Below are 130841 nucleotides of genomic sequence, written 5' to 3'. Positions count from 1 at the left end.
TCCCCGCGGAACACAGTCCTGCTGGCCTCAGCCTATGGGAACCCTGCTTCATGTAAAGGTCACCTAAACTCTGCCTTCCCCCATTCCCATAAGAACTCTGCCTTTCCCTTCGTTCTTGGGAGGCTCTCCCTCATTGCAGTGGGTCAGTACACCCGATTTTGTGGGACTACAGGTTTGCTCCTGGTGGTCTTGGGCTGAAGGGGCTGCGAAGGTTACTGAATTTCATGGAGGTAAAAATTGCCCGCGGGAGATGTCATAAAAGTCCAGGTGCAGTAGGTTTCCTGGTGTGATGCTTCAAAGTTATCTTCTTACCTGGAGCCCCTTCCAGCTGCAGACTTCAGAGGTCGGAGGTTAATCAATCTGGAATGACCCCACAGCCCACCCAGCTCCAGCTTGGGATTCACTCCTGCACTATATCCTAGGGATTCTGGAGCCAACAAGATCGAACTTCGGGCACAGATGGCAGGGCTGTGGGGTCGAGCTTGGCTGCAAGCTCCAAACACTGATGCAATCTCTCTGAGGGTGATCTGGCAATTAGAAGTCAAAAAAACGATAGTGCCCCATGACCACTTCTACCACTCTGGGGAATAGAGTTCAAGCAAAGCTTCAAAAGACAAAAAGCAAGCTATGCAAATATGTTTTCTGCTGTGGTGTGGTAAAGGTTAATCCCCCAGCTGTGGTGCACACCTGGCAAAGAATGGAGGAGCTGACACTTATTGATCATTACTTGCAGTGTACGTATATTAACTCCTGATCTCTGCAAACAGCCTGCTATTACTCCTGCTTGACAATGGAGAAGGTGAGCCACAGGGAAGTTAACTCTTCCCTAAGCCCACACAGCTAATAAGGGAAACAGCCAAGGTTCACCCCAGCCAAGCCCTGCTCCACTGCACAAGCCCGGAACAACGTATCTATGCTCAAAGTTAATATCATAAACCACTGTGCTGCTAAAAGGAATGACTATTTTAATAGCTAGCTAGGAAGGTGTGATAGATGACACAATACTGATAAATGAAAGACAAAAATAAGGATGTAATGCAGAAATGACAGTAATGATTTAAATATTATTTTAATTGGCCGGGCGCGGTGGCTCAAGCCTGTAATCCCAGCACTTTGGGAGGCCGAGACGGGCGGATCACGAGGTCAGGAGATCGAGAGACGATCCCGGCTAACACGGTGAAACCCCGTCTCTACTAAAAAATACAAAAAAAATAGCCGGGCGAGGTGGCGGGCGCCTGTAGTCCCAGCTACTCGGGAGGCTGAGGCAGGAGAATGGCGTAAACCCGGGAGGCGGAGCTTGCAGTGAGCTGAGATCCGGCCACTGCACTCCAGCCTGGGTGACAGAGCAAGACTCCGTCTCAAAAAAAAAAAATAAAAATAAAAATAAAAAATAAATATTATTTTAATTTAGTCAATTTAAATTTAAATAACCACATGTGGCTACGGACTACTGTGTTAGAAACACAGGTGCGTATCCAAACCTAAACACTGGTTATTTCTGAATGGAAGAATTATCAGGGGGGTTTCCTTATTTTCTCCATACATTTTGTATTTCCTGTTTTTTCCACAATATTTCTTTTATAATTGGAGTAAGTTTTAGTAAGAAAAACTAGAGGCCACAGACTTCACTAATGGTTGTTGATTTAAGGCCTATATATTCTCTTACTGGATTGACTTTTAATTCTGTGTGCTCTGGTTAAATAAATTTTAAGTCCTTTCTTTCATAGCTACACTTTATGAAATTTTCCAAGATCCTGACAAAAATTCTTTTTTTTTTTTTTTTTTTTTTTTTTTTTTTTGCTAATCCCACACAAATGTTTGACAAAAATTCTTTGACCAAACTCTAGTCAGGATTCTGAGCCTTCTCCTAGGGCCATTGTACACTTCCCTGTGACATCCGTTTTAGTAATCCCTGCTTTGTCAATTTAGCAAGGACTCCCTGCCCCTGATAGCTGATCCCCCTCGGTGACATCTGATCAGGCTCCCCATGCTCCACCATCCCCCATGATATCCAATCACCCTGGCCTGCCTTCAGCAGGAATCCTGTGAGGTGGTTTAGCCACAATCCCTCAGACCCCTGAAGTGTCCTTTTAGTAACTGTCCATCCACTGACCCCTCCCCTGGTCCTTGGCTATAAATGCCCACTTGCCCATGCTGTTTTTGGAGTTGAGCCCAATCTCTCTCCCCTGCTGCAAGACCCCGTTGCAGTGGTCCCTGTACCTATCATGATGGTTGTGAATAAAGTCTTTGGTACCATGCTTTAACAAATGCTATTGATTTTTTTTTTCTTTAACATTTATCTTACTCAGATGTAATTTCTTCTTCCTGGGAGCCACCATGGTCCTTCCCCTCTCCTGCAGCACTTAGTCCAATACTGAATCTTCATGATGTGACTCTTCATAATGCACATGGTTGATGCAGCGAGGAGCCCTCTCACCATCATGTCTCCTCACCTCCTCTGGCCGCTAATATTGCTGGAGTGGCTAAATGAGTCCCAGGATTAATTATCTCAGCCATTTCATTTTTCATTAATTATCTCAGCCATTTATTAACCAATAAATCTCAGGTTATTTAATTAATTATTTATTAATGTTTTTGAGATGGAGTCTTGCTCTGTCACCCAGGCTGGAGTGCAGTGGTGCAATCTCTGCTAACTGCAACCTCCGCCTCCTAGGTTCAAGCAATTCTCCTGCCTCAGCCTCCCATGTAGCTGGGATTATAGGCGCCCGCCACCATGCCCAGCTAACTTTTATATTTTTAGTGGAGAAGGGATTTCACCATGTTTCCAGGCTGGTCTTTAACTCCTGACCTCAGGTGATCTGCCCACCTCGGCCTCCCAAAATGCTGGGATTACAGGCGTGAACCACCACACCTGGCCATCATTTTCAAATAAATAATTTTTAGATAAAATGTTGTGAAGAAAAGCAGGTTGAGCTGTTAGTTGCAGGAGGTGATATTTGAGCTGAGACTAAAAAAAGTGAAAGAATGGACCAGGTGCAGTGGCTCACGCCTGTAATCTCAGCACTTTGGGAGGCCAAGGTGGGTGGATCACTTGAAGCCAGGAGTTCGAGACCAGCCTGGCCAACATGATGAAACCCCGTATCTACCAAAAATACAAAAATTAGCTGGGCATGGTGGCGCATGCCCGTAATCCCAGCACTTGGGAGTCTGAGGCAGGAGAATTGCTTGAACCCAGGAGGTAGAGGCTGCAGTGAGCTGAGATTGCAGTCTAGGCCACAGGGCAAGAGTCCATCTAAAAAAAAAAAAAGAAGGAATGAATGAATCTGGGGCAATGGCAAATGCAAAGGTCCTGAGATGGGCATCCACTTGGACAGTTCACAAAAGAAGCATCTGAGGGGCATTGGGATACGCCACCCCAAAATATGCCTCTTTGCATGTGGATTATTTTGAGTTAAAGGCCATTAAGACCAGCAGACCACAGGAAAGGCTCTAAAAACCATTTTCATTTTGTAAAAGAAATTAACATTTATTATAAAGGAAATTTCCATGTCTCCCTCTTCCATGCAAGGAAGAGGATATCTTGTAACAACTCTTATCAATGGAAGAAGGTACTGACTTATTCTGCATAACAAACCTTCCTAAAGAACCCTTGTTTACCATACTTTTCCTGGGCACCTTCTGCTGAGGTTTGAATATGCCCTCCAAAACTCATGTTGAAATTTAATTGCCATTGTGTAAGAGGTAGGACTGTTCAGAGGTGATTAGGCCAGGAGGCCTCCACCCTCAAGGATAGATTAATGCCATTGTGGGAGTGGGTTGTTATAAAAATGAGTTTGGCCCTCTCTTGTTCTGTCTCTTTCACCCGCTCTTGCACTTCCACCCTTCTTCCATGGGACAACGTAGCATAAAGGCCCTCACCAGATGCCAGTGCCATGCTCTTGATTTCCCAGTCTTCAGAACCATGAGCCAGATAAGCCACTTTTCTTTATAAATTACACAGTCCGTGGCATTCTGTTACAGCAGCACAAAATAGACCAAGACACCTTCCCACAACATGCCTCTCCTGCCCAGAAGCTCCAGGCCTTTTCCTTTGTGTCAGCCTAAGATGATAGATGAACCCAAGTTCTGACCCCACTTTGGGTTATTCATTGCCAGGTACTGCCATGTGTAAGTGCAATGCACATGCCAATTAACTTGTTTTTCTCTTGCCTGATTGAATTGTCTTTGGCTGGTGTAATTAGAGGTGCCCTAGTTGGAGACCCTAACATGGGCCAGGGAAAAGATTTTTTTCCTTCTGTAAATAACCAAGAGTTGGATTCAGCTTCATCTTCCATTTTAGCAACAAAACTGCCAGGCTTCAGAACAGGCAAAATGGAAAGAAATTGGGCTATGCTTTTATTTTACATAAAGCTGAAAAGCAGGTTTACCCTTCTAAGAGAAAGGATTGTGCTGGCAGCCTGGATCAGAGCAGTGATCAGGCCAGAGCATCTACTAACCTCAGCATCAGGGAATCCCTGTTTTAGACTGTCCTCTACGTCTCTGTCTTCTCTTTTTGGGAGGTCATTTTAAAAAAATCACTAAGAAGGGATGGATGCTGGTTCTGGTTTAGTTACTATTGTAGTGAGCTATTCTGTGTTGTTGGAGATAATACGTTACCTTTAAAGTTCTTTTATCTGTTTTTTGAGACAGGGTTTCATGGTGTCGCCCAGGCTGGAATGCTGTGGTGTGATCACGGCTCACTGCAGCCTCGATCCCCTAGGCTCAGGTTATCCTCCCACCTCAGCCTCCCAAGTAGCTGGAACTACAGGTGCATGCCAGCATACTCAGCTAATTTTTGTATTTATTATAGAGATGAGGTTTTGCTATGTTGCCTAGGCTGCTCTTGAACTCATGGGTTCAAGCCATCCACCTAACTCGGTCTCCCTAAGTGTTGGGATTATAGGCATGAGCCACTGTGCCCAGCCTAAAGTTCTTTTAAATAGGTATTTAAGATTCGAACTGTAGCAAGTCCCCTGTCGTCTGCCTCAGAAAAAGAGATGAAAGATGTCTTGTGAATGGATTAAAATGCTGTGGGACTTAGAAGTGAGGTGTGGAAAACAGATATTTTTGGTCTGCTAGGCTTAAGCTTCTTGAGGACTTGAAGAGTGTGTCATTGATTGCTGACGAAATGAGTGACTCAGAAGCACCGCCAGCCCTTGAGACCGCAGGTGTGGAGGGAAAATCTCTCTGGGATCCCAGCAACGCCACTGGCAGATCTGTGCTGGTCAATTTCGTGTTAGAAAGGAACACAGACCCAGGCTTTCAGGAAATGAAGATAAATAACAAATGCATTACTTTTGAGAGGCTGGTAATTATAAAGCTCAAGGGAATAAAGAGCCCACCAGCTGGAATGACACTGTGGAACTGATGCCTTCCCTTCACTGGGGTGTGTCAACAGATATTCTTCATGACATTAATGATTTTAACACACTGACATTAAAGGAAAAAGAATCCACGAGACCAGAGTGATACTAAGAAGAAACGAAATGGAGATGGGGAAAGAAGGAAGCCGTTCCTCTCTACAGGGTGCCAAATCAATACTGGAGATTTTGAGAACTACTGGACAGCGGCCACAGGGGAACAGGGGATTCACTGCATCTCGAAGCCTCACCCTACACTTTACCTTTATTAGCTATAAAAGGGAAAAGGGATTTGCAATGGAGAGGTATGGCAGACTCCAGCTTCATGAAGTGACGCAACTTAGCATCGCCACCCAGGGGATAAACCCACACTGAGTCTGATTCAGTGCACCGAGAAGGACAAACATCACTTACTCTGCCGTAACATAACGCAGTATATTACACACTAACATATGTAGTATATTACATTCCCTAGTAACACAGTACAGGCTTCTAGGACACTGTTTGTAGAAGTGCAGGTAATACTTGAAGCAGTTTCCCAAACTTCCAAATAAAAACTCTTGACAGGGCTTGTGACTAGCACATTCCCAAAGCCCCAAACCCAGAATTCCACCTGCTTAGTGAGCACCTCCAGGGCATTTTTTTTTTTTTTTTTTTTTTTTTTTTGAGATGGAGTTTTGCTCTTGTTGCCCAGGCTGGAGTGCAATGGCACGGTCTCGGCTCACTGCAACCTCCACCTCCCAGGTTCAGGCGATTCTTGTGCCTCAGCCTCCTGAGCAGCTGGGATTATAAGCGCCCATCTAATTTTTGTATTTTTAGTAGAGATGGAGTTTCACCATATTGGCCAGGCTGGTCTCGAACTCCCAACCTCAGGTGATCCACCCGCCTTGGCCTCCCAAAGTGCTAGGATTACAGGCATGAGCCACCGCACTCGGCCATCTCCAGGGCATATTTTCACTGTGCAATGTGGGAATCTCTGCCGCAGGGCGGGCTGCGTTTCTAACCCAGTGGCCCAGTTCTACCAGGACTTCCCCAATATGCAGATAGGGTTGCGGGGGCTTTCAGGGGGCCTCAAGGCATCTGTGAGCTAGGCCTAACTGCTGCTACTGAATGACTGGGAGATGAGTTCCAGAGCTGGGACGAGAGTGGGTCTGGTACCCTGCCCCAGCCCTCCCCTGACAGGAGTTAGTGAGGGACAGATGAGCATGCTAAAGAGACAGCAAGCTGGTCACACCCTGGGGCCACCACCCTGCTGTCTTCCAAGTCAGAAACATGTCCTGACTTTGGGGGAGAGGGTATATGTTAAATGGGCCCACCCTGGGAGCTGTGGTGGTCACTGTGGAGCTCAGCAATGGACTGCACTCCCTGCTGCCCCATAGTGACCAGGCGGTGGGTTTCATCCAAGGGGCAGGGCTCAGAAGGCCAGGCTGAGCCACTGATATGCATGTCTGCACCCCGCCACTTCCTGTTCAGTTAGTATCAGGCCCGGGATGAAATCGGCACTTAAGACGCTCAGGGGTCCTCCCACCCGGTCTGGCCAACACAAACCTGCCAGCATAGTACTGAGTGGAAGATTCCAGTGCACCCATGGGCCTGGCTGTTAAAATGTCTGCCTCTCCAGAGGACAGGTTAAGTTCACACTGAGAAAGCCTGGCTCTCTTCAGCTGGCCTGAATTAATGTGAGAAGGATGAGAACAGCACCTGTGGAAATGGCGCTGGAAAACAAGTGTCCCTAGGAACTGCCTCTGCGCCACCCAAGTGCGCCGGCCCGGTGTCCTCAGACAACCCAGGAGGAGTCCTCCATCTGGCCACTTCCCACCCGTTAGGCCCCGAGGGGACAGCAGGTCAGTGAGACCCGGACCCCACCAGCAAAGGACCCTTCCTTCATTCATCAGACACTGGCTCTATCTGCAGTGCACCTGCTGCCAGCCAGGCACTGAGCTTCACATCCACACAAAACACAAGACCTCTGATACGGTTCGGGTCTGTGCTCCCACCCAAACCTCATGGTGAATTGTAATCATGTTGTTTTGGAGGTGGGGCCTGGTGAGAGGTGACTCGATAATGGGGTGGATTTCTCATGAATGGTTTAGCACCATCTCCTTGATGCTGTTCTCAAGATAGTGAGTTTTCATGAAATCTGGTTAAAAGTGTGGGCCCCACCCCTTGCTTCTGCTCTGGCCATGTGATCTGCTGCCTCCCACCTCGCCTTCCACCATAACTGTAAGATTCCTGAGGCCGCCACAGAGGCTGAGCAGACATCAGTACTAGGCTTCCTGTACAGCCTGCAGAACTATGAGCCAATTAAACCTCTTTTCTTTATAAATAATCCAGTCTCAAGTATTTAGAGAAATGCAAAAATGAACGAATACAACCTCACAGTTCTGGGGGCTGAAAAGTCTAAGGATGGCGTGTCCTTCTCGGTGCACGGTCAAGATGCCAGCAGGTTTGGGGCCTGGTGAGGCCCTTTGCTTCTTCCATGGTGTCTTTTGCACGGTGTGTCGTCCGGAGGGGAGGAGGGCTGCATGCTCACATGGCAGAAAGTGAAAAGCCAAGAGAGAACCCAGTCCCAAAGCCCTTTCACTAAGGCATTAAACCCACCATAAGGGTGCAGCCCTCACGGCTTAATCGCCTCTTAAAGGCCCCACCTCCCAATACTATTACACCAACAATTGAAATTCAACACAAGTTCTGGAAGGGAGGGCATTCAAACCCTTGCCCCTTCTCTGAACCCATGGGACTTGCCCAGCCTGCCAGCCTGCCTGGGCTCCGACTCCTTCCTCAGCCTGTGTCTCCACGGCCCACAGTTCCATCAAAACATCCTGCTCTCCATCTCCAGACTCCCAGCCTGGCATTTCCAAGATTCTCCCCTTTCACAGCCCCTCAAATCCAAATCCTACAGCAAATGCTGGAGATTCTATTTCAGTCCTCTCTTGTCAGGACTGACAGTGTCAGCTGGAGCCCCTGTCCTTTGGGACGCCTGTGAAATGGTCCTGAACACCTCAAGTTGGACCCCCTCAATATCAGTTTGGGGGTGTCCCTGATGTCACCCACTGACCCTAATGTGCTTCTCGGCGCCTTCAGTTTCCAAATCAACACAACTCCTTATAGGTTAGTACAATCCCTTTGAAAAACCGGCAGTGTTCACTAAACAAACGCCTCCCTATGACCCAGCAATTCTACTCCAAAGAAAACATCCAACAGAAATGAATACTTATGCTCACCCCAAGGCATGTACAAGAACGTTCAGAACAGCCCTATTCAGAACAGTCCCAAACTAGAAACGATGCAAACGTCTATCATCACTGGAATGGATAAATACACTGTGGCATATTCACATCAACACAAGGATGAGTCATCTACGACTTTGCTCTCCCACATGGATGAGTAATGCTGTGTGAGGGACCAGCCCAAAAGAGCACATCCTGTTCCCTGAAGCCCTCAGGTGTCAGACCTCTACCCTGTTAGGAAGGAAGTGGCTGAACCTCCCGCTGTGTGCAACTGGAGGGGCTGTGAGGAGTGGGGTCTGGAGAAGCTCCTCATCGCTGTCTGGTGTATACAAGTGTGAAAGTGCACTGCGGGCACACTTGGCAACCACTCCCTTGTGGGCAGCGTCTATAGGTGTGGTGGACCTCCCCAGACCTGGGCCACGGGCCTGCGGGGTCCCACATCCCACGGTCATTCCCTACCTTATCCAATGCCTCTTGGCCCTCCCCACACTCAACAGGGCTTTAGGTCCTTCATTAAGACCAGTGGTGCCAGCGACGCCCAGGCCTTCTCCACAAGCTACAAAGAATCTGCCCAGCAGCCAGGCTTCCCAGGAGGAGGCCAGGAGCCACCAGCTCAAGACTTGACTTCCTTTTTTTTATTTTGGCACAATATAAGTTCATTGCAACCTCTGCCTCCTGGGTTCAAGCGATTCTTCTGCCTCAGCTTCCTGAGTAGCTGGAATTACAGGCGCCCGCCACCGTGCCCGTCTAATTTTTTGTATTTTTAGTAGAGAGGGGGTTTCATCGGTTTGGCCAGGCTGGTCTCAAACTCCTAACCTCAGGTGATCCACGCACCTCGGCCTCCCAAAGTGCAGGGATTACAGGCATGAGCCACCACACCCGGCCATTGTGTTTTGTTCCTTGTGGGGATGCACAACCCTCTTCCCACCCGTGGCTACTGCTCTTGGGGTCCTGTTGCTGGGGGCCCTGCAGTAGACTCCACACAGGTCCTCCTGCCTCCTGGGCCCCTCCTCAGAGCCTCCACAGGGTGCAGACTCCACTCCCCAGATGGAGATCTGAGCCCAACACCCTTCCTGCAAACCACTACCTCACAAGAAAGACAATAATCCTACACCCCCACCCCAGACCCCTTCCTGGCAGGTCCCCAGGCTGGGCATGGGCAGGGCAAAGACAGACTTGAGGAGGTGGCCAGGGTGAAGGCGAACAGTGGGCCAAAGCTAGTGGGCATCCTGATGTGTGGATTCCGAAGGGACCAGGTGAGCAGGGAGCAGTACTGAGGTCAGCGAGGCTGGAGGGAGACAGAGGAAGCCCATAATCAGGGAGCTTGGGAGCCGCCTGCTGGGCAGGGAGGGGCTGTGGACACCAATCTGGCACTCTCAAGCCCTTCCCCGCCTGGCTCTCACCCTCCTCTGGCCCATCGGTGTTTCCCTTGGGAGTGGTGTGGGTCCCCACCTGGACTCATCCTGGGGAAGCTGCCTCCTGGAGCAGGTGGGATGCTGGAGCTCCACAGGGCTGGCCTGGTTCACTGTGAAGACGCTCCTGAGAGCCTGCCTAGTGCAGAAGGGCCCTGAGCTGGCTGCTCTGCCTGCCTGAAACGGGGCACCAAGCACAGGAGCCTCTGGATCTGGTAACCCCACTGTTTTGGTACGGCTCTCAAGCTAGGAATACCTTTTACATTTTAAAATTATTGAAAAAAAATCCAAGTAATCATGGTGTTAAAACAATATGAAAATTGAATTTCAGTGTCCATAAATCAAGTTGGGACGCAGCTTCTCTCATTCATTTACGGTTGTCTAAGGTTCTGTCACCCTTCGACAGCAGAGGTGAGCAGCCAAAACAGAGACTGCACGACCTGCAAAGCCTGAAATATTTACTGGCTGCTCTTTATGAAAAGAGTTGGCCATTCACTACCCTGGAGTGTGGACCTCTGGGCGAGGAACCCACGTCTGTAGCGCTGCCTTGCACATACAGGCTCACAGGTGAATCCTTATGAAGGAGTCCCATTGGTTCTGTATGCAGCATGCCAGGCAATAGGGTGCTTGGGAGGGGAGGCAGGCTGGCCTGGGCAGGAGGATTCTTGGAGGCTCCTTTAAAATTCACTACCTCACTCAGGGTGATGCACATTAAAACTCAATGGAGCCAGGTTTGGTGGCATGCAGCTGTAGTTCCAGCTACTCCAAAGCTGAGGTGGGAGAATCACTTGAGCTCAGGAGTTTGAGTCCAGCCTGGGCAACTTAGTGAGACCCTATGTTTTAAAAAAACGACAACAGCATAATAGGATAGCAGTACTCCCCCCGGAACAGTTAATATTAAAATTACAGACAGTACCAAGTGCTAGCATGGATGTGGAGCAACTGGAATTCTCACACACTGCTAATGGGAGAGTAAAATGTTATAGCCGTGTTGGTAGGTTCTTATAACCGGTTATAACCAGTAGGTAGGTTCTTATAAAGTTAAACATTCACATGCCATATGACCCAGCCATTCTGCCTTTAGATATTCATCCAAAAGAAATAAAAACATATGCCTATAAAAGACTTGCACAAGAATGGTCACAGAAGTCTTATTCATAAAGCTCCAAACAGGAAACAGCCCAGGGGACTATCAACAGGCAAATGAAGAAACAAAGTGTGCTATATTGAAATAATTAATTACTATTCAGCAATGAAAAGGAATGAGCTGCATGCATCCACCTGCATGAATCTCACAAACACCATGCTTAGCTGAAGGCCAGACACACAAGAGCAGACACTGGACGATGCCATCTACATAACGTTCCAGAACGGGTGACAGTAATATGTCATGATGGACACCAGACAGGGGCTGCTGGAGTCCAGGGGCAGGGTACTCGCGGAGTTTTCTGGGGTAATAGCAACGTTCTCTATTTTGATAGGGGTGTGAGCCACATGGGTGCATGCATTTGCCAAAATGACTTGAACTGTACACCTAAGATCTGTGTGTCCTATTATATGAAAATGATACCTCAATAAGAAAATATTCTTAGAAAAACATTCACTAGGTCAAGGTAAAACCCAGAGAGAGCTAGTGACTCATGACTCCATCAGGCAGGTGATGTGGCCACTCTGGGCCTTGCAGCAGCAGGAGGAATTCCAGCGGGGGCTTTGAGCCCAGTGTGATTTGTCCAAGGGAAAGTAAAGGAAGACTCCTGGCGAAAGCCTGTTTGCTCTGCCCAACCGTTTCACCTCGGCTGTTTGGCTTGGGTGGAGTCCAGGCCAGGCGCACCCACTGAGAAAACAGAAGAGGATCGCTGGCTGCACTAGGAAATGCCGGGGTGGGGGTGTGGAGGAGGACCAATATCCCTAGTGTGGGGATTTCAATTCCTTCCTTTTTACAGGCAACCTCCCGCCACTCAACAGGTGGCTGAGGGACCCCCGCACCAGGGCAGCACCTGCTGGACTTGGGTTCACCAGCAAACGAGTAGGTCTGATACTCCTCTCAGGGTCTAAGGTGAGACAAGGACAAGACTGAAAAGAGTCTAAGGTTTGAAAAGACAAGGGAAGGTCATCTGCTCTCAGACAAGCATGAGCTTTACCTCAAGGGAACTCTCTGGAGGAAACCTATTGTTTTCAGACTGTTGCCTTCTAGAGTTCGAGTCTTCATTTTTCAAACTGCTTTATTGAGATATAATTTTTATAGCAGAAAGCTACCTGTTTAAGTGCACAAGTCCATGGTTTACTGTATATTTACGGAGTTGTGTGAGCATCACCATAATCTAAGTGTTAAACTTTTTCATCACCCCCCAAAAGCCCTGCGCACCAGTCACTCTTCCTTCTCCCCTACCCCAGCTCCTGGCAACCACCAATCTGTCTCTGTGGATGGGCCATTTCACATAAACGGAATTATACACTACGGAGTCCTTTGTGTCTAGCTTTTTTCACTTTAGCATAATGTTTCCAAGGTTCACCATGTTGCGGCATGGGTCAGAAATTTAATTTTTTTTTTTTGAGTCTTGCTTTGTTGCCCAGGCTGGAGTGCAATGGCACAATATCGGCTCACCACAACCTCCGCCTACTGGGTTCAAGCGATTCTCCTGCCTCAGCCTCCCAAGTAGCTGGGTTTACAGTTGCTCACCACCACACCCAGGTAATTTTATTTTTGTATTTTTAGTAGAGACGTGGTTTCACCATGTTGGCCAGGCTGGTCTTAAACTCCTGACCTTGTGATCCGCCCACCTCAGCCTCCCAAAGTGCTGGGATTACAGGCGTGAGCCACCGCACCTGGCTAGAAATTCAGTTCTTTTTAAGGCTGAATACTATGCCAATGTCTGGAGAGTCAGTAAAAAAAAAAAGTCCTTCGAAATCTCTTAATGTACAGAAAGCTGAAAACCCTGGTTTATATTATACAGGAACTCTCACACACTGCTAATGGGAGTGTAAATTGTTACAGCTGTGTTGGAAAATGGTTTGGTAGGTTCTTTTTTTATTTTGAGACACAGTCTCACTCTGTTGCCAGGCTGGAGTGCAGTGGCGCAATCTTGGCTCACCGCAACCTCTGCCTCCTGGGTTCAAGCAATTCTCCTGCCTCAACCTCCTGAGTAGCTGGGACTCAGGCACACATCACCACACCCAGCTAATTTTTGTATTTTTAGTAGAGACAGGGTTTCACCATGTTGACCAGGATGGTCTTGATCTCTTGACCTCATGATCTGCCCGCCTCGGCCTCCCAAAATGCTGGGATTACAGGTGTGAGCCACTGCGCCGAGCCCAGTAGGTTCTTATAAAGTTAAACATTCACATGCCATATGACCCAGCCATTCTGCCTTTAGATATTCATCCAAATGAAATAAAAAATGTGCCTATAAAAGACTTGCACAAGAATGGTCACAGAAGCCTTATTCATAAAGCCCCAAACAGGAGACAGCCCAGGGGACTATCAACAGGAAAACTCCCCTGTTTTTTCGTTGTTTTTTTGAGAGTTTTGCTTTGCCCCCTAGGTTGGAGTGCAGCAGCACGATCTCGGCTCACTGCAACCTCTGCCTCCCAGGTTCAAGTGATTCTTGTGCCTCAGCCTCTCAAGTAGCTAGGATTACAGGCATGGGCCATCATGCCTGGCTAATTCTTATATTTTTAATACAGACAGGGTTTCACTATGTTGGCCAGGTTGGTCTTGAACTCCTGACCTCGTGATCCGCCCGCCTTGGCCTCCCAAAGTGCTGGGATTACAGGCGTGAGCCACTGCATCCAGCCTCTCCCTGTTGCTTTATTTATTTATTTATTTATTTATTTATTTATTTGAGACACAGTGGCGTGATCTCGGCTCACTGCAACCTCTGCCTCCCGGGTTCAAGCGATTCTCCTGCCTCAGCCTCCCGAGTTGCTAGGACTACAGGTGCCTGCCACCATGCCTGGCCAATATTTGTATTTTTAGTAGAGATGGGGTTTCACCATATTGGCCAGGCTGGTCTCAAACTCCTGACCTTGTGATTTGCCCACCTCAGCCTTCCAAAGTGTTGGGATTATAGGTGTGAGTCACCACACCCAGCCTCCCTGTTGCTTTAAGGTAAGTCCTTGCAGACCTCTGAGTTTGGGCATTTTAATTTACAAAACCATGCGATCCCTGGCTGTCCTCCCTGGTAGGTCTGAAGGAACCACATCTCTGTGCCAGTTGAACACTCGACCCTCTTGGACGCTGTATTTAGAGCCATCCTACCTCCCTGTGCTGTGCCATAAAACTTGGCTGTGGGCTCTTCTGACCTCTAGAGAGGTTTCTTGAAACAGGAGTCCTTATAGGGGGATGGCTGCTTCTGAACGATGTAAATCATGTGGCAGGTAGTAAGATTCACAAGGCTGCACTTAAGCTCTTAAATGGAAACCTTTATCCACTGAATCAATAACAGGAAAATCATCAGAGGCTGTTAAAATGATAAAGGGGCAGTGAGGCCTAGAGGGAGTTATTATTTCTCTCAACTGTGTAACTATTTTTGTAAGCATTACAAGCACACTGTTATGGAGATGGCTGATTCTTCAGGGGAGAGACTTGCCTTTGAGAATGAGCACATGGCCTGATGTGATCAGTAAACATTCCTCTGGAAACACTTCCCACTTTGGGAGGCAAGGTGGCCCACTGTTTTAGGTGTAGGAAGCCTGCAGAACCGGGTCTCAGCGGGTCCAGGTAAGTCCCCAAGCTCCTGCAGGCCTGCTTCTCTCTCGGTGGCAGGATGGAGATGCATGGTACCTGCCTTGAGGCTGAGCATTCAGTCTCTGACCACACGACACACAGTCCAGTTTGCATCATGCCTGACACACAGCAAGCACTCCATAAACACAACTACCGTTATTCATTTACAATTAAGGGGGAAAGAGGTAAGTATGCTTACCTGACCATGATTTTCAAAATCATTTTCAAGGCGAATCCAAGAATCTGATGAGTGTGAAGACACTGGAAGAACCTGACTCTAACCTCTCATTCATGCAGGCTCCTTTCTCAAGCACCCCGATGCCCACAGGTGAAGGGGCACATCCCAAGGACGAGCCCACCTTAGCCCTGGACATCGTTCATTGCGTGAGTGAGCAATGCTTGAGTGAGAAACCCGACAGCAGTGTCCCCGTAACTTCCGTTGCCCCTGGAGCCACACGGCAAAAGCCAGTGTCTGACAATCCTCCAGTAATAGTGAAGACACCTGTCGTATTGCTGTCCAGCCAAAAGCTCCTTGTTGCAGGATGAACAGCCCGTTGTTTCAAACATGCCCCACATCTCATGGCCTCCACACAGGTCATATTAAACACCTCTACCAGAGACTGCACGCCCAAGTGTGGCTCCTCAAAGACCTTGCCGGGGGACTCTGCCACTGATGGCTGCGACCCACGCGCTCTTGAGAGCTCCCTCGTGGAACTGCCTCATTTCTATCGTCATCCTTGATTTTTTGAGATGGAGTCTCAGTCTTGCTCTGTCACTCAGGCTGGAGTGCAGTGGCGCAATCTCTGCTCACTGCAACCTTCACCGCCTGGATTCAAGCAATTGTCCTGCCTCAGCCTCCAGAGTAGCTGGGACTACAGGCATGCACCACCAGGCCCAGCTAATTTTTTGTGTTTTTAGTAGAGACGGGGGGTTTCACCATGTTGGTCAGGCTGGTCTCGAACTCCTGACCTCGTGATTCACCCACCTCAGCCTCCCAAAGTGCTGGGATTACAGGCATGAGCCACCGTGCCGGGCCATCATCCTTGATTTTATCCAAAAATGGTATTAACCTAGTCTGAATATCACATTTGCCTTTTTTTTTTTTTCTTGAGACGGAGTTTCACTGTTGCCCAGGCTGGAGTGCAGTGGCACGATCTCAGCTCACTGCAACCCCTGCCTCCTGGGTTCAAGCAATTCTCACACCTCAGCCTCCCTAGTAGCTGGGATTACAGGAGCACACCACCATGCCCGGCTAATTTTTTTTTTTTTTTTTTTGGTATGTTTAGTAGAGACGGGGTTTCACCATGTTGGCCAGGGTGGTCTCCTACTCCTGACCTCAAGTGATCCACCCGCCTCGGTCTCCAAAGTGCTGGGATTACAGGCGTGAGCCACCACGCCTGGCCACATTTGCCTTCTGACGACTCTGAAATGGTTCTAAAAATCAAATTCACCCTGCAACAATGATTTGTTGTGCCTGAACATATTTAAAAATGTTAAGGTAGGGTGCAGTGGCTCATGCCTGTAATCCCAGCACTTTAGGAGGCCCAGATGGGCGGATCACCTGGTCAGGAGTTCAAAACCAGCCGGGCCAAGACTGTGAAACCCCATCTCTACTAAAGATACAAAAATTAGCTGGGCCCAGTAGCAGGTGCCTGTAATCCCAGTTACTTAGGAGGATGCGGCAGGACAATTGCTTGAACCTGGGAGGTAGAGGTTGCAGTGAGCCCACATTGCACCACTGCACTCCAGCCTGGGTGACAAAGGGAGATTCTATCTCAAAAATAAATAAATAAATGAATAATTAAAAAACAAGGCCAGGTGCGGTGGCTCATGCCTGTAATCCCAGCACTCTGACAGGCCGAAGTGGGTGGATTACCTGAGGTCAGGAGTTCGAGACCAGCCTGGCCAACATGGTGAGACCCCATCTCTACTAAAAATACAAAAATTAGCCAGGCGTGGTGGCACGTGCCTATAATCCCAGCTACTCGGGAGGCTGAGGCAGGAGAATTGCTTGAGCCTGCGAGCCACAGGTTGCAGTGAGCCGAAATCAAAATTGTGCCACTGCACTCCAGCCTCGCCGACAGTGAGACTCTGTCTCAAAAACAAACAAACAAAAAGTTAAGAAACTAAAACTATAAAAATACCTTTTGGTTAACTTTTAAAACTATCTCTGTGGAGAAGCCTTCCTAATTATGACATGAAACTTAGAAGTCACAAAAAGATAAATTCTTTTTTTTTTTTTTTTTTTTTTTTTTTGAGACGGAGTCTCGCTGTGTCTCCCAGGCTAGAGTGCAGTGGCGTGATCTCGGCTCACTGCAAGCTCCGCCTCCCGGGTTCACGCCATTCTCCCGCCTCAGCCTCCCAAGTAGCTGAGACTACAGGCGCCCGCCACCACGCCCGGCTAGTTTTTTGTATTTTTAGTAGAGACGGGGTTTCACCATGTTAGCCAGGATAGTCTCGATCTCCTGACCTTGTGATCCACCCGCCTCGGCCTCCCAAAGTGCTGGGATTACAGGCTTGAGCCACCGCACCCGGCACAAAAAGATAAATTCTGAACACATCATATCACAATGGGCTAATTTCCTTAATAAATAAAGATCTACAATTAAAAAAATGATGATAATCTTGTAGAAAATTGGCAAGGGATATGAACAGATGTTTCACAGAAATACAACTTAGATATACCAGATGAATTAGATCCATGCACATTAAAACTATCAGTTATCATTTTTCTAAATCTGCCAGATGGCAAAGATTAAATTGGCTGCAGCTGTTAGGACATGGGGGAGGCCGGCACCGATGCTTGTCCAGTAGGATTGAAGGCAACGTGGCGACGTCTGCTTATGCCCTGAAACTCACTGCTCTGCGGTCCTGCCATCCAGACACGGGCACTGCAGGACTGAGGCAGCTCAGTGGGCAGCAATGGGTGCTAAGTGACCTGGGGTACGTGGGCTGGGGTGGCGTTGGGGTGCGTGAGACCTGTCTGAGCTCGTCAATGCACACATCCTCTGAGGGAACAGAATTTTCAAGCAATCCTAGTTTGCTTCTTTTACGATGTGCATGTGTAGCTATTTTTGACAAATGAGAGCCTACTTCATTATCACAAAAGACACTCAGAGAGAAATGACTTGCATAATTTGCTGGGCCCAGAAATATTCCATGACTTATTTGGTGCACTTTTGGAAAACTTCCAGTTGTTTGCCTTTTTCAGGCATGAGGTCACCAACCTTCTTTAAATGGACCAAATTGATTTTGGCTTTACCTTCATGCGTTTGATTCTCAGCCTCCGGAGTTCTTTAAATATTTAAGCTAGTGGATATTAGGGAAGTAAAGGTGCTGGCGGGGACCCAGCCCAGGCCGGGGTGGTGAGCGTGGGGAGGATAGGCCTTGTCATGCCCGCCAGAAGCAAGCTTCCTAGCCCTAGTCCTAATGCGACTTTTGACTCGTTGAGGGACCATCTCGCCTGCTGTTTCTCAGCCTGTGTCATACGCTGACCTCCAGACCTCTTCCCCCAAGGTTTACGTTTTGAGGAGACTGCTAGGCAGAGAATAGCTGGCTCCAGTTCTCTGAGGGGTTCATTCCTGTCCCAGGTCTCCCTCCAGCCTCCAGGGTTGGGGCCGCACTGGTGTGCAGCGTGGCCATCCTCCCTTCATCCCTTCCCCAAGTGCCCTGCAGGCACATAGCTGCTCAGACCTCAGGAAGGTTTCCGCCCAGACCCCTCTCCTGCCCCTGCCCACTGTGAGGCCCGGGCTCTGGGAGGGAGGAAACTGTTCCTCTTTTCATCTGTCCTTTCCTGCTCTGCGCTGGCCTCTACCACGTGGCTCCATCAGCATTCGCTGCGCCCTGGGAGGCCCTAGGGCCAGACCCTGTCCTCCTGTCACAGTTGGTTGCGGGGGCTTCAGGCACAAGCACTCAGGGTATGGGCTGGTCTGCAGTTTCCCTGGCATGCAACACCTTTGGGACACTTCCAGACCAAAACCAGATCCTTGCTGGACACAATGACGTGGAGACTTGCAGCTCACCCAAGGTGATGTGCCCAGGCCTCGCCTGGCCATGCTGTGGGTTGCTGGCCTGGCACGGGAGGAGCTCTGTGCTCAACAGACGCTGGGAGGGCTGGGGCCATTAGCCAGACCCTTCACCAGCCCCGGCCCCCAGGGGCCCTCCACTGCTGCGTCCTCAGGAGGGACGTCGACAGGACTGGAAATACACCACCCCGTTTGGCAGTTTTTCTAAGCTTTAGTAAACAGGGATCTCAGGTGCCAGGTGGGCAAGTACTGCTGTCACTCAACGAGAGGAAGCCCAGAGGAGGGGAAGCCCCTGTCAACCTTTTATTGGGAGTAGAACACATGAGGTTCAGCTCGTGCCGGGCACTGTACATTCACTGAAGCAGCGGGGCGGGCTCGGCCCTGGGAACCCATGCCACACTGAGCAGGACGCATGGCTCGGGGCTCACACTGTCCATGGAGGAGGTGGGGTCAGCCCGAGGTGGATGGACTGTGGCCCGAGACACCGAGAGCTTGGTTCTGGGACTGTGGCTCAGCCGACCCGCAGCACAGCTGCGTCTAAGACATGGCCCTGGCTAGGCGGCAATGGTTCACAGTAGCGATACATTCACAGGACACAGTCGGTGTCCAGAAAAGGGGGCTCAGAACACAGTTTCTACACAAGCACTTGGCACCCACATGACAGAGACGTCACTCAAGCAGCACAGCCACAAATTGTTTACAGCAGCTCACGCCTGGCATCGCCCATGCTGGGAGATTCCCTGAAGAGTAGGCACTTGCCATCCGTGAGGAGGTGTCTCCCTCCATCATTAACCCCAAACCACACAGGGTGTGAGGAGAGCAGGCCTCTGGGTGAACTCACACATTCATACCCAAGGAAGAGGCAAACACGCTCAAGTCCAGAGTTGCCAGTGGTGCCGCCCAGACCCACTGTCTCAGGGGTGTGATGGCTGTCCCTTGGCTTCCCCAGAGCAGCCAGGACAGCCTGCACCACCTCCCAGACTCTCGCAGGAAGGGGAGATCTGCCCTGGGGAGGAAACTGACAGGTTGGGAGACAAGACTCCCATCGCAGGGACACGCACGGCAGCAGCCACAGCCCCGCGGACGGGGCACGGGGAGGGTAGGCAGGGAACCATGCTGCCCCTCAGTGTGTGCCTGTGGTTCTGTCCTGGTCCTGCCCACTTGGAGCCCAGGCAGGCAGGGGGCATTGGGCAGGGCCCAGGTCCAGACAGCCCTCTGGCCAGATGTTACTGGAAGAGGCTGATGCCAGGGCAGCACCAGGCCTTCTGCAAGTCCCAGAGTCAGTGTGCAGAAAGTGCCACCACAGCCTGTACTGTGGCTCCTCAGGATGAAGTCACGTCCAGGACAGGAGGATTTATGCAGACACTGCTGACGGGGACAGGGGTGGCTCGGCTGCTATGAGGCTGGACTCTTCTGTCTGTTCAGGGAGTCGATGTAATGAAAAATGGCCCCCAGAGCCCAGCTGGTCTCAACATTGTCAATTTTCCGAGTGAGCTTGAAAAGACAGAGAGGGAGAGGGGACCATCACGCAGACAGGAAAGGCTTGTGCATCAGAGGCTGCGGCTCCTTGGAAGCCAGGGATGGGCTGGGGGACACAACCCCAGTAACCAGAGAAGTGGTTTCAGGCCCCTCACTCCATAAAGGGGCTGGGGTGTGCCCTGAGGGCACCCTTACCTTCAGCACTTTGCTCCTGGGAAAGCCGAACTCCTGGAGTAGCAAGCTGACGTAGGTGAGGTCCATGCACGCAAAGGGGCTGCTCTGTGGCTGTGTCTCCAGGGTCCGACACACTGGGGATGAGACACATCCCTTCAGGCTCCAGGTGACTCCCACCCAGGGGCGGAGGGGCAAGTGCAGACCCCAATTCCACCCACTACAGGCACCCGCTGGCTCCGCACTCCGGATTCACAGACAAGACTGCAGCTGAGCGCAGAAGGCGCCTAGTGCACAGCACAGGCAGGTGGGCAGCAACCTCGGCTGCCACTGGGTCTGGGCTCCAAGGGGACTTCACACCTGGTGTTAGGGTCATGGGCCAACGTCTCCCAAGCCACATTTCTACATCTAAGACCCTGGACACCTCTCCCAGGTGTCAACCTGAATAAAACGTAAGCTTTCTGGGGAAAGAAAACACCAAAACCAGCTCAGAACAATCCACTCCTGCTCTTTGAGGAAGGTCAAATCTACCAAGAACTGTCCTGGGATTATGGCTCAAAGCCTTTTCCTGCTGTAGTTGTGGATACCCAGTGTCCATGGGCACAACTGGGAAAATGACACAAAAGCTTTAAAAAAAGCCACTTTTGGGGGAGGGGAAGGGTAGTACTTTTTCTGGAAAGATGTACAAAGTTCAGCTCTTTGGACCCACACATTGGGAAGGGCAACCAAGAGCAGGAGATGTTCGCCAAGGCTTGGTTGCTGGACCAGGCATGAAGGAGACGGTGGAGGGACAAGGTGTGTGGCACAGGTTCTGCTGGGCTAGTCACCTGCGACCCCGGGGACAGCCCTCCACCCCACATCCCAGGCTCCACTCTGCAGGGCCTCGGCTTCTTAAGGGTTGTGTGACAATCATGAACTTACTGGGACATCCCAGGGGAAATCACTCTTGGGGTTACCCTAGTAGTAGTAAAATGGCATCAGAGGAAGTGGAATCGAGGGACCCAGTTCCTCACGACCCCATGGGGGTGGGACGAGGACGGTGGTCCTTTCTCAGCTGGGGCCGCCAAGGCCCCTGCCTGTGGCCACCGTTTAGGAGGGGCTACACCCAGGAGAGTCAGGGCCAGCGCCTGCGTCACGAGCACCATGCAGCACCTGCACCTGCTAAGACGGCCCCCGTAGCATCACTCACCATACTTGGCTGCGATCTCAAAGTCCCCCACCACCAGGCTGCCTCCCTTCTCCGCATCTGTGGGGGACACAACACCCAGTCTGCAGGAGCACCGTGAGGCTGGCGATGCCACTGAGACACAAGGCTGGCGCGGGGAACGCCAGCCTGAGAGCCCCAAGGCACTGACTGGCTTCTGAGGCAGGCCTTCCAGCTGTAGACGGCCACTCACATGCTCTGAGGGCAGCTTCTGGGTGATGTGGCGTGGGGTGGGCTTGGGGGCTGAGAGGGTTACCCCACATCCCAACCCTGCAGTGTCGCCCGAGAGAGCTCACCAGGAACCCAGGACCCCAAATTGAGTAAAATTTTAAGTTAAGAAAAATAAAAGTAGAGAAATTGAAATGTTTCCTGAAGCCATAGCACTGAGCTCAGCAACAGTATTCTGGTTTCAGTTTCCCAAATGTAAAAAAAAAAAAAAAAAAAAAAGAAAAGTTATTGAAAAATAAAGTGAGGGGTGGTTTATTGGTGGCCTTCCACCTTGACCACCCATCTTCCACCCAGGCCAGTCAGCGGTAGCTTTGTCAGCACAGACACCCACCGGAGGCCGCGGGGCCCAGAGAGCCAGCACTGTGTTAGCTTATTTAAAACAGTAGTGTTCTTATCCTTACCACAGGCCATACATTCTGATGTTCTCACCATGGTAGTGACTCTGCAACCCCCTCCAGAGTCCCCACACAGCCTGACCACCACCAGCCTCAGCAAACTCTGAATACCCTTTTCCGCCCTAATCTGGCTTCCTGGGCTGTGCAGGGTGAGTCGGAGAGACTCCACATTCAGTGAGCTGATCCCTCCCACGGGGACGGGGCAGCCACCCGCAGGTCACAGGAGGCCTCCTGTAGCCAGGAGACAACGTGGGCCAGTGCAGGGCAGGACCTGCCTTCTAGCAGGAACTGGAATCAACAGCAAGTCACCAGCCACGAGGTTTTACTGAAGGGCTCCAAGAACTGATCTCTTCCCACTCAGGACGAGACGCCTTCCCAAATCTACTTCTGGCCTCCTGCCGGGATGCGGCAACAGGGTTGCTTGCCGGACACCGGCCCTCTGCCTTGGGGAGCACACGCCCTCCACGCCCGCCCCCCGCCGCCCGGAACTTCCTGCTCAGCCCATCCGGGCCCCCTTACCTATGAGGCCCACACCAGCTGCAAGGTCGTAGTAGTAGGAGAAAGCATAGAAGTCCACATGCTTCACTTCCTCCGTCCTGTGCACTCTGTTCCGAAGGACCTCTAACACTCTGGCAGCACACAGCTCGTGCAGGCTTGCCACTGGGGACAAGCACAAGGCTAGCAGTCAGTGGGCTCCGAGCACCAGGCCTCACAGCTGCTTGGGGCCCCTCCCAGGGGACTTGAGACCCTGACCTGAATGGTCAGGAAAAGGCAGGTCCAGAAGCCCCTAAGACCCCACCCCAAGTTGGGGTTGCTCCCCACAAGGTCCAAAGCAGCCCTCAGGAGCCAGGGCACTGTTGGTCCCGGGGCAGGGAGCGAAGACTGTGGGCATGAAGCAGCCGCAGACCTGGACTCTGAGGAGGAGGCTGCTGATGCCTGATACCAGCCAGCCTCTGGCCTGTCGGGACCATCTGCCCTGCATACCCCCTCTGCCAGGCCTGCGTCCCACCTCCTCGGGGGTCCTGCACCCTCCCTATGTCATAGATAAGGAAGCGGAGGCCCAGCTCACTTGCCAAGCTCCCATGGCTTAGGGGAGAGCAGGAACAGAGGACCCCGGAGGCCAATGGACTGTGTGGACATCTGAGGGCGCCTCTACACCCCACACCTTGACCCGGCTTCCCAGCTTTCCCAGTCCTGCTCCACCAGGCCCCGTCCTTCCGAGTGCTTCCAGGGTTCCCATGGTCCATAGACCCACGCTCCGACCCTTTGATCTCATTTCCTCCTGCTGTCCCTCGCCAAGCCACACCACCTCCTCCTCATTCATTAAACACAGCAGCTGCCAGAGGGCCCCGGTGTGTGCTGTTTGCCCGGCCTGGGGTGCTGCTGCTTCAGATCTGTGCAGTTCCTTTAAACCACCTCCTGTCTTAGATCCCATGTTACCCCACGAGGCCATCCTTGGCTGTCCTAGTTACAGCTGCAGTCGCCCTCTCAGACCCCCACCCCCAGGTTATTTCTCCTGGAAGGCCTTTCCGATGAGCTTCATTGTCTGGCTCCTCCTGTGGAACGCAGCTGCGCACTTCTGCTGTGCCTGATGCGGCCCCCCAGCACATGCACCAGTGGGTGACTGAGTTGGAGGGACCTGTACAGTTCCTGAAGGCACGCACTCCTCATGCTGAGTGCCCAGTCTGGGAGTGGTGTTTGAACATTTCTCTCAGAAGAAACTGCAAGGGTGCAGAGCACCAGAGCCTGCCCAGGGCCAGTGGACAAGAGTGGGCTCCATGGCCTCGAGCAGGATAGGTAGGAGCAGATCCTCCCTCACTCCCTCCCAGCACAGCACAGAGTGCCTGGGCTCCCAGCCCCAGTCCTGCATCTGAGCCCCGAGCTGGTCCAGTCCTTCCTCCCTGCAGGCCTGTTAGGAAATCAGCCCTCAGGAGGAAGCTTCTGGTGACAGTCAGGGGAGTGCTGAGCAGAGGCAGAGGGAAGGAACCAGCTCTCAGCACAGGCACAGGCCCCTGCAGCCGAACCACCTTCACTTCCAGGGCAGGTACAGGCTCTTCAAGGAGAGGTCAGGAGCCTCCTGTGGAGCGTCCCATGGGATGTGGGAAAGGCAAGGGGGAGAGGAGGCCGCCACTCTCTCCCGCAGAACCCAACAAGCAGCAACCTTCCCCATACCTGCTTTCTGCCCCGAAACCCTGTATGTGACTTCTGCGTGTTCCCACTCTCCTTTGAAACTGGGAGACAAGCAAGGGCTGACCAACTCCTTTCCATCCTTAGCTGAAACAGAGATTAAAAAGGAAAGAGAAAGGAAGGTGTATCACTGCCATGGACTAGGGCTGAGCCAGGAGTCATGGAGGCCCTGGCTTGACACTGGATGGTGGAATCTGAGTGGCTTCCAGGTCCACTGGGAAGGCAACACCTCCCTGGGAAGCAGCAGCAAAGCCTCTTCAGCCAGGAAGCACACCGCTACCAGGACCATGCCCAGCCCATGGCCCTGGGCATGTTGGGTGCCAGGTACTGGGCCAAGGGCTGTTCAGTGAAGTGTGACAACAGTCCTCTTAGGAGGGGAGCCATCATCTCCCAGTTTTATAGGTGACTGAGGCGGTGAATAGCTGGTAGGTTGGTGGCAGGGCCAGGACAAGTGCCGCCAGGTGCCACCATGCCTTGAATGGAATCTGCTGCTCCAATACACACAAGCCGGGGGCTCAAAATCAGCAAACAAAGCATATTGGTCCCAGGGCTGGCCCCAGCATCATGCTTGAGGACGGCAGGCTGCTGTCCCACCAAAAGGTGCTGGTCCCATCCTTGGACTCTGGCCTGGGCCTGCTTTCCTTGATGGAATGGGCAGGAAATGGTGACCTCAGGGTAGCCTTCCTTTTCTAAAGCCACTGCAAAAGCATCCCAGGCTGCTCTGCTGGGGCAAGGCCATGTGGAAGGGCGCCCAGGTCTAGATAGCCGCCCAGCAACAGGCACGTGCACAGACCCAGTCTAGACAGCTGCCCCAGCCGTATGCACCTGCACAGACTCCCAGGACCCCAGTGGGGGATCTAGACAGCTGCCACAGCCACATGTACCTGCACAGACCCCCAGGACTCCAGCAAGGGGGTCTAGACAGCTGCCACAGCCATATGCACCTGCACAGACCCCCAGGACCCCAGCGGGGGGATCTAGACTGCCACCACAGCCACAGGCACGTGCACAGATCCCCAGAACCCCAGCAGAGGTGCCACCCAGATAAGCCTGTGTGGTCAGCCATGAGATTCCAGCCGTGACTGCTGTTTGCTGTTCTTTCACTCTACTTGGGGGGGTCTGTTATGCAATAACCAGTAACAAAACAGAGAGACTCATTCTCCTGGGTCCTCACAGCCCCCAAGTGTCCAAAACAGGCACTTTGTACAGCCTGACGAGGAGACCTTCTTGCTGCTCTGCTGGGTGGGAGACGACTCAGTGTCTGAACCGCGACTCCCTGGGAACCACAAGGGGCAAAGAGGTACCTGGCTTTCCTCATTGGCTAAATAATAGGTGTTTTTTGGCCCCAGAATAAGGGCTGCAGGTGTTTCTGAGACATAGACATGGTTTTTGTTTGCAACAAAAGAAATACCATTATGAAGATAAACACCACGATTTGAAAGAAAGAACTGAAGTAGGGCATGCCTGGGAGAATGAAAATTCTAGTTGAACAACCTACTCTGTCAGATACCAGGCCCTTGGAAGAGGTGGGCAGGGGTGCTAGGCCAATGGGGCACTGGGGGCTGAGGTAAGGGCATTTGGCGGGAGCACACGTGGGCGCTGCTGAGCGCCTCATACACACATCAGACACTAAGGCCTTGGGAAGGCCTCTGTGGCCTGGTCAGTTCCATCAGGGAAGATAGGTGCCACCAGCCTCAGGGCCGTGCCCCCGACCCTGAAGCAGACCATGGCAATCCTGAGATCTCCTAAGTCCATGCCCGTTGTGATGCCCATTGTAAGCAGCAGAGGCCCTGGCCCTGATGCAGGCTGCGTCCCCAGGCCAACTCCACATCTCAGGAAGGGCCAAGCCCACATTTCATGACCCTTCGCAGAGCAAGGGAGGTGGGATGTTCTTGCAAGGCTGGAATCATAAGCGAGAGAGAAAACCTTTCCCGATGGCAAGAGCCGAGCACCCACCCCACGGCCCTCCTGTGCTGTCTGAACAAGGTCCTGTCTTCACATCCCTAAAGCTGGCTCCCAACGTAGGGAATGAGTGTGCAGTTCCCTGGTTCCCTCAGTTTCAGCTCAGTGCTTCAGAAGGGATTTCACCAGCATCTTTTAAAAAATAACTTGGGGCTGGGTGTCGTGGCTCACGCCTGTAATCCCAGCACTTTGGAAAGCCAAGGCAGGCAATCATTTGAAGGCAGGATTTCGAGACCAGCCTAGCCAACATGGTGAAACCCCGTCTCTACTAAAAATACAAAAATTAGCTGGGTGTGGTGGTACACATCTGTAGTCCCAGCTACTGGGGAGCCTGAGGCATGAGAACTGCTGGAACCCGGAAGGCAGAGGCTGCAGTGAGCTGGGATCATGCTACTGCACTCCAGCCTGGGTGGCAGAGTGAGTGAGACATTGTCTCAAAAGAAAGAAAGAAATACCTTGGAACGTGGACAGGTACACCACCACCCTGGGTTCCTGCCCCATCAGGTTGCCACCAACAAGGTCTGCAGCACAGCCCTCCACTCGCATGCCCCGGCCTGGCCGGGTGCCTAGCGTGCAGCGGGACAGCAGTGGGGCGGAAGGGGAGCAGGGACCTCTCCCCCAGGGCCAAGCTGCCGCCCTCCCAAGGGGCTCCTCATTCCCACTGAGAATGGAGGGCAGAGGCTGCAAGAGCGGGCCCGGGGCAACATGTCCACTCACCAGGCTGCCCCTCCACGCCGCCCAGGATCGCCAGGCGTGCCGACATCAGCCCGAGCCCGAGGTAGCTGTGGGAACGACACCTTAGTGAGGGCAGCTGCCATGGCAGGTACAGGGCATGGCAGGCTCACCTCTGAGACCCAGCCCGAGTGGGGAAGGGGGAGCTTGCAGCAAGGCAGTTAGTGAGCTTCTCTGCTCCTTCTAAAAGCCTCTTTCTGTCAGTTGAAGAAACTTAGCTAATTAATTCAACACGCGAGGGCCTATCATATGGCAGAAGCTCATCCAGGAGCTGCAGACACTGTGGCAAGTGGGACTGACTCGACCCCAGTCTGGGATGCTCCTGCTTTGTAACAAGAATCGACTGAAGCCTGCACATGGCAATAGGTGGCCCGGAACACTCCTGTGCAGCCCTGGTTCCTCCCACTTCTCAAACCTTCTCCAAAGCAGAACAGAATAAGCACACAAGGAGGAATATGCTGTACTGTAGACAAATTAAAGGACAAAGGAGGACAGAGGAGGTGGGAGGAGGAGGAGGACAGAGAGGTCTGGGTGGATTCCCAGCACAGGAATACCAGGATCTGCCATCCATGACCTCAAGAGGGCCATGTGAGGCCCCAGGAGCTACATACCCGCCCCATGGCGCCTCCCCACGCCTATTCCCGAAAGCAGACCTGTAGGAATAGAGTTTGTAGGTCCTGTTAAACATCCGCAGTGCCGTCAGGTAGCCGGGTGGGGAGGCCTGCAGGGTGCCCTGGGGAAGAACGAGGGTAACTATGCTTGCTGCTGGTCTTTCTAGAAAATTCTCCTCCACCCACTGAATTCGTTTGAAAGAAAGGGGATGGTCAGGTGCAGCCAATTAAAGGAGGTGTTCACTAGGTTGCTGGTTGCGAGACAGGAGCAGGCAATGAGGAGCCAACATCCCAGTGAAGAACGGTGCCTCTTTCCCACAGGCAACCCCTCCCATGCTGACAAACACGGCACAGCCACGACGATGATCATATCAGTACCTACAAGCCCACCCTACCATGGAAAACTACCCACAACAGGAGGATGAGTGGGTGAGGAGGGAACTGTTTTTAGAGCAGCAGACGCCTCAATGGGAAGTGTTTTCGTTGAAAAGGTTGGAAGCTCCCTCCCAACCTACGAACTGGACGAAATCTTCTTTCTGCTCTTGTTCCTTTTGGAACCCTGAAGGGCAGGGGGGCAGCACTTCACACCCTCTGGCCCAAACGTTTCTAGTTATTCTCTAGTTTATCACCCCTCTAAAGACCAAATTTCTGTTTTTGGCTTTTTTCCTGGTGGAATTAAAACTCCAAGCCAGAAACATCATCTGTGAGTGAGTCCAGCTCTCAGACGAGGAAATGACCGCAGGGGTCCAGAGGCCTGGCCAACCCCACCCCGCAGCACCTCAGCAGGCCCCACCCTGCACCCCCATGCGGGGTGGGAAGAGCGTGTGGTCGGCAGGGGCTCGTTACCTCTACGCGTGGCAGGAAGGCAATCTGAGTGGATCCTCCGCCCAAGTCCAGCATGCCCACGCTACTCCCTCCTGGAGTTTTCAAGCTGCCTGGAGCACAGCAAGCAAAAACAGCACGGGGCATTAGTAAGATAGTGAGAACAGCAGAAAAGCCAGGGTGAAAGCCAGGCCCTCAGGGGAAAGAAAAACAAGACAGAGAAGTAGCTCAACTATTGACAAATCTCCATTTAAGGATACACTATACATCTAAGGGACAAGAGTAATGGCTCCACCAGCTGTGGTTTAATTTGGATCCTGACGGAAAAGCACGAACCTTCAGGGGAGATACTGAAACTGCTGAATCAACTGGGAGGGAGGCCGCTCGCCTAGCTCCCAGGAAGAGCTGGGCCCTGCTCTGATCAGCCTGTCTCCACTCCCCAGAGCATCTCAGGCGGAGGCTCCCAACCCACCTCCTAACATTTCTATCCCCCAAAGTGGCAAATGGGCAAACCTGACAGGAAATTTCTTTCCTTTTTGTACGTACATCAGAAACACTGCTCTTTCCCATAATTCCAGCAAAGGGACAAAAATCCACATGCGCTAAGAAAACTGACTCCTTGTCACTTGTTTCTAAAAACAGATGTTTCCGTTCCCTGTTCCACCTACAGCAGAGGAACCTAATTAGAAGGTGAATAGCGTTCACATCACATTCAATATTGGAAGATATGACTGGTTTGATTCATTACTTCTCTTAGAAATGAGAGGATGGGGGTCCTGGTGGATGTTCTGCAGGCGACAGGGCAGGGGCTGTGCTGGGAGAAAAATGCCCCAGATCTGCAGAGAAGCACCCCACTCCTAGCATCTACACCTGTGAGTCAGATGGCTGACCCCATCCATCCCCAACACCCTATGGTCAGTCAGCAACATTGCCAAACCCTGAGGGGTTATCTTAAAGAGCAGAAATGAGGCTCCTGCTCTCGAAAGGCCTGGCCCAGCCCTCCGCAGGCGTCTGTGGCGGCTAGCCTCTGTGATGCAGTGTGCACACACCTGTCAGGAAGTTGACGGTGATCCACGCCGAAACGCCTACAAGAGAGTGTCACAGGCATTATTTTAATCACTTGAGATGCTGAGAGCATAACGCACAGGACCGTTAAATGACAATTTTCAGATCTGGGGAGCACGAAGGGATCACTTCTGCACTACACCCAGCCTTTGGATCATCGGCAGAGAGGAGCATTTCTCGTAAATGCATCCAGCAGCTTCCGGCTGACTGTCCGGGAGACAGCAAACTGAATTCTAAAGCACTTCACCAAACGCCGCTTCTCTCCTCCGGTTATTACTGGCCTCCTCTTTTTGGAAGAAGCAGAAAAAGAACACAGTGCTCCCCTTCCTCCTCCATACACACTCATTCTCAAGGTCATATTGAAGACCCATCATAAGCCAGTGAGGAACCTTAAATGTCTCTTAGAATTAACAATGCAACAACATTCTAAATGTGGCGGCAACTGGAGATTCTCTCCAAATGTTCTTAAAACTAAAAACACGATGTTTTTTACAAGCTCCATTCGTGCCAGGTTTGGGGTTGGTCAAGATAATCTGTCTCTGACAATGACCCCAAAAAGACCCTTTTGTGACATGTCAATTGTAACTCAGAACAGGGCTGTAACAGCCATGATTCTTCACTTGAGCACCTGACAGGGGAGGAGGCTCCCACACGGGGCGGGGTGGGGGATGGTTAGAAGCAGCAGGATCGCTCCCGCCCACCTCACCGCACAGCCCTACCGTACAGAGGCGCTTCCAGACACTTTACCTTCATCTGTTCCGTTCATGATGGAAACACAGTCATCCCCTACAAGGAAAGGTGATGCTTTAAACACTTCTTTCACCTAAATGTAAAGAGAGACATTAATTCATCCTTTAGAATGAATGAATGAATATATTTATTTATTTAGCTAGCTAGCTAGTCAGTCAAGTGAAGCAGTATGGGTGGAGAAGAACAAAAAAATCTGTAACTGGTTGTGATCAATTAGTCGCAAATACTACTGCACTCAGATCAGCTTTCTTCATCCTTTAGAATTTATGGTCAAGGGTTTTGCATCATGCTATTGGCAGGCAGTAACGAAATCCCAGGGGCACCTGCCAATGTTCTGTGAGTCTGCTCAGGCCTCTCTAATCCATTGCAAGTTAATCTACCGCCAGGGCTCGCTGAGGCCCATGCTGCCCTGGAGACCCTGTCCTAAGCCAGCTGGGGCTCAGAAGGGCTCTGGGGGCTGCACAGACTGGGGGAAGCTGGGGCACACTGGGCCTGCTGGGCTCTAAACATTGCCCTGCTTTGGGATGTGAGATAAAGGAGCCGGAAGTCCTCCAAGGCAGACAGCAACCTTCACCAGGGCCCTGGCCTCTGGGGGTATTTTCTTGCCCACCTTTCAGCAAAATCTACCCACAGAAGCTTCAGCACCTCTGCACACCCCACCTGCACACATGCCCCACAATCCAACCCTGTGAGGGACCCTGACAGGCGTGCCCTGTGCCCTCCTCCCACAAGTAAATGGGTGGAGGCAGCACAGAGGGTGAGGAGGACCCAGTGTGGAATGCTGGGCGGCTGGGGACACACTGGCCCTGACGTGCCGGGACTGGGAGATGCCACAGGGCCTCTTCGACAGTCATGTATGAGCATCAGACCAGGAGCAGGATGAGCAGCTGCCATGGGGAACAAGCAGGCTTCAGCTGCAGCACCGGGGCTCAGCACACACCAACTTCTGACCAGGATCAAGTCCCTTGAAGGCACCATGCACTTTTATTTATTTTTATTTATTTTTTTGAGACAAGGTCTTGTTCTGCTGCCCAGGCTAGAGTGCAGTGGCATAATCACCAGCTCAGTGCAGCTTTGACCTCCTGGGCTCAATCAATCCTCCCACCTCAGCTTCCTAAGTAGCTGGGATGACAGGAATGCGCCACAATGCCCAACTAATTTTTGTGTTTTTGGTAGAGATGAGGTCTTGCTATGTTGGCCAGGCTGGCCTTGAACTGCTGGGCTCAAAATGATTTGCCCACCTTGGCCTCCCAGAGTACTGGGAGTACAGGCATGAGCCACTGCGCCCAGCCCACAGTACACTTCTAAAATCAAGCTGCTTTCCTTATTATAAAACACAGATTCACTCTAGAAAACACGAATAACCTTAAATGTCACAAGGAACAAAGTATCAATGCCCACCATCCCTCCACCTAAAAGTGATGCTGCAAACTTTTCTTCAGAAGCATCTGTGTCCTGCCTGATGGTGCGGCACTGGTGAGACAGCAGGTGTTTTTAGTCATCAGTAGGTCCTGGGGGCTGGCTAATGGCACTGGGGAATGGCCAGGCTCACCTTCTGTAGTAACTTCTGGGCCTTTTCTCCAGGTAACAGGCGTAAGCCAGCTGTGGCCTTGAGGACCAGAGGGGTGGCCTTCCAGAAGTCGAATGGAATGTCCTGTTTAGCAACATCCAGTAGTTCCTGGATTCCCTGAGCGCTCTGTGAACACGGTAAGAGCAAAGCAGGGTTTGTCAAATGCAGCATACAGGGTCACACGTGCTGCTTCCACCCTTCCGGGTTTTTTTGGTTTCTGGAGACAGTCTCACTGTGTTGCCCAGGCTAAAGTAAAGTGGCTTGATCACAGCTCATTTGCAGCCTTGAATTCCTGGGCTCAAGTGATCCTCCTGCCTCAGCCTTCCAAGTAGCTGGGACAAGGGCGTGAGCCACGATGCCCAATTAATTTTTAAAAACTTCTGGCCGGGTGCGGTGGCTCATGCCTATAACCCCAGCACTTTGGGAGGCTGAGGTGGATCACAAGGTCAGGAGATCAAGACCATCTTGGTTAACACAGTGAAACCCTGTTTCTCCTAAAAATACAAAAAATTAGGCCGGGCGCGGTGGCTCAAGCCTGTAATCCCAGCACTTTGGGAGGCCGAGACGGGCGGATCACGAGGTCAGGAGATCGAGACCATCCTGGCTAACACGGTGAAACCCCATCTCTATTAAGAAATACAAAAAAAACTAGCCGGGCGAGGTGGCGGGCGCCTGTAGTCCCAGCTACTTGGGAGGCTGAGGCCGGAGAATGGCGTGAACCCGGGAGGCGGAGCTTGCAGTGAGCTGAGATCCGGCCACTGCACTCCAGCCTGGGTGACAGAGCGAGACTCCGTCTCAAAAAAAAAAAAAAAAAAAAAAAAAAAAATTAGCCAGGTGTGGTGGTGGGCGCCTATAGTCCCAGCTACCCAGGAGGCTGAGGCAGGAGAATGGCATGAACCTGGGAGGCAGAGCTTGCAGTGAGCCGAGATGGCGCCACTGCACTCCAGCCTGGGTGACACAGCAAGACTCCATCTCAAAAAAAAAAAAAGAAAAAAGAAAAGAAAAAAAAAACTTCTTATAGAGACACTATGTCTCTGTGTTACCCATGTTGGTCTTGAACTCCTGGCCTCAAGCCATTTCCCACCTCAGCCCCGCAAAGTGCTATGATTAGAGGTGTCAGCCACCATCCCTGGCCCTTGCTTTTATAAATTTTTTTTTCCTGATTTTCAAAATCTGCAGGAAACAGTGACGCAAGTGGTACTGGCAGGTGTGTGGGAACACAGGGACCAGGTGAAACACGGCAGGGGGAGGACAGGTCAGGAGAATAAGCCTGCTGTTCTACTGCAGCCTGGTGACCTAAGCCCACACCCAGACCTGTGCCAATCCTCAAGGGCAATCTCAGGTGAGCCTCAGCTTCGCTGGACATTGCAAAGGTGTGGCACTAGGCAATTCTGGGGTCCCTCCTGGCACTAAACCCCCATGACACCTACATCGAGGAGTCACTTCACCTGCCAGAGTGCTGGATCCAGAACCCAAGGCTGGATGAGGCCCTATGTCGGTGTGTGCATGAGAGTGAAGGCCTGGAAGGCGGCCGGGTGTTGTAGACAGGTGTGATTCTGTGGGGACACGTGGGCTGCATCTGTCCAAGGGAAAAACACATTCCTTCTATCCAGAAATCCCACTCCAGTAATTCATCTTGGGAGGCCGAGGTGGGAGGATCACTTGGGCCCAGGAGGTCAAGACCACCCTGGGCAACACAGCAAGACTCCCATCTCTACAAAACATTTATATATTAGCCGGGCATTGCGGTGTGCACCTATGGTCCCAGTTCCTCGGGAGGCTGAGGTGGTAGGATAATTTGAGCCCAGGAGGCAGAGGTTGCAGTGAGCTGTGATTGTGCCACTGCACTCCAGCCTGGGTGACAGAGAGAGACCTCATCTCGGGAAAAAAAAAATAGAGAATTCATCTGAGAGATGCCCCTTGCGTGTGTGGATAACGAAGTATATGTCAGGTGCAGCCTTTTTCTACTGTCAAGAGAGAAAAATTGGCCGGGCGCGGTGGCTCACGCCTGTAATCCCAGCACTTTGGGAGGCCGAGGCGGGCGGATCACAAGGTCAGGAGATCGAGACCACGGTGAAACCCCGTCTCTACTAAAAATACAAAAAATTAGCCGGGCGCGGTGGCGGGCGCCGGTAGTCCCAGCTACTCAGGAGGCTGAGGCAGGAGAATGGCGTAAACCCAGGAGGCGGAGCTTGCAGTGAGCCAAGATCGCGCCACTGCACTCCAGCCTGGGCGACAGAGCGAGACTCCGTCTCAAAAAAAAAAAAAAAAAAAAAAGAGAGAAAAATTGTACATTATCTAAATGTCCTTCAGAAGGGGACTGGTTCCATGAGATAAGTGTGCAGCATCCAGGCAATAACATTCAGCCAAAAAAACTAAGGAAGCTCTGCACATGCAGACATAAACGCTGTCCAACTATCCTGCTCAGCAGCAAAGCCAAGGGCCTCGGTATGGACACCACCATGGGTGTGAGGTAAAAATGAGGAGAACACAGGTGCCTCTGGTTACATACACATCAACCAGCCTCAAAGGATGCTAAGAGAGCCAGGACGCGGGCCTCCGAGGCAGCCCAGAGTAGGAGGGACATCTGTGCTGTCACCCTGGAGGGCGTGGACATTTGTCCCACTTGAATGTGTGTCACCTACTCAAACAACTAAGGCCTTAAAAATCCTAGGAGCGGCCGGGCGCGGTGGCTCAAGCCTGTAATCCCAGCACTTTGGGAGGCCGAGGCGGGCGGATCACAAGGTCAGGAGATCGAGACCACAGTGAAACCCCGTCTCTACTAAAAATACAAAAAATTAGCCGGGTGCGGTGGCGGGCGCCTGTAGTCCCAGCTACTCAGGAGGCTGAGGCAGGAGAATGGCGGGAACCCGGGAGGCGGAGCTTGCAGTGAGCCGAGATCGCGCCACTGCACTCCAGCCTGGGCAACAGCGTGAGACTCCGTCTCAAAAAAAAAAAAAAAAAAAAAAAAAAAAAAAAATCCTAGGAGCTTACTCTAAATTTATCTAATTTAATCAGGTTTAACTATAAGGTCACTCTAGAATCACTAATTTCAATTTCTTTTTTAACTAAGCTACAGGAAAGCAAGGCTTGAACTACATAGTCCGAGACCATGACACATTTGTGGACACGAGCAATGTACTAGCTCATGACTTAAGAAATGCCTGAACCAAAAGGAAGTTACAACTCTCTCCATAGCCCATTTTGTGGGTGCCTCAGTAGAAAATCAGGCAACCTGCAGTAATGCATCCTGCATTAGTGCATCTGTAAGCTTTAAGGACTTGAGATAGAAGTAGCAATGATACAAGCTTACATAAATCATTATTTGACAATTTTAATTAAATTTCTATTTATTTGGTTTTGTGGATTTTGCATAATACATTGTTTTTGGATGGGGTTGGAGTCTTACTCTGTCCTCCAGGCTGGAGTGCAGCGGCGCAATCTCGGCTCACTGCAGCCTCTGCCTCCCATGTTCAAGTGATTCTCCTGCCTCAGCCTCCCGAGTAGCTGGAACCACCACGCCCAGCTCATTTTTGTATTTTTAGTAGAGATGAGGTTTCACCATGTTGGCCAGGTTGGTCTGGAACTCCTGATCTCAGGTGATCCACCTGCCTCGGCCTCCCAAAGTGCTGGGATTATAGGTGTGAGCCACTGTGCCCAGCCCGTAACATGTTTTTAACTTTTTTCTTTACATATAAAGTCTCACTCTGTCACCTGGGGCACAATCGTGGCTCACTGTAGCCTTGACCTCCCAGGCCCAAGTGATCCTCCCACCTCAGTCTCCCAAGTAGCTGGGATGACAGTGTGTACCACCATGCCTAGCTGATTTTTAAATTTTGTAGCAATGGGGTTCTCACTCTGTTGCCCAGGCTGGTCTTGAACTCCTGGGCTCAAGAGATCCTCTTGCCCCAGCCTCCCAAAGTGCTGGGATTGCATGTGTGACCCACCAGGCCCAGCCAACGTTAATTTTTTATTTCAGTCAATGTGTGCTATCTTCAATCAGAAGCCACAACAAAAAATTAAAAATGTATTATGCAAAATTCACAAGACAAAATTAGTGTAAAAATATGAATAAGTAAACTGTCAAATAATGATTTTTGTAAGTTTGTAGGATTTGTGCTTCTGACCTGTACCAAGACCTCGGGACCCCCAGGTTGGAGAACTGAGCGCTGGCACAGTGGAGTCAGAGGATGGAGCCCGGTGGGGGTGCGTTCTCCTTTGGGCTCACATGCTGCACACCCTCTCTCATCTGACCATCCCAAATGGCGTGAAATGCCCAGGCAGCACCGTCAAAGCCCCCTTCCCTTGTGAAGACAGCCTACCACATTCAAAGGAAAAGAACTAGCTTGAACACATTCCGCAGTTGAACAGGGAGACATGGGAGAGGATCCTTACCTTTTCAACATCATCAGCATAGGCAGAAAGACCTGGCTTCAGTGCTTTGAAGGTTTCATGGGTCAAGGTGGGAGTTTCTAAGGGGAAAACATGTTGAAAAGGGTACAACTATGAATACACACACGAGAACACATACAATCACAACTAGCCACACTTTTTAAAGACAGACGCTGACAATACAGACCAATCCCCAAGTGGCAGGGGCCCTTCAGCTATTCCTTGTCTAAATTCTGACTCTTTGCTCATCAGAACAAGATGAGTATAATACCTAATGTCTTGGCCAGAACGTTACTTATTATTTTTTAAAAATTATATTTATTATAATTATTTTTTAAAAATTATATTTATTATAATTATTTTTTTTTTAAGAGATGGGCTCTTGCTATGTTGCCCAGGCTGGTCTTGAACTTTTGGGCTCAAGCAATCCTCCTATCTCAGCCTTCTGAGTAGCTGGGACTACAGTTGCAAGCTACTGTGCCCTGCATTTTACTTTTTAAGAATCCAACTTTATGGCCGGGCACGGTGGCTCACGCCTGTAATTCCAGCACTTTGGGAGGCTGAGGTGAGCAGATCATGAGGTCAGGAGTTTGAGACCATCCTGGAGAATATGGTGAAACCCCGTCTCTACCAAAAATACAAAAAAATTAGCTGGGTGTGGTGGCAGGTGCCTGTAGTCCCAGCTACTTGGGAGGCTGAGGCAAGAGAATTGCTTAAACACGGGAGGCGGAGGTTGCAGTGAGCCAAGATCACACCTCTGCACTCCAGCCTGGGTGACAGAGCGAGACTCCATCTCAAAAATAAATAAATAAATAAAAAATAAAAATCCAACTTAACTGAAGATAATTTACATACGAAACAACTACATCGGTGTTAAATTTTAACACAGTTAGTTCTTGCTAATTCAATAAACAGAGGAACAGGACAAGTGACTTCAAACTGAAAATAGGAACACCATTTCCTTGATTCTGAGATGAATTTATTACAGGGTTCTCGAGATTAGGTTTTTTCTTCACTTTAAAAAATGCACTGTTTTAAACTATCAGGAGTGGCATGAACTCGTGCATACAACAAGGAGGAATACTAAATTCAGACACGAAGACTGGACCAGAAAAGATCAGGGACAAAACTTTTCGCAAGGTCTTTTCTCTCCAAAGAGAAAACCCTGGGACATGGCTCCAAAAGCATCGCAGGCTGATGTCTATTGCACACTTAGCTTTGAAGATGCTTTACTTTTTAATTAATTATTAAGTTTTAAAAAGTTCCATTAAAAAATTTTTTTTTTGAGATGGAGTTTCATTCTTGTTGTCCAGGCTGGAGTGCAATAGCATGATCTTGGCTCACGGCAACCTCTGCCCACCAGGTTCAAGCGATTCTCCTGCCTTAGCCTCCTGCATAGCTGGGATTACAGGCTTCGAAGCCACTTTTAGAGATAAGCATATATGGCATCTAAATATTTCACTACTGTAATAAGTTACAAAATAAATGGAGTCAAAAGTAAATACAATACACCACCCAGCTTTGGAGTCTCCAGCGCCAGCAGAACCGTGCAATGCCAGGATGGTGTCTACCCCACAGGTTCTAGGTCAGCCAAGAAGAGCGTGGGACACCCAGGGGACCTGCCTGACAGGGGCTGCAAACTCTCACTGGCTATGGCTAGAGACACATGGAGGGCGAACCTCAGGGTCACGGGCACGAGACAGGTATCAGGGAACCAAGGGAAGAGGGTGGTCGGAGAGCAGAGGAAAGGGTGGCAAGGGGGACCCCTCAAGAGAAGCCGCCCATCCCGGCCTGAGGCCCACCCTAGAAGCACAGCCAACGGGGTCCAGGCTCCAGCTCCCTTCTCCAGCTGAGACCCCTCTCGGCTGTTGCCCCCGGCCATCTTGGCCCACCTGGCAGCTCCTGGTCAAGCCCAGGAGCCTTTGCTATTTATCTGGCTTTCCTGATTTTCTGGCTCCCATGGGCCTGAATCTGGGGATACTTCCTGCCTGAACTCCCCACAAAGCCCCAAACAGCCACTGGCCTAAATCCTGGTCCTAGCCACCTGACCTGCTGGTGAATGTGGGGAGGGGATGGGCCACCAAACACCCTCAAGGTCTCAGCTGCCCTTCAGCATGATCACCACTCACTAGTGTAAGAATGATCTGGGACTCCCGGGAAATTCAGATTCTTGGACCCCAGCCTACATCGGCGTCAGCATCTCTGGAAAATTGCATTTAGACAAGCTCCCAGGTGAGTCTGCGGCAGGGGACCTGGCCAACACCGTAGCACAGGGGAGAAGATCCCGAGAGCCCTGCCATGAGAGGCGGGTACCTCTGGGGGGCCGGGCGAACTGGAAGACGTGTACTCGGGTGCCAGTGCTTCCTGCATCAAACATGATCCCGTAGAAGACCTCGTGCCCGTCTGCAGCTGTCCCCTGGGGACTGTGGGCCTGCTGACCCCACCGGGTCCCCGGGGCTGCCCTGGTGATGCTGAAGAAGGCCTGGGTGGCGGTGGCCCGGTGCCACTTGATGTAGGCAACATAGATGAACAGGCCCACACACAGCCCCAGGGGGTATGCCACCTTCGCCACCCGCAGGCTCCCGTGGTTGGATATTTTTCTCATCCTTGTCTGCCAAGGACCGTGCTGCGGCTGCTGGTGGGAAGGGGGAGAGGCAGGAAGAGCACGTTAGGGTGCCAAGTTCCAAGGAGAGTCAGACGTCCCCAGGTCCAGGGACAAAATGTTCAACCTGAAACCGCTCCATGTTCCCCCCAGGAATCAGAAGCTTCATTTGATCCTCATAATGATTCCAGAAGGTGTGAGCCCATCTCACAGAAGAGGAACTGAGGTTTATAAAGGCAGGACAGCCTGCTCAAGGTCGCACACCTTGCAGGTGCTGACCTGGCGCACAGGCCACAGCTGCTGCCTCCTCTAAGGGAGGGTCCCACGGGCAGCTTGGGACACATGGCGATTTATGTAAAAAAAAGCCACATGTAAATGGTGTTCCCAAACTGTTCACGGGAACAGAAGCACATATCTGATTCAGTCTTTCAATCCTCAGTTATACTTCTATTCAGGCAATTTACTTTTCGAAAGCTTTAAACTCCAGCCCTTGGGCAAGTACTGAGAGCCCCAGACAAACCTGAAAAATGTAGCTCGTTTTTCTGGAAGTTTCATAACGAATACCTTTTTTCATTCACGTAGCCCATTTCTGCCAAGGAGATAATATTGTCTGTGTACTTCCAAAGCCTACAAAAATTCTACTAGAGTAGCAAAAAATTCATTGGGTACCATTATTTTTGGATCAATACACCCAAAATGAAAGCATTTGTTCAAGTTTCATTGGCTGCTCCAGTGTGAGGCAGCATGTAGGAACCTGAGACTTCAAAGGACAAGAAGCGTGGGCCGACTCTAGGGCCGCCAACCCTGGGGAACGTCCATCAGCCTGTCCCCCGCTCACTCTCTCAGGCGGTCCTGGTGAGTGGCCACTCCGAGGGGAGCAGGGGTCAGGAGGGTGCCGGGCTGGAAGGGATACCGGTTCTGCCTGCCGCCACGTATGACAGTGGGCAAGATGCCCCCTCGAGGGGGCCAGCCTCATCTGTAAGGTGGGGCTGCTCATGGGAGAGCCCCTCGTGACTTTGGGGATTCAGTGTGCTCAGAACAGGCTGCAGAGAAAGCATGTGGCACACGCGGGCTTTACAGAAGGGCAGCAGGAGGTGACATCTCTGTGGAGCCAAGGACAGCATGGCTGCACTGCTGAGGAGAGGGCAGTGGCAGTCCAAGGGGCAAGTCAGCAGCGACCTGCACTACCTGAGGCTGTTGGGGCACAGCAGAATGGAAGGACAGGGCCCGTGGGGCAGAGCACAGGGAGCAGGCCCTTCCTGGCCCCTCCTTACTGAGGTCCCACCTGTGGCCACAGCTGGCTATCCTCAGGCCCAGAGAGGTAAGGCAAGCACTGCCACAGTGTCCCGTGCCGAGGGAAGAAGCCTCACCAGTGGCCTGGCTACCCACACTGGGGCAGGAGACAGGAAAACCACCCTTTCTTGAGCATCTGCCATGGGCAGGGCTGCAAAAAGGCTCTCCTGGCAGGTGCCAAGGTGCAGCCCCTCCCCAGCCCTATGTTGGGCCTGGGTCCCACCACACTCAGGAGCTTCCCACAGCTCTCCTCTCAGGATCATGTTGCAGCCTCTGCCTGGGCCTGTTCCTGTCGGCCCCGGCTGCTTCATCGCACTCTTCTGTCCTTGCCCACAGTGCTCTGAGAACAGTGCCGCCTTCTGCCCCTAGAACTCAGCCTCTCCCTGCTCAGGTCCCTGGCACAGACTGGATACCCATTCCCAGAATACTGGTCCACCACCCTGGCACCGTGTTTTCATTCTGAAACCTCCACTGAAATGTCACTGCCACCCCCTTCCCGGATGCCCCCAACCTCCACATGCCCCATCACATACTCTCTGAGCTCCCTTTACCCACCACCAGCTGTGATGGAACCAGTATTAATAGACCTGGTTCCTGTAGGTCTGTGTCTCCCGTCTAGGCCATGAGCCCCCAGGGCAGGGACTCAGTTTGTCTTGTGCTGCTGCTGCCCAGCATGGTATCCAAGCCCTTCTTTAGAATGGAAGAGGCTGCTCCTCCACCCCTGCACTTCTATAACGTCACCAGACACACAACAGAATCCTGTAGAAAATCCATTAACAGGGAGAGGACACAGCAAGACGGTAAAAGAAGAAGCTCAAAGGCCCTCGTTCCCTTACAGAGAAACATTAAAAACAACTAGAGACTGGTTAAAATATTGCATAGGAGCTCTGCAAAACAGGCAACGATCTACAGCAACCAAGAGAATGCCCAGTCCAGAAGCAGTCACATTCAGGATGTCAGGAACTCTGCGGTGCTTCACTCACTCCTGCCCCATGCCTCCCCAGCATGGCGCCGCCTGATGAAAGCAGCAGCCCGGTTCCCAATTCCTTCCCTTGAACTGGAGGCAGCGGAGCGGACCTTTCTGCAACATCCTAATCTGTCCTGGGCTGCCTGAGGAACAGATCTCTGTTTCACCTGACTCTGAGCTCAGAGCTCAGATGGGAAGTCAGGGAAATGGTTGTGAGCATTGCTAGGCAAAGCTGTAGGGTGACTACAACCCCACGCATACCTGGGGCAAGAATGACAGGTGAGAAATACAGTAGAACATCTCAAGCCCAAAGAGGGACTGGGGGAGACTTTGGGAAAGTAATATATATATGTACTCAAAGCTTTGTAAAAGTTCAATGGAGCCAACAAGGCAAATAAATTGTGTTCTGGCAGACATTAAGACCTGCTTTCTCTTACCAAAAAAAAAAAGGGCACACATTTTATCAAAATTTGACAATTCAGAGTTAAGGGTACTGAGATTAAGCATCACAACACCAACTTAAACAAAACAGCAATGAAAAACTGGTTATTCAACTTGGAAAGAGGAACTAAAACCAAGCCATAAAGGGGAGATTAAATATGTGTTCCTCGATCTCAAAGTCCTTTTAGGAACAGCAGTTCCAGGCACATGTGAGCAACACATCACACCACCAAACCCCAATTCCAGAATCTAAATTTACAATGATAGAGAAACAAAGGTAACTCCGGGCCGGGCGTGGTGGCTCACGCCTGTAATCCCAGCACTTTGGGAGGCCGAGGCAGGCGGATCACGAGGTCAGGAGATCGAGATCATCTTGGCTAACACGGTGATACCCTGTCTCTACTAAAAAATAAAAAAAACTAGCTGGGCGTGGTGGTGGGCGCCTGTAGTCCTAGCTACTCAGGAGGCTGATGCAGGAGAATGGTGTGAACCCAGGAGGTGAAGCTTGCAGTGAGCCAAGATGAAGCCACTGCACTCCAGCCTGGGCAACAGAGCGAGACTCCACCTAAAAAAAAAAAAAAGAAACAAAAGAAAAACAAAGGTAACTCCAAATACACTTCTTGGTATATTCCAAAGGGAAGCCTGAAGATATTTTTAAATAGTCATGAATATGGGGAAATTGAAAAAAACACATACACAGGCCCAGGGAAGATGCATCCTCAGAAGAAACCTGAGGAGACTTCAGCCTTCATCCTGAGCTGATCCGTAGGCTTAGACAGATCCTGCTATTTGGTGGGGGCCATTCCCAAAACAGAGTTAGTCTGCAAAGAGTGGGACATGGAGCTGTTTTTCAAATGCCCAATGTTCAGCAAAAAACTCACAAGGCATACAAAGAAACGGGAAAACAGCTCACTCAGAGGAAGAAAATGAAGCGGCAGAATCCATCCTTGAAGAAATGCAGGCACTGGATATACTTGACCAAGACTTAAAAATGACTATCTTAAATATGCCTTTTAAAAGAGCTGAAGGAAAACAGATAAAGAATGAAAATAAATCAAGAAAACAACATACGACAACAAAATGAGAAATTATAAAAAGGAATCAAACAGAAATTGTGGAGCTGAAAAATACAAAAACTGAACTGAAAACTGTGACCAGAGGAATTTGAGTCGGCACAGGAATCAGCAAACTTGAACACAGCACATTTGAATATATCAAGTCAGAGGAGCAAAAGAATGAGGAAAGTAAGCAGAGCCTCAGGGACTTAGGGGCCTCCCTCACATGCACCAGGCACATTATAGAAGTCTAAGAAGGAGAAGACAGAATGGGGCAGAGAAATTATGTGAAGAAAGAATAGCTAAAAACCTCCCAAATTTGACTAAAGACATGAATATAAACATCCAAGAAGCTCAGTAAACCCCACATAAGATAAACCCAAAGAGACCCACACTAAGACATAATGTAATCAAACTATGTAAAGACAAAGGCAGAATATTGAAAGCAGCAGAAGAATGGCTCATAATGTACAAAGAATCCCCAATAACACTGTTAGCCAATGTCTTAGCAGAAACCTCAGAGGCCAGAGGCAGTGGGATGATACACCCAAACTGCTAAAAGAAAAAAAAAAAAAATCCGTCAATGGAGAGTTCTATATTCAGCAAAACTGTCCTTCACAAATGAGGGAGAAATTAAGACACTTCCAAATTAATAAAAGATGTGGGTGTTCACTGCCACTAGATCTGCCCTACAAGACTGCTAAAGGGAGTTCTGGAAGTTAAAACAAAAGGGCACTAGACAGCAGCTAAAAGCTGTAAGAAAACACAAACATCTCCAGCAAACACAAACGGAGGGACAAATTTAGAAACTAGTATTAGTGTACAATTGGTCTGCAACACTACTTAATATTTTCTTCAGGATTTAAAAGATATATGCATAAAAATAATTACAGGTTTATGCTAATGGTACATACCCAATACATACAGATGTAATCTGTGACATCAATAACAAAGTGGGGGTAGATGGAATTGTAAAGGAGAGGTTACTGTGAACTGACTGAAATTAAGTTGATATCAATTTAAAATAGATTGCTATAACTTCAGGATGTTATGTATGCAATCCCTATGGTTGTAACCACGATGAAAATATCTGTAGCATATACAAAAAAGGAAATGAGAAGGGAATCAAAAACGGAACCTACAGATAATCAACTAAATACAAAAGAAGGTAGTAATGAAGGACAAAAAAGCTATAAAATATATACAAACAACAAAATAGCAAAAACAAGTCCTTTCGTATGAGTAATTACTTTAAATATAAATGGATTAACTCCTCAATCAAGAGACACAGATTGACAGAATAGATTAAAAAACAAGACCTGACTACAGCTGACCCTCAAACAACATGGGTTTGAACTGCACAGGTCTACTTATATCCAGATTTTCTTCCACCCCTGCCACCTCTGAGACAGCAAGGTCAACCTTTCCTCTTTCACCTGCTCCTTAGCTTACTCGACATGAAGACAATGAAGATGAAGACCTTTATGATAATCCACTTCCACTTACTAAATAGCAAATACATTTTCTCTTTCTTATGATTTCTTATTATAATAACATTTTCTGTTCACCTGCTTACCTCATAGTAATAATACAGATTATAGTTCATATAACATACAAACTATGTGTTAATCAACTATTTATGTTATCAGTAAGGCTTCTTCAACAGTAGGCTACTAGTTTGGGAGGCGAAGGCGAGAGGTTTTTTTTGAGCCCAGGAGTTTGAGACCAGCCTGGGCAGCATAGGGAGAACCTGTCTCTACAAAAAATCAAAAAAATTAGCTGGACATGGTGGTGTGCGCCTATAGTCCGAGGCTCCTCGGGGAGGCTGAGGTGGGAGAATCACTTGAGCCCCAGAGTTCAAGGCTGCAGTAAGCCATGATTGCACCACTGCATTCGAGACTGAAGTTACACTTGGATTTTCAACTGCAGGTGAGGGGTTGGTATCTCTAACCCATATTGTTCAAGGGTCAGCTGTATATTCTATCTACAAGAAACTCGCTTTAGATCTAAGAGCACATATGGGCTGAAAGTAAAAGAATGGAAAAGAGTCAACACAAGGAGTGACCAAAGGAGAGCAGGGGTTGCTATACCAATATCAGACAAAAGAGACTTTAAGTCAAAAACTGTCACAAGAGACAGAGAAGTACATTATATCATGATAAAATAGTCAGTTCACAGGGAATATAAAATGATTGTTAACATACATGCAACAAACATCAAAACCCCTAAATATATAAACCAGACACTGATAAAATTGAAGAGAAATAGACAACTATCAATAATAGTAATATTATTATACTAGGAGACTGAAATGTCTCACTTTGAATAATAGACAGAAAAATGAGACAGAAGATCAACAAAGAAACAGAGGACTCAAACGACACTACAGAGCAAGAGTGTAACAGAACACCCTACATGCAACGCCAGATGGTGGGCTACAAAACATGCCTTAATGCATTTTAAACAATCCAAACCATACAAAGCATCTTTTCCAGTCACAATGGGGTGGCACCAGAAATCAACAGCAGAAGGAAAACTGGATAATTCACAATTATGTGGAAATTCAGCAGAGCACAACCTTAAACAACCAAAGAGTCAAAGAAGAAGTCATAACGAAAATCAGAAAATACCTTGAGATAAGTGAAAACAAAAACACAACCTTCCAAAACTTAAGGGATGCAGCAAAAACAGTGCCAATAGGGAAATGTACAGCTGTAAACACTTGCTTTAGAAGAGAAGAAAGGGCTCAAACAACCTAACTGTACACCTTAAATAACTACTAAAAGAACAAACTAAACATAAAGCTAGGAAAAGGAGGAGGAAAAAAGGAGGAGAAAAAAAGTAAAAAAACGAGGAGGAAAATAATAAAGATTAGAGGAGGATAGAGAATAGAAAAATAGAGAAAATAAATGAAACTAAAATTTGGTTCTTCAAAAGTCAATGTAACTGTCAAACCTTTGGCTAGACTGACTAGGAAATAAAGAAAGAAGACTCAAATAGCTGTAATCTGGAATGAAAGAGGGGACATTACTACCTATTTTACGGAATAAAAATGATTATAAGAGAATACTATGAACAACTGTATGCCTACAAACTGGATAACCTAGATGAAATGGACAAATTCCTGAACACAAAATCCACCAAGATAAATAATAAAGAATTTGGCAATGATTTCTTAGATATGACACCAAAAGCACAGGCAATCAAAGCAAAAATAAACAAGTAGAATTACATTAACTAAATGGCTTCTACCCAGCAAAAGAAACAATCACCAAAATGAAAACACAATCTACAGAATAGGAGAAAATAGATAAATAGTACATCTGCTCTGAAAGGGGTTAATAATCAGAATATATAAAGAACTCTTAAAAGTCAACCACAAAAATCTGATTAAAAAATAACAGATAAAAAGCATACAAAAAGAGGCTCAACATCATGAGTCATTAGCAAAATGCAAAACTGCAATGACCTATCACATCATATATTAGGATGGCCATTATCAAACAAACAGAAAATAACAAATATTAGTGAAGATGTGGAGAAACTGGAACCCCTGTGCGCTGCTGGTGGGAAAGTCAGATGGTACAGCTGCCTTGGAAAACAGCACGGAGCTTCCTCCGAAAATCAAAGCCAGAACTACCATATGGTTCAGCAATCCCACTTCCAAAAGAGTTGAAAGCAGGATCTTAAAGAGCTACACACTTACATTCACTGAAGCATTATTCACAACAGACAAGACAGAAATAATCCAAACATCCATTGACAGATGGATACACAAAATTCAATTTAGAACTGAATGGAATTTTGAATGAAATATTATTCAGTTTTAAGAAGGAAGGAAATTCTGACACATGCTACAACATGGATGAGCCTTAAAGGCATTTGACTAAGTGAAATAAGCCAGTCACAAAAAGACAAATATTGTAGGATTCCACTTACATGAGTTACCTAGAGCTGTCAAATCATACAGACAGAGGGTAGAAGAGCAGGTGCTGAGGGCAGGGGGGTGAGGAGGACTTATTGGGTAAAGAGTTCCAGTTGGGGAACATGAAAAGGTTCTGGAGACGGATGGTGATGGTGGTTGTGAATGCACTTAATGCCACAGAACTGTACGTTTAAAAAGGGTTACGTTGGTAACTTTTGTGTTATGCCTATTTTATCGCAATGTTTAAAATCCTTCAATGGCTAGGCCAGGCAGGTAACAGAAGTAAGTTCTGTTGGTATAGGACTTAAGGAACTCTGTGGGGTGAGGGATGGGGATAAAGAGAGCAGGGCCCACCCACTGTGTCAAATACAAAACGTTTTACAGTTCTGATCACACTCACGCCCTACTCTCTCAACGAAGGAGACAGATCATGCCTTACTAAGATTCTTCCTGCTGAAATGTGCTGGCGGAGCTCCTCCCTTGGGCTCCTGGCTGCTCTGCCATTTCCATAGCACATGACATGTACAGTTCTTCTTCCAGGCCCCTCTCAGTCTGGTTAGACTCCAGGAGTAGGGACCAGCCCCCATCCCAGAACCTCCAACACCCAACACAAAACCAGAGCCCAGCAGCTGCTCAGCCAGCACTTGTTGAAGGGGGTCCACTGATGGCTCAGCAGTGTACTGAGGGGGAGAATGGGCAGTAGGAGGAAGATGCAGGCATCACAGATGCCACAGGACTGGGTGATGGCCATGAGCTGAAACAGGTCATCTGGGAAGGGACCGTTTGGCAGGAGGCAGCAGTGATCAGGTTTTCAACATGCTGAGTTTGATATGCCAGTGGGACATCAGTGGGAAACAGGACAGGCCTTATGAGAGGTGACAGGTTTGGGGTTGGTCCAGAAATAGGATGGACTCTATGAGAGGTGACAGGCTTGGGGCTGGGAATGATGCACATTAAGGCAACGTTAGCTGAGATTGGGAGAAGAGACATGGCACTAGGAATGTCCATTCCAAGGTAGCGCCTCTCATACCACAACAGTCTCCCTTCCTTAGTGGACTATAACCCAAAGTTTCAGGTTTCTAAGTAATCATCAAATGTTTAATTAAATTACAGTATTTATAGAGAAAGTTCTGAAACAGTCCAGGGATGAATAGTGGGGACAAAAAGCAATAGTAACACCCTACAACTGTGAATATGTTTAATAAAATCCTTTTCATGTAATCAAGTTTTTTTTTTTTTCTTTTTTGAGACAGAGTCTCACTCTCTCACCTAGGCTGGAGTGAAGTGGCACAATCTTGGCTTACCGCAACCTCCGCCTCCCAGGTTCAAGCAATTCTCCTGCCTCAGCCTCCCAAGTATCTGGGATTACAGGCACACGCCACCACACCTGGCTAATTTTTGTATTTTTAGTACAGACGGTGTTTCACCATGTTGGCCAGGCTGCTCTCAAACTCCTGACCTCAAATGATCTGCCCACCTCGGCCTCCCAAAGTGCTGGAATTACAGGTGTGAGACACCGCACCTGGCCCATAATCAAGTCTTATCATGTCCTTTGTTAGTCTAAGAACCATATTCTACATGATCAGGTTCACAGGTGGTATATTAAATCTAGAGGCAAAGTTGCTAGTTATTTATTGTCTACCCATTTAAAATAACCCTTTATGTGCCATGTCCCGTGTCCAGTGCCCCACAAAGCCCACCTCACAGCCCTGGGTTTCCCTAAGACGGCACCAAGGCCCTGGGAATGTGTGTAAACGGACCTGTCTGAGATTGCAGTCAGTGTGTGGTGGAGCACACAAGAGTCCCCAGCTTCAGTCCCCAAATTGAACGTGCTTTATCACTTCACCTTCCCTGTAAGTACAAGACTACTTTAGATATCCAAAAAACACTCACATACATAGACATACCTTACATAGACATAATTACTGAAGTTACACACCAAGTTCAGGAAGACAAAAACAAGAGTCCAATTAGAACACAGTACTGAGAGAGCACAGAACCAGGAACAGCCTTGCTCATGCACAGGGGTGGGAAGAAGAGTTCTTACAATCATGTTCACCATACCCTCTCCCCAAGGAACAGGTCACCTCCATATCCCTGTGGCCCAGATCTTAACACCAATGTCATTCCACTAGATTAAAGTGTTGCCCATGGCTGAGACACCTGCAGGAGGGGCAATGGGGTTTCTGTGGGAACCACTAACACCACAGCGTGAATTTGTTGATCACGTTCTTCCTGACAGACTCACTGAGGAAAACAATGTCATCTCAGTCTGTTCTTTAAAGGAGAGAGAGGGTGGGATGAGGCTGTAAGGAAGGTAGCAGGTGGGGACCAAGGGGAGGCAGGGATAGGAAGTAGGGTGCACACAGGCAAACAGAGAGGTGTGGCTCCTGCCGAGGCCACCCTCAGGCAGGAGTCAGAGAGGAGAATCTGAGGGTGGAGCAGTGTTGTCGAGGGTGGAGCAGTGTTGTCGGTGGTAGGAGCTGCCCTGTCCCCTGGTTGGCTTTCTAGGAGACGGGGATGGCAAGCCACCTCTTGGAAATACAGACGCCATCTGATGTGGATTGATGGCTGCCTAATCTGTTGGCCAGTTTCTTCAGGTTTTCAGTTCCTGTATACGGAAGGGCCATGAATGCAAATGCCTGCCATGCACGCTGTATCCAAAAATAAAGCACATTAGAAACTTCCACTCATCCTCCTGGGAGGTTTCAATAGGTTTTTCTCTCCTTGGCAAAAACCGGTGCATGAAAGGCCCGTCAACACCACCTGCTGTTTCCTTTACACAGGAGGCGGTGGGAGGGGAGGCGCTTCCAGATCTCCTGACACAAAGGGCTGCCCATCTCCCTGGTCCTTTACCCGAAGCTTCAGGAGGCAGACACACACGCTAGCCAGTCACTCTCTCCAGGTCAAGGGGAGGGAGACAAAAAGCAATTTCGAGATTGGTACCGTGCTTGCCAGGTCCTTCAAAAATGACTGCCCGCCGCCCATGGCTGTTGCACAGCGGGTGGGAGGAAGAGTCCTTGTAATCCACCTCTCCCCAGGAAGATTCCCCCCCGCAGGCTATGGCTGAATTCCCCGCATCCTGTGTGACGTGGGTGTGTGGCTTCGCGCAGGTAAGATTGGAATACAGGTGCCTGGAGGGACACCCAGAGCTGCCCAGGCACTTCCCGGTGGCTGGTTCCTTTGCACTTATAATAAAAACACCCTCCCATCTCTCCTTCCTCTTCCACGCTCTCCTGGCTGTTGAATGTTTTCCACTGAAGGAGTCTAGTCTGTCCACATCAGGGGCTCTCCCTCCCTCGGTCCGGGCATCCGCGGCTCACAGGTCAGCTCGGGCAGAACCGCCCTGACCACCTATGAGCTCCTCGGGACATCACCCCAATGCCGAGGTGAATCGTCCTTACACCCTCAGTCCTGTCCGAGCGGCCTGATCCTACCTGTTTCCCAGAAACTGCTACGCGAGGCTTCCCCGCCGGGCTCATCCAGGAGCGGAGGGGCCTGTTCCTGACGCAGACTGGGGGCGGGTCCGCAAAAGCTGGTTGAATGAATGAACGCAGCAGGGCTGGGGCCCCCTGGGGCTAGAGGCCCCTGCTATTTGGCCCGCCCTGTGGCCCAAAACACTGGACTTGCCCCCCACCGGTCAGCGGAGCCCAGACGTCCAGGGAGCCCTAATGAAGCCTGGACAGGAAGGCAGTAGGAGGTGGGAGCCGGGGTGCGAGTGACTCCGAGGCCGTCCTCCGGAGCGCAGCGCGCCCGCGTGGGGAGGCCCGCCTGCAGTCGGTGATCCCCGGCCGCCCCCGCCAGCGCCCCGGCCCGCCGCTTACCCTGCACCGCGCGCTCGGTCACACCCACGGAGACGAGTGCCCTTTTCCGGGGAGCAGGCGGCAGCCGGTCTTTCGGGCTCTCCAGCCCCGGCCGGCGCCACCCCAACCTCCACCAGCGGGATACGACCTCACGGTTCCCTAGGACCTGGGCTCCGCCCACATACACGTGGCGTCACAGGCTGGGCGGGGCGGGGCGGGCGCACCCAGCCGCGCAGGCGCAAGCGGGACAGGAGGCGGGAGTCACAGGGTCCCTGTTGCGCAGGCCCGGGCTGCGTTGTGGGGGAGGGGCCAGTTGCCCAGGCGCGGGCCGGGGGAACCCAGTTGCGCAGGCGCGGGCCGGGTCGGGGACCCAGCTGCGCAAGCGCGGCGGCCGAATTCTATTTCCGCGGGTGGCGTTGCGGTTTTCTCCAGTCCACAACCGGGCTGGTATCGGCCCAGAGGTAGGGCTGGCATCGGCCCAGAGGCAGGGCTGGCATCGGCCCAGAGGACGAGCGTCTCAGGGCGGGACCTCGCCAGATTCAAGGGGTTTCCTTGGCCGGTTTCCTCACGGCGCGGCAGAGCTGACCCTCGTCGTGCCTGGCAGGGGGCAGCCTCACAGCCTGGACCGGCCTGTGCAATTTCCCCCATCCCTCCACGTCTACATTTTATTTTTTTCTTTTTCTTTTTTTAGGACAATGCATGATGGAAATGCAGCCACATCAGAGCAGGCAGGTTCATGAAATCCACTCCCCCCCTCCCACCCCCCATTTCTTGACCCCATTTTCTTTCTTTTTTTTTTTTTTAGCAGGGTCTCACCCAGGCTGGAGTGCAGTGGCACGATCTCGGCTCACTGCAACCTCCACCTCCCGGGTTCAAGCGATTCTGTTGCCTCAACTGGGATTACAGGCGTGCGCCACCACGCCCGGCTAATTTTTGTATCTTTAGTAGAGACGAGGTTTCACCCTGTTGGCCAGGCTGGTCCTGACCTAAAGTGATCCTCCTGCCTCGGCCTCCCAAAGTGCTGGGTCTGCAGGCATGAGCCACCGCACCCGGCCTTTGACCCCATTTTCTAATGTCTTCCTAGAAATCACCAAGGTTGCAACTCCTGACTGTCCTGGCTCGCAGGCCCCGGCTTACTTAGGGGCCCCAGGGTGGGGGCTGCCCACGTGCACACCTATGCTAGGCGCCCTCATTCCCGCAAGAGCCAGAGCCCCTTCCTGGCCCACAGCGTCTGGCCAAGGAGGTGTGGGTGCGCCCTAGCCAGGCCTGGCCCTAGAGGACGGCCCCACCTGCGCACTGGGGCATCTGGGAGAGTTATTGGTGGAAGAAGCCCAGGTTCCTGAAGCACCAAGTGGACAAGAGTTTATTTTCAAGATGGGACGCTTTTGAGGGTGAATGAGTGCTAACTGTATGGGATGCCCGGACAGTACATAGACCAGGCCTGTCAGCCGGGCAATGCGGTCCCTGTTGGAAAGTCACCCACAAGCACCTGGTTGGACACTGCCACTGAGATTTGGTTATTACAGAGGTTAGCCTATGCGGGCCCTCACTGATGGACCTTGAAGTTTTTCCCAGTTGCTTGCAGTTAGGAATAATGCGACTGGATCCCATGGACTGTCTTTGTGCATGCATGTGGGTGTATCTGTCAGAAATATTCTTAGAGTTGGAATTGGCTATACTGGGATATGGCCTTTAAAATAATATATTGGCTAAACATGGCTAAATTGCCCCCCTTAGACACTGTACTAATTTACACTCTGGCAAATAATGTGTAAGACCTTGGGTTTCCATATATCTTCACCAGTGGGGTCTTTCCACACTTTTGGATCTTTCCCCATCCAATAATGACCAAACTGTATCTCACGGTTTTAATTTGCACTTTTCCTAGTATTTTGAGATCCTGTTGTGAAACGGTGATGGCGCTGTTTCTGCCTGCTGCACTCACAATATGTGTTATCACTTCATTTCCTTTCACCATTTTTTACTCTTAGAGTTTCTAGAATTTGTGAAAGTAAAATCTTTTTGCTGGCATGGGCTTTTGTGTGTGTTATACACTGCTTGTAAAGGTCTTGCGCTAGATCTTCCCTTTGTAGATTCTTTCTCAATGTTTAATACTCAGCTCAAATGTCACCTCCTGAGACCATTTTATCTAGAATGCCTCCTCTAGTTATTCTCTATCACCCTTTATGTTATTTCCTTCATAGCACTCATCACACTGTAAGCACCCAACGGCTTCTTCTTGCCTGTCGCCCAGGTAGAGCCAATTTTTCAAGACGGGGATTGTGATAAAGAGTTCAGTACACATAGAGCTGGCTAAATAGGAGATCAGAGGCTTCTTATTCCTCAAATCAGGCTCTCCTCAGATTCGGAGTTTAAGGAATTTTTGGGGGGCGGTTGTTTTTGAGACAGTGTCTTGCTTCATTGCTCTGGCTGGAGTGCAGTGGTGCAGTCTAGGCTCACTGCAACCTCCACCTTCTGTTCAAGTGATTCTCGTGCCTCAGCCTCACCAGTAGCTGGGATTACAAGTGCACGCCACAATGCCCAGCTAATTATTTGTGTTTTTAGTCAAGACGGGGTTTCACCGTGTTGGCCAGGCTGGTCTTGAACTCCTGCTCTCAAGTGATTGCCCTCCTCGGCCTCCCAAAGTGCTAGGATTGTGCCAGTCTGGAGACTAGGGTTTTTAAAAGATAGTTGAGCAGTCAGGGGGCTAGGGAATGGTGAGTGCTGATTGGTTGGGTTAGGGATGAAATCATGAGGAGATGAAGCTTTTGTCTTGCTCTGGGTCAGTTCCTGGGTTGGGATCACAAGACCAGATGAGCCAGTTTACCAGTCTGGGCGGCTAGTCTATTACAATGCAGGGTCTGAAAAATACCTTGAACACCAATCTTATGTTTTATAATAGTAATATTATTTATTAGAGCAATTGGGGGAGTTAGGAATCTTGTGGCTTCGGGCTGCATGACTCCTAAGCCATAATTTTTTTTTTTTTTTTTTTTTTTTTTTTTTTTTTTTAGATGAAGTCTTGCTCTTGTCCCCCAGACTGGAGTGCAATGGTGCGATCTCAGCTCACTGCAACCTCCCCCTCCTGGGTTCAAGCAATTATCCTGCCTCAGCCTCCTGAGTAGCTGGGATTACAGGCACCTGCCACTATGCCCAGCTAATTTTTATATTTTTTAGTAGAGGCAGGGTTTCACCATGTTGGCCAGGCTGGTCTTGAAATCCTGACCTCAGATGATCCGCCCAACTTGGCCTCCCAAAGTGCTGGGCTTACAGGTGTGAGCCACCATGCCTGGCCCATAATTTTTAATCTTGTAGCTAATTTGTTAGTCTCACAAAGGTGGTCTGGTCCCCAAGCAAGAAGGAGGTTTGTTTCAGGGACGGGCTGTTATATTTGGTTTAAAGTGAAATTATAAACTAAATTTCTCCACAAATTTGTTTGGCCTATGCCTGGGAATGAACAAGGGCAGATTGGAGGTTAGAAGATGGAGTTGGATCAGGTCAGGTTTTTTTTCACTGTCGTAATTTTCCTATGTCATATTTTTCTTATTGTCATAATTTTTGCAAAGACAACACCCATCATTACTTATTTGCTGACTTGTTTATTGGTGAATTCTTTTTTCCACTACTGAAATGAAGCTCCATGAGAACAAATAAGTTGGTCTGTCCTGCTCCCTGCTGCGTGCCCGGCACTCTGTCTGGAACATGGTAGGTGCCTGTAGCATACACTGGCAGTGCTAATGTCCCTTGCCTGCCTCTGCCGTCACCTCTCTGGTTGTTGTGGAAAGTTCCCCTAAACGCTGCCACCTCAAGCATCTTGTTGCTGTCCTCTTTAAGGCTTATCTTACGACTTTCTCCGGAAGCCTTGGGAGCAGGCACAGCCTGGAATTCAGGGAAATTTAACATCCCCGGGGTAACTGCAGGGCAGTTTGGCTGGCCTTGGACAGACCCAGTCCCTCTTTTTCCATGTAGTTCTCAGGAATAGCTGTAGAATGTGCTGGGATTGCAACATTGTGCGATAAGGGAGAGCTGGCCGAACAGCCCAAGGTCAGTTCCAGTCTCCTGCTGAAAATAGGATGTCCTTCAACACAGCCCAGCAAATCACATTACCCTGGGATGTTAAACCCAGGGCAGGCTGCTCTCTGGCATCCCTCATCTGTGGTGAAAGTGGGGCTTGCTCAGTTGAGACTCCATTTGCCCTGAGCAGATTTCCTGAGCCTTGGGCGACCAGCTTGCAATGAATGCTCCTCTTGTCCCTTGCTGCCTGTCTGTAAGTAATAAATTTGCTTCATATAACTTAATTGAGTATGACTGTGTTCTCTCTCACTGGACACAGACATGTTGGTAACCAGTGCACAGTGAACCTGCTTCACAGCAACCCTTAACTAACTTGGGGATATATGCCTCAGCCTTCTGTCCCCAGAGGACCAATTCTGAGTCCTCAGTAGAAGTGAGCCTCAGTGACCCTCAGTGGTGATCAGCTCAATAATGCCCCCTTGGGTGGTCCTCTGATCTTCCTCGGTGCTGCTCTCGCGTGCGCGCTCTCGCGCTCTCTCTCTCTCTCACTCTCTCTCTCTCTGCTGCTTCTGGGAATCACCTCCCAGGTCAACTACCTGCATCTAAGCTCTTGACTCAAATTGCCTTTGGGTAAACTCAAATTAAGTCAGTATTCAAAATATTTGTTGAAGAAATGGATCGGTTGATGAGGGTGCTTCTGATGTTTTCACTTGTCAGCCAGAAGCAGCTCAGCCCTGCAGGCAGAAGGTGAAGGAAGCCAATTGGCACCCGCCCTAGGAATGCAGGAGCAGGTAACTGCGACATGGGCTTCAGCAGAACATGTATGCAAGTATTCTGACAGCAGGGAGGAGTGCCTGGCCCTGCTTTTTGGGGGCGAGAATGTTTTAGAAGAGGTTGATGAGTTATCAAGCTGCCTCAATTTACCTAACTTGAGTAATAGCGGAGGAAGCCCACTTTTGTGTATGACTTGCTCACATGTGCCCACCTACTCACAAAAGTCCAGGAGGACAGCTGCAAAGCTGTCTGCTCAGTGAAGGAACAGAACGTGGACTGCGCAGTGTCTCTGTAGCAGAGGCTGCCAGGCCTCCTGCCCATGTCTATCCCACTGTGTGCTCCCATGACTCTCCACAGCAGGGCCTTCTTTTGGCAGAGGAAGTGCCAGGAGGTAACGCTTCTGAGAGCGGCCCTCAGCCCATGTCAGGTGCAAAGACCCTGGCTCCCTTTCTGCTCAGGACAACTCTCTGGCATGTCTACGTGGAATTGAGCACAGTGGTCCCGAGTGGTAACCCATACTGGCTTTCCTTCTCTCCCTGTCTCACTGCCCCACTCCTCTACTGGTTTTTCCTGGTGTCACCTCCTAATCGCACTCAAATCGTTCTTTAGAATTTGTTTTGGAAGAATTCAACCTAAGATACCATCACTCATAGGTCATTTAGTTAATAATATCAAACAAAACATCTTGGCCACTGCTCTGATTTCTTCCTCTGAAATCTATAACCACAAATCACTGCTTTCTCTACCACATATTTTTCCTATAACTCAACAAAAAAGTAAGTAAGATCTTCCCTGCTCATGACTAGCCTTCTATTTTCCAAAATCTACTACACACAGGAAAAAATGTGAGGGAAACCCTACTCTTCCCCAAGAGAACTTGGCATTTATGATTCCTGCCTGCCACATGGGCCATTGTGTGGTCTCTTTTAGCTTCCCAATGGATGATCCAACAGACGTCACCTTGCACTGTAGTGACAGTCTTGTTGGGACCACATGAAGTGCAGCCGTAACACAGGTAATAATGTTCTGGGCAATTGGTCGACTGTCCTGGTTGTGGGGGGACTGGTGTGAACAGATTGTCCCATTTAGAGTAGCTGTTAATGGACTCTCTTCTCTCCACGAGGGCCTTTAGCATTTTACATTGTATAGGTTGTCATCTACCAGATTAAGAAAATTTCCTTCTATTTCTAGTTTAAGAGTTTTGAAAAATCATTAATGAATGTTCAATTTTATTTTGTGCATTTCCTTCATCTATACATGATATTATTATTTTTTTCCACTAATTTTCTTTTTTGTATGAGACAGAGTTTTGCTCTGTCACCCAGGCTGGAGTGCAGTGGCATGATCTCGACTCACTGCAACCTCCACCTTCCTGGTTCAGGCAATTCCCCTGTCTCAGTCTCCCAAGTAGCTGGGATTACAGGCACACACCAGCACGCCCAGCTAATTCTTTTGTATTTTTAGTAGAGACGGGGTTTCACCATGTTGGCCAGACTGGTCTCGAACTCCTGACCTCAGGCAATCCACCTGCCTCAGCCTTCCAAAGTGCTGGGATTACCGGTGTGAGCCACCACACCTGGCCCACTAATTTGTTAATATGATAAATTCCAATGTTGAATCATTCCTGCATTCCCAATATAAAGCATACTTTTAAAATACATTGCTGAATTTGACTTGCTAACATTGTGTTTAGGTTCTTTGCTCCTACATTCACAAAAAGATTGGCTTCTAATGTTCTTTCTAATATAGTACTTGTTTAGAAACTATCAAAATTAAATTCGCCTTACAGAATGAGTTGGAGATTTTCTGCTTTTAAATCTTCTAAATGTGTTTAGGTTTTTAGTTTCTATTTCTTGAATATTTGATGGAATATTTCTGTTTTCTGTATGAAATATTTTAAACTGCTGATTCCATTTCTAATCAAGCTTTCTCCTTTTCCAGGCAGTGTTGGCATTTTTCTAAAGGAATCATCCCATTTCACCTAAGTTTTCAGTGTTATTGGTATAACATTATTCACATCTTCTTAGTATTTGCAGCGATAGCCTCCATTTCACTCATAATTAATTTGTAAGTTTCCCTTTTTTCCTTGGTCAGCATCTCCAGAAATGCCTAAGTTTTATTACTTCTCTTCCCCAAGAGCTGACTTTTGGCTTTGTGGAACTCCTCTGTATCTTTGTTTAATATTTTTAAATTTATTTCATCTTTAGTATTTCTTTCTTTGTACTTAAAGAGTGTATTTTTAAAAAAGTTTTCTAGTTTAAGCTAAACACTTATTAATTTTTAGCCTATCTTCTTTTTTAAAATTAAAGACTAAAACTTTATTATTCTTACTTAAAAGAAATGAAGCAAAAGAAGTTACAAGAGAACTTATGTCTAACCAAGAGGCAGGTGGATGAGTGGGAAGGGAGAGCTCTTCTGCTCTGCTCACTGCCATGGTGCACATCACTGGTGGAGAGGAGGTCATGCTGTGAGAAAAAAGCTCACCCATCCAAACCCAAAGTTTGGGCTTAGAGACCCGGAGAACAGTGGAAGTGAGACTTTAATGACAGTCTTGCAAGATCGGGTGTCTAATGGGCAGACACACCTAGCAGTTTCAAAAGCAATTTGTCCCCTAGTGCGCAGGTCCCTCCCTTGGTTCCTCATAGGCTGAGTACGATGGGGTCACAGTCTTCCTGGACATTGCCTGTTGATTGTTGGGTAGGGGTTTTAGGCGTTTTCTTTAGGATTGTTCTGCTGCATTTTGTTGTAGCCACAATACATTGCAATCCTAGTTAGCTCAGGACCTGTTCAAGTACTTGACTTATGACCTAAGTATCTGGGCAGGCTGTTAAGAACAGACAAAGTAAGCTATTTTGCAAGCTAGTAAACTTTCATCTTAGACTAACTTCTTTGGTTTGGTTGAGGGCAACTAAGGCAATGGGGTAGGGGGGAGGGTGGGGAGGCGGCAAGCAGACATTGGCTATCCAAGCAGGGGCCTAGTGTATCCTGTTTCTTCTGTAGTTTGCTGACCTAAACCAATTCAAGGCACCTTGTCTTGGAAATGGACCGCTGTATGTATTATTTCCTTCATGCTCAGTACAGATAGCTCTCTCGGGGTTATTTTTAACATTCGAGGGGTGAAAAAACAAACCCTGCCTGCAGCCAATTCCATTATCTAAGGAATTCAAGTAAAATGGTGTTTTGTTTTGTTGAGAAAGGGGATTGCTAAGCGTTCAAAAAAATAAAGTCCAAATAGCACTGTGTCACATTTTGCCTTTTTAAAAAATGTATATATATTTTACAGCCCAGCGCCTCACCATCAGGAAGGGTGTTTCTGATGCCTGATAAAGCCCCTTTGGTGAAGGGCACCAGGGCACAGCTGTCCATGACAAAGTGAGGGTTAGTAACTGCAGCGAGGGAGCCAGATCAGAGGCCTCCTGTCTTCAGCACAGGATAGACAGGATTGCGGAGAAGGGAGGAGTTCAGGTGAAGTTTAAAATGAAGCCTTTTCTGACAGGCTGAAAGCAGGGCTGTGGGTCACATGGCAACACATCACACTGGGCTGAAAGGCTGACTTGGGGGCACAAGCTCAGGATGAACGTGCCATGTTATATCCGGAAGCCCCTCATCTGAGGCTGTGAGCCAAGGTGAGAGCTCCAGGCTGCTTCTCTCTGGGGAGTGACCTGCATGGCTGAGCATCTGCAGGTGACAGGATTCCAGACAGCAAGGTTTCTCAGGGCGGAGAAGTAGAGAACGAGATTTCTCAGCACAGAGGCCGAGGGAGCTGCCTCAGGCTGGCTACCTGTGTTCCTTAGCCCTGCTCCCCTATTACCTGGGGCCTGCCTCTCCTCCCACCCATCTCCTGGCTCCCAGTCTCCCAGGCCCCAGAATGCTTGGGCCAAGGTAGCTAGGTCACCAGAAGACAGTCACCCTTGGTGCACTGGAAACAGTAACACCAGAGTGTCCGATACATGACCCCAGAACTATGATGAGGTCCCCCTCAAAAACCATCCCTACTAGGGAGCCCCAAGCCAGGCTGCCCAGTCGGAGCAATGTGCTGCTGTCTTACCCGAAGTCAACTTTCAGCCTATCTTATAAGAAATGCATTTAGAGCTTTGCATTTCCTATAAGCACCCTTGTAGCTCTGTCCCACACATTTGGCTATGTTGTATTTTTGTAATTGTCAGTTTGGAACATTTTCTAAAGTCTGCTACTACAATGTTTCTCTGTCCATGTGTTATTTAGAAATATTTTTGCTCTCTCTGTTCCAAGATGGCCAGATAGGAACAGCTGCAGTCTGCAGCTCCCAGCATGATCGATGCAGAAGATGGGTGATTTCTGCATTTCCAACTGAGGTACCTGGTTCATCTCGTTGGGACTGGTTGGACAGTGGATGCAGCCCACAGAGGGCAAGCCGAAGCAGGGTGGCGCATTGCCTCACTTGGGAAAAGCAAGGGGTCGGGGGACTTCCCTTTCCTAGCCAAGGGAAGCCGTGACAGACTGTACCTGGAAAAATGGGACACTCTTGCCCAAATACTGTGCTTTTCCAATGGTCTTAGCAAACGGCACACCAGGAGATTATATCCCGCACCTGGCTTGGTGGATCCCATGCCTATGGAGCCTTGCTCACTTCTAGTGCAGCAGTCTGAGATCGACCTGTGAGGCAGTAGCCTGGCAGGCAGGGGTCGTCTGCCATTGCTGATGCTTGAGTAGGTAAACAAAAGTGGCTGGGGAAGCTTGAACTGGGTGGAGCCCACCACAGCTTAGCAAGGCCTACTGCCTCTGTAGTCTTCACTACTGGGGGTAGGGCATAGCTGAACAAAAGGCAGCAGAAACTTCTGCAGACTTAAACGTCCCTGTCTGACGGCTCTGAAGAGAGCAGTGGTTCTCCCAGCATGGTGTTTGAACCCCAAGAATGGACAGACTGCCTCCTCAAATGGGTCCCTGACCCCCATGTAGCCTGACTGGGAGACACCTCCTAGTAGGGGCCAACTGACATCTCATACAGTCAGATGCCCCTCTGGGATGAAGCTTCCAGAGGAAGGATCAGGCAGCAATATTTACTGTTCTGCAATATTTGCTATTCTACAGCCTTTGCTGGTGATACCCAGGCAAACAGGATCTGAAGTGGACCTCCAGCAAACTCCGATAGACCTGCAGCTGAGGGACCTGACTATTAGAAGGAAAACTAACAAACAGAAAGGAATAGCATCAACATCAACAAAAAGGGCATCTACCCCAAAACCCCATCTGTAGGTCACCAGCATCAAAGACCAAAGGTAGATAAAACTACAAAGATGGGGAGAAATCAGAGCAGAAAAGCTGAAAATTCTAAAAATCAGAGCACCTTTTCTCCTCCAAAGGATTGCAGCTCTTTGCCAGCAATGGAACAAAGCTGGACAGAGAATGATTTTGATGAGCTGAAGGCTTCAGAAGGTTTGTAACAACAAACTTCTCCAAACTAAAGGAGGATGTTGGAATCCATCTCAAGGAAGCTAAAAACCTTGAAAAAAGATTAGACAAGTGGCTAACTAGAATAAACAGGTAGAGAAGTTCTTAAATGACCTCATGGAGCTGAAAACCATGATGCGAGAACTATGTGACGCATGTACAAGCCTCAATAGCTGATTCAATCAAGTGAAAGAAAGGGTATCAGTGATTGAAGATCAAATTAATGAAATAAAGCATGAAGAGAAGTTTAGAGAAAAAAAGAGTAAAAAGAAGTGAACAAAGCCTCCAATAAATATGGGACTATGTGAAAAGACCAAATCTCCATTTGACTAGTGTACCTGAAAGTGACAGGGAGAATGGAACCTAGTTGGAAAACACCCTTCAGGATACTATCCAGGAGAACTTCCCCAACCTAGCAAGGCAGGTCAACATTCAAATTCAGGAAATACAGAGAACACCCCAAAAGAACAGCCTCAAGACACATAATCATCAGATTCACAAAAATTGAAATGAAGGAAAAAATGTTAAGGCCAGCCAGAGAGAAAGGTCAGGTTACCCACAAAGGGAAGCCCATCAGACTAACAGCAGATCTCTCAGCAGAAACTCTACAAGCCAGAAGAGAGTGGGGGCCAATATTCAACATTCTTAAAAGAACTTTCAACCCAGAATTTCATATCCAGCCAAACTAAGCTTCCTAAGTGAAGGAGAAATAAAATCCTTTACAGACAAGCTAAGAGATTTTATCACCACCAGGCCTGCCCTACAAGAGCTCCTGAAGGAAGCACTAAACATGGGAAGGAACAACTGGTACCAGCCACTGCAAAATCATGCCAAATTGTAAAGACCGTTGATACTAGGAAGAAACTGTATCAAATAACGGGCAAAATAACCAGCTAACATCATAATGACAGGATCAAATTCACACATAACAATATTAACCTTAAATGTAAATAGGGGAAAATGCCCCAATTAAAAGACACAGACTGGTGAGAGGTGACAATGTGCTAGCAGCCCTCACTCTCACCGCCTCCTCGGCCTCGGCACCCGGTCTGACAGCGCTTGAGGAGTCCTTCGGCCCACCACGGCACCATGGGAGCCCCTCTCTGGGCTGGCTGAGGCTGCAGCCACCTTCCTCTTTTTGCAGGGAGGTGTGGAGGGAGAGGTGTGGGCAGGAACCGGGGCTGTGCTTGCCGGCCAGTGTGAGTTCCGACGGGCACGGGTGTGGGCTCGGCGGCCCCGCACATGGAGCCGCTGGCCGGCACCTCCGGCCCAGGGCAGTGAGGGGCTTAGCACCTGGGCCAGCAGCTGTGGAGGTTGTGCCGGGTCCCCCAGCAGTGCCGGCCTGCTGGCACCGCACTCAAATCTCAAATTCTCACCAGGCCTTAGCTGCCTCCCCGACGGGCACCGCCCCCTGCTCCGTGGCGCCTGGTCCCTTAGACAGCCCAAGGGCTGAGGAGTGCAGGTGCCGCTCGGGACTGGTGGGCAGCTCCGCCTGCAGCCCTAGTGCAGGATCCACTGGGTGAAGCCGGCTGGGCTCCTGAACTGGATGAGGACTTGGTTAACTTTTATATCTAGCCTGAGGATTGTATGTGCACCAATCAGCACTCTGTATCTAGCTAACCTAGTGGGGACTTGGAGAACTTTTACGTCTAGCACTCTATGTCTAGCTCAAGGATTGTAAACGCACCAATCAGCACTCTGTCTAGCTCAGGGTTTGTAAATAGGCCAATCAGTACTCTGTGTCTAGCTCAAGGTTTGTAAATACACAAATCAGTACTCTGTATCTAGCTAACCTAGTGGAGACTTGGAGGACTAGCACTCTGTGACTCTGTATCTAGCTCAAGGATTGTAAACGAACCAATCAGCACTCTGTGTCTAGCTCAGGTTTTGTAAATACACCAATCAGTACTCTGTGTCTAGCTCAAGGTTTGTAAATACACCAATTGGTACTCTGTATCCAGCTAACTAGCACTCTGTGACTCTGTGTCTAGCTCAAGGATTGTAAACGGACCAATCAGCTCTCTGTAAAGTGAACCAATCAGCTCTCTGTAAAATGGACCAATCAGCAGGATGTGGGTGGGGCCAGATAAGGGAATAAAAGCAGGCTGCCTGAGCCAGCAGTGGCAACCCGCTCGGGTACCCTTCCACACTGTGGAAGCTTTGTTCTTTAGCTCTTTGCAATAAATCTTGCTGCTGCTCACTCTTTGGGTCCACGCTGCCTTTATGAGCTGTAACACTCACTGCAAAGGTCTGCAGCTTCACTCCTGAAGCCAGTGAGACCACGAACCCACCAGGAAGAACGAACAACTCCAGACGCGCTGCCTTTGAGAGCTGTAACACTCACCACGAAGGTCTGCAGCTTCACTCCTGACATCGAGACCATGAACCCACCAGAAGGAAGAAGCTCCAGACACATCTGAAAGTCTGAAGGAACAAACTCCGGACACACCATCTTTAAGAACCGTAACACCGCGAGAGTCCGTGGCTTCATTCTTGAAGTCAGTGAGACCAAGAACCCACCAATTCTGTACACACTGGCACATTGGATAAAGAGTCAAGAGCTATTAGTGTGCTGTATTCAGGAGACCTATCTCATGTGCAGAGACACACATAGGCTCAAAATAAAGGGATGGAGGAAGATCCAGCAAGCAAATGGAAAGCAAAAACAAAACAAAACAACAAAAAAGTAGGGATTGCAATCCTAGTCTCTGATAAAACAGACTTTAAACCAACAAAGATCAAAAGAGACAAGACCATTACATAATAGTAAGGGGATCAATTCAACAAGAAGAGCTAACTATCCTAAATATATATGCACCCAATATAGGAGCACCCAGATTCATAAAGCAAGTCCTTAGAGACCTACAAAGAGGCTTAGACTCCCACACAATACTGGGAGACTTTAACACCCCACTGTCAATATTAGATCAATGAGACAGAATGTTAACAGGGATATCCAGGACTTGAACTCAGCTCTGCACCAAGCAGACCTAATAGACATCTACAGAACTCTCCACCCCAAATCACCAAAATGTACATTCTTCTCAACACCACATAGCACTTATTCCAAAATTGACCACATAGTTGGAAATAAAGCACTCCTCAGCAAATGTAAAAGAACAGAAGCCACAATAAACTATCAGACCACAGTGCAATCACATTAGAACTCAGGATTAAGAAACTCACTCAAACCTGCACAACTACATGGAAACTGAACAACCTGCTCCTGAATGACTACTGGGTACATAACGAAATGAAGGCAGAAATAAAGATGTTCTTTGAAACCAATGAGAACAGAGACACAACGTACCAGAATCTCTGGGACACATTTAAAGCAGTGTGTAGAGGGAAATTTATAGCACTAAATGCCCACAAGAGAAAGCAGGAAATACCTAAAATTGACACCCTAACATCACAATTAAAAGAACTAGAAAGCAAGAGCAAATACATTCAAAAGTTAGCAGAAGGCAAGAAATAACTAAGATCAGAGCAGAACTGAAGGAGATAGAGACACAAAAACCCTTCAAAAAATCAATGACTCCAGGAGCTGGTTTTTTGAAAAGATCAACAAAATTGATAGACCAGTAGCAAGACTAATAAAGAAGAAAAGAGAGAAGAATCAAATAGTTGCAATAAAAAATGATAAAGGGGATATCACCACCAATCCCACAGAAATACAAACTACCATCGGAGAATACTGTAAACACCTCTATGCAAATAAACTAGAAAATCTACAAGAAATGGATAAATTCCTGGATACGTACACCCTCCCAATACTAAACCTGGAAGAAGTTGAATCTCTGAGTAGACCAATAACAGGCTCTGAAATTGAGGCAATAATTAATAGCCTACCAGCCAAAAAAAGTCCAGGACCAGATGGATTCACAGCTGAATTCTACCAGAGGTACAAAGAGGAGCTGGTACCATTCCTTCTGAAACTTTTCCAATCAATAGAAAAAGAGGGAATCCTCCCTAACTCATTTTATGAGTCCAGCATCATCCTGATACCAAAACCTGGCAGAGACACAACAAAAAAAGGGAATTTTAGACCATTATCCCTGATGAACATTGATGTGAAAATCGTCAATGAAATACTGGCAAACCAAATCCAGCAGCACATCAAAAAGCTTATCCTCTATGATCAAGTTGGCTTCATACCTGGAATGCAAGGCTGGTTCAACATATGCAAATCAATAAACTTAATCCATCACATAAACAGAACCAATGACAAAAACCACATGATTATCTCAATAGATGCAGAAAAGGCCTTCGACAAAATTCAACAGCCCTTCATACTAAAAACTCTCAATAAACTAGGTATTGATGGGACGTATCTCAAAATAATAAGAGCTATTTATGACAAACCCACAGCCAATATCATACTGAATGGGCAAAAATTGCAAGCATTCCCTTTGAAAACTGGCACAAGATAGGGATGCCCTCTCACCATTCCTATTCAACATAGTGCTGGAATTTCTGGCCAGGGCAAACAGGCAAGAGAAAGAAATAAAGGGTATTCAATTAGGAAAAGAAGAAGTCAAATTGTCCCTGTTTGCAGATGGCATGATTGTATATTTAGAAAACCCCATCATGTCAGCCCAAAATCTCCTTAAGCTGATAAGCAACTTCAGCAAAGTCTCAGGATACAAAATCAATGTGCAAAAATCATGAGCATTCGTATACACCAATAACAGACAGAGAGCCAAATCATGAGTGAACTCCCATTCACAATTGCTACAAAGAGAATAAAACATCTAGGAATCCAACTTTCAAGGGATGTGAAGGGCCTCTTCAAGGAGAACTACAAACCACTGCTCAAGGAAATAAAAGAGGACCCAAACAAATGGAAAAACATTCCATGCTCATGGATAGGAAGAATCAATACCATGAAAATGGCCATACTGCCCAAGATAATTTATAGATTCAATGCCATCCCCATCAAGCTACCAATGACTTTCTTCACATAATTGGAAAAAAACTGCTTTAAAGTTCATATGGAACCAAAAAAGAGCCTGCATAGCCAAGACTATCCTAAGCAAAAAGAATGAAGCTGGAGGCATCACTCTGTGTGACTTCAAACTATACTACAGGGCTGCAATAACCAAAACAGCATGGAACTTGTACCAAAACAGAGATATAGACCAATGGAACAGAGCAGAGCCCTCAGAAATAACACCACACATCTACAGCCATCTGATCTTTGACAAACCTGACAAAAACAAGAAATGGAGAAAGGAGTCCCTATTTAATAAATGGTGCTGGGTGAACTGGCTAGCCATATGTAGAAAGCTGAAACTGGGTCCCTTCCTTAGACCTGATACAAAAAATTAATTCAAGATGCATTAAAGACTTAAATGTTAGACCTAAAACCATAAAAATCCTGGAAGAAAATCTAGGGAATACCACTCAGGACATAGGCATGGGCAAAGTACTTCAAGACTAAAACACCAAAAGCAATGCAACAAAAGCCAAAATAGACAAATGGGATCTAATTAAACTAAAGATCTTCTGCACAGCAAAAGAAACTACCATCAGAGTGAGCAGGCAACCTACAGAATGGAAGAAAATTTTTGCAATCTACCCTTCTGACAAAGGGCTAACATCCAGAATCTACAAATAACTTAAACAAATTTACAAGAAAAAAATAACAACAACCTCATTGAAAAGTGGGCAAAGGATATGAATAGATACTTCTCAAAAGAAGACATTTATGCAGCCAACAGACAGAAGAAAAAATGCTCATCATCACTGGCCATCAGAGAAATGCAAATCAAAACCACAATGAGATACCATCTCACACCAGTTAGAGTGGCGATCATTAAAAAGTCAGGAAACAACAGATGCTGGAGAGGATGTGGAGAAATAGGAATGCTTTTACACTGTTGGTGGGACTGTAAGTTAGTTCATCCATTGTGGAAGACAGTGTGGTGATTCCTCAAGGATCTAGAACTAGAAATACCATTTGACTCAGCAATCCCATTACTGGGTGTATACCCAAAGGATTATAAATCATGCTACTATAAAGACACATGCACATTTATGTTTATTGTGGCACTATTCATAATAGCAAAGACTTGGATCCAATCCAAATGTCCATCAATGTTAGACTGGATTATATACACCACGGAATACTATGCAACCATAAAAAAGGATGAGTTCATGTCCTTTGCAGGGACATTGATGAAGCTGGAAACCATCATTCTGGGCAAACTATTGCAAGGACAGAAAACCAAACACTACATATTCTCACTTATAGGTGGGAAGTGAACAATGAGAACATTTGGATACAGGGCAGGCAACATCACACACTGGGGCCTGTCGTGGGGTGGTAGTGTGGGGGCAGGGAGAGGGATAGCATTAGGAGAAATACCTAATGTAAATGATGAGTTAATGGGTGCAGCAAACCAACATGGCACGTGTATACCTATGTAACAAAACTGCATGTTGTGCTCATGTACCCTATAACTTAAAGTATTAAAAGAAAAACTTGCTCTATCATAGTTGTATGTATTTTTGAGGTACATGTGACACTTTTATACATATGTATAACTGGGATATACATCACCTCAAACATTTAAGGACAATTTTTGAAGACAGAGGATTTCACAGTACGAGTTAGGAAGCACCTCTGCCTGTGGTCATGTCCCCTCTCTCATAAGTAATTTTTCACAGCTTCTTTCCTTTTATTCTGTTTAGTAACTGGGGTGCTTCTTAGTGTGAATACAAAGGGAGGTGGGGGTCAGGACCAACATGCACATACAGGTATGTCCTCAGTGTCTGCGTCTCAGGTAGCACTTTTCCAAAATGACATTCAAATAATTGTGAGGTTAAAATTCTATATATTTTTTTTGTTTCTAGGATTTTAAACCCTAAATTTGGCCTACTATCAAGTTCATGACCATAAATGGAACTTGTATGTCATAGAGATTAGCAAGTTAGTGGTTTCTTTGATTTATGTCCTATGAATCAGTATTTTTTTTAGATTGCTAATAAATTTAAAAAAAATAAAGAAACGTTTTTAAATTTTTGAATTAATTTCTAAATTTACCTTTTAATCAGTGAATTCTCACTTGATTGAGCTGTGGCCAGGGAGTGTCATCTCTGATAGCCACTCTGTGGAGGTTGTCGACATGAGCTTTGTATCCCTCTTCGTGGCTTTTTGTAAGTTTTCCATGGCACTGGAGAAGAATGTGTGTGCTTCAGTTGCTGGGTGAATAAAATGTCCCTAATATGCTGCTTGTGAAGTGCATATTAATTAGGATAAAGCTGAAGTGCCCAAACAAAGAGACCCAATGCAGGTCTGAAGCCCATTGCATGTGATTGCTCCCCACGGCACTGACCCATGGCCGCAGGGCTGGGTGGGTGCCGCTCCACATGGCCAGCCAGCCTAGGACCCAGGCCGTGGGTTCGGCCGCCTTCACCATGTGGTGTCCCGGGCTGTCCTCTGAGCATCTCTGCTCCAGGAGAGTGGGAGCGTGTCTTCCTCACTGTTTTTCCTCCAGACAGTGCCCAGCACACAGGAAGCTTTCAGTAAGTATTTGTTAAGAACACGAATCAATGAATGAAGAAAAGATGGCCCCTTAGTCATCATAGCAGCAATATTTAATAAATGCCTTTTTTTAAGTTAAACTTTTTTTTTCAATTAGCAGGACATCGTATGCCTCAACATTTAAAAGATACAAAATAACATCATCACCATCATCATCATCACTATTATTTTGGTAGATTTCTCAGCCTGCCAGTTCCCTTTCCCAGAGGCATCTGCTGTTAACAGCTTATTTGTGTTCTCCAGATGTACTTCATACATACACAAGCATACGTGCATATGTGCAGACTGGTTTCCAAAAAGTTTTTCTATCACAGTAAAATGGTTCAACTTCAACCTCGTTTATTCCATTATTTCTGAATTCACGTGGAGAATGTATTTGGTGTAATTTATTGAGAGGACATTAGGCGGCAGTATAGTATCACAAGGAGGAGGCTGGGGCTGTCTACACATTTTTTTTGGCCTGGCACCATGGCTCACACCTGTAATTCCAGCACTTTGGGAGGCCGAGGAGGAGGTTTGCTTGAGCCTAGGAGTTCAAGACCAGCCTGATCAACATAGCAAGACCTCTAGCTACTGGAGAGTCTGAGGCTAGAGAAGCTGCAGTGAGCTGTGATTGCACCACTGCACTCCAAAGGAAGAGAGAGGTGTTGTGTGGCTATTACATATCTTGCCATATATTTCCAAGTTTTGCTATTATAAATGATGACTCAATCCCTTGAGTCATAAGTCATAATGCCTTGAGCCTGAGTCAGGAGGGAACTGGGTGCTTATACACTGGGTCCTGTCAGTTATTGTTGAGTGTTTTTCCCTCTGCATATCTGACCTGCTGCACACTGAAGTTCTTGAAAGAGCCTTTGGGCCCAGAAATGAGATATAGGCAGTTAGATCTTACTGGAGTTGGTGCTGGAAAGCAAGGGTCTGAGGGCCATTGGGGGAGGGTCACTGACACCCTAGCTCTTGGAATCTTAGAGTTTTGGAACAGAAAGGTAGCTCAGAGCTATTCTAGTCTACTCCCTCCCTACTCTCGTGGAGGTGGGATGTGTTTCCCTGAGTACTGCACTCCCATCGTGAAGAGGAGGCTCAGACAAGAAAACATTTTGCAGGCCCCATTTTCCTCCCAAGTTCTGTCAAGAGTGAGAGATTGTGCCTTGTCATATGTGCATTTTTAAGGTAAGTTTGGAAGCCTCTCACTTATGAATTAAAAACAGAAAAGTCATTATTATAATACATACATATATTTTATGTATGTGTGTGTGTGTGTGTGTATATATATATGTGTGTATATATATATATATTTTTTTTTCCTCAGAGACCAGGTCTTGCTCTGTTGCCCAGGCTGGAGTGCAATGTTGCCATCATGGCTGAATGCCTTGCACATATCTTGCCTTCTCACCTTTTCAGGCAAGCCCACACTCATCTCAAAGAAAATACTTTGAAGGTCATATTAAACAGGGTCTTTCTCTCTTACTACTTCTCCGTGTCATTTGTCTTTTTTCCACACACATTCCTTTTCCTCCTCTGCATTCCTGCGGTTGTTCTCATTTCACTAGTTGGTACAGAGCACCCCATCCTGCCCTTATCTGTGGGGAGCTCTCCAGCCACTCCTGCTGGAATGGGCACATTCTACAAAGGCCTGGGCCTGGACCTCAGGTCCCTTTGCCTCCCTATGCTTGGCACAGTGACTGGCAAATCCAGATCTCATTCATGTTGGATAAAATAACTTGCCTGCCAATATTTTAGACCTCCTGAGTGTTACAAATACGCAACGGCCCCAGAAATCAAGCATCTGTCTGCTGAGCAGTTAAGCAACAAGACTATCTATAATCATAGACTGTGTGGGGCCAATGGCAATTGCTCCAGAGTTTAATAACTACAGCTATTAACTGGGCCTGGCCCTCTCCCTCTGGAGAGTCAGTCTTCTTCCTAAGCTCCTACACTCTCCTACACAGCCACAGTGCCCTCATCGAAACCAGAAATTTAGCACTGACACAACACTGCCATGCAGTCCACGCATCCGAAGTTTCACCAACTGTACCAGTCCAGTCTTTCAGAGCAAAAACAAAGCAGAACCAAAAATGTCTTTCCTTTTCCCTCTTCCTTTCTGCCCTAGGACTGCCTCCTGGATCACGCACTGCATTTAGTTGTCCACAATGTGGAAGAGTTCATTGGGCTTTCTGTATATGTCACGGCCTTGCCATTTTTGAAGAGTACAAGCCAGTTACTTTGTAGAAGCCCTCTCAGTTTGAGCCTGTTTGATGTTTATTCATGATTAAATACAGATTATACATTTTTGGTAATAATGCCACAGAAGTGATGTATCTTGTCAGGAGGCCTGTGATGTCAATATGTCTCCTTGTTGGTGATGTTAACTTTGATCACTTATTTAAGACAGTGTCTGCCAGGTTTCTTGACTTTGGTACATGCACTATTTAAATCAGTTCGTGAGATAATTATTATTATCTTCATTTTACAGATGAGGAGACTGAGGCAAAAAGACTTGCCGTGGCTGGACACTGTCTCACGCCTATAATTCCAGGGAGGCCAAGGCAGGCAGATCGCCTGAGCTCAGGAGTTTGATACCAGTCTGGACAACATGGTGAAACCCTTTCTCCACCAAAAATATAAGAAATTGGCCAGGCGTGGTGGTGCTACTTGGGAGGCTGAGGTGGGAGGATTGCTTGAGCCTTGGAAGTCAAGGCTGCAGTGAGCCGAAATCACACAACTGTACTTTAGCGTGGGTGACAGAGTGAGACCCTGTCTCAAAAAAAAAAAAAAAAAAAAAAAAAAAGACTTGCTGAAAGTCATGCTCACAAGCCAGGATCCTAACCCAGTGGGCCTGGCTCCAGGCAAGTACTCCTAGTGACTGCATAGGAGGCAGAGTGCTGCAACTGGGCCTGGAGGAGGTTGGCCTTGAAAGAGGGGCAACATGGGTAGACAGAAAGGTCAATGTGGTGCTCCTAAGCCTGGAGTTCCTCTGTCAGTGTCTGCTTGGCCATAGTGTCCCCTGGACCCTGGCATTCCTGCAGGGGTGACTTCTGCTGAGGATGGGCGTGAGATGTGGTTGGCTTGAGGTTACTACAGCTCCGAGGCCCCATTTTGTGTCAAAGTTCCTTGTAACTTTTGAGGGGTCATGATGTGCCCCCAATTTTGAGCTTTGCCACACCTTAGATCATGTATTTTGGAATGTCATGTAGCAAGAGCTGACCCTTGAGCCGCCAGTCCCCTGCTCTTCCCGCATTGCTGACCCCACAGTTTGCCCAGACTGGAGCTGTCCTTGGCTGTGCCCTCCTATTCCTGGCTTCACACAGCTCTGCTCCTGATTTCTGCTCAGTCACGTTTTCTCTGCTTCACAAAAACACTTCTGGATTCACGCTGCCCTGGTTGGGATTTCCCAGACGCAGAGCCTGAGGAAGGAGGGAGCTGGGGTATTTATACACTAGGTCCTGTCAGTCATTGTCGAGTGTGAATCCCTCTGTATGTCTGACCTACTGCATTTGCAGGTTCTGGCATAGAGATGAGATGCTGGTGGTTGGAGCTGATTGAAGTTGGTGCTGGAAAACTAGGGTCCAAAGGCCATAGTGGGGAGAGTCACTGACATCCTAGCTCATGGAATCTTAAAGTTTTGGAGCAGAAAAGGAGCTCAGAGTTATTCTAGCCTACTCCCTCCCTTCTCTCATGGGCCAGGATGTGCTTCTTGAGCACTGCGTTCCCATCATGAAGAGGAGGCTCAGACAGGAGAACATCCTGCAGACCACATTTTCTCTCCGAATCTGTCAAGAGGGAGAGACCCTGACATAAGTGCATTTTATTAGGTAAGTTTGGAATCTTCTCGTTTATGAATTAAATGCAGAAAAGTTATTATTATAATTGATAGATCTTTTTGTTTGTTTGCTTTGTTTGTTTTGAGATAGGATTTTGCTCTGTCACCCAGGCTGGACCACAGTGGTGGAATCACAGCTCACTACAACCTTGAACTCCTGGACTCAAGGGATCCTCCCACCTCAGCCTCCAAAGTATTAATAGCTAGGACCACAGGCACATGCCACTACTCCTGGCTAATTTTTTTCATTTTTTGTAGATAGGGTCTTGCTGTGTTGCCCAGGCTGGTCTCAAACTCCTGGACTCAAGCAATCTTCCTGCCTCAGTCTCCCAGAGTGACTATAGGTGTGAGCTACCATGCCAGGCCAATATATCTTAACTACTTTACTCACACTCCATTATGAACCCAAATAATATGTTTTTAAAAATACTTAAAATTTAGGAAGAAGGTGACTCTCCTCATATGAAATAAATACCAGCATGCACACACACATACACACACACACACACACTAACATGTGAATAACACGGCTCTTTCAGTAGGACATGTACTTAAATGTGCTCTGCTTCATGTTCTACCACTGTGCTTTAGCAGCTGTTTGATGGTGAGATGAAGCTCAATTTCTCTGAGTTTTACTTTTATCAGGTGTAAAATGAGGATTAAAAACAATATCTACTCCATGAGTAGTGAAGAGTAAACAGTGAATGCTAGATGGTATTTTAGGAGAAGGAAGTAGGCTTGTTGTACTAGGCAGCTATTGCCAAAACAGTGCTATATATCAACCAGCCCCAACTCATTGCCCCCTGGAGGTGCACTTCTGGAATGGGGGCATGAAGGGCTCTGCAGACCCTCTCCCAAGCAAAACAACCATCATTGGTGAAAATTATTGAAAAGAAACAGCCACATAAAATCTCTGAAATTCTCCTAAGGGCATCCTGCAAATGGAAAAGCATTTATTCAAGAATATTACTAAATATTGGTAAGAATGGTGGGGTCTGTGGCACTAATCCATGATCTCCTTCCTCTCCCTGCTTGAAGTTTGACTCCAGGTGGATGTGGTCAAGAAGATGGACTCCCTCCCCACCTGAGCTTCTGACTTGGGGAAATGGATTCACCATAGTAGATGGCATCTCACATCTCTCCCCAGCTCGATGTTGCAGAAGTTGTATTACAGACAAGTGTGGCCAAGAGATCCATGGCTCTCTTCTTACACCTATGAGCACCCACTGGAGTGCAGTGGATTAAACATGACAGGGCCCATCTGGGGGCAAGTTTGAGCCTTGCCAGTTTGATATTGGGCGCTAAGTGGAGTGGCTACTATAGCAAATCTGGTGTACGTTGTGCTATAAATTGGTCTTTCTGTATTGTCCTGTCATAAAGACTAGTACCTTAGGATAGAACACAGGCTTAGGACCCCATAATACTGCTGTACAAGCCAACCCAGCAAACTGGTCAGTTACAAACCTTGCTGTAGGTCTCTGAAAAAAAAAAAAAACTGGATAAAGTTTCCCTCTCATCTTGTTTCATGTCCTTGGGAGCTTGACCTTGTAACCATGTGGCAGTACTCAGTACTTTCTCTTGGTCTCCACCATCCAGAGAACAGGAATTTTGGAATTCATGTCATAGTTGGCTCTAAAAATTATCTTAAGCAGTTAAAAGCCATTGAAAGCTCAAAATTGGTTGCTCTAGGCCCCTTCTGGGAAGAGCAGTGGAAACTGCCCAATGCTGAAGCTTTGTGGCTAAGGCTTTGTCTGTTTCCAATGGCAGCCTTGGTTCAGGGTTCAATTTCTGGCTTAGGGAATGAGTCACTCCTTGTTTGATATCGATATGACCTTTACCATTTGTTGATTCTCCTCCCCTCCATGAACCATCTTGAATTTTCCTTTCTCTGAGCACCCGGGAGGTTATATTTGGTAAAGTTCAAAAGTCAGAAATACTGGTGATTTGGCATGACTAATGTTGGGTAATAAGAGATTTAAAAGGATTTTTTAAAAGAGCACTATGATTAAAAGTCAGCTTAATTAAAACCGCATATTCAAGCTCTAACAGCCTGGAACTCCTTGAGAAAAATAGGAGGTGCCACAGACCCTGTTTTGGGAAAATCCTCTGTTTTCCTCATGAAACCCCAGGAACTGAAAGTGGATAGATCTCTCTCAAAATCTAAGGCACTGTTCTGTTTTGCATGTGTCATCCAACATTTTTGACTTCTGGGGATATCAGATATTACTTCACATTGCGAGAGAGATTTGGTGTGTAATGACTAGGTAGGAAATATACTTTTAGGGGTGGCTAATGGCAGTTATGGGAAGATACTCAGCTCTTTGTACGTTTGGATCAGAGAAGCATGCTCTTGGCTACCTAGAAGATATGAAAATGTCCCCATTCCCACAGTGAGAGATAAGACTCTCAGGGGGATGGACTAATCATAGAATGTGCTGATTGTGTTTGGATTGCTTTGCAATGAAACGCATGGTAAAATAATTACACTGTTGTTCTGTAGTGTTTCTCTTTTGGGGATCTAGGATCCAATATGAAAAATGGGACCTTTAATTTTTGGGATTTTTTTTTTTTTTTTTTTTTTTTTTGCCTTCCAGTTGTGCCCACTTATTAGGCTATAGAAACTGCATGCTTTCCTGGCCCTGTTCCTCCAAGGGCTCTACCCTGAAACCAGTAATCTAAGTAAGAAACTGGCAAATGAAAAACCCTACAACTACTGGATCTTTTGTCTGACTGTGCATTTATATGTGCTGTGTGTGATGTTTATATATGAAAGAGCTCTGATTAATTGGCTTAAAAATACTAAGTGCTTAAATCAAATATTTTGTCAGAAAAATAAAAATTGTAATGACTTTTAGTAGGTTACTGAAGAAACAGTTTTACATGCAAGGTGTGTAAGGAAAGTGAAATGGGTTTTTGGTAAGAGATTATAAGAAGGCAATGGAATATGGGTTTTCTTGGGCCTAGTTTAGATGGCTAAAGGATTATTTTAAGTTAGGTAGGATAAAGTTGAAGGTTTGAACAAGTTGTGGAAAGTTTGTGAAAAATTAATCTTGTAAAAATTCTCTGTATGAACATATTGACCAAAGTAAAAGGCGTATTACTTAGTTTTTCCATAAATTGAACACAACAGGTTTTTCTTAGAGCACTGATCTGTTCTTTCACAAAAATTTGTAAAGGATTATAAAAGGTTTATGAGAATCTTATTTTATGGTCAAATATTAAAATTAGGTAGATTTGTCTATAAGGTTTTCTTAAGAATTGGATTTAACATAAGAGTACACTAATCTAAAGGTGAAATTGGCTTATTTGGTATAAAAGTCATACAGAAACTATTATCAAATATGAAGTGCTGTTTGGCTTTCTTTGGGCTATATTTGTATAAACATATTATTGGTATGTGTTCCAAAATTATGGGAAACTCCTATAATTCCAATATGACTTAGTGTATGTTATTAATAGTTATATTTGTTATGTAAAATTGTTGTATGCCATAGAAGTAACCAAATTCCTTTTAAAAAATTTTATTATACTTTAAGTTCTGGGGTACACGTGCAGAACATGCAGGTTTGTTACATAGGTATACATGTGCCATAGTAGTTTGCTGCACCCATCAACCCATCATCTACACTGGGTATTTCTCCTAATGCTATCCCTCCTCTAGCCCTCCCACCTCTTGACAGACCCCATTGTGTGATGTTCCCCTCCCTAGGTCCATGTGTTCTCATTGTTCAACTCCCACTTATGAGTGAGAACATGTGGTGTTTGGTTTTCTGTTCCTGTGTTAGTTTGCTGAGAATGATGGTTTCCAGCTTAATCCATGTCCTTGCAAAGAACATGAACTCATCCTTTTTCATGATTGCATAGTATTATATGGTGTATATGTGCCACATTTTCTTTATCCAGTCTATCTTTGATGGGCAGTTGGGTTGGTTCCAAGTCTTTGTTATCATGAATAGTGCTGCAATAAACACATGTATGCACATGTCTTTATAGTAGAATGATTTATAATTTTTGGGGTACATACCAAGTGATGGGATTGCTGGGTCAAATGATATTTCTGGTTCTAGATCCTTGAGGAATCACCACACTGTCTTCCACAATGCTTGAACTAATATACATTCCCACCAACAGTTAAAAACATTCCTATTTCTCTACATCCTCTCCAGCATCTGTTGTTTCCTAATTTTTTAATGATCACCATTCTAACTGGAGTGAGATGGTATCTCATTGTGGTTTTGATTTGCATTTCTGTAATGATCAGTGATGATGAGCTTTTTTTCATGTTTGTTGGCTGCATAAATGTCTTCTTTTGAGAAGTATCTGTTCATATCCTTTCCCCACTTTTTGATGAGGTTGTTTGTTTTTTTCTTGTCAATTTGTTTAAATTCCTTTAGATTCTGGATATTAGCCCTTTGCCAGATGGATAGATTGCAAAAAATTTCTCACATTCTGTAAGTTGCCTGTTCACTCTGATGATAGTTTCTTTTGCTGTGCAGAAGTTCTTTAGTTTAATTAGATCCTATTTATCAATTTTCGCTTTTGTTGCTTTTGCTTTTTGTGTCATGAAGTCTTTGCCCATGCTGTGCCCTGAATCGTATTGCCTAGGTTTTTTTTTAGGGTTTTTATGGTTTTAGGTTTTATGTTTAAGTCTTTACTCTACCTTGAGTTAATTTTTGCCCATGCCTGTGCCCTGAATCGTATTGCCTAGGTTTTTTTTTTTTAGGGTTTTTATGGTTTTAGGTTTTATGTTTAAGTCTTTACTCTACCTTGAGTTAATTTTTGTGTACGGTGTAAGGAGGGGGTCCAGTTTCAGTTTTCTGCATATGGCTAGCCAGTTTTCCCAACACCATTTATTAAATAGGGAATCCTTTTCCCATTGCTCGTTTTTGTCAGATTTGTCAAAGATCAGATGATTGTAGATGTGTGGTATTATTTCTGAGGCCTCTGTTCTGTTCCATTGGTTTATATATCTGTTTTGGTACCAGTACCATGCTGTTTTGGTTACTGTAGCCTTGTAGTATAGCTTGTAGTCAGGTAGCATGATGCCTCCAGCTTTGTTCTTTTTGCTTAGGATTATCTTGGCTATACAGGCTCTTTTTTGGTTCCATATGAAATTTAAAGTAGTTTTTTCTAATTCTGTGAAGAAAGTCTTTGGTAGCTTGATGGGGATATCACTGAGTCTGTAAGTTACTTTGGACAGTATGGCCATTTTCATGATATTGATTCTTCCTATCCATGAGCATGGAATGTTTTTCCATTCGTTTGTGTCCTCTCTTATTTCCTTGAACAGGTTTGTAGTTCTCCTTGAACAGGTCCTTCACATCCCTTGTAAGTTGTATTCCTAAGTATTTTATTCTCATTGTAGCAATTATGAATGGGAGTTCACTCATGATTTGGCTCTCTGTTTGTCTGCTATTGGTGTATAGGAATGCTTGTGATTTTTGCACATTGATTTTGTATCCTAAGACTTTGCTGAAGTTGCTTATCAGCTTAAGGAGATTTTGGGCTGAGAAGATGGGGTTTTCTTTTTCTTTTTTCTTTCTTTCTTTTTTTTTTTTTACAAGGAGTTTCACTCTTGTTGCCTAGGCTGGAGTGCAAGGGCACGATCTTGGCTCACTGCAACCTCTGCCTCCTGGGCTCAAGCAATTCTCCTGCCTCAGCCTCCTGGATAGCTGGGATTACAGGCATGTGCCACCATGCCTGGCTAATTTTGTATTTTTAGTAGAGATGGGGTTTCTCCATTTTGGTCAGGCTGATCTCAAACTCCCGACCTCAGGTGATCTGCCCACTTTGGCCTCCCAAACTGCTGGGATTACAGGTGTGAGCCACCGTGCCTGGTGATGATGGGGTTTTCTAAATATACAATCATGTCATCTGCAAATAGAGATAATTTGACTTCCTCTCTTCCTATTTGAATACCCTTTATTTTTTTCTCTTGCCTGATTGCCCTGGCCAGAACTTCCAATACTATGTTGAATAGGAGTGGTGAGAGAGGGCATTCTTGTCTTGTGCTAGTTTGCAAAGGGAATGCTTCCAGCTTTTGCCTATTCAGTATAATATTGGCTGTGGGTTTGTCATAAATAGCTCTTATTATTTTGAGCTATATTCCATCAATACCTAGTTTATTGAGAGTTTTTAGCATGAATGGGTGTTGAATTTCATTGAAGGCCCTTTCTGCATCTATTGAGATAATCATGTGGTTTTTGTTTCTTGTTCTGTTTATGTGATGGATTACGTTTATTCATTTGTATATGTCAAACCAGCCTTGCATCCCAGGGATGAAGCCGACTTCATCGTGTTGGATAAGCTTTTTGATGTGCTGCTGGATTCCGTTTGCCAGTATTTTATTGAGGATTTTTGCATCAATGTTCATCAGGAATATTGGCCTGAAATTTTCCTTTTTTGGTGTCTCTGCCAGGTTTTGGTATCAGGATGATGCTGACCTCATAAAATGAGTTAGGGAGGAGCTCCTCTTTTTCTGTTATTTGGAATAATTTCAGAAGGAATGGTATACCAACTTCTCTTTGTACCTCTGGTAGAATTCGGCTGGAAATCCATCTGGTCCTGGGATTTTTTTGATTGGTAGAATATTAATTACTGCCTCAATTTCAGGACTTGTTATCGGTCTATTTGAGGATTCGACCTCTTCCTGGTTTACTCTTGGGAGGGTGTATGTGTACAGGAATTTATCCATTTCTTCTAGATTTTCTAGTTTATTTGCATAGGTGTTTATAGTATTCTCTGATGGTAGTTTGTATTTCTGTGGGATCAGTGGTGATATCTCCTTTATCATTTTTTATTGAGTCTATTTGATTCTTCTCTCTTTTCTTTTTTATTAGTCTGGCTAGTGATCTATCTATTTTGTTAATCTTTTCAAAAAACAGCTCCTGGATTCATTGATTTTTTGGAGGGTTTTTCGTGTCTCTATCTCCTTCAGTTCTGCTCTGATCTTAGTTATTTCTTGTCTTCTGCTAGCTTTTGAATTTATTTGCTCTTGCCTCTCTAGTTCTTTTAATTGTGATGTTCGGGTGTTGATTTTAGACCTTTCGTGCTTTTTCCTGTGGGCATTTAGTCCTAAAAATTTCCCTGTAAACACTGCTTTACAGGGAAGCTGTGTGCCAAAGATTCTGGTATGTTGTACCTTTGTTCTCAATTGTTTCAAAGAACTTATTTATTTCTGCCTTAATTTCATTATTTACCAAGCGGTCATTCAGGAGCAGGTTATTCAGTTTCCATGTAGTTATGCAGTTTTGAGTGAGTTTCTGAATGCTGAGTTCTAATTTGATTGCACTGTGATCTGAGAGACTGTTTGTTATGATTCCCATTCTTTTGTATTGGCTGAGGAGTGTTTTACTTCCAATTATGTGCTCGATTTTAGAGTAAGTGTGATGCAGTGCTGAGAAGAATGTATATTCTGTTGATTTGGGGTGGAGAATTCTGTAGAGGTCTATTAGGTCTGCTTGGTCCAGAGCTGAGTTCAAGTCCTGAATATCCTTGTTAATTTTCTGTCTCATTGATCTGTCTAATATTGACAGTGGGGTGTTAAGGTCTCTCACTATTAATGTGTGGGAGTCTAAGTCTCTTTGTAGGTCTTTAATAACTTGCTTTATGAATCTGAGTGCTCCTGTATTGGGTGCACGTATATTTAGGATAGTTAACTCTTCTTGTTGCAGTGATCCCTTTACCATTATGTAATGCCCTTTTTGTCTTTATTGATCGTTGTTGGTTTAAAGTCTGTTTATCAGAGACTAGGATTGCAATGCCTGCTTTTTTTTTTTTGCTTTCCACTTGCTTGGTAAATAGTCCTCCATCCCTTTATTTTGAGCCTATGTGTATCTTTGCATGTGTGATGGGTCTTCTGAACACAGCACACCGATGGGTTTTGACTATTTATCCAATTTGCCAGTCTGTGTCTTTTAATTGGAGCATTTAGCCCATTCACATTTAAAGTTAATGTTGTTATGTGTGAATTTGATCCTGTCATTATGATGCTAGCTGGTTATTTTGCCCATTAGTTGATGTAATTTCTCCATAGTGTCAATGGTCTTTACAGTTTGATATGTTTTTGTGGTGGCGGGTACCGGTTTTTCCTTTCTATATTTAGTGCTTCCTTCAGGAGCTCTTGTAAGGCAGCCCTGGTTTTGACAATATCTTTCAGCATTTTCTTGTCTGTAAAGGATTTTATTTCTTCTTTACTTATGAAGCTTAGTTTGGCTAGATATGCAATTCTGGGTTGAAAATCCTTTTCTTTAAGAATGTTGAATATTGGCCCCCACTCTCTTCTGGCTTGTAGAGTTTCTGCAGAGAGTTCTGTTAGTCTGATCGGCCTCCCTTTGTGGGTAACTTGACCTTTCTGACTAGCCTTAACATTTTTTTCCTTCATTTCAACCTTCGTGAATCTGATTATTTTTCTTGGGGTTGCTCTTCTTGAGGAGTATCTTTGTGGTGTTCTCTGTATTTCCTGAGTTTGAATGTTGGCCTGTATTGCTAGGCTGGGGAAGTTCTCCTGGATAGTATCCTGAAGAATGTTTTCCAACTTGGTTCAATTCTCCCTGTCACTTTCAGGTACACCAGTCATGTAAGTTTGGTTTTTCCACATAGTCCCATATTTCTTAGAGGCTTTGTTTGTTCCTTTTCATTCTTTTTCTCTAATCTTGTTTTCACATTTTATTTCATTAAGTTGATCTTCAATCTCTGATATCCTTTCTTTTGCTTGATCAGTTTGGCTGTTGATACTTGTGTAGGCTTCACGAAGTTTTTCAGCTCCATCAGGTCATTTATGTTCTTCTCCAAACTGGTTATTCTAGTTAGCAATTCCTTTAATCTTTTTTCAAGGTTCTTAGCTTCTTTGCATTGGGTTAGAACATGTTTCTTTAGCTTAGAGGAGTTTGTTATTACCCACCTTCTGAAGCCTACTTCTGTCAAACTCATTCTCCATCCAGTTTTGTTCTCTTGCTGGTGAGGAGTTGTGATACTCTGGAGGAGAAGAGGCATTCTGGTTTTTGGAATTTTCAGCCTTTTTGCATTGTTTTTTCCTCATCTTCATGGCACTGTCTACCTTTGTTCTTTGATGTTGGTGACCTTTGGATGGAGTTTTTGGGTGGACATTCTTTTTGTTGATGTTGATTCTATTCCTTTCTGTTTGTTAGTTTTCCTTCTAACAGACTCCGCTGCTGCAGGTCTGCTGGAGTTGCTGGAGGTCCACTCCAGACCCTGTTTGCCTGGGTATCACCAGCAGAGGCTGCAGAACAGGAAAGATTGCTGCCTGTTCCTTCTTCTGGAAGCTTCGTCCCAGAGGGGCACCCTCCGGATGCCAGCCGGAGCTCTCCTGTATGAGGTGTCTGTCGACCCTTGCTGAGAGATGTCTCCCAGTTAGGAGGCATGGGGGTCAGAGACCCACTTTAGGAGGCTGTCTGTCCCTTAGCAGAGCTCGAGCACTGTGCTGGGAGATCTGCTGCTCTTTTCAGAACTGGCAGGCAGGAATCTTTGTCTGCTGAAGCTGACCCCGTAGCTGCTCCTTCTCCCAGGTGCTCTGTCCCAGGGAGATGGGAGATTTATCTATAAGCCCCTGACTGGGGCTACAGCCTTTCTTTCAGAGATGCCCTGCCAAGAGAGGAGGAATCTAGAAAGGCAGTCTGGCTACAGTGGCTTTGCTGAGCTGTGGTAGGCTCTGCCAAACAGAAAAAAAGCTGTGGTAGCCTTGAGATGGAGTCTCACTCTGTCACCCAGGCTGGAGTGCAGTGGTGCAATCTCAGCTCACTGCAACCTCTGCCTCCCAGGTTCAAGCAATTCTGCTGTCTCAGCCTCCCAAGTAGCTGGGACTACAGGTGCACGCCACCATGCCCAACTGATTTTTGTATTTTTAGTAGAGACAGGGTTTCACCATATTGGCCAGGCTGGTCTCAAACTCCTGACCTCATTGTGTGCCTTCCTTGGCCTCCCAAAGTGCTGGGATTACAGGCTTGAGCCACAGTGCCTGGCCAAGCATGTCACTTTCTAACAGGCCCAGGAGCCCCATATTACCTTGTGACCTCAAGAGGAAAGGAATTTTCCAACTTATAGGTATTTGAGGGTACAAACTCAATGCTGGGCTTGGCTTTGAAAAAAGTCTTATCTGAGATTCATTTTATGGAACAACGTTCCATCAAAGCCAATTAAAAAAGCCTATGTGAAAAATTATTCTTGCTGCACTTTACAAATAATCTGACCAAGTATAAGGCTAAAGCTTATTTTTTGAAACAAATCCATCCTACCATGATTTGTCTTTAGTAAAAATGTGAGACTGGAGAGAGAAAAATTATGTTTCAAAAACTATGGTACACTTGTTATTAGATTCTAGTCTCATCAGTTGTTTTGGGGCTGTTTTTCACCATAATGATGCTTTCTGACTCAGCTCCTCTCTACCCTGGATATGAGATGCCCTAATAGTTAGGTGGGAATATCATTGCCCCTATTCAGCCTGAAGAAGTTGAAGAGGATAGATTTCATCTGCTTACAGCCTTTAGGATTAAGGGTTCCCTTGTAAAAGGGAGGGGGGAAATATGCCAGAGGTGTTTGAACCAGAGCAACTCAATCTTGAATAGGGGCTGGGTAAAATAAGGCTGAGATCCACTGAGCTGCATCCCAGGAGGTTAGGCATTCTAAGTTACAGAATGAGATAGGAGGTTGGCACAACAGGTTACAAACACCTTGCTGATAAAAGAATGCAGTAAAGAAGCTGGCCAAAGCCCATCAAAACCAAGATGGCAATGAAAGTGACCTCTGGCTCATTATACACTAATTATAATGCATTAGCATGCTAAGAGACATCCCACCAACACCACAACAGTTTATAAATGCCATGACAACGTCAGGAAGTTACCCTATATGGTCTAAAAAGGGGAGGAACCCTCAGTTCTGGTAATTGCCCACCCCTTTCCTTGAAAACTCATGAATAATCCATCCCTTGTTTAGCACATAATCAAGAGAACCATAAAAACAGCCAACCAGCAGCCTCAGGACTGCTCTGCTTATGGAGTAGTCATTCTTATATTCCTTTACTTCCTTAACAAGCTTGATTTCACTTAATAAAAAGATATTATAGTATATACATACAAAGGAATATTATTTCGTCCTTAAAAAGAAGGAAATCCTGCCATTTGTGATGACATAGATGGACCCGGAGGATATTATGTTAAACAAAGTAAGTCAGGCACAGAAAGACAAATACTGCAGGATCTCATTTATGGGTGTATCTTAGCCCATTTGTGCTGCTATAACAAAATATCTGGGACTGGGTAACTTATAAACAGCAGAAATTTGTTTCTTATGTTTCTGGAGGCTGGGAAGTCTAAGATCAAGACACTAGCATTGGTGTCTGATGAAGGCTGCTCCCTGCTTCCAAGATGGTGTCTTGTTGCTGCTTCCTCCAGAGGAGATGCATGTGTTCTCACATGGAGGAAGACAGAAGGTGAGAGAGCACTCCTTTTGACCTTGAGCCTTTAAATAAGGGTGCTAATCCCATTCATAAGAGTAGAGCCCTCATGACTTAATCACATCCCAAAGACCATACCTCTTAATACTACTGCATTGGGGATGGCTTCAACATAAATTTTGGAGGGATGTCATCATTCAAACCATAGCAATGTGGACTCTAAAATAATCAAACTCCTAAAAGCAGAGAGTAGGCCGGGCGTGGTGGCTCAAGCCTGTAATCCCAGCACTTTGGGAGGCCGAGACGGGCAGATCACGAGGTCAGGAGATCGAGACCATCCTGGTTAATGCAGTGAAACCCTGTCTCTACCAAAAAAATACAAAAACTAGCTGGGTAAGGTGGCAGGCGCCTATAGTCCCAGCTACTCAGGAGGCTGAGGCAGGAGAATGATGTAAACCCGGGAGGCGGAGCTTGCAGTGAGCTGAGATCTGGCCACTGCACTCCAGCCTGGGCAACAGAGCGAGACTCCGTCTCAAAAGAAAAAAAAAAAAAAAAACAGAGAGTAGAATGATGGTTTTCACGGGCTGGAGGGAGGGGGAAATGGGGAGATGATGATCAGAAGGTACCAAGCTTCAGTTATCCAGGATGAATGAGCTCTGGAGATCTGTGCGGCATGATGCCTATAGCTAAAAATACTGCATTGTATACCTAAAATTTACTAAGGCAAGTTGATCTTATGGTGTTATTATCAAAACAGTGACAAAAACAAAATCCAAATACAAATAATAAAGGGGCTGGGTGCAGTGGTTCACAGCTGTAATCCCAGCACTTTGGGAGGCCAAGGTAGGTGGATAACTTGAGGTCAGGAGTTCAAGATCATCCTGGCCAACACGGTGAAACCCTGTCTCTACTAAAAATACAAAAATTAGCTGGGCATGGTGGCCTGTGCCTGTGATCCCAGCTGCTCAGGAGGCTGATGTGGGAGGATCACTTAAGTCTGGGAGGCGGAGGTTGGAGTGAGCCATGATCATGCCACTGCACTCCAGCCTGGGTGACAGAGCAAGACTCTGTCTCAATAACAATAATAATAACAACAATAATAAAGGGGTGGGAGGAAACTTTGGGAGGTGATGGATGTGTTTATAACCTTGATGGTGGTGATGGTTTCACAGGTACAACTTATCCCCAAACTTATCGAAATGGATACATTCAATATATACAGCTTTTTATATGTTCATTTTACCTCAATAGAGCAGTTTTCTTTAAAAAAGAATTAACAACAATCTGGCAGGTCCATGGGTTGGAGAGGCCCAGGTGACTGAGGAGAGAGTATCTGCATCCAGGAGCCCCGTCCAGGAACATGGGGGCCCATGTGAGGCTGTGGCACAGAGAGCCCTGCCGAGAAGGATATGTGCTGTCTCTGGTCTGTCCAAACTCCTCCCAGGCTTGGTGTGAGATCACAGAAGTGTCACAGCTGCTTCTCCGGTCCTCTACACGGACCTGAATTCCAGCATAACCAACTTGAGCATTTCAGCAAACGTAGAAAACAAATACAGTCTTTATGTGGGCTAGGTACTGGCAGTAACCTCCAGTATTTTTATTGGCTCCAGCTTCATATTGAAAAAGAAGGGTCTCTTGCAACTGGTCAAAAAAGGCGTCACTAGAGCTGGACAAGGTGGACATTCTGACCTGAAAGATGGCTCTAGGGGGCAGGAGTGCTAGCCATGGGAGCAGGAGAGGCTGTACATTTTGTGGCTTATGCTTTTGCACCTGCCATCTTGGTCACCCCCACCCTCCCGGCCCTCTGAGTGTTCTCGTAAGTGCAATATTATCTTCTTATTTTTTAAATGAGCACTTGAACATTTATGGGAAAACAGGCTGCATATTGGGGTCAACTGTGATGGTTATCCATCCCCCACAAGAAGAGGAAGTCACTTCTTTGCATGAAATGGAAATGAAATTGAGAGACCCAGGATTTATTTCCTTTGCTGTGATCATAATTGTGATCTTCTTGGTACTGATTTTGATTGTGGCTCCCAAGAAAGGACAGATCAATATATTGGTCTATATTTCAATCTGTTCTTTGACTGGAGCATTTTCAGTTTCTTCTGCCAAAAGCCTGGGAATTGCCATTAAGGAATTACTAGAATGGAAGACAGTTTAGAAGCATCCCCTGGTCACTGTTTTGCTGGCTATACTTGTGCTTTTGGTGACTACACAGATTAACTATCTCAAGGCACTGGACACCGTTACTACATCTCCTGTGACTCCCATTTATTTTGCGTTCTTCACATCCATGGTAGTGAATTGCTCTGCCATCTTACTCCAAGGGTGGTATGGCATGAAGGCTGGAGATATCATCAAGACCCTAAGTGGATTCTTCACTATTATCTTTGGCATCTTTCTTCTACATGCTTTTAAAAATACTGACATTACCCGGAGTAAGCTGACATCCACTGCTAAGAAGGAAGTCCTCTCTCTGAATGGCAATGAGAGCAATCCTGTTTACAAGTTTTAGAGAACTTGGAGTGTTCAGCCCCGGATACAATGATAACGTTACCTTGTTTAGTAGAACTGATGATTGAAGTCTCTAGAAACACTGAATTTTAACCAGTATTAGACACTCAAAGAGGAAAATGAATGCTTGTTTCTTGGAACTAGGAAAGTTAGCATTTTTGAAGTTCTAACTAATTTAAATGTGAGGCCAAGTACAAATGCCATCTTTTTGGCCATTAAATTTGAAAATCAGATTGATTCTCCTCCAGAAGACGTCTGCTGCTTTTCTTTTCTGCAAACTTTGAAATATTCCCTAGGGATCAAAGAAGTCAAAGAGCTATGTGTGTCTCCGAATAACCTCTTTCCTCCGGCCACAATATATTTGTCTCTGCCAGGTGGCTCTTCATTTTTTCTTTGGTGGCTGTATGACTCACATTCATTGATAGAAAGTTAGCAGTGTTCTGATAAGCAGAGTATCAGTCATTTTCTCTGATGAGTCATAATTTCAAATTATTGAAACTGAGAAGCGAGATCACTGGTGCTTTGTCCTCCCTTCTGCAACTTCCTTCTTAAACTGGTTAGCTAATTAATTATTTTAAGGGAAAAACAAGCCTGCTTTGGAAATTTATTCCTTAGTGGGCTAGAATACACAAGACACACCCACTCATGAAGAGCTTATGAATTCTAACTTACTGACAAATCATAAGAATTTACAACCCATTAAAGAGGAAGAATGGAGGAAGAGAAAAATACTTTAGACCTCAAATAAAGGAAACCGATTTTTTCTTTTCACAAAAACACAGACACATGCGACTGTTTTCACAGGTTCCTTTAATTAACTCAGACCTGGATGGCATAAAATGGAGTTTCTGAAGAAGTCCAGGTAAATTCAGCTTTGGAGTCATTTACGTTCATTTTGTTTCTTTCTTTTACTATTATCCCAAAGGTTATTTTTCTTGTTGATATAGAGATTTTTTTTTGTAAAATAATTGCTATGTTAATTCAGGATTACATTGTACACTTCAATTGTTCTCAAGTGTTTTATCCCTAAAGGGTGAGTTTTCCATAGACTGTTTGGAAACAGCTAGAGAAATCTTTGTGAAAAATCTGAACGAATTATCATAATGGCTCTCTTGAAATTTGGTACTTGCTCCCTTATTAAGGAAATTATGATTAGTTACTAATCTTTAAAAATAGGTATATCCTAATAGAGAGTCAACTTCCTGAAAAACAAAATATTAATACCTCAGGGGCTACTGCAGGAAAATACCTTTTACACATTAAAATATCCGTAACATTTTCCTATTTGAAATGCATCACAGCAATCCCATTTTTGGTGGTCTTCAATATAATGGACAGATTTACTACCACTTACTGATTTTATGGAACAGAAATTGACTATCTTATTTCTATACTAAACTTATTTTTCTTATCTTATTTCTTATCTCTTATGTCTTTTTCTTATCTTATTTCTATACTAAGCTTATTTTTCTCAAAACAAAAATTCTAACTGAAAATTTGTCATTAAAAAAAATTTCAGGTTGACTGGATTTTTTTCTGCTCCAACTTTAAATGTTATTAGGTTTTGTTTCTTGTTTCTAAGGTAGCTCAAGACTTCTCAGGGTAATAATAGTAAATCTTATTCTTCAGAATTCTTTTTAGCTGACTTCAGCATTTCCCCAGTTTTATTAAACTATGACCAATGTTCACAATGACAACCTGAGATGGCTGCAAGGCCCTAATGTGTCATTGCAGTCTTTTCATCACAGTGTAATGTTGAGTACAATTCCATGCATTCTAAATTTTTGAAAATTGATGATCCATGGAAAGTCCATGGAATTATACCTCAGACCAAATATGTGTTTACTCTCACTTTAGTTGTATAACAGACATATAAGCTATGAACACAAGTTTGTAGGAAAAGTATCTTCTGGCTGGGTGGAGGCTCACACCTGTAATCCCAACATTTTGGGAGGCCGTGGTGGGAGGATTGCTAGATTCCACGAGTAGTTTCAGACCAGCCTGGGCATTTCAAGACCCCATCACTAAAAAAAATGTAAGAAATATCAACTGAGTGTGGTGGTGTGCACCTGGAGTCTCAGTTATGTCAGGAGGCTGAGTCGTGAAAGTATATTCTGAAAAGATCGTATTTGAAATCTGCAGAAATTATTTTTTTTCTTTTAGTATTAAGAGCTTTATTGATGTTTCTAGGACACCTTCTTGGTGATGAAATTCATGGCACTTTTCTTGACATCCAGCATGAGACTGTGGTGGTTCTCTGTTCTGGTGAATTTAAGTTTTCGATATTTATTTGTGTCACCTGTCACAGAGATTTTGTCCTTGGTATGTTATACTCAGGTCAAAGTTTCCTGAAACACAAGGCTCAATGAGTACCCTGGATGGGAAAATGAACTGGTGTTGACATATATGCATGCCCAGGAGGAAGACTGGGAAAGATTTAATGAGTTGGAGTATGCTGAGAAACAATGAAATATTGAAAACTGTCTATATAAAAATCACTGTTGGGCATACACATTAAAAACAATATGTTATTGCAAATTTAACACTAAAATTATTTTCCCAAACAGAAGATATCGTTTAAGGAAGAATAAAATGCTGAACCCTTATATTCAGACTGTCAGTCTTACCTGGTAGTTTATGTATGTATTTCAATACTTTGTCAATACATAGATATTTTAAGATTTATTATGTGAATATCTGCGTGTGTGTCATTAAGGATTGCAAAGTAGTGCTCACACAAGAATTAACAACAATCCTTCTCAAACTCTTCCAAAAAATAGAAGAGGAGGGAAAGCTTTCTAACTAATTATCTGAGGCCAGCATTATCCTGATACCAAAGTCAGATACAGACGTCACAAGAAAAGAAAAATATAGATCATATCCCTTGTTAGTACACATATTAGTCAGGTTGGGTTGCCATAACAAAATGCTATAGATTGGGTGGTTTAAACAACAGGAATTTATTTCTCATAGTACCGGAGGCTGGAAGTCCCAGATGAAGGCCCAGTGAGGTTGTCTGGAGGGGGCTCTTTCCTTATTTGCAGATGGCCACCTTGTCACTGCAGTACTCAGATGGCCTTAGCTCTGAGTGCATGTGATGAAAGAGAGAGGGAGAGATATTTCTCTCTTCCTCTTCTTCTAAGGCCACCAATCCTGTTGAATTAGGCCTTATGAACTTATTAACCTTAATTACCTTCTAAAGGCCCTATCTCTAAATCAGCCATATTAGGGGTTAGAGATTTAATCTATAAATTTTGGGGGAACACAATTCAGTCCATAACAGTATAAATACAAAAAACTAGCAAATCTAATTCAACATCTTTAGAGAAGTGCACATCATAACCAAGTGGGACTTATTCCAGGAATGCAAGAGTGGTTCAATATATGAAAATCAATCCGTTGTATATACTACATTGATAGAATGAAGGAAAGAAACATGATCACCTCCATCAATGCAGAAAAAGCATTTGACAAAATTGAACACCTTTTTATGATAAAAGCAATTGACAAACTAGGAGTAGAAGGAAACTTCTTCAATATAATAAAGAACATTTGTGAAAATCCCACAACTAACATCCCAGTCAAAGGTGAAAGACTGACATCATTCCTCATAAAATCAGGAATAAGGAATGGATACCCACTTTTGCCACTTCCATTCAACATTGCACTAGAAGTCCTAGCCAAAGAAATTAGACAAGAAAAAAAGGCATCTAAATTGGAAAGCAAGAAGTAAAATTATCTCTATTGCACATGACATAATTTTACATATAAAAAAATTTAAGGAATTCATAAAAAATCCACTAGTGCTAATAAACAAGTTCAGCAAATTTGCAGTGTACAAGGTCAATACATTAAATTAGTTGTACTTCTATACACTAGCAATGAACAACCTGAGAAATAAATTAAGAAAACAATCTTGTCTGAGTGTGGTGGCTCATGCCTGTAATCCCAGCACTTCTGGAGACTGAGGTAGGAGGATTGCTTGAGGCCAGGAGTACAAAACCAGCCTAGGCAAGAGAGCAAGACCCAGTCTCTTAAAAAAAATTGCCAGGTGTGGTGGCGTTTGCCTATAGTCCCAGCTTCTCTTAAAAAAAATTGCCAGGTGTGGTGGCGTTTGCCTATAGTCCCAGCTACTCAGCAGGCTGAGGTAGGAGGATCACTTGAGCCCAGGAGTTTGAGACTACAGTGAGCTAGGATCACCATTGTACTCCAGCCTGGGCAACAGAGCAAGATCCTGTCTCTATTAAAAAAAATAAAAAAAGAAAACAATTCTATTTATAATAGCACAAAAAAGAATAAAATACATAGGAACAAATTTAAACCAAGAGGTGCAAGATTTATGCACTGAAAATTATAAAACATTGCTGAAAGAAACTTAAAAAGACCCAAATGGGAAGCCACTTTGTGTTTGTGGATTGGGAGATGTGGAATTGTTAGAATGGCAGTGCTCTGAAAGTGACCTACAGATGCATGCAATGCCTTTCAAAATTCCAATGGTCTTTTTTTTGCAGAAATGAAAAAGCTGATTCTAAAATTCATCTGGAATTGCAAGAGACCCCAAATAGCCAAAACAATCTTGAAAAAAAAAAAAAGTTTGCAGACACACACTTTCCAATTTCAAAGTTTGACTACAAAGCTACAGTAATCAAAGAAGCATGGTTGTGGCATAACGATGGACCAATGAAATGGAACTGAGGGTCCAGAAATAAACCAATACATCTATGTTCAATTAATTTTCAACAAGGGTGCCAAGATCATTTATTGGAAAAAAGTCTCTTCTACACATAATTCTGGGGCAACTGTATATCCACATGCAAAAGAATGACTATACTGCATACTGTATACAAAGATTAACTCAAAGTGGATCAAAGACCTAACCACAGAGCTAAGACTGTAAAACTTTTAGGACAAAAATGTAGGGATAAATCTTCATAACTTTGAATTTGGCAATATAATGCTATGACAATAGCTATGACACAGATGGCAAAAGAAAAGCTAGATAAACTGCAACCCATCAAAATTAAAAACTTTTGTGCATCAAAGAACACTTTCAAGAAGTGAAAAGAAAATCTACAGGATGAGAGAAAATATTTGCAAATTATATGTGTAAGAAGGGCTTACTTTCCAGAACATATAAATAACTCTCAGAACTTAAACAACCCAATTAAAAAACGGTGAAAAGTCTTGAATAGACTTTTCTCCAGTGAAAACATACAAAGGGCCAACAAAGCTATGAAAATATGCTCGACATCATTAGACATCATGGAAATGAAAATCAGAACTATGAGATATCACTTCACTTTCATTAGGTTGTCTCTGATTTAAACAAAGGAGAGGAAAACAAGTATTAGTGAGGATGTGAAGAAATTAGAACGCTCATCCGGGTGCAGTGGCTCAAGCCTGTGATCCTGGCACTTTGGTAGGCCAAGGTGGGCGGATCACTTGAAGTCAGGTGTTCAAGACCACCCTGGCCAACATGTCGAAACTCCATCTCTATTGAAAATACAAAAAAATTAGCCAGGTGTGGTGGTACAGGCCTGTAATTCCAGTTACTCTGGAGGCTGAGGCAGGAGAATCACTTCAACCCGGGAAAGAGGCTTCAGTGAGCCGAGATCATGCCACTGCACTCCAGTCTGAGTGACAGTGACTCTGTCTGAAAAAAAAAAAAGAGAGAGAAATTAGAACTCTCATGCATTGCTGGTGGGATTGTAAAATGGAGCAGTTGTTCTGGAAAACAGTTTGAGAATTCCTCAAAAAGTTAAAAATAGGCCTTGCACAGTGGTTCATTATTGTAATCCCAATACTTTGGGAAGCCAAGGCAGGAAGATTGCTTGAGGCCAGGAGTTCAAGACCAGCCTGGGATACACAGTGAGACCCCAACTCTAAAAAAAATACAAAATTTAGCAGGGCGTGATGGTGGATGCCTGTAGTCCCAGCTACTTGGAAGGCTGAGATGGGAGGATTGCTCGAGCCCAGGAGATCAAGGCTGCAGTGAGCTGAGATAGCACCACTGCACTCTAGCCTGGGTGACAGAGTAAGACCCTAACTTAAAAGCACTATTCACAACCCGAATGTCTGTCCACTGATAAATGGATAAACACAAGGTGGTAGACCCACACAGTGGAATACTACTCAGCCACAACAAGAGTGACATTCTGACATGCTGCAACTTGCATGAACCTTGAAGACATTCTGCTAAGTGAGGGAAGTCAGACACAAAGGCCACATACTGGATGTTTCCATTTACATGGACTGTTCAAATAGGCAAATCCACAGAGATAAAAAGTAGATTCGTGGTTGCCAGAGGCTGGAAGGAGGAAGGAAGGAACAGTGGCTAAATGGCTGCTAATGGTTTCCTTTTTGGAGCAAAGAAAATATTCTAAAACAATCTAAGTGATAATTCCGTAACTATGAATATGCTAAAACCATGGAATGAATTTTTAATAGGATGAATTTTATGGTACAAAAATTATATCTCAGCAAAGCTGTTATAAAATAACAAGTATCTTCTCTTTACAACAGCAGTACAGTTATTAAAATTAGGAAATTAACACTCCTTGATATAATACTCTTTATAATTTATGTATCTTCATCAGATTTTGCTGTTGTTCCATTTAATGTCCTTTATAGCAAAAGAGTCTTTGATCATGTCTTGCAATCAGCTGTCATTTCTCATTTCCTTTAATATGAAACAATTCTTCAGTCTTTTTTTCCCATGACCTTGACTGTTTTTGAGAGTAAATTGTTTTATTAAATGACACTTAATTTGGGGTTCATCTGATAGATTCAGATGATGTGGTTTCATCAAGAATACCACCGGCCGGGCACGGTGGCTGAAGCTTGTAATCCCAGCACTTTGAGAGGCCAAGATGGGTGGATCACGAGGTCAGGAGATCGAGACCATCCTGGCTAACACGGTGAAACCCCGTCTCTACTAAAAAAAATACAAAACAAACAAACAAACAAACAAAAAACTAGCTGGTCGAGGTGGCAGGCGCCTGTAGTCCCAGCTACTCGGGAGGCTGAGGCAGGAGAATGGCGTAAACCCGGGAGGCAGAGCTTGCAGTGAGCCGAGATCCGGCCACTGCACTCCAGCCTGGGCGACAGAGCGAGACTCCGTCTCAAAAAAAAAAAAAAAAAGAATACCACCGCAGTGATGTACCTGTTCTGCGCGTCCTGCAAGAAGGCGTGGGTTTCAGTTTGTCCGATCACTGATGATGCTGGAGTTCATCCCTGGTTTAGGCGGCGTCTGCCAGGCCTCTCCACTGCCATGTTACCATATTTCCTTTTGAAATTGCTAAGTATCTCATTGGAGATACTTTGAGACTAGGTATATATCTTCTTACTCAACTTTCCACCCATTAATTTTAGCATCCATTGTTGATTTTTGCCTAAAAAATGGGATTTTTACATCAATCTCTAATTCTGTTTTTTCTTTTTTGAGATTGTATTTCCAATTCAAAAGATTCCGAGAGCTCTGTGTTCTTCAACAAAGTGTACACTTTGTTGTTTTAAAGTGTCCCATGAGAACAGGCAAAGCAACCAGGCTTAATATTCCCTGTTTGCAGAAAAGAAAAAAACATCTTGCAGACTCATGGACTTAAAGCCAGCTTGTGTTTTGTAATTGGCCCTTCACCTTCTCAGATCTGGAGGGGCACATTGATGATTTGGCAATTAAAAAAAAAAAAGAAGAATAGTAAGGAGGCTCTCTGGACCTCATGGAAGATGACAGGGCCCTGGACCACTTTTACTTATTGAGGTTCCAGGTATATTGGGATATAAATATTATAGCAAAAATGAGTTATAACTATGGTGAAAAAAATGAACTGTGGTTGCCTGTGGGGCTGGACTGGGGATGAGTTGGGGGTGGGACAGGATTGACTGGGAAGGGACGCCAGGCTTCTGAGGGCATGAATCCTGTGCATCTTGACAGGGGTACACATGTCCAAACTCACAGAAGGTGAGCTTTGGAGTGGATGTGACATTCTATATAAGTTTTACCCCCAAATCCCCATAAACATGGCTGGTAATGGTATGCATGCTGAGGTGTTTAGAGGCAAAGCGCTCTGATGCCAGCAACTTCATGTGAAATGCACGAAAAATGTGATAGACTGTGGTACAAAGGACAGAACTCAAATTCGTCTTGCTGCTCACCGATACAAATGCATATCTGATTACTTCCTCTGCCCCATGTCTATTTTATTTAATGTAAAAATGTAGAATCACTGAGCTACATGAAAGCATAAGTGCCTGTTTCTCTGTCCTCCTCTCACATGTAAGGCTGATCAAAGGCTCAAAAGAATACAACCATTTGCCTCTTATCTACCCACACCTTTAAAAAATTTCCTCCTCTTTCTCCAATACCCACTCTTTTTGTTTTAAATATTGACATCCCCAGACCCTCTTCAGGAAAGGTATGGACCACAATTTTTCCTGTGGATCTATGGTCTTTCCTGGGCATGTCACTAACCTTGGCAAATCAACTTCCTAAAATGATTGAGGCTTGCCTCAGTCATGTTCTTTGATTTACAATTGATAGCATTAATTGTAGAATGTATGTGGTAGATCTATGGGGACTCATTGTAAATACTATCAATTCTTCTATATATTTGAAACTTTAAATAATAGAAAGCTGGGGAGAAAATGAGTTACCAAAAGTTATGGTAAATTTTAGTTGTTTGCATTTATTTTATTTTATTTATTTTTTCGACATGGAGTTTTGCTCTTTTTGCCCAGGCTGGAGTGCAAAGGCATGATCTCTGCTTACTGTGGCCTCCATCTCCTGGGTTCAAGCGATTCTCCTGCCTCAGGCATGCACCACCAAGCCCGGATAATTTTTTTTTTTTTTTTTGAGACAGAGTCTCGCTCTGTTGCCCAGGCTGGAGTGCAGTGGCCTGATCTCGGCTCACTGCAAGTTCCGCCTCCCAGGTTCAGGCCATTCTCCCACCTCAGCCTCCAGAGCAGCTGGGACTACAGGTGCCTGCCACCACGCCCGGCTAATTTTTTTGTATTTTTAGTAGAGATGGGGTTTCAACGTATTGACCAGGCCCGTCTCAAACTCCTGACCTCAGGTCATCCACCCACCTCAGCCAAAGGACTGGGATTACAGGCATGAGCCACCATGCCTGGCCTAGTTGTTTGTGTTTAATGAGTAATGAATGCCTTTAATATACCAAAATACAGTGCAAAGAAGTTGTACCATTCCCAAGATAATTGTAGAGTTTATTAAAAATATTAATAGGGTCAAAGGTGTGGTTTATTCATGGGACACAAGTTTTTTGTTTTTTTTTTTTATTATACTTTAAGTTCTAGGGTACATGTGCATAACATGCAGGTTTGTTACATGTGTATACATGTGCCATGTTGGTGTGCTGCACCTATTAACTCGTCATTTACATTAGGTATATCTCCTAATGCTATCACTCCCCACTCCCCACTCCCCACAATAGGCCCCGGTGTGTGATGTTCCCCTTCCTGTGTCCAAGTGATCTCATTGTTCAATTCCCACCTATGAGTGAGAACATGCCGTGTTTGGTTTTCTGTTCTTGTGATAATTTGCTGAGAATGATGGTTTCCAGCTGCATCCATGTCTCTACAAAGGACATGAACTCATCCTTTTTTATGGCTGCATAGTATTCCATGGTGTATATGTGCCACATTTTCTTAATCCAGTCTGTCACTGATGGACATTTGGGTTGATTCCAAGTTTTTGCTATTTTGAATAGTGTCACAATGAACATACGTGTGCATGTGTCTTTATAGCAGCATGATTTATAATCCTTTGGGTATATACCCAGTAATGGGATGGCTGGGTCAAATGGTATTTCTAGTTCTAGATCCTTGAGGAATCGCCACACTGTTTTCCACAATGGTTGAACTAGTTTACAGTCCCACCAACAGTGTAAAAGTGTTCCTATTTCTCCACATCCTCACCAGCACTTGTTGTCTCCTGACTTTTTAATGATTACCATTCTAACCAGTGTGAAGTGGTATCTAATTGTGGTTTTGATTTGCATTTCTCTGATAGCCAGTGATGATGAGCATTTTTTCATGTGTCTGTTGGCTGTATGAAAGTATTCTTTTGAGAAGTGTCTTTTCATATCCTTTGCCCACTTTTTGATGGGGTTGTTTGTTTTTTTCTTGTAAATTTGTTTGAGTTCTTTGTAGGTTCTGGATATTAGCCCTTTGTCAGATGAGTAGATTGCAAAAATTTTCTCCCATTCTATAGGTTGCCTGTTCACTCTGATGGTAGTTTCTTTTGCTGTGCAGAAGCTCTTTAGTTTAATTAGATCCCAGTTGTCAATTTTGGCTTTTGTTGCCATTGCTTTTGGTGTTTTAGACATGAAGTCCTTGCCCATGTCTATGTCCTGAATGGTATTGCCTAGGTTTTCTTCTAGGGTTTTTATGGTTTCAGGTCTAACATTTAAGTCTCTAATCCATCTTGAATTAATTTTTATATAAGGAGTAAGGAAAGGATCCAGTTTCTGCTTTCTACTTATGGCTAGCCAATTTTTCCAGCACCATTTATTAAATAGGGAATCCTTTCCCCATTTCTTGCTTTTGTCAGGTTTGTCAAAGATCAGATGGCTGTAGATGTGTGGTATTATTTCTGAGGGCTCTGTTCTGTTCCATTGGTCTATATCTCTGTTTTGGTACCAGTACCATGCTGTTTTGGTTACTGTAGCCTTGTAGTATAGTTTGAAGTCAGGTAGTGTGATGCCTCCAGCTTTGTTCTTTTGGCTTAGGATTGTCTTGGCAATGCGGAGTTTTTTTTGGTTCCATGTGAACTTTAAAGCAGTTTCTTCCAATTCTGTGAAGAAAGTCATTGGTAGCTTAATGGGGATGGCATTGAATCTATAAATTACCTTGGGCAGTATGGCCATTTTCATGATATTGATTCTTCCTATCTGTGAGCATGGTATGTTCTTCCATTTGTTTGTGTCCTCTTTTATTTCCTTGAGCAGTGTTTTGTAGTTCTCGTCGAAGAGGTCCTTTACTTCCCTTGTAAGTTGGATTCCTAGGTATTTTATTCTCTTTGAAGCTATTGTGAATGGGAGTTCATTCATGATTTGGCTCTCTGTTTGTCTGTTACTGGTGTGTAAGGATGCTTGTGATTTTTGCACATTGATTTTGTATCCTGAGACTTTGCTGAAGTTGCTTATCAGCTTAAGGAGATCTTGGGCTGACATGATGGGGTTTTCTAAATATACAATCATATCATCTGCAAACAGGGACAATTTGACTTCTTCTTTTCCTAACCAAATACCCTTTATTTCTCTCTCTTGCCTGATTGCCCTAGCCAGAACTTCCAGCACTATGTTGAATAGGAATGGTGAGAGAGGGCATCCCTGTCTTGTGCCAGTTTTCAAAGGGAATGCTTGCAGTTTTTGCCCATTCAGTATGATATTGGCTGTGGGTTTGTCATAAATAGCTCTTATTATTTTGAGATATGTTCCATCAATACCAAATTTATTGAGAGTTTTTAGTATGAAGGGCTGTTGAATTTTGTCGAAGGCCTTTTCTGCATCTATTGAGATAATCATGTGGTTTTTGTCATTGGTTCTGGATTACATTTATTGATTTGCATATGTCAAACCAGTTTTGCATCCCAGAGATAAAGCCTACTTGATCATGGTGGATAAGCTTTTTGATGTGCTGCTGGATTTGGTTTGCCAGTATTTTATTGAGGATTTTTGCATCAATGTTCATCAGGGATATTGGTCTGAATTTCTCTTTTTTTGTTGTGTCTCTGCCAGATTTTGGTATCAGGATGATGTTGGCCTCATAAAATGAGTTAGGGAGGTTTCCCTCTTTTTCTATTGATTGAAATAGTTTCAGAAGGAATGGTACCAACTCCTCCTTGTACCTCTGGTAGAATTCGGCTGTGAATTCATCTGGTCCTGGACTTATTTTGGTTGGTAGGCTATTAATTATTGCCTTAATTTCAGAGCCTGCTATTGGTCTATTCAGGGATTCAACTTCTTCCTGGTTTAGTGTTGGGAGAGTGTAAGTGTCCAGGAAATTATCCATTTCTTCTAGGTTTTCTAGTTTATTTGCATAGAGGTGTTCATAGTATTCTCTGATGGTAGTTTGTATTTCTGTGGGGTCAGTGGTGATATCCCCTTTATCATTTTTTATTGCAACTATTTGATTCTTCTCTCTTTTCTTCTTTATTAGTCTTGCTAGAGGCCTATCAATTTTGTTGATCTTTTCAAAAAACCAGCTCCTGGATTCGTTGATTTTTTGAAGGGTTTTTTGTGTCTCTATCTCCTTCATTTCTGCTCTGATCTTAGTTATTTCTTGCCTTCTGCTAGCTATTGAATGTGTTTGCTCTTGCTTCTCTAATTCTTTTAATTGTGATGTTACGGTGTCAATTTTAGATCATTCCTGCTTTCTCTTGTGGGCATTTAGTGCTATAAATTTCCCTCTACACACTGCTTTAAATGTGTCCCAGAGATTCTGGTATGTTGTATCTTTGTTCTCATTGGTTTCAAAGAACATCTTTATTTCTGCCTTCATTTCGTTATGTACCCAGTAGTCATGCAGAAGCAAGTTGTTCATTTCCATGTAATTGAGTGGTTTTGATTGAGTTTCTTATTCCTGAGTTCTAGTTTGATTACACTGTGGTCTGAGAGACAGTTTGTTATAATTTCTGTTCTTTTACATTTGCTGAGGAGTGCTTTACTTCCAACTATGTGGTCAATTTTGGAATAAGAGTGACGTGGTGCTGAGAAGAATGTATATTCTGTTGATTTGGGGTGGAGAGTTCTGTAGATGTCTATTAGGTCTGCTTGCTGCAGAGTTGAGTTCAATTCCTGGATATCCTTGTTAACTTTCTGTCTCGTTGATCTGTCTCATGTTGACAGTGGGGTGTTAAAGTCTCCCATTATTATTGTATGGGAGTCTAAGTCTCTTTGTAAGTCTCTAAGGACTTGCTTTATGAATCCGGGTGCTCCTGTATTGGGTGCATATATGTTTAGGATAGTTAGCTCTTCTTGTTGAATTGATCCCTTTACCACTATGTAATGGCCTTCTTTGTCTCTTTTGATCTTTGTTGGTTTAAAGTCTGTTTTATCAGAGACTAGCATTGCCATGCCTGCTTTTTTTTGTTTTCCATTTGCTTGGTAAATCTTCCCCCATCCCTTTATTTTGAGCCTATGTGTGTCTCTGCATGTGAGATGGGTCTCCTGAATACAGCAGACTGATGGGTCTTGACTCTTTATCCAATTTGCCAGTCTGTGTCTTTTAATTGGACCATTTAGTCCATTTACATTTAAGCTTAATATTGTTATGTGTGAACTTGATCTTGCCATTATGATATTAGCTGGTTAGTTTGCTCGTTAGTTGATGCAGTTTCTTCCTAGCATCGATGGTCTTTACATTTTGGCATGTTTTTGCAATGGCTGGTACCAGTTGTTCCTTTCCATGTTTAGTGCTTCCTTCAGGATCTCTTGTAGGGTAGGCCTGGTGGTGACAAAATCTCTAAGCATTTGCTTATCTGTAAAGGATTTTATTTCTCCTTCACTTATGAAACTTAGTTTGACTGAATATGAAATTCTGGGTGAAAATTCTTTTCTTTAGTAATGTTGAATATTGGCCCCCACTCTCTTCTGGCTTGGAGAGTTTCTGCCAAGAGATCTGCTGTTAGTCTGATGGACTTCCCTTTGTGGGTAACCCGACCTTTCTCTCTGGCTGCCCTTAACATTTTTTCCTTCATTTCAACTTTGGTGAATCTGACAATTTTGTGTCTTGGAGTTGCTCTTCTCGAGGAGTGTCTTTATGGCATTCTCTGTATTTCCTGAATTTGAATGTTGGCCTGCCTTACTAGGTTGGGGAAGTTCTCCTGGATGATATCCTGCAGAGTGTCTTCCAACTTGGTCCCATTTTCCCCATCACTTTCAGGCACACCAGTCAGACGTAGATTTGGTCTTTTCACATAATCCCATATTTCTTGGGGGCTTTGTTCATTTCTTTCCACTCTTTTTTCTCTATACTTCTCTACTCATTTCATTTCATTCATTTGATCTTCAATCACTGATACTCTTTCTTCCAGTTGATCAAGTCGGTTACTGAAGCTTGTGCATTTTTCACGTAGTTCTTTGTCATGGTTTTCATCTCTATCAGTTTGTTTATGGTCTTCTCTGCATTGATTATTCTAGTTATCCATTCATCCATTCTTTTCTCAAGGTTTTTAGTTTCTTTGCACTGGGTACATAGTTCCTCCTTTAGCTCTGAGAAGCTTGATCGACTGAAGCCTTCTTCTCTCAACTCGTCAAAGTCATTCTCCATCCAGCTTTGTTCCATTGCTGGCAATGAGCTGCATTCCTTTGGAGGGGGAGGTGCGCTCTGATTTTTTGAATTTCCAGCTTTTCTGCACTGCTTTTTCCCCATCTTTGTGGTTTTATCTGCCTTTGGTCTTTGATGATGATGATGTAATGATGGGGTTTTGATGTGGTTGTCCTTTCTGTTTGTTAGTTTTCCTTCTAACAGTCAGGACCCTCAGCTGCAGGTCTTTTGGAGTTTGCTTGAGGTCCACTCCAGACCCTGTTTGCCTGGGTATCAGCAGCGGAGGCTGCAGAAGATAGAATATTGCTGAAGAGTGAGTGTTGCTGTCTGATTCTTGCTCTGGAAGCTTCATCTCAGAGGTGTACCTAGCTGTGTGAGGTGTGAGGTGTCGGTCTGCACCTAGTGGGGGATATCTCCCAGTTAGGCTACTCAGGGGTCAGGGACCCAGTTGAGCAGGCAGTCTGTCCATTCTCAGATCTCAGCCTCCGTGCTGGGAGAACCACTGCTCTCTTCAAAGCTGTCAGACAGGGACTTTTACATCTGCAGAGGTTTCTGCTGCTTTTTGTTTAGCTATGCCCTGTCCCCAGAGGTGGAATCTACAGAGGCAGGCAGGCGTCCTTGAGCTGTGGTGGGCCCCACCCAATTCGAGCTTCCTGGCAGCTTTGTTTACCTACTTAAGGCTCAGCAATGGTGGGTGCCCCTCCCCCAGCCTCGCTGCTGCCTTGCAGTTAGATCTCAGACTGCTGTGCTAGCAATGGGGGAGGCTTCGTGGGTGTGGGACCCTCTGGGCCAGGTGTGGGATATAATCTCCTAGTGTGCCGTTTGCTAAGACCTTTGGCAAAATGCAGTATTAGAGTGGGAGTTACCCAATTTTCCAGGTGTTGTGTGTCTCAGTTTCCCTTGGCTAGGAAAAGGAATTCCCTTCCCCCATGCGCTTCCCAGGTGAGGTGATGCCTCGCCCTGCTTCAGCTCTTGCTGGTCGGGCTGCATCCGCTGACCAGCACTGACTGTCCGACATGCCCCAGTGAAATGAACCCAGTACGTAAGTTGAAAATGCAGAAATCACCCATCTTCTGTGTCGCTCACGCTGGGAGCTGGAGGCAGGAGCTGTTCCTATTCGGCCATCTTGGGCGCTCCCCCAATTTTTTTTTTTTTTTTTGTGACAGAGTCTCACTCTGTCACCCAAGCTAGAGTGCAGTGGTGCGATCTCGGCTTATTGAAACCTCCACCTCCTGGGTTCAAGCAATTCTCCTGCCTCAACCTCTTGAGTAGCTGGGATTACAGGTGCCTGCCACCATGCCTAGCTAATTTTTGTATTTTTAGTAGAGGCGGGGATTTCACCATATAGGCCAGGCTGGTCTTGAACTCCTGACCTCAGGTGATCCGCCCACCTTGGCCTCCCAAAGTGCTGGGATTACAAGTGTGAGCCACTGCTCCTGGCTAGGACACAAGTTTAAAATTGTATAAAGAACTTTAACATTTTAAAATTCTGACAGTGTAACTCAGAATTACACTGTTTTATACCAGCGGAGACTTTTATACCAACTTTGGAGATCTCTCCGAAGTCTGAATTTGTTGAGGCCTCAGATAACATGGCCCTTGTGTCCCATGAGCTCTGATGTTGGCAGTTGATTCTAAGTGGGCTCCCACCACGTTGCACAGAGCAGAAGCAATGCCAGGATGCAGTTTGTACATATGGGACCCCGACTTGTCGCCTGGCTCACTCAAAGGCCTGCCAGCACTCTCCTGTGCCTGCAAATGACAAAGCTTTAGCATTCACCAAGCGGGAGGTGACAGGTCCTTCCCATCTCTTTCTATTCATGGCTTCAAATTAATAATTAGTCGCCTGAAAAATGAGCCAATCTGTCTCATGGAGGGTAAGAACCATGAGCCAAGGCAATTAGCGTCTTGGTTCTGGCTGCCTTGGGAATTTAATTTAGTCATACAGCCCATTTAAGGTTTCCAAATCTTGTTGTCTCCTGAAGGGGGAAGTCATGATTGTTAAATGAGGGGAACACCCCCCGGGGACCCATATGTTGACGATGTGCTGCGTCCTGGGCTGGCCTGGGGCACAGGGCTGGGCAGCTTTTGTGGCGTCCACATGCCTGCTCTATTCTTCTCCAGGACTCAGCAGCTGGCTCCAGGCAGCACAGCCCTTAACCACCCGTGGAGGGAGTGGCCACTGCCCCCAAATAGTTGCACACTTGAGCAGTCCTTTTGTCTGCTTAGAAGACATTCCAACTGCCCATAAGCAGTTGGTCTTTGCACAAAGGAGGGTGTCCATGGAGCAAGGCAGTCTGTCTGTGCAGCATATTGTTGAGTAGTTGTGAATCTGCAAGCCGGCAGTTAGTAAGTCATCCCCAGCACGGAAGGTGAGCATGGAATGGATGCAAGGCTGGCGAGGACAGAGGCCGAGGAGAGGACTCAAGGAGAGGATTAAACCAGACAATTTAATTAGGGAGATGTGAAGAGTCACAGAATCAAGATATTGGGGCTCCAGGGGGAACTTAAGGAATGATCTAGGTCTTTTCTCTCTCAGGAACCACTCAAGCCTGATGATACTGAATCCTCAGACGGGGTCTCACTCTGTTGTCGAGCTGCAGTGCAGTGGTGCAATCATAGCTCACTGCAGCCTTGACCTCCTAGGCGTAAGCAATCCTCTTGCCTTAGCCTCCTGAGTAGCTGGGGCTACAGGCATGCGCTACCTTACTCTGCTAATTTTTTTTTTTAAATTTTTTTGTAGATACAGGGCTCACTATGTTGCCCAGGCAGGTCTTGAACTCCTGGCCTCAAGTAATCCTCCCACCTCGGCTTCCCAAAGTGCTGGGATTTGGGTGTGAGGCACGGCACCCAGCAGAATTCTCTTTCGGAGAAATTCCAAGGCCTGGATTTAACAACTGTTGCTGGGAGAAAGTTCTTTGAATCATTCTGATTAAAAAATCTGCTTCTCCTTTCACAAGTGGTCATCAAGAACAGCTGGTTTTCTGTCTAAGAGGCTTCCGAGATTTGCAAAACGGTGGCTAATGATGACAACAGCAACAGCAGGGAGCACAGAAAACTCCACAGGCCTGGGCTGGGTTCATCGCACAGCCTCCATCTCTGGACGCCCTGTGAGGATCCTGTTATTATCCACATTTTAGAGATGAGGAAACTGAGGCTTAAAAGGGCTAAGTGACCAGCCCATTGACACAGCGATTCGAGCTTAGGCTGGCTCATCCCAGGCCTGGACTGCCCACCTCTCTCTCCTTTTGCAGCCGACCTGGCTGCCAGCTCTCGTCCTTCCTCTGCAGGGTTTGACTTTTCCCTCCTCTGTTCCCCAGGCGGTCCCGGGCACTGCCTGGAGTCTCACGGTATGCAGGGCCAGGCAGAGGAGCTGCTGACTGCAGCTTCGCTGTAATCTACCGATCCTAACAGCAGCTCGCACCGGGCTGGCACAGCTAACACGTGCGCACCGGGATGCGCGGAAAACCGAGTGACGCCAGCAAAGAGCCAGGGAGAGCATGGAAGAGCTCGAAAATCAACGTAACGCTGTTGGAGATGGGGGAGCACAGCACAATTTTGAGAGCCAAACAAAGCGGGGACAGAGAGATGTTGCCTGGAGATGTGGCCTCAGAAGGTCTTGTCGAAGCGATGAAAAGGAGGAGGTTCCCGGGGATACTGGAGCCGGAAGATGCGGCGAGGGTCCGGGTTAGCAAACGGGGCAGAGTCGGAGGCCCAGGACGCCAGGCCCTGGGGGTGCTGTCGCGGAGCGACGGCGGAGGCCGGGGTGGTGGGCGCCCCGGGTAGTGGGAGGCGGGAGTGCTCTCCCAGGTGGGCTTGGAGGGGCCTCGACCCAGACACCCAGGGCCGGCCGGCGCACCCACATGATGTTCTGGAAGCGTCTCTGCAGCCTAGTCGGTGTCTGGCGGAAGCTGGGCGTGGTTAGCCTGGCAGCCTGGCTTTGCGGACTCACCTCGGAGCCTCTTCCTCCAGTGCTTTCCCTCCCCCGCCAGCCCCCAACTGGAGGGGCTTGGGCTGCACCCTCACTGAGGACGCGGTTTTCCAGGAGCAGGGATCCTGGAGTGGACTCTCCCGCATCCGGGGGGCACATCAGCGCTCTCGGCTCCCCCATGGGGACACACTCACTGAGGTCACGCGACCCGAAACCAAATGACCCACCACCACGACAGCCGCATCGTTTCCCCCCGGTGATTTAAAGGAAGGGTTTTTAGTGGTGGGTCCGGGAGGTTTTGGAGTGAGAGAACTAAGGGGGTGAGGCCCGAGGGAAGGAGGCGCATGGAAGCCGCTGCCTCTGACTGTCCTAGGGTGTGCCCAGGCCCAGAGATGATGCCCAGGCCCCTGAAGGGAGTGAAGCGGAGGCTGTGCTGGAGGCGAAGGTCAGCGCGGCCTGATTAGCCTCCCACGGTGACTCGGGAGGTGACTCGGGAGTCCGGGCCCTCTCCTGCCTGTGGCGCCGTCCAGCCCTGGTCCCCCCAGGCTGTGGCTGCAGCCAGTGCGTGTAAAAGGAAGAACCCGGTGATGATTTTTCCTTGGGGGAGATAAACCCGTGGAGGGGTCTGGAGCCACAGAGAAGGTGTGTGGCATGCAGGATCTAAAGCTGCAGAGCAGAGAGCTGAAGACAGTCTCCCTCCTCCGTGGTCTCTGGATCTGGAGAAGCACGGAACGTGCCCAGAGGCTCTGGTGCCCATTTTGCTGAGGCGTTGTTGGGGCAGGAGGTAGAAAGGTGGCATCAGTGGATGGGTGGCATCCCGTGTCCTGTGGCCGTCACAGGGCCAGTATCCAAATGGAACCCACGAATAACCCAACATTCCCAACAACTGAGGGTAGTAGCATTGTGTTTAAACGTTTTGGGTCTGAATCAGACAGTGCAGGGTTCCAAAGCCCACTTAGTTTTAAATGGATTCTCTGAAAGCAATCCCTATGGGTAGGATTGGGTGCAAGTGGTGAATGTGGTCCTGGAAGGCAGCTGTGGGGAGGGGATGTGAGAGGGAGGGAAGCTAGCCGGGGAGTGTTCATTGACACAGGTTTCCACTGTGGGCAGCAGGGGCTCACACCTGCTAGGGACCCCCATGACCATGTGCGGACCATACCTCAGCATTGTCTTACCTGGCAGGTGGGGGAAGCTGGGGTCTTGATCCACTAACACTAAGCGGCTGAGGCTGCCCCGGGGGGGGGTTAGCCCCTTGGCCCTCCCACCTGCCCTCATGTGGGTTTGGCTGGGTTCCTGGGCAGAGAATGCCTCAGAAACTCGCAGTTGCTCTGTTGGGAGGATGGGGCAGCTGCCCTGGACCCTGCCTTCCCCACTGCCCATCCTCTCAGTTTCTTCTTGCATGCTGGCAGGATTCTGAGAGCTTTGCCCAGGGGTAATGTGGCCTGGCATGGCCTCTGCCTTCCTGCGTGGGGCTCCCTGGTCATGGAGTGTGCATTGCCGGTGGCAAGCCAGCGCACAGGGTCCTGGACAAGCGATGCACGGGGGCCAATGGGGAAATGCTCCCCTTCCTCCCCAGGACTGTTCTCAGACACACTCCCAAAGGCAGAAAGAGGAGCTGACTCAATATCCCACCCCACCTCTGTCAGCTCTGCCTCCCCAGCCTTACTCCTGCCCCTGGGTTCCCTCCGGGATTGACAGCCTGCATCTGGCTGGGGTCAGGCTCTGCTCTCTGAGGACTGGAGCCAGAAGACGTGGCAAGGGTCTGGGTTAGCAAATGGGGCAGAGTCGGAGGCCCAGGACGTGATGACAGTGCTGAGCTGTTTGCATTGGTGCCAGACTAAGGGAGACCTTCCGGGACGGTGTGGGTGTGGTTTTGTGGGCATGCAAGGCAGGGCCATGGTCTTAGCTGCATCAGCACTGTGCTGCAGGGTGAGAAAGGATGGGCAAGGCATCAGCCCTTCAAGTGCATCAACAACATCCCCACATCCAGTTGTAGTCAGAGAGCAAAACTGTCGAGGACAGTGGCTGGACAGGCATAGGGAAAGTCCAGGAAGGTGTCACCCACTGACTTCTTCTCGCCATGTGGGGGTTCATGGCCACAGTAGGGACCAGTACCAGAGCTCCTGGGCATCCCCAGCAGTTCCTTGCTAAGGGGATCATGGTGGCAAGTCCAGGGAGAGCTCTGACCTCAACACAGGGGCAGAACACTTGGGACCCACCCACAGTACCTTGTGATGTTCTAAGGACCATCGAAAAGGTAAAAAAGAAACTGATTCAGCCAAATAACTAGTTGTTTTCTTCTGTGCTACTATTGCAAAGTGTTAACTATTTTTTAAACTTGATATTTTGAAATAATTTTAGATTTATAGCTGAGTTGCAGGCGTAGTACAAAGTTCCCAAATACCCTTTACCCAGTTTCCCCAAATGTTAGCAACTTACATAGCTATGTGACATTGATCAAAACTAAGAATTCACCCTTGTGCAATGCCATTTACTAAATGACACACTTCAGTTGGGTTTCACCAGTTTTTCCACCAATGTAATTTTTCTATTTCAGAATTGAATCCAGGTTGCCCTGCAGTATTCAGTCATCATGTCTCTCTCAATCTTTCATTTGTCACTCAGTCTTTCCTTGTTTTTCATGACTTTGAACTTTACAACTGTACATTTACTAACTTAAAAACTGAGCTGGCTGAAAACTAGGTTGGTGGTTTTATTTCTGGGACTGTGCAGATGCAGCGATGATTTGGTCATTCTGGTACAGGACAGTCAAGGACATCTATGGTTTTCCTGGGCATGGTGCATTGCTCAAGATTTCCAAAGCCAAACTGCATGTCACAGTTCTATGTACATGTGCCTTGATGCACTTCTTGGACTGGTGCTCCTGTGAAAACAGACAGCAGTAGGGTGCTAGGACTGCAGCTGAACTTGGTGATGGTTGTCCTGAATGCTTGTGCTTTGGGAGAAAGGGCCCATTTGAGTCCCGACAAACCTACTCACTCCAGCATGACACAATGTGGCTCTCCCTCCTCCCTCCTCTCTCCTCCCTGCACTTGTGTGGCTCGGCCCACTCCTCCTAGAGGATTCCCTGTTGGCTTACGCTCCCATGCGGGTGTCCAACTGGTGGCTCAATGCCAGTCTAGGCTGGGTGTGATGTTCCCTTCTGGGCCTTATCACGCTGCCACACATGGGTGTCCAGGCCTTCCTGTGCCCCCTGCACAGACGCAGCCCCATGGCACTGACCGAGAGCAGCTCCTTGGGTTGCAGAATTGATTCCTCCATCTCCTTTTGGAATAAGTGTTGCTCTCCACGTGAATGGTAATCAGATTTTCTCTCCCTTTGATTTTATGTTCGTTCATGTCTGTTCCACCCAGATTCGCAAAGGAATTATTTACCTGTCTTTAGAGTTCAGTAGTTTTCCTAGCCTATGTCTTGGTGCTGGTCCTTTTGGGTTGATATTCTCAGGTGCTCACTGTGCTCTTTCAGAATGTAGTTTCAACTCTTTTTTGTTGTTTTCTGAATTCTAAATTATGGGAAAGTTATTTATTTTATTTTATTTTATTTTTTTGCCATTGCAGAGTTCAGTATTTGTTCTGCTATTTTACTTCGGGTTTTTTGTCTAGAGACTTTATTACCTATATGCTGAATCATTTCTGCCTACTTGTCATTTCCTTAAAAGTCCTTTTTATTTTTTCCTTTATGTCCTTAACAGCTAAAACAAATTCCTCCTATTTCTCTCAGTGCATTGACTGCCTGTTATTTGCTCTTGTGTTTAGCCCTCATTTCTGAGATGATTGTAATCCTGAATTCTTTCTCAAGTCATCCTTTTTCCAGGTTTCCCTTGCTTCCCTCTTCTCCCTCCACACAGATGCTGGTATCACGCAGGGCTGTGGCCATGGTGGTCGCCCCCACTTGCTTGTATGTAGGGCCTAGGGTATGGGGACTGTATCATCTAGTTTTGTTGTGAATTTGTCCATGTGTTTTTGGTTTTACTATCTAATTTGCATGTTATTTTTGTGTAGGATTCAAGGAGATTCAAAACCCATGTCACTGCTGCCATCTTCCTAGAATCCCCTTAAATCCTCATGGATTTGCTGACATTGGGAGCATCCTGAAAGCATCCCCATGCTAAGGTGGCTGCAGTAACAGGTACAATGAGAAATGATGGTGAGTCCCATAAGCGCCCTCAATTCGACTTCCTCCCAGTACAACCTGACAGCAAAGATGTGCAGGAGGGAAGTTAGAATGGTCTCAAATAACTGTGGTTATAGTTTACTCTTGCAAATTTCACAAAAACATGTAACCACATGAACACATCCCAAGACCTTGGAAAGGGCAGCTGTCCACCATTTTGATAAAGATTAAGTAGATCAGGGTACATCCATAAGATGTAATGGTATGCAGCCATGGAAAATAATCTTTCTGAATTTAAAAATAATCTTTTCATAATAATGAATGTGCATTATAGAAAATTAGAAAATATAGGCAATAAAGCGTAAAGAAAATAAGAAAATAACACCCAGAGGTTATCACTAACACCTTAGCATATATCCTTCCACATTTTGACATACTTTCACGATGTTGCATGCAAACTGAAAAAAAAATCAGTACAAGTCGCATCTACAATGTGATATTGGGTTGTAAAATTATGTATGTTTTGAAAAGTATTAAAATACAATAGACCAAAAATGTTAACAGGGCTTATTTGTGGATCATAGGCTTAGTGGTGATTGTTATTTTCTTATTTCCTATATTTTCCACAACAGGAATGCAGACTTTTATGATCATTAAAAATGAATTATTTGAAAAAGTAATTATGGTGATTTCAGAAGTGAGGTTTGGTTGTCAGTGTGTGTGAAATCGGATGAGCAGCTTATTTTGTGTCTGCTGATTATGTGTCTGTATTATGTTGTTTCAGGTTCTCCCCCCTCCAAAAAAAATCAAATCAGATTGTGAATTTATTCCCTGACATTAACACGTGGCATTACAGGAGCATGCACATCACATGGTCAATTTATTGGCATGAGGATTATATCATCGGGGAATAAATGGGAAATTCTCAAGGTACTTTGTTCCAGTAATCAGGACTTTATTTATCTCTAAGCTAAAAGAGGGGATTGAATTCTTTAATGATGATCAGAAAATGCTTTTAGGAAGATTCCTTTCCTATTAAACAATTTCTTAAAGTTGCAGTAAATGTTATGTGGCCTGTCTATGCCCAAGGAAGCCTGTAGAGGGCTTGGCAGCACACTTTCCTTTGTCTTCAAAATCATTGGAAAGAATGTCACAGGAGTCGTGGAGGAAAAATAATTACAAAGAGGAAAAGGTTAATCAAGGGACAGTTAATGTTACTGATGACATATTGGTAAGGTTCTCCAGGTCCAATTCCTTTTGGGGGACTTTGGCTTCCCAAGCAAATGCCACTTGGTGATATGGCTCCCAACACTGGCCACCTGAGTGTTCCCTACACTACTGGAGAAATTTAGGCCTTAAATTAAAATCAGAGTCATGCAACTTGATTATATTTTGGCAGTTTGATTTAAGTGCAAGTTCTTTGAGATGTAAGAATGTGGTTGGTTTTTAGTGATGTAAACTAAAAGGTCTGGTACTTCCAGGTAGCCCAGCCCTGGAAGGCCTATAGGCTTCCAGTGAGAAAACTGGAGACCACACTCACTCGTCCCACTGCCCTTTCTTTGGGGCTGCCTGTGATACCGGGTTATTCCCCTCCCTGCGTGCCACTGCGCTTACCCTGTTGGAATATGATGGTGGACTTGCCAGAGGAGAGGACCATGCTTTTCAGGAACAGCAGCCCCTGCCTTACTGGTTGAGGCAGCCAGCAGGCACCCCATCCATGAGCCACAGCTTAGCTAAGGCAACCCAGTCCAGCTACGTGCCCTCTCTCTGCTTCTGGGGAGGTTGGAAGGAACGGGGCATTCATGCTTGTTTCTAGGGGCCCTTACTGGATCTCTGGATCAAGACCTACTCAGGGCAGAAAGACTCTACTCTGGGTTCCATGTTAGGACTGACGGATGCATCTTTACTCAGATGCAGACAGTGGACAATTAAAACTCTGACCTGAGAGTGAGCCACAGCCTTGGTACTCATAAATGCTCTGCTTGGTCCTTCACATTTGTGAACCATACAGGGGAAGCTAAGTTGTGAGCAGTGCACCTTCACAAGCAAAGCCTCGACTGAAATCTTCTTTAACAATTGGCTGGTCACTCCTAAGCGTTATCTACCCCTTTCAGAACACTGGGGACGAATTTAGAGACATCGAAGCCTCCTGATGAGAAATTGTGTCCACTCACTGGGAGAACTGAAATATCAGGGGATTTCTACACAAATCTCACAGAGTCCTTCTGGTGTCCTAGGGGTTTGCTCACATATAAGGGACTTTCTGGTAGGAAGAGAGTCTCTTTACATTCTTTATTATATGATCCTGGTGGCTTTGTAGAGAGATGGTACAGCTGAAAGATCAGATGTAGGCGCCAGGGAGTTGTGTGTGTGTGAATGCTCTGTGACCTTGGGCTAACTGCTTAGCCTCTCTGAGCCTTAGCTGCATCAGCTTTGAAAAAAAGAATGATAAAATGGAGTCACCTTATTTGACTTTTATAAATACAATGACACTAGTTGTGGGGATGGGAAGAGAGAGTCGGGGAAAGAGAAATGAGAGAGAGAGAGAGAGAGAGAGAGAATGAGAATGAATGATAAACAATGTAAACAACAGTGGGGAGTGGACCAACGCCCAGCCTGGCAAGCGTGAGCCCAGACAGCCTTCCCTCCTGGCTATTGGCAGCCTCCGCATGGAAGCCTGTCGTTGCCTTCTTAATGATGAGAGATGTTCTGGGGGCACTCCAGGATTCCTGGACATGGGATCGTCTTCACAGCTGTGTCTATTGAAAGCTGAAGTTTCAGTCTCCCCGCTCCCCCCCTCCCCGAGTGACTTCCCAGGGGAAATTCAAGGGCACCTGTGACTGCATGGCTGCTTTCCTTTCCTTTACTCAATGCCGTCCTCTGGTGAGAGCTGTGTCTCATGCCAGGATACATGAGGTGCCCCGTAGTAGTGTGTTTTCCCTCCTGGGTGGTAGTTTTATTTAATTTTGAAGTCATAAGGATCATTAAATAGAACCATGAGGCAACCACTCTGGGCACCTGCTGGGGATATCCACAAGAGCTGACCACAGGTGCCCCCTGCACCCAGCAAGTCCTTGGTTGGACAGTCATGCAACAGGCATGGGAATGTGTGGCTGCGAAGCCCTCCAGGGCAGAGCTGTTTGTAATAGTCCCAAATGGGAGAAATGGCAAATGCCCACCAATGGGGCAGCATGGATAAATGGATACCACACATCTACGGTGATGAGTAAGCCCCAGCACCCGTGAGTTCACCAGCGTAATGTTGGGTGGAAGAAGCCAGGAGGAAGGGCATTCACATTCTACAATTCCAGCTACACTACGTTCAAAAACAGACAGAACTAGGCTGTGGTGCTGGAAGCCAGGACAGTGGGATCCTTGCATGGGAGGGGTGGTGCTGGTAGGTTCTGATAATTTTCTCTTCTTGATCTGGGTGTAAACATTTTGTGAAAATTCAATGAGCTGTACATTTATGATTGGTACATTTATGATTTTGTATGAATATTATACTTTCATAAAAACTACTTTAAAAATATGATTGTGAACTTTTTTTTTTACCCATTTTCTGTCAATTAGCACTGAATTGCTCACTATCTAATGAGTGGTGCTAGTTTTGACTTGCTAGCTACACTGTCTTGAGACAGAGAGGGTTTTCTGTGCTTTGTATGATCCACTCTGGAACCAGGGAGGGACGGGGAGCACTCGGAAAATGTGTGCCGACAGATGCTGGACATCCCCGTGCTGGTGGAGGCACGCTCATTCCTCAGCAAAATACCCATGCGGGGTGTTGGCAGGAGAGAGGACAGAAAAGGGCAAAGGATTTGTCTCTGCGAGCGTTCCTGGAGCTACTTCACCTTGGCCAAGCCCCCGCCCAGTCCTCTCCTAACGTGGACAGACCAGGGGGCAGAAACTCGTCAGCCAAAGAATTTCCAAGCTAGGGGTTGATAAATGCTTGGATAATTTGCCCATGAACACGGTGGAGCCTTCTTCACTTGCCATCACTGGGGGCTAAGTACCCCAGTTTTTTTGGAGAGAACTGAGGGACTGTGCCATTGCGGTGTGAATTTCAAGAGATTTTAAACAGAAGGCAGAGTGACAGTGTGGTTTGGGAAGCTCTAAAGATAGTCGTCCTGGTGCGGTTTCTTCCACTAAAAGAGCGGGGACGCCATGGACCTGCTCACTAAATTCCAGTCCCGACACAGCTCTGCCAGGCACTCTCCACATCAGGGCAGATGGGCAGGAGGAGTTTACACAGCGATCTGGGGGCCGTTAGAGCATTGAGGGCTCCATTGCTGTCTCTTGTCTCTGTTTCCCACACTATGCTGAGTGCTGGGAACATGATGATGAACTTGAAGTAAATAATGTATATAGTGGTTCATTTCCAAGACATAGTGCCTTGAATCAGTTTAGGTCAGCAAACGACAGAAGAAACAGGATACACTAGGCCCCTGCTTGGAGAGCCGATGCCTGTTTGTCACCCCTCGCCCCCTTAATTGCCCTCACCAGAACCAAAGAAGTTTAGTTTAAGATGAAAGTTTACTAGCCTGCAAAATAGCTCACTTTGTCTGTTCTTATCAGCCTGCCCAGTTACTTAGGTCATAAGTCAAATACTTGAGGACCCCTTGAGCTAACTAGGATTGCAATGCATTGTGGCTGCAACAAGATGCAGCACGACCACTCTAAAGAAAATGCCTAAAACCCCTACCCAACAACCAATAGGTGACGTCCAGGAAGACTGTGACCCCATAGTACTTGGCATTTGAGGAACTGGGGGAGGGGCCTGTGCACTAGGGGATAACTTGCTTGTTGAAACTGTGCTGGGTGCGCCTGTCTGTCAGATACCCGATCTTGCAAGACGGTCATTAAGATTCTCACTTTTGCAGTTCTCCGGGTCTCTGAGTCCATTCTTTGGGTTTGGACGAGCGAATTTGTTTCTCATAAAGTGAAGTAGGTGTGGTTCCTGCCCCCAGGTGGCTGTGTCCAGGTCTTCCTTGGTGGTGCTCCCCTGGTCCTGGTCCTGGTTCTGCTGCCATGCTGTAGAATCATCTTCAATCTTTCAGCCACTCAAATACCCTTAGTGTCCATGGTGTCTGAACAGCTCATGTAAGTGCAGGCAGCCCTAGGGGCTCCGTGCAGCGGGCAGCTTGCCTTTGGTTGAAGATGTGGCTGTCTTCCCATTTCTCTCTGCCGATGCCAGCAGCTCTCCTGCATCACCCTACTGTCCTACGACTGCGTTCTCAACACACAGCTGAGAGCAAGAGCAAAACAGCGTGTGTCCGTGATGCCTAATTTCTGTTGACATTTCTTGGTAACATCAATAAAGCAGCAGTGCCGATGCGAATGGATGTGAATGCCTTGGAAGAAAACCTCGGAGACAATACGATTCAAGGCACGTTCAAATAAATCCTGTATCCCCAATGCTCTTCAGGGGACAGAGCCGGCTCTAATTCAAAAGTGACACAGAGGCATCGGGTTCTGGGAGGAAGCAAGTCTTAGGACACATATGTGTCCTTTTTGTATATGCTCAGGAGAAATCAATGACAAGATGATTTATCAATAAGTCTAAAAGGCCAGGTGTGGTGACTCATTGGCTCACACCTGTAATCCCAGCACTTTGGGAGGCTGAGGTGGGAGGATTGCTTGAGCCCAGGAGTTTGAGACCAGCTTAGACAACATAGTGAGACCTCTTTTCTACAAAAAAAAAAATTAAAAAATTAGCTAGGCATGGTGATGTGCATCTGTAGTGCCAGCTACTCAGGAGGCTGAGGTAGGAGGATTGCTTGAGCCTAGAAGGCTGAGGCTGCAGTGAGCCGTGATACCACTTGCATTCCAGCCTGAGTGACACAGCGAGATCCTGTCTCAAAAAAAAATGTCTAAAAGAACTTTTTCGATAAATGTAAAAGCTCTCATGTATTAGAAAGCATTGTGTCATAGAAATTGGCAGCTTTTTTCTTTCTTTCTCAGGGCTACACAAAATAAGAGCAGGGCTCCAGGAAAAGCAATTATGATGTGTGGTCCATGCTGCATACTCAGAGCCAAGAGTAGGTTAAGTCTCAACTCTGCTACTTTTTAGGTATGTGATATCAGGTTCCTCTTTGTTTTGGGTTTTTCATCTGAAAAACAAGGATAATAATAATGCCTCCCTTACAGGCTGTTATAAGGATCAGATGAGATAATATATGCTAAGTCCTTATAAGTCCTTATCACAGGACCTGACACCCAGCAGACGGTGAATAAATATTAGCAACTTGTATTGAAACTGATAGAAATGCAAAGATAAATTTAAAAATCTACTATCGTGTGAGATTTTTAATGCACAGCTTTTGAAACTGACAGAGATCAAGAAGATAAAAATAAACAAAACTCTTGAATAACAGAGACAAACATCACATAATAGCTAATGGGTCTTTTTACCCACCAGAGTGTGTATATTATTTCAAGTATACATAGCAGAGTCACAGAAATTGGTCATGTGTTAAGCTGTAAAGAAATAATCAACAAACTCCAAAAAATAGAAATCATGATATAGGTCACACTTACTGATTACAACATAATAAGATTAAGAATTGACAACTGAAGATACATATATATTCAGAAATAATAGTCTAGAAGTAAGTGTACAAAGACGCACATACAAGGTTTACTGCTAGTAATAGAAAAAATGCAAAACACCTAAATATTTTTCATTAGGGAAATGGTTACAGTCATGGTGCAGCCACACTGTGGAATACCATGCAGTGGTCAAAAAGAATGAGATCCACTTACATACATCTGCACACAATGATGTCCAAGACGTATTGATAAGTGGAAAAATAATTCTAAGAGCAACAATATGATACAATTTACATCAAAAAATACAAAATGGAATTACACATTTCATGAAATGAAATTCATGGCCGGGTGCGGTGGCTCAAGCCTGTAATCCCAGCACTTTGGGAGGCCGAGACGGGTGGATCATGAAGTCAGGAGATTGAGACCATCCTGGCTAACCCGGTGAAACCCCGTCTCTACCAAAAAATACAAAAAACTAGCCGGGCGAGGTGGCAGGCACCTGTAGTCACAGCTACTAGGGAGGCTGAGGCAGGAGAATGGCGTAAACCCGGGAGGCGGAGCTTGCAGTGAGCCGAGATCTGGCCACTGCACTCCAGCCTGGGCGACAGAGCGAGACTCCGTCTCAAAAAAAAAAAAAAAAAAAAAAAAAGAAAGAAATTCATTTCCTACACACACACACACACACACACACACACACACACACAGCAACATAAAAGGAAAGCTGTGAAGGCAAGTCCTGGGATGTGACTCAGCATGGTTATGGTGATGATCTCTGGGGAGGGCTGGCATTCAAGGTGGTTTGGTTAAGGAGGGCTTTGTTAGACATTCTTATTGTGAAGATATACGCATGCATTTCTGATATTATTTAAAATCATTTAAAATAACACGGAAGGTGAGAAAAGAAAAAGTTTCAGGTACCACTGTCCAGTGGAAGCACAAAGTTTGCTTTCTATTTTTTCTCCTCTCCTTGCTAATCACTCATCCTTATCTTCCTCTGCCCATGTTTACGGAATATTATAAACTTGACACAGCCACTCACAGTTTCCATACAATGTCTTGTCTCCCTCTCTTCGTGATCGCCAAGTCTTCCAGGTGGCTGCCAATGGTTCTGGCCTCCTTGAGCCACACTCTCATGCAGTCCTTTCCACATTCAATCAGGGCTGGCCTCTGTGTCCAGCAGAACGTTGATGGGTCAGAAAAGGCACTGCAGCTCCCACCTTGCTCTCTTGGGTGACTCATGCTGGGGGAAGCCAGCCACATGCCAAAAGGACGCCCAAACAACCCTGGGGAGGCCCATGCAGAGAGATGCTATGGCCTCCTGCCAGCAGCCAGCTCCAGCTCAGCAGCCAGTGAGGGCTGCCTTGGCGGTGGATCGCCCAGTCACAGCAGTGCCTTAAAATGATGGCAGCCCAGGCTGACATCTGACTGCAGCCCTCTTAGTCTGCTTTGTGCTGCTATAACAGAATTCCATAGACTGGGCAATTCATAATCAACAGAAATTTATTGGCTCATGGTTCTGGAGGCTGGGAAGTCCAAGACTAGGGGCCCAGCATCTGGCAAGGGCCTTCTTGCTGCATCATCCCATGGTGGAATGGCAAAAGGTGGGAGAGGGGAGGGAGAGAGAGACAGAGAGAGGGAGGATCAAACTTGTTCTTTTATAACGAATCCACTCCTGAAATAGCAAACCCATTCTCATGGTAACAGAATTAATCCATTCAAGGGGGCACAGCCCTCACAGTCTAATCACCTCTCAGTAGCCCCCTCCCAGCACTGTTGCACTGGGGATTACGATTCCAGCACATGCTTTCCAGGGGCCACATTCAGGCTGTAGGAGAGTCCAAGTCAGAACCACCCAGCCTGACCGTTAGTGAATTCCTGACCCACAGAAACTGTGAGAGATGATAAATGATTATTGCAGTTTCAGACCACTAAGTCATGGACATTTAGCTATGCAGCATTAGGTAACTGCTAATTACTGGCCTACTAATCAGTCTTTTTCTGCTCCGGATACCCTTTCTATGCCATTGTTTCTCAGGTCTGGGGCCTCTGGTGACTTTAACAGGTAGGTCTCTGTGCTCCCCATCTTCCTGCTTGGCCTCAGACACCCACTTCCCTGGCTTCGTCTGCTCCCTCTCTCTCTCTGCTTGCCCACCTCTCTCCTCTACCCTCTGTGGTGCTCACTCCCCCTCTCTCCTCCTGGCTCCCTGCTGGATGAGGAGGGTCGCCAGCGAGTGTGTGGTCTGCCTGAGACTTCCGTGGGGCTCTCGGCAGTTCTGTAGGCTGACCCCAGTGCTTTTTTTGTAGCTGGACAAGGGAACCCCAGCACCAGATGAGGACGCGGCCTTTTTTGTCCTCAGAACCTAATTCTCTTTTTCTTTTTTTTTTTTTTTTTTTTTTTTTTTTTTTTTTTTTTTTTTTTTTGAGACGGAGTCTCGCTCTGTCGCCCAGGCTGGAGTGCAGTGGCACGATCTCGGCTCACTGCAAGCTCCGCCTCCCGGGTTCACGCCATTCTCCTGCCTCAGCCTCCCGAGTAGCTGGGACTACAGGCGCCCACAACCGCGCCCGGCTAATTTTTTGTATTTTTAGTAGAGACGGGGTTTCACCGTGGTCTCGATCTCCTGACCTTGTGATCCGCCCGCCTCGGCCTCCCAAAGTGCTGGGATTACAGGCGTGAGCCACCGCGCCCGGCTCTCTTTTTCTTTTCTAAGAGACAAACCAGCCTAGTGGGACGTTATCCTGACACAGGGACCAGACCAGCTCTGGGGAAAGGTGAGGGCCGTCCTTTATGGCCAGGCATTTCCTCAAATGTGTTTGGTTATTTTATGGAGTGAATTTGCTGGGAATCTCCCATGTAGTCGTGGAAGCCTTGTCCCTCACAGCCTAGAAACAAAGATGTTCAGGTCCGGTTTGCCTGCCAGTCTGCCACCTGGCTAGAAAGTGACTGTCCCAGGTCTGCTGTGAGGAGTGGCCTGGTTTATGGGAGGGGGTCGCCTCCAGAGCACCTCTAGGGGAGGAGAGGTGAAGCCTCCTCTGTGGCAGGGGTGCCCACCTCAGCCCACTGTGGGCAGCTGAAAGACACATTTGAATGGACAACTTGGAATCTCAGAGCTGGAAGGGACCCTGAGAAGCTACCCAGAATTTCAATGCCTCCATGGAGTGGACGACAGCCTCAAGAAAAAGAAACGAGATAGCACTTGCGTGTGTGCACTGGACAGTCTCCAAGGCGAAGTGTTGAGCAAATGATGCGAAGTGTGGGAGGTGTGTGTGGGAGCTGCCATTTGTGTAAACAAAGCAAAGGATGCACTTGTTAGTAAATGCACGAACTACCTCTGAAGCGCGCACAGGCTAGCTGCCTCCAGGAGGGGCGACACAGGCAGGGGTGGGGGTGGGAGGGAGACTCGCTGCCGAATATCTTTTGTAATTTTAAACTTGAACCATCTGCATGTATTTCTTTTCCAAGAATAAAATTAAAACACACAATACACAAATCTATCTACTTTACCCTCCCATTTTCCTGATGACTGAAATGGAGACTAGAGAACGGCCGATGGTGAGCCATGGGGTTGGCACTGGAATACGGGTCTTCCAACTTCCTCTCTCTTTGTCATCACTTGTCAGGACCTTCTGGGGTGTCTGCTGGCTCCTTGCACCCCGTGTTCCATGGAGATGACCTAGGTGGTAGAATGAGGAGGGGCCACTCACAGGCTGAGCTGGGAGGAGGGCTCTCTGAAGCTCCCCATTCGGGCTGCTAAGACTTCATGGATGCATGCGTCCATTAGGAGGGGTAGGCCTGAAGCATGAGGCCTGAACTCACACAAAAAGCCAGTTTTCCTCTGCAGAGGTCAGACCGGCCTTGCTCCTGAGAGGGGTTTTGGGGGTCGTATGCAGTGGGGACATTTTTGGAGCCCATGCCATTTCCATCTGGTTGTGCTTTACATGCTTTCCATTCTCTTTCCAGATCCAGTGAGGTAACTGCTATTTCACAAGTTCAGATGCTGTATCCCTTGCTGACCATTTCTTGCTTTTATCTATTTGGGCGTCAACTTGGTCCTCTGGTCTCTCCCTGTAGATGCCTCCCTTTTTTGAAGCCATTATCCACATGGCCTGAAAAACACAGTAAGTAACATGACACGGTTAGCTACCTGAGCCATTGTTACAGAGACCCACATATAGAGTTTTCTAACGACTTTCTTCTTCTCAGGTCTGTGTTTTCAGTTTTTCTAAAATGGAGGGTTTAGGTATCTCTAATGACTTGTACTCCATTTCATGATGTTTATCAGGCATCTGTTATGTGCCAGACACTGTGCACTTACACTGACAACATTATTATTATTTTTTTAAAAGCACATTTACCATCTCTATTTCACGGAGAGGGAAACTGAAGCTCAGAAAGGCTGAGTGGTTTGCTCATGGAACAAACAGCGTGCAAGCAGCATATGCCCACAATCGCCATGGTCTCAGCCACTCCACTGGCATGCATGGAGGCTCTTCCTGTTTCCATGCACCTGGCTGGAGGCCTCTCAGGGTACAAAGGACCTCAAAGGAAGGTGCCTGGCTCAGCGGGGATGCGGGGGCTTCCTGGAGGAGGGGACTCTTGGCCAAGGCTGCAACCATGCACAGGAGTCGGGAAGGAAGGAAAGAGGAGGGGGCTTCCAGGAGGGCAGGCTGGAGGGGGTGGAGAGTGTGGCCTCTGTGGGGTTAGATGAGGCTGGAATGGGGGAAATAACAGAGGGGAGCTAAGAAATGTGAGTTTCATCCAAAGACGAGGGGGAGCCACAGGGGGTTTTGAGTAGGGGAATAGAGGGGTCAGCTGGTCTTGAGATGGTCCCAGCAGGCAATGACCAAGTGCAGGGAGACTGTGGGAGACACCATGGATTCCGAGGGAGAGGATGGGGTCTGCAGCGAGCGGTAACCCTGGCCTGGGAGGAGGCACGGCCCTAAGAATTGGTTAGGAGGGGATGTGGGGACTAATTGCATGTGGGGTTCAGGGAAAGTTCAGGTAGGCACCCCATTCCTGGTACAGGTGGGGAGAAGTGACCCAGCAGAGGTGGCGGGTGGGCTTGACCACTGGGCTGAGCTGTCTGTGCTGAGCAGGCATCTGGATTCCAGTCGGGACTCAGGACAGAGACCAGACTGCTGGTCTGGGTTTGGGAGTCACCAGCAGGTGTGGCGAGCCCGGCTGAACATTTTGGAATGGATGAATATGCCCAAGAGGATGTTCAGAGGATCAGGAGAGAAACAGGCCCACGGCAGGCTCAGGTAGTGCCAACTGTTGGGATCTCATCGTGTAGCTTCAGCTGCAGGAAGCTTGAAGCGCGGGGACTGAGTGGAGCAAGGGCAGTGCAGACTGAAGGAAGGAAAGTGTGTGGCCAGGGCGGGACCCAAGACCAAAGGAGACTCTACTTACCAAGGATGGGGGCCTCCTCGGCCTGAGCTGATGCTGACTGGAGGGAGGCAAGAAGGAGGAAGAGGGATCCACGCAGGTCCCTGATGCCCTCTTTCTTGTCACAGCGTCAAGGCCCAAGAGGCCCAGCTTCAGAGGCCGCTTATCTCAAAGCCTTTGACCCCCCTGCTGTTTCCACTCACTCTGTCTAGGGTGTGGACCTTGTAAACTAAAAGGAAGATCCTAAGACCCCACCCACCGAATGGATCCCCTCATGGCCAAGGGGACCCCAGAAAAAAACTTAAAAAGCTGAGTTCCCAGCCATGATGGGGCAGGAGGTCGGACATGCCTCGTTTTCCCCCTCCCTTTTGTGGTTTAGACACAACTGACCAGCATTTGTGTTAAAATAGAGATCATAAGACTGACAGAACAGACTCTGTGTGGCAGTAAGATGTTAAATCATAAACTGGACTGACCTAAGGCCATTCCAGGTGAGGGGCAAGTCGTGTGCTTTCCACTTAAAGAATAAATGGTGTCCTAACTGCCACGGGTTTTTCTTTTTCTCTAGCAGTAAATAAACACTGGCTTTGAGATAAGCGATATTCAAACAGTTACAACTGGTCCAGCTCACAAATACTGCCTAGCTGACCTCCTGTTCCACCAGCCATAGCTACAGCTTTCACTGGACAGGAGATTGATTTTCGTAACTTTCTCCTGATCAAAAGGCCACTGACTATGGACTGGTCCTAGCCAGTTTACAGAGGCTGTGCTGGTGTGCCCTGTGTCCTGGAAAAATGTATGGCCTTTGATGTATAGGCCCTAATTGTAATACATTTCAATGTTAAGTTTCTACCCTAAAGTGAACATGGACCATTTGTTATATGCATATTTGTCCAATATGCATGCATCAGGATCATTCTCATAAATATTCATAGCTACCCTTGTCAGCCATTGAATATGTATGTTTAGCCAACCTCTTCAACATGAAGCTCCTCCTGCTTGTCCAATCCTGCTTGTCTCTGGTCTTTGCCGGAGGCTGTGCTTCCCAGCCTGCAGGATGACCATCTTCAGGCCATAACTCTTTATAAAAAACAGTCTCTTCTTTCCAAACTTATACTTGTGTGACTTCTCAGTTGACAACCTGAACCCTCTTCAGCCTACAGGGAGGCAGGCGCCGCACTCCAGCTGGCGGCACCACGGTTGTCCTAAGATTATGTACAGACATTTCTGCTTTGCTCTCCTGTGGTATAAACATGGGAGAAACTGGCTGACCCTACAGAGACGAGAGTTTCCTGCCAGGGAGGGCCCAGGTGTGAGGCAGCTGCAGGGAGGGAGGGCCTTGCCTGTGAGGGCTGCTTCCAAGGTCAGCAGGCAAAAGCGTTAAATGCCCCTGTGCCCCAGCCCCCCAGCACGTCTGCCTCTTGTGAACACTCTGGTTCCTGAGCCCCAGTCCCCCAGCACCGTCTGCCTCTTGTGAACACTCTGGTTCCTGAGCCCCGGCCCCCCATAACCGTCTGCCTCTTGTGAACACTCTGGTTCCTGAGCCCCGGCCCCCCAGCACCGTCTGCCTCTTGTGAACACTCTGGTTCCTGAGCCCCGGCCCCCCAGCACCGTCTGCCTCTTGTGAACACTCTGGTTTCTTAGGGAAGCCTCTCACTGGCACAGGTAGTCCCTGATGCTCTGGCTTTCATGGAACAGCCCGACTTTTATAACATTTTACATTTTTCTGTAGGATTGGGTTCATCAGCTGTCTAACTAAATGTGATGTATTTCTATTTCTACACTAAATGTGATGTGTTTCTATTTCTACGTAACACTTCGTACACAATGTTTTTATGTTAACCAACATGATTGAACCAGAAGCTCTCCTTGTCTGGATTATGTGTTGACTTTGAGTCTTGGTCCTTCTACACCTTCTAGATCCTTTGGGACCTCTGGCCCTGGAGTTCTAGACATACCCTTGCTTGTGCTCTGGTCTGAGTGTCGGTGCCCCCATAACAGCGAGAGAAATGGAACATAGCTGACTCCGTCTGGCTTCTACCCTCACCGGCTATCTTTGCTCATTCTTGCACATGGGCCAAGCTAACTATGAGAGGAATTTGGTTAAACTAAAGCAAGGATGACAATAGTTCCTTTGTAAAACTAACCCCCAAGGAGATAAATAGGGTGCACATACAAGTAACAATGTTGTGTTAAGGATTTATGGGAGGATTGCAACCTGACCAAGGGCAAAGATATTTCACAACCTCCTCAGATCCTCATTGCTTCCAACATGTCTGTGGTCATAAGTCACCTCCTGACCTCAACCCCCTTCTTGTTCCCCCATTCCTCAATGTAAAAAGAAGCTTGGGATTCACGCCTTTTAGGATGGTGCTTTAGGACACTAGTCACCATCTTCTTGGTTTTTCTGACTTTCTGAAATAAGTGACTTTCTTTGCCCTAGCTCCTTGCTCTTGACTTATTGGCTGCCATGTGGTGAGCAGAGTGAGTTTGGACTCAGATACACCCGCACCCCCCAAATTCATATGCTGGAACCTAATACTCAATGTGATGGTACAGAAGGTGGAACTTTAGGAGGTGATTAGGTTATAAGGATTCCCCCTCCCCCCTGAATGCGAGTAATGCCCTTATAAAAGAGGCTCCAAGGAGCCTCTGGCCTCTTCCACCGTGTGAGGACACTTAGAAGGCACCATGTATGAGGAACAGTCTCTCACCCAACACTGAATCTGCTCGTTCTTTGATCTTGGCTTTCCCAGTCTCCAGAACTGTGAGCAATAGATTCGTATTGTTTGTAAATTACCCAGGCCAAGGTATTTGTTACAGCAGTCTGAACGGACTAAGACACAGTCTGAATCTTTAGGCCATTACAGCACATGCCTTTTAGTCCCTGCTCTGACACCCTGCTATCCCCTTTTCGTGTAAGGGTGTGTCCTTCCCAGGTGCTGTGGGGGCTTAGGCCTCACTCCTGCCACCTGCTCCTAGACCTCTCTGGGAGCAGAAGCTGCCTGGCCCAGAGCTACAATTTCTACCTCTCTGACTGCCTGTGGCCTCTGAGTGCCAGGAGGGGTGGGTGGAGAAGTGGGTGGGTGGGGTACAAAGTCCCTGCCTCCTCCTTTCCCTCTCTTCTGGTGAGCACCCTCCAATAAACCACATGCACGTGAATCTCCGACTTGGCTTTGCTTCTGTGGACTCCAAACCATGATGTCCATTCTGGCTGACCCTACAGAGATGTGAGTCATTTTTGTTTCTCCAACTCCCTGGGGACAGGGAACATGAACCAGCATTTAAAAAAATCTCCTGAAGGTCAAACACAGTGTGGGAGCTCCGTGGAGTTCAGAGGCGGTGTAGACACTGGTTAGACAGTGGCTGCGTCTGCTTGGGAAAAGCCCACCTGAATAAGATGGTAGGTGATGATTGCAGTCTTCCCAGTGTGCAGGGCGGCTCACCTGTGGGTATGGTTTGACCAGAGGTGGTCGACTGGTGGCCTGGAAGGGAGATGCAACCCAAACATGAAGCTGGAAAACAGAGTGGAGGCAGCTGACTGCGGCCCAGCTTTGGTGCTAAGTGGGAGATGGGGTAGGGACAAAACGGACATAACTAATCATTTCTTGGTGATTGCAGGAAACTCTAATAAGGGATTGGAAAGTGAGGCAGGCGGGGGAGGAACGAATACCAGCATCATTCTGCAAGTGACTGTGGTAGGTGACCAGGGCCTCATCCCAGCAGGGACCTCTGGGGACTCTGGAGACTGAGCACAAACCCAAGGGGAATCCCACGTGAGGGGCATCCACCTAAGGGGAATCTCACATGAGGGCTGTCCACCTGAGTGGCATCCACCTGAGGGGAATCCACCTGAGGGGAATCCACCGGAGGGGAATCTCACATGAGGGGCGTCCACCTGAGGAGCGTCCACCTGAGGGGTGTCCACCTGAGTGGCATCCACCCAAGGGGAATCTACCTGAGGGGAATCTCACATGAGGGGCATCCACCTGAGGGGCGTCCACCTGAGGGGCGTCCACCTGAGGGGAATCCACCTGAAGGGAATCTCACATGAGGGGTGTCCACCTGAGGGGCATCCACCTGAGGGGAATCTCACATGCGGGGTGTCCACCTGAGGGGCATCCACCTGAGGGGAATCTCACATGCGGGGTGTCCACCTGAGGGGCATCAACCTGAGAGGTGTCCACCTGAGGGGCATCCACCTGAGGGGAATCCCACATGAGGGGAATCCACCTGAGGGGAATCCCACATGAGGGGCGTCCACCTGAGGGGAATCTCACATGAGGGGCATCCACCTGAGGGGAATCCCACATGAGGGGCGTCCACCTGAGGGGAATCTCACATGAGGGGCATCCACCTGAGGGGAATCCACCTGAGGGGTGTCCACCTGAGGGGAATCCCACATGAGGGGCGTCCACCTGAGGGGAATCCACCTGAGGGGCGTCCACCTGAGGGGAATCCCACATGAGGGGCATCCACCTGAGGGGAGTCCCACATGAGGGGCGTCCACCTGAGGGGAATCTCACATGAGGGGCGTCCACCTGAGGGGAATCTCACATGAGGGGCGTCCACCTGAGGGGAATCTCACATGAGGGTTGTCCACCTGAAGGGAATCCACCTGAGGGACGTCCACCTGAGGGGCATCCACCTGAGGGGAATCCACCTGAGGGGCGTCCACCTGAGGGGAATCTCACATGAGGGGCATCCACCTGAGGGGCGTCCACCTGAGGAGAATCCACCTGAGAAGCATCCACCCGAGGGGCATCCACCTGAGGGGCACACACCTGAGGGGAGTCCCACCTGAGAAGAGTCCATCTGAGGGGTGTCCATCTGAGAGGAATCACACCTGAGGGGCATCTACCTGAGGGGTGTCCGCCTGAGGGGCATCCACTTGAGGAGAGTCCCACCTGAGTGGTTTCCATCTGAGGGGCATCCACCTGAGGAATGAGACATGTGCACCTGAGGGCCAGGCACTCACTCTCTGGCACTCCTGGCTGCCATGTGAGCTCTCAGGCCCAAAATCCTATTTACAGGCATTCGCAGGAAGCACCACCAGGGCGTGCAGATGAGTTGGGCAGGTAAGGCTTGGCCCGACAGCGCCATGTAGGGGATTTTACTGGTCTTGTACTGAGCTCTAGCTGCCTTGGTCCCTTTAGGTTTCACCACATCCCTGTGGAATATGCACTAAGCCCATTTCCATTTTACAGACAAGGAAACTGACTGAGGGGGCCAAGTTCATTGCCCAAGGACACAGCCACCAAGTGGCAGGGTGGAGATCGGAGCCTCACATCAGCCTGGCCTGGAGCTCTTTTCCTGCCCCTACTGAGCTGCTTGGCCCCCAAGGTGGAGCTTCCTCACACGGTATGAGGACGAGAGCAAGCCCCGGTCCTCTGTGGACCACTCTTCCTGGCCAGTGTGACCCGGGGCCCACACAATGCTGCAAAGGCCACGAGTGCTCCACGCCAAGCACCTGGACTCCTGCGGTGGTGCCCTGGGTGTTTCTCATCTTTGGGGCAGCTATGCCCTTCCCATGCCTGATGTCAAGAGGCCTTGGGGTACCCACTTCACTCCACATGCAACTTGTGAGCCTCACTTGTGGTCGGGAGAAGAGACAGGTGACTGATTCAAGTTCACTTCTACACAGGAGGGTAATGAAATTCCCTGCCTAGCAACTTTCCATGGACCCCTAGGAAAGGGAAGACCAGGAAAGGGTTAAACACTTTATTTAGATGGCTTTGCTTGTTCTGGAGAATTAATGGAAGATAAGCTAAAAGTTCATTTATAAGAGTATTAAAGGATAATTATGATGGAGTAAGTGCAGAGGGTCAGAAGGCATTATGGTGAACAGACTTCTAACTAGGGGCTAGAGAAGACAGGCTAAAATAGACTCAGCCAAGCGGCACCCAGCATTCCCCCAAATTCCACTGTGGTGAACGTCCACCTCTGTCCCCTCCCTTTTTTCGATTGTAATTAAAAGTATTGTAATTCAGTCCTTGGTTAGGTCATCTGTGAACTTATAATTATAAATGGATCCCAAGAACTTAGAGTTTGAGGCAGATCAAATCGGTGACCTTTTAATAGCAACAAAATAAAAAAAAGATTTTGTAGAAAATCTGATTCAATCAGATTAGATGGAAAGTGGGTAAAGCTGATTACAATTCTACTAAAGACAGTATTTGGGCAGCATTTGCTCTAAAACAATAGCATTAATTCTCCTTTAACAAGTATTCTCTGGAGAAAAATTAATAATTAATGGGAACCCAGTTTCAACAGAGTGCAGGACATGGCGCGGGAGGAAGAAAAGGTGCCAGCTGTGGTCAGGGTCAGGAGGCACCTGAAGTCCTGATGTTTTGGGTTACATCTGAACATGTTTTGGCCTTTAAAAAAAGTAAACAGCTTGATTGAGGTATAATCCACATGCCATAAAATTCATTATTTGTAAATGTACATGTGATATTGTGAAATATGTATATTTGGTCTTTGTTCTGTTTCCTGGCGTACAACTCCTAACATCCTTGGAATCCCCAAAGTGATGTCTCTTTGTGTGCTAACGTTGACTGAGCACTTCAGAGGGGGGCTGGTCACGGAAAGAGCAAGGCAGGATTTCTTGATATTCTGTAACTTAAATACTTGATGTTGTTACGGACTGAATGTGTTCCCCCGAAATCTATAGGTTGAAGTCCTAACCCCCAATGTGATGGAATTAGGAGGTGATTAGGTCGAGAGGGTGGAGCCCTTGTGAATGTGATTAGTGCCCTATAAGAACAGACATGAGAGAACTCACTTCCTCTCTGTTCTCAGCCGGGGAAGAGACAATGTGAAGATGGTCAACTGCAAACCAGGAAGCAGGCCCTCACTGGACGCCAGATCTGCTGATGCCTGGATCTTGGACTGAGCCTCCAGAACTGTGAGAAATAAATGTTTCTTGTTTAAGTCACTCAGCCGATGGTTTATAAAATGTTATAAAATGTTATTTAAGTCACTCAGCTATAATTTTTTATAGCAGCCCAATCTAAGACAGATAAAAAGTTAATAATACTGAAACACTATGATATAAAATCAATACAGCTTGTTTACATGATAAGGGAATAAGAAGGGTAATAAAACAAAGACATTTGCTTCACACACACATACACACACAAACCTATTCATAACATACAATGAGGGAGAAATACGACAATTACATCCCTCATTTCCGTAACTGTCATGTGGTTATAGCTGGTATTTGTAGCTAACTGCTTTCACTACCCATTCTGTATTCCCTTTGCCCTCAGCAAGTGTCTCAGCTGGTGGTGCTTTATCTGGTGGAGTGACTGAAACCTTTATTCCTGAGGGTGTGGGCCATTGGTAGTCCTGCCTGGCTTGGGTTGTTGTAGTTTTCCAATGACTTTGATCACAGAGCACGGTAACACTAAGATTTCCTAAGGGATCACATGTATTCCAGACATCCTCTTCCTTGACTCCATTGTGAAGTAGCAGTCTAATTTCTCCTTGGTGGTCTGGATCAATCAGCAGAGTAACTCCCTTCTTTGCCTGTTGATTTAGAGGCATAAGGAGCCCCAGGTGGCAGGGTTGCAATTTTAACTTCCAGTTCAATGGAATAATCATTGTGTCTCCTGGGGGAAGCAGTCCTCCCTGTGAAACTAGGACTTCTAGGCCAGTGGAGCATAAGTTGCTGGAACAGGAAACAAATATTTTGCTAATGGGTTATTGGGGATAATAGTGAGTGGTGCCACTCCCATCTCTACCCCTGGATTCCTGGACCTGTGAATCCTGGTTATGGGAGAAACAGCACTATATATTGAATGCTGATTCAAAACATATACAGCCTCATGGAGAACCTTGCCCTAGCCCTGCAAGGTATTGCCACCTAGCTGGTATTGTAACTGAGTCTTTAAAAGGCCACTGTACCATTCTCTCAAGTCAGCTGTTCAGGATAGTAGGGAACATGATAAGACCAATAAATTCCGTGAGCATGGATCCTTGTCACACTTCATTGCTGGGAAATGAGTCCCTTGATCAGAAGCAATGCTGTGTGGACTACCATGGTGATGGATGAGGCATTCCATAGTATTGATGATAGTTTGGGCAGAAACATTATATTTAGGGAAGGTAAATCCATATTCAGAGTAAGTGTCTATTCCAAGAAGATCAAAGCACTGCCCTGCCCCTTCCATGATGGAAGCTGTTCACTGTAATCAACCTGCCACAGATAGCTGGCTGATCATGCCAGGGCATGGTGTCATATTGGGGGCTCAGTGTCAGTCTCCGCTGCTGGCAGATTGGGCACTCAGCAGTGACCGTAGCCAGCTTGGCCTTGGTGAGTGGAAGTCCACGTTGCTGAGCCCATGTGTAGGCTCCATCCCTGCCGCCATGGCCACCTTTTTCATGAGTCCATTGGTGACAGCAGGGAGTGCTGGGAAAGAGGCTGACTGGCATCCACAGACTGGGTCATCCTATCCAGTTGGTTATTAAAATCCTCCTGTGCTAAGGTCATCCTCTGATGAGCATTCATATGGAATACAACTATCTTCATGCTTTTTGCTCATTCAGAGGTCTATCCACATGCCTCTTCCCCAATTTCCTTGTCACTAATTTTCCAATTATGCTCCTTCCAAGTCCCAGATCATCGACCAAACCATTAGCTACAGCCCATGAATATGTATATAATCACACATCTGGCCATTTCTCCTTCCATGTAGAGTGCACAACCAGGTGCACTGTCCAGAGTTCTGCCCACAGGGAGGATTTCCCTTCACCACTGTCCTTCAGGGATGTCCCTTAGAAAGGGGCTGTGGTGCTGCAGCCTCCACTTTCAGGTGGTGCCTGTCTATCGTGCACAACCATCTGTAAACCAGCTCAAGGTCTTCTCCTCCTGTGTCACCTGATTGTAGGGAACTCCCCACCAGGCCACTGGTCTGTCTGAAAGAGGGAAGACGGTGTAGCAGGAGTGGGAACCTTGGGCATCTGGGCCACTTCTTCGTGTAACTTACTTGTGTCTTCAGAGCCTGCTGAGGCCTGATATTGTTAGACCACTTCCACTGGTGATGGAGTGCAGCTGTGCGTGCCCAAGTTTATGGCTTTCTGGGTCAGATAACACCCAGCTCAGGACGGGCAGCTCAGGGCACATGGTGACTTGGTGGCCCATGGTTAATTAAGTGTTCAGCCTGTACTAAGGCCCAGTGGCAGGCCAAGAGCTGCTCCTCAAAGTGAGGGTAGTCATCTGAGGAAGATGGCAGAACTTCACTCCAAAATCCCAAGGGCCTTCCCTGTGATTCACATAGAGGGGCCTGCCAAAGGCTCCACACAGCATCCCCATCTGCCACTGACACCTCCAGCAGCATCGGATCTGCTGAGTCACGTGGCCCGCCTGGCAGAGCAGCTTGCACAGCAGCAGGGACATGTTTTCAAGCCTTGTCTTGTTCTGGGCCCCAATCAAAACTAGCAGCTCCTTTAGTTGCTTGGTACCTGGGCTGGAATAGCTGCCCAAGTCAGGAATATGTTGCCCCCCAAATCCAGAGACCCACAAAGCATTGTGCTTTTTGTTTTTTTTTTGTTCTAGGAGGGGCCAGAAGAAACAACGCATCCTTCACTTTAGAAAGACCACTAGGGCCATAGAAATTTCACTAAGATAGAAGGCTCCTGAATTTTTGTTGGCTTTATTTCCCATCCTCTGACAGAGTCTTAGAAATAAGTCTAGAGTAGTTGCTCCTTCTTGCTGGCAAGGACCAATCAACATGCCATCCATGTAACAGACCAGTGTGGCATCTTCTGGAAGGGGAAGGCAACCAAGAGCCTTCAGTTCACTTGTGAAATAAAGTGTGGCAAGGGGCTTGAGCATTGACACACCCTGAGGCAGGACAGTGCAGGTGTACTGCTGGCCTTCCCACTTGAAAGCAAACTGCTTCTGGTGGGCTTTATTAACAGGGAGGGAGAAAAACATTTGTCTGATCAATGGCTGCATACCAGGTACCAGGAGATGTGATGATTTGCTCAAGCAATGAAAACACATCTGGTCCAACAGCTGCAATTGCAGTCACCACCTGGTTAATCTTATGATAAGCCACTGTCATTTTCCAAGATTTATTTGTTTTTAGCACATGCCAAATAGATGAGTTGAATGAGGTTGTGGGATGTGGTGGGAATCATCACCCCTGCATCTTTCACCCCACCCCACTTTTTTTTTTTTTTGAGACAGAGTCTTGCTCTGTCACCCAGGCTGGAGAGCAGTGGCGCGATCTTGGCTCACTGCAGGCTCCACCTCCCAGGTTCACGCCATTCTCCTGCCTCAGTCTCCGGAGTAGCTGGGACTACAGGTGCCCCCGCCACCACACCTGGCTAATTTTTTTGTACTTTTAGTAGAGACGTGGTTTCACTGTGTTAGCCAGGATGGTCTCGATCTCCTGATCTCATGATCCACCGGCCTCAGCCTCCCAAAGTGCTGAGATTGCAAGCATGAACCGCTGCGCCCAGGCTTTTTTGTTTCCTTTTCTTTTAAGAGACAAGGTCTCATTCTGTCACCCAGGCTGGAGTGCAGTGGAACCATCATAGCTCACTGCAGCCTTGAACTGCTGGGCTCAAGTGATCTGCCCACCTCAGCCTCCCAAGTAGCTGGGACCACAGGCAAATGCCAC

At 46.9% G+C, this 130841-nt stretch overlaps 1 protein-coding gene, 1 long non-coding RNA gene and 1 pseudogene across 7 annotated transcripts; 2 read left to right on the top strand and 1 right to left on the bottom strand.

Moving 5' to 3' along the window:
- Nucleotides 1-19043: 19043 nt before the first annotated feature.
- Nucleotides 19044-50633, bottom strand: ENTPD6 (ectonucleoside triphosphate diphosphohydrolase 6). 4 transcript variants are annotated; one of them, XM_050745487.1, is made up of 14 exons: nucleotides 50429-50633; nucleotides 38635-38956; nucleotides 36325-36401; nucleotides 31912-32055; nucleotides 30357-30432; nucleotides 29594-29629; nucleotides 28569-28657; nucleotides 27765-27844; nucleotides 27097-27161; nucleotides 24403-24504; nucleotides 22750-22890; nucleotides 21593-21649; nucleotides 20428-20540; nucleotides 19044-20247 (listed from the first exon to the last, which is right to left on the bottom strand). In XM_050745487.1, exons 2-14 carry the CDS (start codon nucleotides 38924-38926, stop codon nucleotides 20149-20151), a joined length of 1371 nt encoding a protein of 456 aa, XP_050601444.1. In that variant the 5' UTR covers nucleotides 38927-38956; nucleotides 50429-50633; the 3' UTR covers nucleotides 19044-20148. The 4 variants fall into 4 exon arrangements, with proteins under 4 accessions (XP_050601444.1, XP_050601443.1, XP_050601446.1 ...); XM_050745486.1 differs by having other exon boundaries at nucleotides 38635-38953; nucleotides 50429-50602; XM_050745489.1 differs by lacking the exon at nucleotides 50429-50633 and adding an exon at nucleotides 48365-50037 and having other exon boundaries at nucleotides 38635-38953.
- Nucleotides 50634-53454: 2821 nt separating this feature from the next.
- LOC126929328 (uncharacterized) lies at nucleotides 53455-119407 on the top strand. Of its 3 annotated transcripts, none has more exons than XR_007717139.1 (3): nucleotides 53456-54674; nucleotides 108164-109205; nucleotides 118783-119407. It is a non-coding gene; the product is annotated as an uncharacterized LOC126929328 (long non-coding RNA). The 3 variants fall into 3 exon arrangements; XR_007717138.1 differs by lacking the exon at nucleotides 118783-119407 and having other exon boundaries at nucleotides 53483-54674; nucleotides 108164-108308; nucleotides 109060-111810; XR_007717140.1 differs by lacking the exons at nucleotides 108164-109205; nucleotides 118783-119407 and adding an exon at nucleotides 56126-64667 and having other exon boundaries at nucleotides 53455-54674.
- On the top strand, nucleotides 70827-94752 carry LOC126929298 (magnesium transporter NIPA3-like; annotated as a pseudogene).
- Nucleotides 119408-130841: the final 11434 nt, after the last annotated feature.

The sequence above is a fragment of the Macaca thibetana genome, chromosome 10, assembly GCF_024542745.1.
Source record: "Macaca thibetana thibetana isolate TM-01 chromosome 10, ASM2454274v1, whole genome shotgun sequence".
NCBI classification, from domain to species: domain Eukaryota; kingdom Metazoa; phylum Chordata; class Mammalia; order Primates; family Cercopithecidae; genus Macaca; species Macaca thibetana.
This window is presented reverse-complemented; position numbering and strand designations above follow the sequence as displayed.

Excerpts from the sequence above, each read along its gene's own strand:
- ENTPD6 (XM_050745490.1), bottom strand. The coding sequence starts at position 39,497 with ATGAAAAAAGGTATTCGTTATGAAACTTCCAGAAAAACGAGCTACATT. Across the intron at positions 32,056-36,324 it reads ATGCTGATGATGTTGAAAAG|AGCGCTCAGGGAATCCAGGA; the intron begins GTAAGGATCCTC and ends CCGTGTTCACAG. Across the intron at positions 20,248-20,427 it reads CCAGGAGCAAAGTGCTGAAG|CTCACTCGGAAAATTGACAA; the intron begins GTAAGGGTGCCC and ends TGTCTTTTCAAG.